Below are 138,543 nucleotides of genomic sequence, written 5' to 3' on the forward strand. Positions count from 1 at the left end.
CATGCTCGATTGGCTCTCTGAAGTGCCTGTACACCAATGCACGCAGCATGGGGAATAAGCAGGAAGAGTTAAGAGATCTGTGTGTGGTCGCAGGGCCATGATCTCGTTGCAGTTGCAGAGACATGGTGGGATAGCTCACATGACTGGAATGCTGTCATGGATGGCTATGGGCTTTTTAGGAAGGCCAGGCCAGGAAGGGGAGGTGGTGGAGTTGCCCTTTATGTGAGGGAGCAACTGGAATGTGTGGAGCTCTGCCTGGGGGTGGATGAAGAGCAAGTTGAGAGCCTATGGGTAAGGATTAAAGGGCAGGCTAATCTGGGTGACACTGTTGTGGGTGTTTGCTACAGGCCCCCTGATCAGGAAGAAGTAGTCGATGAGGCCTTCTACAGACAGCAGGAAGTAGCCTCATGGTCACAGGCCCTGGTTCTCATGGGGGACTTGAACCACCCTGACATCTCCTGGAGGAACAACACAGCAAGGCACAAGCAATCCAGGAGGTTCCTGGAGAACATTGATGATCACTTCCTGTCACAGGTGGTGGATACACCAACGAGGAGAGGTGTGCTGCTGGACTTTGTGCTAACAGACAAGGAAGGTCTGGTTGGAGATGTGCAGGTTGGGGGCAGCCTTGGCTGCAGTGACCATGAGATGGTGGAGTTCAGGATCCTACAAGGAGGGAGCAGGGCAATAAGTAGGATCACAACCCTGGACTTCAGGAGAGCAGACTTGGGCCTCTTCAGGGACCTACTTGGAGGAATCCCATGGGACCAGGCCCTAGAAGGAAGAGGGGTCCAGGAGAGCTGGTTAATATTCAAGCATCACTTCCTCCAGGCTCAAGAGCAGTGCATCCCTATGAGCAAGGAGTCCAGCAAAGCGGGCAGGAGACCTGCATGGATGAGCAAGGAGCTCCTGGCAAAACTCAAAGAGAAGCAGGAAGTGTACAGGAGGTGGAAGCAGGGACAGGCCCCTTGGGAGGAATATAGGGACATTGTCAGAGTATGCAGGGTTGTGGCTAGGAAGGCCAAGGCCCATTTGGAGCTTAATCTGGCAAGGGATGTCAAGGACAACAAGAAGGGCTTCTTCAAATATATCAGTAGACTAGGGAAAACGTGGGCCCGCTGCTGAATGGGGCGGGTGCCCTGGTGATGAGGGATACAGAGAAGGCAGAGTTGCTGAATGCCTTCTTTGCTTCAGTCTCTACTGCTAAGGCCAGCCCTCAGGAATCCTGGACCCTGGAGACCAGGGAGAAAGTCTGGAGAAAGGAAGACTTGGTTGAGGAGGATCGGGTGAGAGATCATTTGTCCAAAACTTGACATCCACAAGTCCATGGGCCCCGATGGGATGCACCCATGAGTGCTGAGGGAGCTGGTGGATGTTATTGCTAGGCCACTCTCCATCATCTTGGAAAGGTCCTGGAGAACAGGAGAGGTGCCTGAGGGCTGGAAGAAAGCCAAGGTCACTCCAGCCTTCAAAAAGGGTGAGAAGGAGGAGCCAGGGAACTACAGGCCTGTCAGCCTCACCTCCATCCCCGGGAAGGTGATGGAGCAGCTCCTCCTGGAGGTCCTCACTAAGCATGTGGAGGACAAGAAGGTGATCAGGAGTAGTCAGCATGGATTCACCAAGGGGAAATCATGCTTGACCAAGCCTTCCATGATGGAATGACTGGCTGGGTAGATGAGGGGAGAGCAGTGGATGTTGTCTCCCTGGACTTCAGCAAGGCTTTTGACACTGTCTCCCATCACATCCTCCTAGGCAAGCTCAGGAAGTGTGGGCTAGATGAGTGGACAGTGAGGTGGATTGAGACCTGGCTGGATGGCCGAGCTCAGAGGGTTGTGGTCATTGGCGCAGAGTCTAGTTGGAGGCCTGTAGCTAGTGGTGTCCCCCAGGGGTCAGTCCTGGGTCCAGTCTTGTTCAATGTATTCCTCAGTGACCTGGAGGAAGGGACAGAGTGCCCCCTCAGCAAGTTTGCTGATGATACTAAACTGGGGGGAGAGGCTAACACACCAGAGGGCTGTGCTGCCATTCAGAGGGACCTGGACAGGCTGGAGAGCTGGGTGGAGAGGAACCTCCTGAAGTTCAACCAAGGCAAGTGCAAGGTCCTGCACCTGGGCAGGAATAACCCCATGCCCCAGGACAGGCTGGGGGCTGACCTGCTGGAGAGCAGCTCTGCCGAGAAGGACCTGGGAGTGCTGGTGGACAACGAGTTGACCATGAGCCAGCAGTGTGCCCTTGGGGCCAAGAAGGCCAAGGGTATCCTAGGCTGCATGAGGCAGAGTGTTGCCAGCAGGTGGAGGGAGGTGATCCTGCCCCTCTACTCAGCCCTGGGGATGCCTCCCCTGGAGTCCTGTGTCCAATTCTGGGCTCCCCAGTACAAGAGAGACATGGCAGTACTGGGGAGAGTCCAGCGGAGGGCTACAAAGATGATGAGGGGACCGGAGCATCTCTCCTATGAGGAAAGGCTGAGGGAGCTGGGCCTGTTCAGCCTGGAGAAGAGAAGACTGAGGGGGGATCTCATCAATGTGTACAAGTATCTGAAGGGAGGGTGTCAAGAGGCTGGGGCCAGACTCTTCTCCGTGGTGCCCAGGGACAGGACAAGAGGCAACGGGCACAAACTGAAACACAGGAAGGTCCATCTGAACATGAGGAGAAACTTCTTTCCTGTGAGGGTGACAGAGCACTGGCACAGGTTGCCCAGGGACGTTGTGGAGTCTCCCTCCCTGGAGATATTCAAAACCCGCCTGGATGTGATCCTGGGCAATGTGCTCTAGGTGACCCTGCTTGAGCAGGGGGGTTGGACTAGATGATCTCCAGAGGTCTCTTCCAACCTGAAGTAGGTGCTGAATATCATTCCCATATGAATGAGTTAGCCAGACAAAAAAAGGCCATATCGTAGCTATTTTTGGTTACACATGTAAATTCTCCACGAACCCAGTCAGCTCAGTCTGAAGGCATTTCATTAGACTACACTGTACCCAGCTGACTCATTCTTAAATGTGAAGAACTGCATCGAAGAGGCACCTAAGAGATATATCCCCACCTAGCTTAACTTGCTCCTAGGAACCAGACCAAAAAACAAACAAAAAAGCACGTTTCTGTTTTCTTGGAGCTATAACTACTCCTTTGGTAACACTCAGCCCTCCAGCACAACACAAACCCCGATTTTACGCCCAGACCAAAAAGCTCTTAGAAGAGTTTTTAAGCACCATTAATTAGGGCAACTACTCAATTACTCAGGCGGGAGAGCAGCCTACGACCCCCTCTGCACCCCCTCCCCCATACTGCGGGACCGAACAGCCGCCGCACGTGCAAACCTAAACGGAACCGTTAAACAGAAGCGGGCGTGTTGGTTGGGAGGGGGTAGGGTACAGCCGATGGGAGGCACATCCACACGGTCAGCCCTACAGCGCATGCACACGACTCTCCTTTCCCCTTCCCGGAGGGCAGACGTCGCTCTGTGACAGCGCACGCAGCCCCGCCCCTTCCTGCGCCGCACCCCCCCCCCCCCCAACGCCGGGGATTGGTGAATCTGCGGGTGGCAGTATCTCAGGTCTCTTCGTCTGGTGCGCGCGTCTCTCCTTTCTCTCCTCCACCTTGTTCAGCGCCAGTCACCTCCGCGTGGGAGCGTGCAGGCCTAGCGGCGTCTCGCGGCGGCCAGGAGGAGGCGGAGCTGGCTCCTATTCTCCTTCCTTTTCCTTTTCCTCCTCCTCCTCTTCCTATCCCCCGCGCTTTCCTTTCACCCTCCCCTTGCGTGCCGCGCGTCTCGCTTTGCGCTGTTGCTGGAACAAAGGAGGGAAGCGGCGGCGGTGGCGCTAGCAGCTCCACGCTTGGGCCCTCTTCCCTTCGCGCTCGCAGGAACAGCCTAGAGCGCCCTGCGGCGCCTACTCCGACACCCGCCGCGGGCTTTCTTGCCCCCCTTTCCCCCCTCCCCCAGCAGGTACGCGGGCGCGGAGGGGCGGTGGAGGCCCTGGAGGGGGTCGCTCGGGCCTTCTTGCGGCGTTTCCGCCGCCCTTGATGTGGCGAGGCGCCTCTCGGGGGCAGGCCGCGGGCCGGGCTGGCGGCGGCCCCCTCGACGGGGCAGACAAAGGGAGCGAGACAATAAGGCTTGCCCGGCCCGCGCCGGCGAGGGGAGGGGACTAGGAGCGGCATGGGGCTTCGCGGCGGCCGGTGCCGGTCATGACTCAGGGGTTTGTGAGGGGCCCGGGCCCCGCGGCTCCAGCTTGGCACCCCGCCTGCCGGTTTTGCTCCTTAGCCCGGCAGCCTCCGAGTCTTCTGTGTTCCGGTGTCCTCAACGAAAGGGGGGGGGGAGGGGAGGGGGCAATTAAAACATACTATGCTTTGAGCGCTTGGCGGTGCCTTCCCTTTTGTCTGTCTCGTTGAGCTGGACTTCATCGTCATTGGGAAATGCCTGGTTTTGATCCGTGTTCTCCACTTTTGTTTCGTCTTATCACTTCACCTGGAAAACTGTGCTATAGAGGCGTATGCCTGAAACAACCTTACTGAATTTTTTTCCTCTCTTTTCTAGAGGACGATATAAAGTAAAAAATAAAAAAGTATTTAGGTCAGTTAGCCAATTCAGTCCCACCATTAACGCAGTTTCCAGGTTTTATTATCGATTTAAGTGTACTTTGGATTTTTATTCTGTACACTATATTAAATTCTGAAGTTAACAGACATAAATGTTAGATTTCAGCAGTAGTTTATTGGAAGTGTACTTGGTGCCCAAGAAAGAGCATATTTTTATTGATCGTTGAAATAGTTTCGATATCTGTCATTGTTAAAATTGGCTATCCCTCAGCTTAGTTGTAATGAGACTTGGATAACTCAAAGATGATGATAATTTATTTTCCCCTTTTAGTTTCTCTGGATAATTTTACCAGTAGCTATGAAGTTAACTGACATAAATTACTGTTTGAGTTCACTTGCTGAATAAAGTAGCTTCTTGTTATGTTGCTTCTTATGTTGGGAAGTCACAGGGTTAAATAGGAATATCCCTGAGGTTAAGACTTTCTCCTTTTGGAGGTAGAAGAGATCTTTATATTTTGGAAAGGCAAGTAGTTTGGTTGTAACCACCTACCCAAAAAGGTTGGGGGTGTATTTGCAAGCCTGTGAAACGGTGATCATCTCTTAGGCCTCTGATCACACCCAGTTTTCTGCTCTTGCTGTGAGTTAGAGATGAAAATGGCTGTTTTGAGATGACTAGCTCATGATGCTGCATTTTCTTGATTGAATTTAAGTATCTGCACTCCCTTTCCCCCTAGAAAGGAAGCTGTAGCTATGTTAATCGGATTTTATATTTTCCTCTAACAGTGGGTGTATGCTCGGCTGCTTCAGTTCTATGGGTTGTGTAGGAGTTGGAAGCCTTTGGAGATATAAATAGAAGCTGATTTCAGAGGCCCCTGTTGACAAGGTTTTGTGTCTGAGTCTCTAGCTCAGCCTGTCACATTGCAGCCTTGTGATGGGCAGAAGCTAATGCACTCACCCACATGACCCAAGTTTCTGAGAAATGTTAAGGAAAGCAGATGCATATGTGATGGTATTAGAAGCTAGTTTTCCAGGTAAATAGAACTGAATTTGTAAGTAGATTTTTGGCTAGTTGCTGATGTTCTAAGGAGAAAAGTTCCTACGATAAAGACTTGGAGAAGTCTGTAATCTCCCTTTTATGAAAGCCTCACTTTCATTATTGCTTGTTCAAAAGACTAAACAGCATAATTTAGTGTCCTGGTTACTAGATTAAGTACAGGAAAGCGTATAACTTTTCTAGTTGGTGATAAAGGCTTTTAGAAGAAACATAGGTGATACTTGGACCTTCTTCAAGAGCATGAAAAAGCACAATTTTGTAAGCATTGGAAAACAACAAGACCTTTCAACTAGGGGAATGTATTTCAAGTAGTGGTAGAATGTGCTGGCAAAGGAGCCATGAAGACTCTTGTTTGTAATATGTTAATACCAGCATTAACACCTAAAGCTAGTGGAGAAACATGTTTACAGCATAGTAATTTGAAAGTGGAGCAAGTCAATTGAGATTGATGGTGTCGGTGTATCTGATAGCACTTTGAGTTTACCTACTTAATAAGATGGCAGAAGTACATTCTTTATTTCTATTATAGAAACATAAAGCTGTAATATGGAGGAGAAGATGTTTTAGACTTTAGACTTATGTAGTTAGGTTATCATTTCTGCTGACTGCCTTGACCGGTATATGGCTGTCAAGCTGCAATTTGTTGAGAGGTCTATCTGAATAACTGAGTTTGCTTTTTTCGTTCTGAAATGAAGATATAAAAAGTTGGAGTCCCATGATCATCAGCAGGCAAGCAAATTAATTTTACTTGTTTACTTTCTCCTGCTACTGATTTACTTTGATCCCAGAAATGTAGTTTTTATCAATTACAGTTGTCATACTATTGAGATGTATTTACAACTTAGTGTGGCATTTTTTTATTTATGAAAAGTATTCCTTCATACACTGGAATTAATTTGCTTTTGGTATAATTGAGTTCTCACAAGTATCAGTAATCCAATATCCTTTATTATGGCTGCTTTTAAAGAGAAAGACAGTAATTTAGAGATTTCACCAAAATGTCTTCAGGAGACTTGTACAGTGCTTCTACTAAATCTATGTTTTGGGAGGACAAGTGCAATATTTTTACATATCCTCAATTTGTAGTAGATCACTTGATTACTGTGTTCAAGTTTTATTGCCCTTGGGAACCAAGAATTTGGTTGCTATATTAGTTTTTCTACTAACCTTGCTTTGCAGAGGTTAACCACCAGTGAAGGTGAAATATTTTTATTGTTGCATTTTGCAGTTGATGAAAGAGAGGGTTAGCATTGCCTGCCTTTGGGAGACGCGGATCTTTTGCTATAACTTTTTTAAGACAAAGGATTTAACTGGCTTTTTGGAAATGCGTAGGCTGTGTAAATGAATGTGTTTAACAGTCTGAAGTTGTTTTATTTGTATTGGAAGAGTAAGTTCAGGTTTAAACTTATTTCAGAAATGCTCTTTGACTCTGAAGGGCCTGTTGTATGCATGTTGTTGTCAGTTAATATTCACTATCAGGTTTCATATGCAATTTAAGCAGAGTTGAAGGCCTTGTTTTGGAAACTACTCCTAAAGATAGGAATACAGATTAAAATGGACTGTTGCGCATACTTCAATGATCTTTATTGTTCTGTTTAACAAATGTATTTTGAAAATAGGAACTGCTAATAATTAATGGAATTAGCATCAAAATGATGCATCACTGGAAAAAGTGGAGTTCTGTTAGCTTTTTTTTTTTTTTAACTCCATGTTAATTGCCAGAATTGTTTAGTAGATACAAACTTGGTCTTGCTTATTCTGCACATCTAGCTGTGGTTATTTTCCTAATCTGTAAGTGCTCAGTGGTGGTAATAAAGCTTTTGTTGGCTGTTAAATTGAACTTGATCATAACCTGCACACACGGCTCAGTGTCCAACAAGTATATTACTTTTCAGTATTACTATGATAACACTTTTTCTTAGGTTCATAAAGATGTTACACATCAATATAATTGCAGCATTGAATGGTATGTTAACATCAATATAGCTGCTTTTAAAAAAAGCTGATATCAATTTTTGGGGCAGGGTGAGCAGACATACTTTAGTTCTATAACCCTGTAATTCATTTTGGTGACATGCCAGCTCCTAATGCAGTTCTTGATTTTTATTTACAGCATCGAGATGGCTCAGGAAACAAACCAGACCCCAGGGCCCATGCTCTGTAGTACAGGATGTGGATTTTATGGAAATCCTAGGACAAATGGGATGTGTTCTGTTTGCTACAAAGAGCATCTTCAGCGACAGCAGAATAGTGGTAGAATCAGCCCAATGGGTAAGGGTTTAGTTCGTTTTTTTTTTTTTTTTTTTAAATTATAACAGAGCGAGGAATAAAAAAAAATATTTCAGGAGAACTTCTGAAAGCTATGTACTAAGACTATGAATATCAGAGAATACTACTATAAAACACAGTAAAATAAAAATGCAATTTTGTGTAATTATTGTCAACTTGGTGTTGAGTTTTAATTTACATTTCTACATATCCTCTGCTATCAGTGTGTTCTTATACAATTCCTGTATTTGGTCATTAACAACATAATCTTTAAGTAACAAGTAAGATGCAGTGGAATGAAGGGAATCAGTTCATTACTGTATGCAAGAGTATTTGATTAACTTATCTACAGTTTGTTTATAATTAACTTCTCAATTTCCTTTTATATAGGAACAGCCAGTGGTTCAAACAGTCCTACCTCAGACGCTGCATCTGTTCAAAGAGTAGACGTTAGCTTAAACAACTGTGAAGGTGCTGCTGGCAGCACATCTGAAAAGTCAAGGTAAGATGAAAGTATTTTTGAGGTTTGAATGAGCTGAGTGTGCAGCAAGTTAAAGACTTGCAGTGATATTGCTCTAGTACAGTGAGTTTCTGCAGAGGGGGAAAAAGGGACAGTGCACCTAACAGTGCTTTGTGAATCATTTATAAATAAGAACTGATTACAGTGTTTGGTGTTGGACTACTGCATTTACAAGGATGTTTCTGGTTTATCTGGAGAAACATGCTCTACAGATTGCATATTCTTCTAGGGAAGCTGAAATAAGAGTGAAAAATATATTTTAGATATAGCAGAAGTAGACATCAGGAACCTGTATCAGTAATAATTGAACAAGTAATCTATTGATGGATTTGGACAATTTAAGTTTTTATTATAAACTCAAAACTAATGTAAATTACCTGTTTCACTGTACCTAAACAGAAATATACCTGTTGCTGCTTTGCCTGTAACACAGCAAATGACAGAAATGAGCATTTCAAGAGAAGAAAAAGTAATACCGAAAAAGGAGACTGAGCCAGGTATGTTTACAGAGTAACACTGGATACAACTGGTGACTTAACAGAAGTTGACAGCTTGCTTTCTATTAAGTAGGCATCTCCCTTTGTGGTGATGGTCTTGAGGAACTGTTAAGATTGTTATGGATGCTTTTTGAGTACTGGTACCCTTGGGGTCAAGAAAAATGACTAGTGCCAGAATATAGTTTTCAGATACAATTTGATTCCAGATTCAGTTCAATTTTAGTAGAGAATTTGACACCTGTGAAGGCACTTTTGGCTCCAAAACCTTAATTTTTACAAGCAAGACACTTTATAATTGCATTTTGGCCTCAAAGTGAAAGTGTTTAGAATACCAACAAAGACCGCTAAAGGTCCTTTAGACTGAGTAATCAGTTGATATAACCAAAGCATTGTTCTGCAGATGTAGAATACTTAATGACCTTAATTGCTTAGTGAGAATGTTCAATTTAAGTTTTACTCTTGTACAGGAAGGTTGTAGCTGTAGTATTTAAACTATGAAGTGTAAAGTATTTCTTGGAGGGAGGCATGGAGGGAGTGCTTTCTTAACTACAACTAGTGAATGATTGAATTTGTATTTTATTATACAGCAGTTTATTCAAATTGATATAATAACATACTTGTTCCATATATCTATAGGTACCCACATGTTTTAACAGTTCTGAAACAGTCTTCAAACAAGACCGTTTCAGTTGTCTTTTGTTTCAAAACATTGAAAACTAATGCTTGATAGGAAATCTGTTCACCTAAAGATAATTTTTATTATTTTCAAAATTGAAAATAATAAAGTTGGGAATTGCAGAAGGTACCCCTCAGCATTGTATAAAAATGTTTTTTATCTAGATGTATCTTTACCAGTAAAGAGACTTGTAACAGCTGATGTTTAATTGCTCAGTATTTGTACACAGAACGTATCTATTTGAAATAAGTCATGCTAAGTTAAGATTCTGTGACATGAACTCAAAATACAATTGCTTTTACTATACTCTTTTTTGGTTATGTACAAACTGAGAGGAGATTTTTACATGTTTCAGCTTCTTGTAACTGATGTCATCTGAAGAGGCTTATTGTATTTAACTGAGAAATAATTTATACTTTGATACAATATTTATAAACCCATATTGTCTTACTGTGAATGTCTACCTGAAAAGGTGACAAGCAGGAAAGAGAAATACATAAAATGGTAGCAGTAGTCAACTAATAGGCAGTTTATGTCTTACTAAAACTGCTAATAGGGGTTTGTTATTTTTGCCAGATGCAAAGGGCAATCTTCTGCTTCTGTTGACCTAATATCTTTTTTTGTTAACCAAGCAATTGCATGATAGTTAGTGTCACATAGGGTTTTTTTACCTCTAATCAATAAAGATCACTAAAAGCAATTCAAGTTATTTATAGTTGTAAATAGTCTTACAGCTGGAAACTCAAAGCTGAAACAAGTAAAAGCTTGGTTAAAGCTTGTGTGTAGAGATCGCTGGAAAGACTACCATAAAATATAAACATGTTTGGAAAAAAACTTCTAGAATGTAAACATGTTTGGGAGGAAAAAAAATTTTTCCTCAGTACATACCCATAAATTCTTGGAACCACCTTCAGCTCCTCTAAAAATGCAAGTTTCCTTTTAGGTGTTCATTGTGTTTGGGGCAGATTTTAGACAGCATAAGATTATCTACTATTCTTAGATTACAAAGGGATTATTGGGCATCTAAGATGTACCAAGTGTTTGTTGTGTTCACGGGTACACTGATCTGTAAGTGTCTTGCAGTCATGAGAAACTGGCCTAAAGTCTTTATAAATCCCTATTATGTCCTTGCTAGTTGCATTTTTCTTCTCTTCCTTTTTTGAGCAGCATCCAATGTATGTTGGTCTGTCCTCTTGAGGAGGAGCTGAAATAACAGTAAAGAGTAGAAAATTCATTTTTCCTCATAACAAAACTAATACTTTCTATGAGATGTAGTTCTCCAAAATAACCTCATGATAGTCTGACCCTAGCAACTGAATTTTGTAATTGTATTGGGTGGAAGATCATGGACAAACAGTATAGCTTTCAGGCAAAGTAGGTCTCTCTCCTTGTAATGCCTTCACCAGTATGAAGGCTCATTCTCTTCTGCCAGCTTTTCATTAGCAAATGAAACTTTAGATCTTTCCTATACAAACCAGAAAGTTGTAGTCATGTCTGGTCGATTGCTTGTGTGTGTGGTTTTTTGTTATTGTTTTTATCCCCCCCCCCCCCCAAAAAAAAAAAAACTATGGAATTAAAGGATACTTTTTGCTCTTGGGACTTAAGCATCTGATTCTAGAAGGTGCTGAAATTGAGAAGGGGAAAAATGAAGCAACAAGCTTATTTTTCTTCATTTGTTTTTTCAGATTGAGGTTTGTAACCTGGGTCCTCATTCAAAACAAGTCAGATCCTAAGGCAATTAATCATATTTTAGCATTTGAAGGAAGAAGGACATGACAGACATAACTGGCCTAGTTGTTGTAATTCACATGTCTAAAACAAGTTATATTTTGTTGTAACTTGTGATTTATTAGTTCAGCTTTCTTGCTTGTACTTTTATAATTTGTGGCTTGTGCTCAGTCCAGTTGCTTATCTGATGAGCTGCTCACAAAAGTCAGTGAAATCTAAAGACCTTTATGTCCAAACTCCAATGTATTATTAGGTACTGGTTATATCATACTTTTCACAGGCTTTTGATATGCTTCTAAACTTTTTATTAAGGATTGAATTCTAGTACAGTCTTGACCAAAGTCAGAATATACCCAATTCTGAAATCTTCCTATTCTAGAAATATGGTGCATAGTTAGTGTGTTTCTTTTTCTTGGGGTTGTTTTTCCTCCACACTGAGTTATAGGAATTAAATGCAAAACTTAGTTAACTTTCCTTTCCTATGTTGATTATTACATCGGAGCAATACCAAGCTGGAGAGGCATAGTTGGAGGCCTTCCTCAATAAACCTGTTTTGTTTTAGTGGCTTTGTAAGTGGAAATAATATTTAACTCTGTTCTTTCTTGTATGGATCTTTTAAGCACTAAACTGTTTTGAGGAAAAGTATGTTTAATCATATTGTATTAAATCATAGCTATTTTATTTTATTTTTTTGCTTCTTGGTAGGTCACTACCTTTCTGAAGGATGAGTCTCCTGTCAGGTCTGTCAGTGTTTCCAGACTTAATTAGTATCAGCATGCATATCAGTGTCTTGGTTTGTTTAACCCAGTAATAGCACTGTTTTAGGGAGTAGTGTGATGAGTTATGTCACTCTATGAAGCCACAGTTGTGGAATAGTGCCACCTGTAAAGAAAGTGAACCAGAACTTGAAATGATTATGGTCTCCATTTGTAAAATACATATTCAAATATCCTCTCCAAATATTGTTAACTTACAGTCCTATTCCATCCATTTCGTAGGTTACCCTTTCTGTTCCTGAAAGCTGATGTTAAATGAGCTTTGCAAGACAGGAGATGATGGTTAGCTCGCTTGTCTTTTGGCTCTGTACCAAGCCAATGTGATTAGTTATCTTAATGTTAAACAACACAGCTGTCCTGCATGCAGGTTGAGACCTTGTTATGGGTTGCCCTCATTCATGTTGTAGATTTAAAAAAAAAAAAAAAAACAAAAAAAAAACAGTAGCTATGATGTGTACAGTGTGTTGCAGATAATCTTCTGAGTAAGATGCTGAATAGACAGCCAACTTTAGATATTGTAGACTCAAGATGGTAAATAGATGGTATTACTTGGTTCTTGCTGTTTTAATAACTGCCTTGTTATTTCTGATTTGTCTTTAAACATGGCTGTAGTATTTAATCATGTTACTACCTATAGACAGTTCCTTTGTGGCTGTCTTTAATACTGTCTGATGTAAGAATCTTGTTGTCTTGTGTTCAAAATAGTTCTCAAGTTTCCCATGTCCACTGAAGCTTGAGTAGAAATCCCTGATTCAAACAATTCTGGAGTGGAACCAGTAATCTTTTCTAAGCCTTCAAGTTGTCCACCTTGGAAAGTGAGACTGAGGGAGCAACTACTGGTGCTGTGCTTGTTCCTGATAGGATGCTATTATATCTTTATCTGTTGTATACTTCTGTTAAAAAGTCATTATGGTGACCAAATTAAACTATGTTTCAGTGTGATATTTAAACAGGGGTATCTTTTACATTGTATTGATGTAATAGTAAAGGTATCCAATATGCCTATTAAGAGTTGAGCATGTGGGAGATTAGTTATGCATTGCAAAATAGCTTTATCCCCTTTCTTTGGCATGAAATTAAAAATGACGCAATTTATTCTTTAGCCTTTCCTGGGCACCTAGATCAGCATAGCAATTGTAGTTTCTGAAGAGTACAATATTTATCTTCAAGAAGCTTGACTTGCATAATAAATACTGTCCATCCACTTTTCAGTGACTCAAATTTTATATACAAGTCAATTTGTCTTAATGTGCAATATAGGATTATAGGATGTGCAATAAGGACTGCATGACCTGTAGTATAACTTTCTCCTCTGGCACTGCAGAAGTGTGATCTAATGTCTTTCTCATGTCTTTTGGGTTCCCTTTTTGGGTTACCTTCTTTCCTCTACTGTTCTGATTTTTCCCAGTTCTTCTGTGGTGGGAATGGAGAAGGTGTTAGTGTCATGTAAAAAAATAGCATAAAAAGTTTCAAGCATTCTTACTGTCATGACTTTCACTCCACTGGCATGCTTACTAGTACCATGGAAGTATGTGATTTGTTAAACTGATGGGTTTTTATTTTAGATACCACTTTGGTCACAGAAGAAGCTCCTAAAAAATCTTGTTTTATTTTCATCAGGTTTTGTCCAACTGAAAAAAATGGCCGAATCATTCCTTTCTAGTATAAATCTCTGTCAGAGAATATCTACAGTAGGCATGCTCTTTTGCAGCAGCTGTATTCATTTATATAAAGAAAACCATGATCAGTTTTGAAAATCTGGTTACTACAATGGTGGTTCTTTTGAGAAAAATCCCATGTAGTCACTGTGGCTTAATACTTTGAGGTAAAAGAGGAACATTGTTCTTCCTGTTTGTAGGACTGTTCTGTGTATAGGTTGAGTAGCTGTCATGCTGTGGTTTGTGGCATACTTCAATCATCAGTGACCTTGCTGTTCCTACATGCCTTTCTTAAAAACTCATCTCATCTTCAGACTATACATGAAGAATCTCATCTTCAGACTATACATGAAGAAGTAAATCCCCAAATTTATCATGCAACACCTGTATTTGTGGCTTTTTTGGGCACCTGTCTAGTACTAGGATTGTGTTAGTTTTTATTATTCTAGCAGTTATGATCTCCCCTGTTTTGTTACTCCTGATGATACTGCATCTGCCAATGCCTGCAGATAACTATTACTTTTGTCTTAAATTGTTAATAAGATTTGTTCAGTTCTGAAAATCTCCATTGCTGTTAAGTTTTTCAGCCTTGTAGCAGGAGAACTGGTTTGGTAAAATTCAAGTGAACTAAACCTAATTTGGTAGCTTTTTGAGCCAATGGTTGGGAAGGTAAATGACCAAGGTGATGGAGAGGGGTACGTGCCAACAGGAACTCTAAGATGACAGAATATTCCTTTTAGTGGTAAGGGGTTTGCTTCATCTGAACAGGGGTATTGGTACTGAGGAAGCAGATCTGGAGACAACAATAACAACCATTTTTCCTACCATTGTTTCAGCTTTTGTCCAGTGATTTATTCCATGGTGATCACATGGCATCATTTAGAGCACTTTGATTTCATCAACACCATGTGATTTCTGGTGTAAAATGAATTCAGTATATTGTGGACTGGCATTCTGATTGCCCAGTTGGATTTGACTTCTATGCTAAAGGAATCCTTTTGTGACAAGCAGTTGTCAGGATAGTATCTGAATTTATATTGGCTTTGGACATCGTGCCAGAACAGCAGCATTTTAAATATATTTCATTAGAGCCACAGTTTGAAGAAAAAAAAAAATTTCTTTTGTAAGCTTTAGTAAGGGCACCTTAGGCAGCTTTGTACCTGTTCTAGCTGTTAATCAGAAGGGACTTTATGAAGGTTTAAGGTAATAAAAAACTCATCATTAGGTTTAACTCTAGCAGAAAAGTGGGAGAATCCCTTCTTTCTGCAGGTGTTACCATTGTAGAGTAATAAGTTGAACACTTCATTTTTGGGGGGCTCTGCCAACATATCCTTGTCTTGGGACCTTCTAGCTGTCTGCTTCTGTATGTTGTATGCTGCTTTTCCTTATTTAAACATGTTTTAGTTGTGAGGGGAAGGATCTCGTTCAACAGCTTTTATATGAAATGGCCCTTTTCACTTCTCAGGATTATTCTTATCGCTTTCCTGTTCCTGTGTTGCTGGTTGTGGCAGTGAACACTACTTGTCACAGTTTATATAGAGGAAGAAGTATATTTGTAGTAGTCAGTAATGTTTTCCCTTAGATAACATTTTCCTTTAGATGGATTTTTTTCTTAATGCTTTTTTGTGGTACAGAATGACCTACTAGACTATCTTTTTGTCTTGGTGAATCCTGGGAAACTGCCATTTCCACTTTTTTGTTTTCTTGTGAGCATGTTCAGCAGTGATAAACTGTAAGGTTACTCCTTTTCTTGTTTTCATTTTCTTTTAGTGCTATGTTATGAGTGACTGAATTATTTAGTCTGCTGTTGCTTTTCCCCCTTCTTTCCCCTTTTCCATCTGATTGAAACAATGTGTGTGCTCCCAGGGCTCATGAGTTGGTTCTAATGCAGATGAAGTTTCCCTCTGGCTAGCTATATACTGAATTGCAAAGTGTGCAAGTACTTCTGGTTCTTCTTTTTCATCTGCCATGGCTTATGATTAGTATTTTATTTTTAAATGAACTAGTATTTATAACAAATCTAAAAGGAACTTGACCATGCTTTTTGGCTTTGGAGATTTTGGGTGGTGTTTTGGGGGGGGAGGGGGGAATTTTTAAATGCCATAGCTAATGCCTGTCAGCCAAGGTGTGTAGTGACCCAGCAGGTTTATGCTGTTTGCAGTATTAGTTCTTTATAAGCTGATGTTTGGTCACAGGCTCTTGACTAGATTGAGCAAATACCGAACACTAAAGACCAAGGAAAGTAAAGATAAATTCAGAGGATCCTATCTGCAGATCAATAACACTAATTGTGAAGACAAAATTGGTTTGTTTTTGGGGGGGGGGAAGGGAATCAGTAGCTGAAACTACTCTTGAAAAGTATTAATAGCAATAGTGATTCAAGTGCTGTAATGAAGTGCTTGTGTGTTTTGTGGTTTTTTTGCACTTAAAGTATTTTGTATCCAAGACGGTATAATTTTGTTATCTTCAGATTTAACATAATAGCATTGACTCTGAACTTATCTGTTTTCTAAAACAAACAAACAAAAAAAATTTAAATATGCCAAAGATAAAAGTAGTGAATGAGTTTTAGTTGTTCTTTACTACAACAGTAACAGTCCTAAAGTATAAGAAAATATCAGCAACCCTTGTTTTACTGTATAAAACTTTCTGGGCACAAGCACTGAAAGTTCCTTGTTACCTGTGAAAGTTTGTTACTCTTAAATCTAGCTTATAATTTAGATTATGAACTGACTGGATTGTTGACTTGTACAGTGAATTATGAAATTGGGCTTGTATTATTTGAGGTTTTCTGCATGTTAGTATTAAGTGAGTGTTTTATGATATACAATACAAACAGAATGATTGTTTTATGATGACAATACAAATGGAATTTTTAAAATCAGGTATAAATAGTAAAGATGGAAAAACAGTCAACAAAACTGGTGGTTCTTCATGTCTGGAAAAATCCACCTTTTGTAGGTGTGCCGGGAGGCCTCTGCAGAACAACCAAACCAGTTGGTAGGCATTTCACCCTGGTAAGGTAATTCAGCAGGCTCTGTACACTAAACAGGTTTGGGTGGTTGTATGGGTGTCCCTACTCCTTATGAATGAGTTCACAATTGTAGTGGTTAACAAGTAAGTAACAGAGTTTAATGAATTGATGAACAGTAACAATAACTATAATGATATTGATAACAATGTACAATAACCACAAGGTATTAACTTATTTACAATGGTATCCCTGAACCTTCAGTATAGAAGTAAACAGAAATGATTATACATACACATACAGAGGTTTGAGTTCAGAAGACAGTCAACGAATACACACAAAAGTGGTAAGGTGGGGGGGGGGAAGGGGAGGGTTAAGCAGGCTGCACCCGGAGTGAGGAGCGCTGCTTCCAGGTCCAGGGACCTGTACTCTAAGCAGGCCACCCTCCGCAGAGGGGGCCACTGCACAGTGAGAAGCTCTTAGCAGGCCACACCCCAAATGGGGGGGGGAGGAAGGAGTGTGCCGCCTCGTGGCCAGAGGCCCTACGATCAAGCAGGCCACACCAGAGAGAGCGTGCCGCTTCGCCCTTACAGGCTTAACTCACGTGTCCACAGTAAGTCAGGATCCTGAAGCCCTGACCTGGCCTCCCAGGTCGGGGGGGGGGGGGGGGGGGAAGGAAAGCGTAGCGCGTTGCTGAAGCCTGGTGTTGGGGGTGCACCTCCTCTGCTGGCTGTCCTGCAGCCTCCAGCAGAGCTGTCTTCAATCGGGGAATATGCCCTTGGCTGCTTCAGGTCTTGAAAAAGACCGCCAGGGTTTCTTCCCCCCTCCGACAGTCGTCTTCATGATTCCAGCTCTCTTCTTCTTCAGGTCACTAATGAGGAAAAGCCCCCCGATATAAGGGCGCGTGGCTCTTTATAGATGGACCGCGTTGTGCCCACAGGCATCCAAACACTGCCATTGGTCACACTCCATCTGGATCCGTGTTCCTATTGGTGCATTCCGGATCCGTCACCAGCATGTGGACCCACCTGCCGACCAGCGCCTAGGCCCGCTCCCCTTCCAGAATGTTCCCCTTGATTGACAGTCACTCCCCACCAATGATTTGACAACATAAGGGTGGGACACAAGGGTTAACTAACTAAGGGTCACACAAAGGACAGCATGATTGACAGGACACACAAACCACAAATAAAACCTTTCTAGCAGATTTAAAACATAACTTTCAATCTATTAAGGGTCCTGCTATGACGGTAGGATTTAACATTTACTGATCCAAAAGGATCTGAACTAAGAAATGCTGCTTGTGTGCATAAAGTTGATTATAATTGAGTCCTTTGAGCTTATGTCCTCAATGATTTATTCTGGAATGCATTTTATAGTTTGTTCCTTATCTATTAGAGCAATAGATCATGCAACATAAACATAAGACATAAACATGTCCAGAAAAACTAGAGAAGCAGGCTCTGTGTTTTGTATCTGTTTGTATACAAACATACCTCCCTCAGCTTTCTATGCCAATTTGGGTTTGAAGAGGATTTAAAAAAAAAAAAAAACCAACTCATTTGATGGAAAAATATTTCAAACAAAATGAACATATTCACAAAAATTCAAATTTTTTATTCTACAGAGACTCAAATGTGACTTAAATTTGACTGAAGGTGTTCATGACAAAAGCAATTGAAAAATGAGTCATTTTTTCCTATGCTTGCTTGAAAATTAAGGCTGAACACAGTACAAGAATACATATATTCAGTATAAGTCTGTACTTTGTTCTTTAAAATACTGGAAAACACCTCAAACAAAGATCTTCTGAATTTTGTGTGATTTGTAGCTGTGTTCTGGGGGTAGCACAGAATCAGTAGGTTTGAAGCTCGAGAAAGTTACCTGCTGTTTTGGTTGACTGAGGTTTTAAATAATCTGACTCTGCAAGTATAGCAGCAGAGTAACCCAGTACTATAATAGTAACACGTTACTGGAAGTTGTTTCTAAAATATGCTCCTATTGATTACTTTTTCTACAGGTATCCCCTCTGTTCAACAGCTTCAACCATGACAATATTGTTGCTCTTTTGGATTAATTTTAACTTGATTATATGATTTAATATTAAGTATGAACATGGAACTTCTGGAGTGCTCTGTAAGCACTTAACACTGTATAGGTGTGACTGATGGGTATCTTACATTTTCTTGCTGATGAAACAGTGGGGAAAATTTGATCGTCTTGTGTAGAGCCAAAAGGGAAGTTAGTGCAGTACCTAACCAGAAATAGAGATTGTTTACGTTTTCATAGACTGTTCTGCATAGTACTCTAGACAAACTTCAGTATTAATAAATACACACTTGGTACTGAATAGTTAGTGAAATCAAGAACTTCAACTTCTATTTTCTTTGCTTGCTTTAACAGTTGTTACTCAACCAAGCCCATCAGTTTCTCAGCCTAGCACTTCACAGAATGAAGAGAGAGCTCCTGAACTGCCCAAACCAAAGAAGAACAGATGTTTCATGTGCAGAAAGAAGGTTGGCCTTACAGGTATGAGAGCACTTTGTCAATATTGAACAGATCTGTATGATTAGTTGCCTCTTATAGGTTAAGTTTGAAATATTTGTAGCCATTGAACTTATTTGCTGCTTCAAAATCCACAATGTTAGACCACTTAATACAGCTGATATTTTGGAAACGTTCACTTTTTATTCTGTTTGTCAGAATAGGTGCACATAACCCCCTTTGTCCCTATTGATTAAGCACTTAATGTACAGCTTGCTTATATCTGAAGCTTCCTAGTGATGTTGCTTCCTCTCCTTTGGACAGGATTTGACTGCCGATGTGGAAACTTGTTTTGTGGACTTCACCGTTATTCTGACAAGCATAACTGCCCATATGATTACAAAGCAGAAGCTGCAGCAAAAATCAGGAAAGAGAACCCAGTTGTGGTGGCTGAAAAAATCCAGAGAATATAAACTAACCTACTTATGAAAAGACTGACTGACTTTGTTTTATTTTAATATATCCTAGGAAAACATTAAAGAGCAGATGCATGGCCATTTTCCTTTGATGTTCTCCATAGTTTTACTTTTAGTCTTGTCTGTCTTAATGATATTTCAGAATATTTGGGTGTTTGTTACAGGCAGAATTAGATAGATACAGCCCTTGAAAATGTATATGCCCTCCCCAGAATATAATTGGATGATCAGAACCTGCACAGGAATACACGTGCACAGAGGACAAACTCTAGTTCACATGTGCCAAACAGATGTGTACTAGCTGCACGTTTGCAGCAGATCTGCCTTTTGAGGTGTTTGAAGTGTATAGTCTTTGGCTAGTGTTATGTGCCTGTTTGGGAGAAGGATACATCAGAAAGGTTGGCAGTCTACTTCTATCATTTAAAATCTCATTCTAATTTTAGTTTCCACACTCCATTGTTTTCCAGCAGAACGTAAGCTATATAGAAGTCTGTCATCCAGTAGGATGAGTGTTGGTGCCACGTTTAAGAAACAGTTGCTTAACAGTTGCAGTGGGAAAAGTGAAAAAGTCAATGTGTATGAGAGGAGGACTATTTTGGAACCAATTATATTACCTTTAGAATCATGAAAATGGGTTCCCAAAGGAAAATGTCCTGTAAGAAACTTGTGAACTGGCCTGCAACAGTTGTCTGCTTTTCCTCGCATAGCTAAAAATGTTGTGTAGCACAACATTGTAAGATTGGCTTACAAAACAAAAGCTACGTATGTTTTTATACATACCACAGCAGCTTAAGCGACACATGCACCTGATATTTGAGCAGTTTATTCATATACTACTAATGTTCAATGTGTTCTGGGTTCAAAAGAATATTGGGAGCTTTTTTATTTTTTTGTAGTTTTAAATTTAACAATTGCGCTGTTCTGCATGGAAAACCATACCCAACATGGCTGCTGTAGACTTAAATGGTAGCTGGAACCACTCTTGGAGGGCTACTTTATCATTTTTAGTTGTACTTGGGTGTAGGACTGTAGTGTTCTTGGGTGTATTGCATGGGCTGCATTATCTACAGCATTGTACAATAACTCTAGAAAAGTCAGTATACTTCACTGATGCTTGTCTGGTAATATCACTTCTGTGTTATAATGGAAGGTTTTTTGTGATGTATGAAACTTGTTGATTTTTATATAAACAAGTACACTTTAGACTAGTGTTGTGGTAATGCCTGTTCTCATCTGTAAATAGTTACGTATGTACACAAGGCGCTACTTCTGACTTTAATTGCAGTGTTCAGTCTTAGTTTTTACTTCACTACTAAAAGCATCAGATTTTTGCTTTAACTTTGTTCTTTCAATTGAGTTATTAGATATGCAAACATGTACAGATCATATTTATGTATTGCACATAATCATGCTACCCTGCATCTATGCTATATTGTGTTATGTAAATAATAAAAATCGTGTACAGAAGGAAATACTTCCTTTTGTGATAGTTCATTGGTTTTAGTTATTGCCGTAACCTGAAGTTGGCCTTGTGGAGATTGGGCTACAAAGTTAGTACTAGGTTTGTATAGATGTCGTCTTTTTGCTTAAACCTGCCTATTTCTAACCTTTGTTTCTTATTTTGATGTAACAACTTGTCTAAGATGACTTGTTGAGGTCAGAGAAGCATTAACAGCTGGAATACAGATAACTATTTGATGGCCAGACAAAAATGTCAGTAAACAACAATGTGCTTAAAGGGAGCAAAGGAAAACACTAGCAGTGAACTTCAACATTTGTAGGCAAAAGAAAAAAAAGCCTTTATTTCCAGTGGATCTGTTATAATAGAGCCAGTGCAGTGACTATGTTGTTCTGTCCAAATCTTTGTCAGCAGGCCTGGGCAGAGTTGTTGTTGGGGTCTATATCTGAATATGGATGTCAAATATGCCAGACCTACCCTTCCTAATGACAAAAGTACAGAGCCCACAGCACATGTTAACTTGGAAGAAGCTATCTTCACTGCTGGATAACATAAGTTGCTTGTACCACAAATGGATATTGTGCATCCCACCAGTCAGCTGAAACTAAAACTCAAGTGATAAGTTGCTGCTGCTGCCACTATATATACTTTTGATAAGGGAACAAGGGCATGCTCTGGGCCTTCATTTGACAGGATAAATTTTATGACTTAATCATGGAACTGCTTTAAAGCAGTTCGATTTTTTTTTTTTTTTTTTTCTTTTCACCTTTTGTACTAAAGCAAAATCAACTATTAACTGCAGCATAAAATGCTTTCTCTTTTGAATCTGAGAACACCTTGGACCTGGATATTTAAAGAGAATGAGTCCATATTTGTGCTATTGTCATAGCTAGGGTATTTTAGGAAGGTTAGCTGTGCTGATACCAGTACTTAATGATTCTGACTTCTTGATTTCACCTTTATCTGCTTTTTCATATGAACAAAGGCTGTACTTGGGAAGGCTTGTTGAAATCATTGATCTCTGTAGATCTGTGGAAGAAAGTATGGAATGAAAAATCCCTCATTGTTCTGTATGATCATGAACTGTCTCATATGTAAGTTGCCCACAGGTGGGGTATGAGCCTATATTCTAAACTAAATTTATAAGCTCCACTGAGCTTTGTGTTAATAATTCATATAGGATGTGTAATCTTTCAGGAGCCGTAATTCAGTTGAGGCTCATCAAGAATTCAAAGAGAGGGGGAAGGTTGTTTAGTAAGAGCAGGTAATGAGAAAGTGTAATAAATGTATATTTAAACTTTGATGCAAACACTGTGGTACATTTTTGGCAAAAAAAGGGTAAGAATATAGGTGTAGAGAGTTTTGGATCCCCCCCCCCCCCCCCCCATTATAACCTTGGAGACTGGTATAGACTCTTAAAATAAACAACTGATTCCCACTGTCCTGCCAGTCGCAGACAGTCTGGGTACATTATCAGAAGTAGTATTAAAATGCTTTGAGGAAAAGATTAAAAAGCTTGTCTTCTGTAATGTTTAAGCACAAGCCAGTCATAAAGCTGCTGTAGATGGGCTGTCTTTTGGTCTTTAGATTTGAAGTGACAAATGGCTACAAACAGTATATTATTTTTCCAAGAAAGATGAGAATGGAAGATCTAACGTTAAACCAATTAGATAACAGACAACTGATTTAAACCTTTATTTTTTTTATGCAGCTGCATGATACATTACAGAATAGCATAATAAAGTGTATAAATTGTTGTGTTCCTTTAGCTTTTAATTTGAATTTATTTCAAGAGATGCATGTAAAGTCATTTGCATATTATCGTAAATGTTGCTATTGGTTTTTTTTTTCCACTTTTTGTTAACTGTTTTTGACCGTGATTCTTGACAAGATTTGGTGTTAACAAGCTGACTGTCACTGATTATCTCCTCCTTGATCTTATAAATAATTGGTTTGCTTAAATATAATGAGGCTTTGGTGTGTGTGTGTGATGTTTGATTTACTTTTATGGAAAAAATCAGGCAAAAGAGTGATTTATGCTTCTAAAGTTTTCTCTTCAGTTTCATTATTTCTTATTGTATTAAGATAATTAACTTTTTTGATATGTGCTTTGCTGTACTGGAAATATTAAGGAATGATTTTGAATTTTCAGGCATTTAGCTTTTTCTTGTTTGAAATCAGACCTGAAAGCTATATCTGCTTTTTTGGTTTTTTTTTTCCTTCTTCCTCCTTTCCATAATGGGGGGGGGGGGGAACCCCAAAAAGTAGGCAGAAAACTTTCCTAGGCTAGCTGGAGGACATGCTGGTGCTCCTTATTACTCTATCAGTACTGTAGACAGTCAGAGTAGTTGAATGTGGGACCTTGTATTGTTGAAGCAAGGTCCTGTAAGGATATAGGGAAGGTGTAAGCCCTCTCCAACTATTAACTGTTACCTTGTGGAAATACTTATCCCAAGTATCCTCCCCCCCCCCCCCCCTAAATAGCTATCTTAATAAAAGGGTTAATGTTGTTGCAGTTACAGCTATGAAATGCCTTTTTCCAATATATTTTTTACATACTGTTCACAATCTCCCAAATAGCATAAGCATCCTTAGGGAAGGTACTAATCCACAGTAGTACCCCTGCACAAAACACAAGCAGTAGAACTTTGTAGCATAGAGCTTTCTGCTTTCAAGTCCCATGTACTCTGCCTAATTACCCTTTTTTTTTCCCCCACGGGTACAGTCAGAGAAACTCATGCATCATAAGCCTGAAATAGTGATTTTTAAAGTCAGGGGAAAATTACCAGTAGTGCTTATCCAACTGGATTCTATGATGATTGTGCAGGAGATTGTTTAAAGAAACTTATCCTCACATAGTAGTTGCATCTCATTTCAAGTTGAATGCCACATCAAAACTAAAATGCCTGTTTTTCTGCTCTTCTCCCAAGAAATAGGATACTTTTTTTTTTTCCTCATAAGAATTAAAGCATTTCCAGTGTTTATTAATGTGATTAGATCACCAGTGACACAAATTAATCTGTATGGAAAGATACTGATGGGGGTCTTACTGAAATCAGAGTTGTGCATGTTGGTCTGAGGAATGAGGCCGTATGCCAACCTTTTTATGGTAGTATTAACTTTTTCATCTTTTTAGCTACAGGTTTTCATTTTGTGATGCCACATCATATAAGTAGTATAATATGTCTTATGTTCTGCTGCTCATACTGGAAATAAGGATTTTTATGAATGTTTACCAGGATAAAAGATTATATTAGAGAATTCAAAATCCAGGCATAAGGGATGCTCATAACTATATTTGGAAATTTGACCCAAAGCAGACCAACCAAATTGAGTACTTCCAGATTCTGTGCATGTGTAACTTAGTAGTTTGGTACAATGTAAACCTTGATCAGGTTTGGATGATTAACTTAAGCTTTGGATCTTAATTGACCTGAAATTTGCCCATTTAAGATGCTTTTAATAATATTATAGGATCCTTCCTCCAAAGTCTACCATCCTGTTGGTACAGGTGATACAGGAGCCAATGAGGAGAGGTGTGCTGCTGGACCTTGTACTAACAGACAAGGAAGGGCTGGTTGGAGATGTGCAGGTTGGGGGCAGCCTTGGCTGCAGTGACCATGAGATGGTGGAGTTCAGGATCCTGGGAGGAGGGAGCAGGGCAATAAGTAGGATTGCAACCCTGGACTTGAGGAGAGCAGACTTGGGCCTCTTCAGGGACCTACTTGGAGGAATCTCATGGGGTAGGGCCCTAGAAGGAAGAGGGGTCCAGGAGAGCTGGTTAATATTCAAGCATCACTTCCTCCAGGCTCAAGAGCAGTGCATCCCTCTGAGCAAGGAGTCCAGCAAAGTGGGCAGGAGACCTGCATGGATGAGCAAGGAGCTCCTGGCAAAACTCAAAGAGAAGCAGGAAGTGTGCAGGAGGTGGAAGCAGGGACAGGCCCTTTGGGAGGAATATAGGGACATTGTCAGAGTGTGCAGGGATGCGACAAGGAAGGCTAAGGCCCAGTTGGAATTAAATCTGGCAAGGGATGTCAAGGACAACAAGAAGGGCTTCTTCAAATACATCAGTAGACTAGGGAAAATGTGGGCCCGCAGCTGAATGGGGCGGGTGCCCTGGTGATGAGGGATACAGAGAAGGCAGAGTTGCTGAATGCCTTCTTTGCTTCAGTCTCTACTGCTAAGGCCAGCCCTCAGGAATCCTGTACCCTGGAGACCAGGGAGAAAGTCTGGAGAAAGGATCAGGTGAGAGATTGTTTAGGCAAACTTGACATCCACAAGTCCATGGGCCCCGATGGGATGCACCCACGAGTGCTGAGGGAGCTGGCGGATGTTATTGCTAGGCCACTCTCCATCATCCTGGAAAGGTCCTGGAGAACAGGAGAGGTGCCTGAGGGGTGGAAGAAAGCCAAGGTCACTCCAGCCTTCAAAAAGGGTGAGAAGGGGGAGCCAGGGAACTACAGGCCTGTCAGCCTCACCTCCATCCCTGGGAAGGTGATGGAACAGCTCCTCCTGGAGGTCCTCACTAAGCATGTGGAGGACAAGAAGGTGATCAGGAGTAGTCAGCATGGATTCACCAAAGGGAAATCATGCTTGACCAATCTGATAGCCTTCTATGATGGGAGTGACTGGCTGGGGAGATGAGGGGAGAGCAGTGGATGTTGTCTCCCTGGACTTCAGCAAGGCTTTTGACACTGTCTCCCATCACATCCTCCTAGGCAAGCTCAGGAAGTGTGGGCTAGATGAGTGGACAGTGAGGTGGATTGAGACCTGGCTGGATGGCCGAGCTCAGAGGGTTGTGGTCAGTGGCGCAGAGTCTAGTTGGAGGCCTGTAGCTAGCGGTGTCCCCCAGGGGTCAGTCCTGGGTCCAGTCTTGTTCAATGTATTCCTCAGTGACCTGGAGGAAGGGACAGAGTGCCCCCTCAGCAAGTTTGCTGATGATATTAAACTGGGAGGAGTGGCTGAGACACCAGAGGGCTGTGCTGCCATTCAGAGGGACCTGGACAGGCTGGAGAGCTGGGTGGAGAGGAACCTCCTGAAGTCCAACCAAGGCAAGTGCAGGGTCCTGCACCTGGGGAGGAATAACCCCATCTCCCAGGACAGGCTGGGGGCTGACCTGCTGGAGAGCAGCTCTGCAGAGAAGGACCTGGGAGTGCTGGTGGACAACAAGTTGACCATGAGCCAGCAGTGTGTCCTTGGGGCCAGGAAGGCCAAGGGTATCCTGGGCTGCATGAGGCAGAGTGTTGCCAGCAGGTGGAGGGAGGTGATCCTGCCCCTCTACTCAGCCCTGGGGAGGCCTCCCCTGGAGTCCTGTGTCCAGTGCTGGGCTCCCCAGTGCAAGAGAGACATGGCACTACTGGGGAGAGTCCAGTGGAGGGCTACAAAGGTGATTAGGGGACTGGAGCACCTCTCCTATGAAGAAAGGCTGAGAGAGCTGGGCCTGTTCAGCCTGGAGAAGAGAAGACTGAGGGGGGATCTCATCAATGTGTACAAGTATCTGAAGGGAGGGTGTCAAGAGGCTGGGGTCAGACTCTTCTCCGTGGTGCCCAGGGACAGGACAAGAGGCAACGGGTGCAAACTGAAATGCAGGAAGGTCCGTCTGAACATGAGGAGAAACCTCTTTCCTGTGAGGGTGACAGAGCATTGGAACAGGTTGCCCAGAGAGGTAGTGGAGTCTCCTTCCCTGGAGATATTCAAAAGCCATCTGGACATGGTCCTGGGCAATGTGCTCTAGAGGACCCTGCTTGAGCAGGGAGGTTGGAGTAGATGATCTCCAGAGGTCCCTTCCAACCTCAACCGTTCTGTGATTCTTGAAGAAGCTGTGCCTCATGTTGCCTTTTGTGCTCTGCAATAAGTTTTAGATGAAATATAATTTTTTTATTGCTATTTTCTTTTCAGTGTATTTTTTTTCTATTTCTCATAGGCTTGTGGCTAGTAGTGCAGTAATACTTGTAGCTAGGCTTCTCAGCTCAATTCTCCTTTTGACTCAAGTCCCTTAAGTAGGATATCTTTAATAAATTTCTTGGTACCCTCAATTAGTTTCTCCTTGTCTCTAAAATCAGCTTGCAGCATTAATTTTGGTGTAGCAGTAAGCCCAATTATCACAAATTGAGGTTTATTTAGTATAGAGAGAAAAATTAAAAGTAAGTAGTATAATTGTATCCAGGCTTCTGAGTACAGGCATGCAGGGTTGAATTGTGTAATCAGTCCTGAGCTGAGGCAGATTAAGTCTTGTATTAACCAAGTTTACAGGCACCCGAAAGGGGTCTGCTGGAGTCAAGTCCCTTCCTCTTTGCCTGCATTTCATTGTGAGGTTACCCACAACCTGTGCCACTAACAAAGTATTTTGATAGCCTCTTTCTTTAAAACATGTCCTGCAGGCTCTGGTTTCTCTTCTGAATGATTCTCATATTAAATGACTAGCCTTTGAGTACAATACTATTTTTAATCCATACATAGATGACAATATTTCACATTACCCTGGAGCAAGCTCTTATTTTATTTGTTTTCAGTATGGTTTTGTAACTGGCGTGCATGTATTCTTTTAAATCTCTAAATGTGTTTGTGTGTATCAAGAAATTTAATATATTTTATTTATAAAATATAAAGTTCCTTGGTCTTTTTTGTTTTTTCTTCCAGTTAATATCCTGTTTTTCAAAGTATTCAACTGAACATAAGCCTGACACTTGCAATGTCATATAACGTAGTTAGAAAGTGGCTGGCTCTGTATAAGACCAACCCAAACATCACTGTAAGATTACCTCTCCTTGTGATAGAGCAGGGCCATGTTTGCTGAATGAACCACCAGAGCTGGGTTGCTCATGAAAAATGTTTAAATCCAAGTGAAGAGTTAGATTCACTGACTGTGTAATAGCCAAATGTACTTACCTAATTTGACTCAAGGCCCCTTAGATACCTAGTACTCCATGTGCTACTCCTCCAGCCAGAGCTACTTGAAATTGTGGCTGCATCTTAACTAGTTTTGCTCTTCTCCGGTCCCACAACCAGCTAGCCTCACAATGGTTTCTTTCACTCTTAGTGAAAAGCACCTTTTTAAAATGTTTTGTTTGGGGGGTTTGTTACTGTTGTTTTACAGGGCTGTGAGAACTCTATGGTAAGTTACTTTTAACTTTCTTTTCCTGGTTCACCCTCATGTTGTTTTCAGGATCTTCTTATAGCTCTTTTTAATGGCTCAATAATAAAAGCAATATAAATGGAGGCCAACATGACCTAGAGGATAAAATGAGGCTGGAAATCCAGAATGGGGCCCCCTTCTCAGTATATCATTTCTCTTTTTTCAGCTTCATTTTCTCACTGTAACAACAGAGATAATGATACTCAGGCCCTTTGTCAAAAGTACATCCAGCTCCTGAAAGGTGTTTAAAAAAATGCTACACGCATGTTTTTGTATGCATATTTGGACTCCTCTTTATTGGTTGATTTTACTTATTGATTTTATTGACAATGGTTTGTACATGTAGTTAATATATTTTGTTTCTTCAAAGCGTTTTGGTGGCAGCGTTTATCAGTTTGTTGGTGAACTCTTTTGTGAGACAGGTGTTATAAGCACAAACTAAGCTGCTACAGGACAAACATGTAGGTGGAGAGAGGCTCCCTATGGCTCAGACCACTCATCTTCAGAGACTTGTAACACCTCCCTCTAATTTTTTTGCCAGATTATTTGGTGATTTTGCAGTATAGACAAACAGGATGAAGTCCCACTGTGAAACTTCATGTGTAATATCGCTGAGATCAGAGCACAGATCTGAGGAGATGAAAAGTGATTTCAGTCATTGTCCCCAATTCCCATTTACCTACTCTTTACAGTAGTGTACTGTTACCTTTATGATAACACTGTTTAAAAAATTGTTAAGCCCACCCAACCTGCCTGCACGTTTTTCTAGAACTGACCCTTCTGTATACGCTGATCGAGATTTTCCTTGGACGAACAGCATTTTTACTGTAGCTTTGACTGAGGCTTACGTTAGTAGGTCAGCAGGAAGTTTGGTACATCAGGGGTATTCAATGGGTTCCCAAAGGAGCCTGTGAAATGGTTTGTGCACAGGTCTTTGATAATGCTTCTGGGAGACCAGATCAGACTAGGTTTAAACAGGATTAGGTTACAGTAGATTTTCCTTAGTTGTATTTTAAGTATCATGAGATTTATGAGGGGAAGGTAGCTTTATGACCCTGGAAAAATCTTGATCCCTGTCAATTAGGTTACAGCCTTCGGTGTTAGAGGAAGACTGAGGTGGTTCCTTTGATTGGTATATCGGACTCATCTAACAGACAATATCCATACTGATTTGTGTATTTTTGCTAGCAGCCCACCTTTCAACTGACTACATTGCTCACAGACAACAAGCCAGATAAACCTGCCTAGAGTCTGCAGTTCTTCAGCTCTAGTCTCATGCATATCTGGTAACAAAGAGGTGACTTGGGCCATCACGCGTGGATGTCACCCTACCCAGAGAAAACTTCGGTTTTCAGGTGCATAGTGAAGCAGGCACATCTGTGGCAGGCTAAGGTTAACCTGATACACATGCTAAATGTAGGGCTTCCTCCTTCCTGTGTCCCTGGGTGCTTGCTCCCTCCTCTTCCTTTACCAGAGCCCCTGTGCTTTGCTGACTGACACTGAACCATTTCTGCAAACCAACCAAAAACTTGGGTGTTTTTCTGCCAGTTTAGTCACCACAACAGCTCAAGGAGAGTTCAGTGAGCACTGGAGTTTGTGCAGGGAGGAGGCAGGGGCAGCTGGAGAGGTGAGACCCCCAGTGCAGACGAGCACCAACTGCTGTGCAATTGCACATTTGGTTTCTGTGCTGCTATGAACTGGCTGGTAGCTTCAAGCATGCAGCAGCAATGCAAAGGTTGGCATTTTCTGTCATGGTTTTTAGGTTTACTAGCTGAAGCCTGAGCCCCCCAACCTGCAGGCTCGTGAGAAGGGCATACAAGGGTTTAAACTTGATTTATGTTGGGGTTTTAGCTTACATTAGTAACTCACTCACACGTAGGCACTTGGCAAAAAATAAATGATCAACAGTGGGAATAGGCATGAGATGATCCGACTCCTCTGCAAGATTTTCTAAGCTAGAGATTTTGGAAATTGTTAGGAAATGGCCTGGAGGTACATGTTAATTAACTCAGCTTTAGGCACTTAATGTAAGCAAAGGCTGTTGTGTTTAACAGTTTGTCATTTGGAGGAGGTGAATCACAGGTCAGCACAGAGTCATTTCTCAGTGCAGACCAACCTTCAGTAAAGAGACATTTCACTCTCACATGCAAATTCCTGCTGGAGACCGAAGGTTAGACTGGTGAATAATAACATTAGCACTTTTACAGCCCTGCTCCTTTTTATTTCACAGAGCCCTTCATGTGTGTGGGTAAGCGTGGCTGTCCCTGCTGAAGGGAGGTGTGGACGAAGCCCAGAAAGGGTAAGCGAGAACACAGTTTGCAGCTGAGCTGTGTTACGCGGCTGCTGCCCCAGCTGCTTCTCTCTCACCCTAGTTTTGCACCCCCTCCATCCCAAGGTGTGCAATTGCTCCCTGATGGGGTTCTGTCCAAATGATCTGAGTTAAAAAGCTGTATTTTAAAGAGCATTAAACTAGATCATGCACAGCGCGGGTGAGGGAGAGGCCACCCACGCAGTCATGCTGCCAGGGGCATGGACATGAGCAACCAGGATGCCCTGATGGCAGATTGAAGTGATCCTGCAGCAAGGACAGCACATGCTGTGTCCTAAATTGTCCCTGATTGCATGACGTGGCCATGACAGCAGCAGGACCTGGACCCCGCTCTGGCTCCTGTGCTGATATGGCAGCACTGAACTTGGCCTCGCTCCCAGGTGTCAAAGTCTAGCCGAGGGCCTCCAAGGGGTTTTTAAAAGCTTCATCTGCCAGAACTGCCCAGAAATCGCTGTCCTCTCCAAAGATGCCTCTGCCATGTCCTCACTTCCCTCTGAGTGACCCCCAGCTCGGTTCCCCACCGAGGTAGGGAGGGGTATGGGGGAAGCTCAACATCCCTTCACTCTGCTGCTGAGTGTGACTGAGCCCCACGTCTGACCCCATGTGCTTGAGGGCAAATGCAGGCGAAGCCCAGAGGCAGCTGCTCCTATTTTTAGCTTGTGGTGAACACTGCTCTGAAATATCTGTGTACTCCTGTGTGTTTTTACAGAGGCTAAAATTCACCCCCCACCACCATGCTTTGTCCTCAACTTGCCCATTAAAAAGCTTCAATTGCTGGCATTTCAGCTTGGGAAACTGCTGTGTCACATCCACACCAAGCAATAAAAACAGCAATATGCAGGAATTCCCTTACTCGTGGAATTGTTACATTTCTGTTCCCAAATATCCACCTCCAACCCCAGAAACATCCTTACTCCACAACGTGTCACCTCTGTGGCTGCTTCCTGCAAACCCATTTCTGATTTACTTACAGTGATTCACATGATATGAAAAACTGCTGAGGGGGTTATTTTTTAACTAACCAAAGTAGGAGATTATGCTAAGAACATATCTTTGCAGAGCTTATTAGTACTGGGAAAAGAAAGTTAATATATGCACAAACAGCTTCTATGTATAAGTAGTATGCTATTTTGGGCTAGAAATCACAGAATCACAGAATCGTTTAGGTTGGAAGGGACCTCTGGAGATCATCTAGTCCAACCTCCCTGCTCAAGCAGGGTCACCTAGAGCACATTGCCCAGGATCACATCCAGACGGGTTTTGAATATCTCCAGGGAAGGAGACTCCACCACCTCTCTGGGCAACCTGTTCCAATGCTCTGTCACCCTCACAGTGAAGAAGTTTTTCCTCAGGTTCAGATGGACCTTCCTGTGGTTCAGTTTCTGCCCATTGCCTCTTGTCCTGTTGCTGGGCACCACGGAGAAGAGGCTGGCCTCATCCTCTTGACACTCCCCCTTCAGATACTTGTACATGTTGATGAGATCCCCTCTCAATCTTCTCTTCTCCAGGCTGAACAGGCCCAGCTCTTGCAATCTTTCTTCATAGGAGAGATGCTCCAGCCCTCTAATCATCTTGGTAGCCCTCCGCTGGACTCTCTCCAGGAGTGCCATGTCTCTCTTGTACTGGGGAGCCCAGCACTGGACACAGGACTCCAGGTGGGGCCTCCCCAGGGCTGAGTAGAGGGGCAGGATCACCTCCCTCCACCTGCTGGCAACACTCTGCCTCATGCAGCCCAGGATACCCTTGGCCTTTTTGGCTCCAAGGGCACACTGCTGGCTCATGGTCAACTTGTTGTCCACCAGGACTCCCAGGTCCTTCTCTGCAGAGCTGCTCTCCAGCAGGTCAGCCCCCAGCCTGTCCTGGTGCATGGGATTATTCCTGCCTAGGTGCAGGACCTTGCACTTGCCTTTGTGGAACTTCAGGAGGTTCCTCTCCGCCCAGCTCTCCAGCCTGTCCAGGTCCCTCTGAATGGCAGCACAGCCCTCTGGTGTCTCAGCCTCTCCCCCCAGTTCAGTATCATCAGCAAACTTGCTGAGGGTGCACTCTGTCCCTTCCTCCAGGTCACTGAGGAATACATTGAACAAGACTGGACCCAGGACTGACCCCTGGGGGACGCCGCTAGCCACAGGCCTCCAACTAGACTCTGCACCACTGACCACAACCCTCTGAGCTCTGCCATCCAGCCAGGTCTCAATCCACCTCACTGTCCACTCCTCCAACCCACACTTCCTGAGCTTGCCTAGGAGGAGGTGATGGGAGACAGTGTCAAAAGCCTTGCTGAAGTCCAGGGAGACATCATCCACTGCTCTGCCCTCATCTACCCAGCCAGTCATTCCATCATGGAAGGCTATCAGATTGGTCAAGCATGATTTCCCTTTGGTGAATCCATGCTGACTACTCCTGATCACCTTTTTGTCCTCCAGATGCTTAGTGATGACCTCCAGGAGGAGCTGTTCCATCACCTTCCCAGGGATGGAGGTGAGGCTGACAGGCCTGTAGTTCCCTGGCTCCTCCTTCTCACCCTTTTTGAAGGCTGGAGTGACATTGGCTTTCTTCCAGTCCTCAGGCACCTCTCCAATTCTCCAGGACCTTTCCAAGATGATGGAGAGTGGCCTAGCGATAACATCCACCAGCTCCCTCAGCACTCGTGGGTGCATCCCATCGGGGCCCATGGATTTATGGATGTCAAGTTTGGACAAAAGATCTCTAACCTGAAATAGAGGACTATTTTTAAAAAGAGCTGACACAAGAATATCATTATTGACTGTAAATCCTAAGCAGTCAGGGTAACTTCCACTCTTTTTCTGCTAACTATGGGGCATGTTTCACTATCATAACTAAAGTTGCAGACTTCTGTTTATCTTTTTGAGTAAAATACAATTGTTTTTAAGTGCAATACAGACAAAAGGGTCGTATGAAATCACTGTGTTTTCCCAAACTTTAAGAGTCTTGTAGACACTGGAGCAATGCCTCTGCTATGTGAGCACATCTTCTTTCACTTGTGGCTCAGTTCTAGATGAAATGTTCTAGATCTGCCAAGGCTTGTCCATGCATGAGACTACTACCCTCTGCTGCTCTTCCATGTGGGCACTAATGACATGAAAGGCAAACTGGAAACCATCAAACAGGACTTCAGAGCTCTGGGGATGGTGGTCAAGGGTCTAGGAGCCCAGGTCGTTTTCTCCTCAATCTTGCCTGTGAGGGGGAAGGATGAGAGGAGGAGTAGACGAGTTTTCCAAGTTAACAGCTGGCTGCGCCGCTGGTGTTGGCAACAGGGCTTTGGTTTCTATGACCATGGGACCCTGTTTGAAGATCAACAGCTGATGGGGAGCGATGGGATCCACCTCACCAAGCGGGGCACGCATGTCTTTGCCAGCAGGTTGGCCAGCCTGGTAAGGAGGGCTTTAAACTAGGCAAGATGGGGGAAGAGGAGTGTTATAGAGACAGGGTAGTCAGTAAAACACCACTCAAGTCAGGATGCCTCCAGCAGGTGCATGCAGCCAGGGGAGTGTGTATGGGACATGGCTATGGAGGATCCTCTTCCACCTCTCCTGAGAAACCTGCATGCTCGATTGGCTCTCTGAAGTGCCTGTACACCAATGCACGCAGCATGGGGAATAAGCAGGAAGAGTTAAGAGATCTGTGTGTGGTCGCAGGGCCATGATCTCATTGCAGTTACAGAGACATGGTGGGATAGCTCACATGACTGGAATGCTGCCATGGATGGCTATGAGCTTTTTAGGAAGGCCAGGCCAGGAAGGGGAGGTGGTGGAGTTGCTCTTTATGTGAGGGAGCAACTGGAATGTGTGGAGCTCTGCCTGGGGGTGGATGAAGAGCAAGTTGAGAGCCTATGGGTAAGGATTAAAGGGCAGGCTAACCTGGGTGACACTGTTGTGGGTGTTTGCTACAGGCCCCCTGATCAGGAAGAAGTAGTCGATGAGGCCTTCTACCGACAGCTGGAAGTAGCCTCATGGTCACAGACCCTTATTCTCATGGGGAACTTCAACCACCCTGACATCTGCTGGGAAGAGAGCACAGCTAGACACAAACAGTCAAAGAGGTTCTTGCAAAGCATTGATGATAATTTCTTGACCCAGGTGGTGGATACACCAACGAGGAGAGGTGTGCTGCTGGACTTTGTGCTAACAGACAAGGAAGGGCTGGTTGGAGAGGTGAAGGTTGGGGGCAGCCTTGGCTGCAGTGACCATGAGATGGTGGCGTTCAGGATCCTGGGAGGAGGGAGCAGGGCAATAAGTAGGATCACAACCCTGGACTTGAGGAGAGCAGACTTGGGCCTCTTCAGGGACCTTCTTGGAAGAATCCCATTGGACCAGGCCCTAGAAGGAAGAGGGGTCCAGGAGAGCTGGTTAATATTCAAGCATCACTTCCTCCAGGCTCAAGAGCAGTGCATCCCTCTGAGTAAGAAGGCCAGCAAAGTGGGCAGGAGACCTGCATGGATGAGCAAGGAACTCCTGGCAAAACTCCAGCAGAAGAAGGAAGTCTACAGAATGTGGAAGCAGGGACAGGCCCCTTTGGGAGGAATACAGGGACGTTGTCAGAGTATGCAGGGATGTGACAAGGAAGGCCAAGACCCATTTGGAATTAAATCTGGCAAGGGATGTCAAGGACAACAAGAAGGGCTTCTTCAAATACATCAGTAGCACAAGGAAGACTAGGGAAAACGTGGGCCCGCTGCTGAATGGGGCGGGTGCCCTGATAACAAAGGATACAGAGAAGGCAGAGTTATTGAATGCCTTCTTTGCTTCAGTCTTCACTGCTAAGGCCAGCCCTCAAGAATTCCAGACCCTGGGGACAAGAGAGGAAGACTCTCCCTTGGTTGAGGAGGATCGGGTGAGAGATCTTTTGTCCAAACTTGACATCCATAAATCCATGGGCCCCGATGGGATGCACCCACGAGTGCTGAGGGAGCTGGCGGATGTTATTGCATGGCCACTCTCCATCATCTTGGAAAGGTCCTGGAGAACAGGAGAGGTGCCTGAGGGCTGGAAGAAAGCCAAGGTCACTCCAGCCTTCAAAAAGGGTGAGAAGGAGGAGCCAGGGAACTACAGGCCTGTCAGCCTCACCTCCATCCCTGGGAAGGTGATGGAACAGCTCATCCTGGAGGTCCTCACTAAGCATGTGGAGGACAGGAAAGTGATCAGGAGTAGTCAGCATGGATTCACCAAGGGGAAATCATGCTTGACCAACCTGATAGCCTTCCATGATGGAATGACTGGCTGGGTAGGTGAGGGCAGAGCAGTGGATGTTGTCTCCCTGGACTTCAGCAAGGCTTTTGACACTGTCTCCCATCACATCCTCCTAGGCAAGCTCAGGAAGTGTGGGTTGGAGGAGTGGACAGTGAGGTGGATTGAGACCTGGCTGGATGGCAGAGCTCAGAGGGTTGTGGTCAGTGGCGCAGAGTCTAGTTGGAGGCCTGTGGCTAGCGGTGTCCCCCCAGGGGTCAGTCCTGGGTCCAGTCTTGTTCAATGTATTCCTCAGTGACCTTGAGGAAGGGACAGAGTGCCCCCTCAGCAAGTTTGTTGATGATACTAAACTGGGGGGAGAGGCTGAGACACCAGAGGGCTGTGCTGCCATTCAGAGGGACCTGGACAGGCTGGAGAGCTGGGTGGAGAGGAACCTCCTGAAGTTCAACCAAGGCAAGTGCAGGGTCCTGCACCTGGGGAGGAATAATCCCATGCACCAGTACAGGCTGGGGGCTGACCTGCTGGAGAGCAGCTCTGCAGAGAAGGGCCTGGGAGTCCTGGTGGACAACAAGTTGACCATGAGGCAGCAGTGTGCCCTTGGGGCCAGGAAGGCCAAGGGTATCCTGGGCTGCATGAGGCAGAGTGTTGCCAGCAGGTGGAGGGAGGTGATCCTGCCCCTCTACTCAGCCATGGGGAGGCCCCACCTGGAGTCCTGTGTCCAGTGCTGGGCTCCCCAGTACAAGAGAGACATGGCACTCCTGGAGAGTCCAGCGGAGGGCTACTGAGATGATTAGAGGGCTGGGGCATCTCTCCTATGAAGAAAGACTGCAAGAGCTGGGCCTGTTCAGCCTGGAGAAGAGAAGACTGCGGGGGGATCTCATCAATGTGTACAAGTATCTGAAGGGAGGGTGTCAAGAGGCTGGGGCCAGACTCTTCTCCGTGGTGCCCAGCAACAGGACAAGAGGCAACGGGTGCAAACTGAAACGCAGGAAGGTCCGTCTGAACATGAGGAGAAACTTCTTTCCTGTGAGGGTGACAGAGCACTGGCACAGGTTGCCCAGAGAGGTAGTGGAGTCTCCTTCCCTGGAGACATTCAAAACCCGTCTGGACATGATTCTGGGCAATGTGCTCTAGGTGACCCTGCTTGAGCAGGGAGGTTGGACTAGATGATCTCCAGAGGTCCCTTCCAACCTAAACGATTCTGTGATTCTGTGATTCTGTGATTCTGTGAAAGTTGAGTCTGAAAATCCCTTCCTTTTGCTCTCCCACTTGAGTTGTCCGAGTGCTGCATCAAGAACTGAATCGTTTTTCTTTTTTTCCCCAAGATCAAATGTGTGATGCTTTTGCTTTTCTAAAACCTTTCCTGTAGGCTGGATTGCAGCCAGAAGTGTGGCATAAAGCTTTTTTTTGTTTGTTTGTTTCTCCAACTTCAGGGAAAGAGCCCTTTTCACTCTGCAGAGGTAGAAACAAAACCAGTTGGGATGCTAGAGTCAGCTTAAAATAACTAGGGGGCATGCGAGCCTGAGCCATGGGGCCGTGACCATTTCCCTGCCGGGGCTGAGCCTCCTCTGGCCATCACCAGCCTCTCCCCAGTGACTCAGTGGCTGAATAAACTCATTTAATAGCTTTCCTCCCACCCTCCCCGTATTTACAAATAAGTTCAATAGGAGGAAATTGCCTTTACAAGGAAATTCAAATTAAAAAATTATATATATAACAGGTGATTTAAGATTTCCCTTTCCCAAGGCTACAGGCTAAGGACAAAGCTGCTTCGCTTGTTTATTTTAAAAAACCCTCAGGAACATCAGCTCTTCACTGAGCAAAGTTTCAAGGCTGAGCAAACATTTCGGGCAAGTGTATTTATTTTATCTGAGTCGACAGTGCAAAGCTCCAGCATCACAAAGCCTGAACGCCTTGACTGTATCCTACTACATACCAGCGTGCAGAGTGGCCTCTTGTAGCCCAAAAGGGTATCTCAAGGATGGCATTATTTGAGGAACCCAAAGCATGTGGCTGGGTGCAGCCGTATCACTCCCCAACTCAGCTCCGCAGCCAAAAGGGGATCCTGTAAATGACTGAACCAGCTGCGGGACAGCTGGACAAAACTACCTGAGCAGGAGGTGCACCAGCACGAGCGGTTTCACACTCGTCTGCTCACCAGAAAGACCAGAAGGTTTTTTTTAAACACTTTTTTATTTTTATTTTGAAATTGTTCTATTTCTTTTAAAAGTGAGGAAGGCAGTATTTCTGTAATATGCTGTTGTCCTTTATAGGGCACCCGACTGAATTTTACCCAAGTCTGAGCTGATACATGAGATTTTTAAATCAAAGATTTTCCCATCTGCCCAGGCAATCTGCCAGGGGAACAAGACAAGAAAAGATGGGAAAGTGCAAGGGAAATTATTTCTTGGGGGGGGGCATTTCTTTTTACTGTCCTATGATTTTGTAGAAGTTTGCAACCTGCAATTATATGTCATGTTAAAGTGATCTGACATGTGAGCAACCATAAATAACAACATTCATTCTATTTTTATGATGATAAGAGAAACTGTTAAAATAGGAGTCTCAAAGTCCAAGGTACAGATATTTTAATCACTGATGTCATATTTTACCGTTACTTCAGTATTGAAAAGGGGCACTGATTCACTAAACGTGACAACCCTCTGCCTGGGAAATGGACCAGGGAAAGGCAGAGGGGAGGGTGGGAGCTGTTTATCCTGGAGAGACACACCACACAAATCATGTGTGTACCCAATTTTGCCTGATTATTAGTATGCATTTGTGTGGGCAGTTGAGGAATCTGCTTGTTAAATACCTCTTGGAAATCCATTAGCTCAGCCCCTATCTTTTGGAGTTAAACAAGCAGAGATTTAGCAAACAGAAGCCCCCCAAGCAATTATTGGGGCGATATTGGCCATCAGGCTGCAGCACCTTTTGCTGAACAGATGAGAGTCCCCTTCATAAACACCTTCCCATGCTGTTGAGGCTGAAAGCAGCCAAATTTTGCAGCAAATTACAGCTGCAGAAAGCTTTGGCCAGGAACTATTTAACAATGAATAATATTGATGTGCATCATGATAGCTTTGAGGATAGCAGGCCATGATATCATCATCTGCAAACACATGGCCAAAGAAGGCCAAAGACAGTGAATGGTTATGTTTGAACATTGATAATTTCTTGACCCAGGTGGTGGAGACGCCAACGAGGAGAGGTGCAATGCTAGACCTTGTACTAACGAACAAAGAAGGTCTAGTTGGCGATGTGAAGGTTGGAGGCAGCCTTGGCTGCAGTGACCATGAGATGGTGGAGTTCAGGATCCTATGAGGAGGGAGCAGGGCAATGAGTAGGATTGCAACGCTGGACTTCAGGAGAGCAGACTTGGGCCTCTTCAGGGACCTACTTAGGGGAATCTCCTGGGGTAGGGCCCTAGAAGGAAGAGGGGTCCAAGAAAGCTGGTTAATATTCAAGCGTCACTTCCTCCAGGCTCAGGATCAGTGCATCCCTCTGAGGAAGAAGTCCAGCAAAGTGGGCAGGAGACCTGCATGGATGAGCAAGGAACTCCTGGCAAAACTCCAGCAGAAGAAGGAAGTGTACAGAATGTGGAAAAGGGGACAGGCCACTTGGGAGGAATACAGGGACGTTGTCAGAGCGTGCAGGGATGCGACAAGGAAGGCTAAGGCCCATTTGGAATTAAATCTGGCAAGGGATGTCAAGGACAACAAGAAGGGCTTCTTCAAATACATCAGTAGCACAAGGAAGACTAGGGAAAACGTGGGCCCGCTGCTGAATGGGGCGGGTGCCCTGGTGACGAAGGATACAGAGAAGGCAGAGTTATTGAATGCCTTCTTTGCTTCCGTCTTCACTGCTAAGGCCGGTCCTCAGGAATTCCAGACCTTGGAGACAAGAGAGGAAGGCTGGAGAAAGGAAGACTCTCCCTTGGTGGAGGAGGATCAGGTTAGAGATCTTTTGTCCAAACTTGACATCCATAAATCCATGGGCCCCGATGGGATGCACCCACGAGTGCTGAGGGAGCTGGCGGATGTTATCGCTAGGCCACTCTCCATCATCTTTGAAAGGTCCTGGAGATCAGGAGAGGTGCCTGAGGACTGGAAGAAAGCCAATGTCACCCCAGTCTTCAAAAAGGGCAAGAAGGAGGAGCCAGGGAACTACAGGCCTGTCAGCCTCCCCTCCATCCCTGGAAAGGTGATGGAGCAGCTCCTCCTGAAGGTCATCACTAAGCATGTGGAGGACAAGAAGGTGATCAGGAGTAGTCAGCATGGATTCACCAAAGGGAAATCATGCTTGACCAATCTGATAGCCTTCCATGACGGAATGACTGGCTGGGTAGATGAGGGCAGAGCAGTGGATGATGTCTCCCTGGACTTCAGCAAGGCTTTTGACACTGTCTCCCATCACATCCTCCTAGGTAAGCTCAGGAAGTGTGGGCTAGATGAGTGGACGGTGAGGTGGCTTGAGAACTGGCTGGATGGCCAAGCTCAGAGGGTTGTGGTGAATGGCACAGAGTCAAGTTGGAGGCCTGTGGCTAGTGGTGTCCCCCAGGGGTCAGTCCTGGGTCCAGTCTTGTTCAATATATTCCTCAGTGACCTGGAGGAAGGGACAGAGTGCCCCCTCAGCAAGTTTGCTGATGATACTAAACTGGGGGGAGAGGCTGAGACACCAGAGGGCTGTGCTGCCATTCAGAGGGACCTGGACAGGCTGGAGAGCTGGGTGGAGAGGAACCTCCTGAAGTTCCACAAAGGCAAGTGCAGGGTCCTGCACCTGGGGAGGAATAACCCCATCTCCCAGGACAGGCTGGGGGTTGACCTGCTGGAAAGTAGCTCTGCAGAGAAGGACCTGGGAGTGCTGGTGGACAACAAGTTGACCATGAGCCAGCAGTGTGCCCTTGGGGCCAGGAAGGCCAAGGGTATCCTGGGCTGCATGAGGCAGAGTGTTGCCAGCAGGTGGAGGGAGGTGATCCTGCCCCTCTACTCAGCCCTGGGGAGGCCCCACCTGGAGTCCTGTGTCCAGTGCTGGGCTCCCCAGTACAAGAGAGACATGGCACTCCTGGAGAGAGTCCAGCGGAGGGCTACTGAGATGATTAGAGGGCTGGGGCATCTCTCCTATGAAGAAAGACTGCAAGAGCTGGGCCTGTTCAGCCTGGAGAAGAGAAGATTGAGAGGGGATCTCATCAACATGTACAAGTATCTGAAGGGGGAGTGTCAAGAGGATGAGGCCAGCCTCTTCTCCGTGGTGCCCAGCAACAGGACAAGAGGCAATGGGCAGAAACTGAACCACAGGAAGTTCCATCTGAACCTGAGAAAAAACTTCTTCACTGTGAGGGTGACAGAGCATTGGAACAGGTTGCCCAGAGAGGTGGTGGAGTCTCCTTCGCTGGAGATATTCAAAACCCGTCTGGATGTGATCCTGGGCAATGTGCTCTAGGTGACCCTGCTTGAGCAGGGAGGTTGGACTAGATGATCTCCAGAGGTCCCTTCCAACCTAAACGATTCTGTGATTCTGTGATTCTGTAACATTAGCATGAAAGGACATGTAAGTCTTATTAAAGGCACTGTAGTGGTTGCTGCAAAGTAATTCTTGATAACAACTAGGACCTTGGTTTGTAACCTTTTTCCACACAAGAAGTCCAGTTGTTGAACTTTTCAGGGTGTTTGAGTGCATGGGAATTTCAGGGTTGCATTGTGATCTTGGATCTAGAAAACTAGTTGTGAACTCTTATCCTTGCTGGATACTACCATCACGCAGTTTGCTTATCCATTCATCCATGCGTCCCACGCTCGTCACCATGGTATCTGCATGTTTGCCTAATTGTACTTGGAGGACAAGTGAGAAATGTAATCTTTCTGAGGGCTCCTATGAATAATGGGAGTATGAATAATGATTCAGAGACATTTTGCACTTTGTATGTCTATTTGCAATCAAACCATTTTAACTTTGAATTTGCTGGGGTCACAGCTCAAGTACAGCTGTGGCTTTATGCAGATTTTTGAACTCATCCCAAAACATAAAGTTTTGGTAGTGCTCATGGGCCACACATCAGCAGGAATTCAGAAAACAGCTCTAGAAGGGCTTGTGAAGAATGAAATAATGGTGAGCTGTGGTTCCTGTTCCTCTCATGTCCATATTATGGGGATGAAATAACCGTTTTCTTATTGTATTCCTATCAGAAAAGATCTGCCACACAGCTACAGCTCTCTTCTTCCCAGTGGTTCTCCTCCTCCTCCTCCCCCATTCCACCCGCCCTATTTGTGAGGGAAAGTGAAACCCCAGATATGTGATTTTGGTAATAGGTCCACAAGCCCAGTGGGGAGAGGGCCAAAGTCTCCGGGGGGGGCTGGCAGAGCTGAAGCCATCAGCCCCTTGCACAACTCGTGCAACATGTTCTGTTGCTCCCAGCTCTAGGAAACAGCCTGTTTTGTCTGTGGGATAGCTAGGACTGGCTGTTACTCTGTGTGCTTTCTGTGAAACTAGCCCGTGCCACTTCATATTTAATTAGCTGTCCAGCCCCAAGCTTCCTCTGGCCAAATTGCAAAATAAATGAATGAAAACACCTTTTTTTTTTTTTTTGGATAAATCCAAACCAAAATAATAAGAAGCACAAAAGATTCCTTCTAAACAATTTTAAGGACAGTGACACTAATGGAAAAGGTGACAATTATTCACTATAGCTCACAGTATGGGAACCAGGGGAGCATACACAGCCAGTTTAAAACAAATAGAAGAAAGTATTGTATCACCCAACACACAGTGAACAGGTAAGATTCACTGTCACAGGGTGCTATAGAAAGCAAAAATGTAAATGGATTCAGAAAGGTATTAGACAAACTATGGGAGCTAAAACACACTGTTCTGCTGCAACATTGGCTTAAAAATTCCTTAACCTGTTTGCTGGAAGCAGGGAAGGATCACCAGGGAAGGCTCATTTGGTGTCTCTGCTGCCTCCCTACGCATCCACAGCTGTAAACTCTGCTAGAAATAGGAGGACACTCGTGCCAGGCAGCCCTGTGGTTGGGCCCAGCTCTGTCACTCTCACACTGCTGTTTAAGGGGGAGGGTAGGCACGGCGCTCCCCGGCGGGAGGGATGGCATGATGAGATGTTGTCAGCGTGCTGATGAAGGCATCCAAATTCCCCACACAAAGAGGGAAACACTGTAAACAGGTCTTGGGTTACTGAGCTGCCTCTCCTTTGCCACGGTTTTCTTTAGATAGATTTTTTTTAAATGAATGAGCATTTTTCCCCCTCAGATGGAAGGGCCAGACTCACCTGCATGATAGCTGAAGTCTCCTGTGCACTGTGTGGGAACTGGTGGTGACAATCGGAAGGAGACTCCTTCTAGCCACCTTGATGCCTAGTCAGTCTTACAACAGCATAACACACCCAGCAGGATTTACAGAGCAACATGTGCCAGGAGCAAATTATCTCCATTTGCAATAGGTGTTTGTTTGTTTGTTTTTTTTGCTTTATTTTCCCTTGTTCAGTTGTATTTGGGTTAGCAGAGGCCACCAAACAGCCATTAGCTTGCAGTAGCTTTCCATTGCTGACCACCTAAGCTGGATTTAGCTGATACCCTAGAAGTGACAGGCCATGTGCTAATTATGGGAACAGCTGTTTTCAGCATCCTAGAAAAATGATTCCAGACTGACACCCAGATACTGAAAAAGTGCTCTTGTAAATCTCTCAGCTGAGCACTTACCTTGCTTTTTGCTCAAAAATATGAATTATTTCATTTGAAGCTCATACTGCATACATTTTGATCTGGAAAATAAGATAATACTGATTCAGGCAAGCACACACTGATAGAAATGTGTTTTAAATCAAACTGAAAGAGTAAACAACACATTAACAGAATTTCTTGGCTTTCCTAGTTTATCATTGTTGCATTACCTTTAAAATAAAATCAGTAGTGGTAGTGTGAGGTGTGACATGACAGGAGAGCGTGTGTGTGTGCGAGAAGGAGATATTCACACTACCTACTTTAGGCATGCAGCTTACACACTGCAGGTTGTCGCCTGGAAATGCCAGCTTCGCTCCCCATTGACTGTAGTGAGAGCTCAGGTGCCTAAACAAAATGCTCTAAAATAGATGTGAATCTGTGCTCTCCTGACATGTCACAGGGATTATTATATGCCAGGGCTTGCAATGTCCTAGGAATTATTGTGTCCAGCTTTAAATGACATGCCATGAAGTAAAGTGTCAATAATAAAAGTGGAATGGAAATAGAAAAACAAAATTAAATATATATTAATACATATTTAATATTTTTTTTAATTTGACACCAGTTGCCAAAATTCTTGCCAAAGAATATTTTTCCTAGTGGTTTAATTCCATTGTAATCGATGAAATATTGGCAACAATGGTTTTGTCAAAAGGCGTTTTTCCACCAGAAAAATGTTTCACATCATTGACTTTTCCAAGCAGCTCAATACTGAATTTTACAAGCAGGGCAATCACCTGGCTCTTCTTGCAGAGAAAATCTGAGCTGATGCTGTTGATACTGAGAAAGAGTCATTTCCATGTGGGCCTCGGGAAGGAGGGAGGAGACACCTTTGCAGTGTTATATCCCATCTCCACTGTTTGTATTTACAGTCATCTGAGAAGCCCAGCAGCATGTGTGGTGGGGAAGTGGCCCAATTTGGTGCAGTGCCATTCCTCCTGAAGCGTCCCCCCAGCAAAGTCCCTGTCGTTACCCCAGCAATCTCCTGTCCAGCTTGTGCTGGGGCTGTGGAGGCGGATGGGAAGGATGTCCCGAGCACTTCCCCTATGGATCATACATTGCCCTTACAGCCTCCTCGGCTGCATCTATTTAATGATGCCATGCAGTACTGAGGTGGCATCCTTTCCTTTCTCATTCCCATTTTCACAAATGCCCATTTTTTGCTTTACTGTTAGTGTGCCTCATCCCTTTTGCACACTGAGCTGTGCCAGAGCACATGCATCTTTCATTACTGCTTACCCCCATGTATGGACACAACAGCCACCTCTGCCAGCATGAACAACAGATGCTCTTCACTCAAACAGGGATTAAAATGCTCCTGAAAGCACATTTAAAATAAATTCCATTATAATCCACTCTTTCCTTTTGACTTTCTCTTTCTTGTTTGGGGTTTAAAGGGAGTGCAAATGCAGGAATATTACTATAAAGATGTCCCTGCTTGGAGGCTCTGGGATGACCACATGGGATGAAGGGGCTGCAGGAGGTGTCTTTGCCCCCTGCAGCAGCTGGTGTGGGGCAGCGCAGGAAGGGGCCACAGGTCAGTAAATACGTGGAGGGAGGGGATAGGTAAGAAGGAAGGAAAAGATCTAGTTACGCTTAAGGCTCGTGCCAGCATGGGCAGCTGGCACCTTTATACCCCTCGCATCAAAGCAAGGGCAGCTTTATATCCCTTAGTAGGGGTATAAACTTTGCAGAGAAAGCGAGACTAGAAGAACTGCTCTATCCTCAAACCCACTGGTGCCACCAGCCACCATTTGACTTCATTTTTAATGATAATTAATCCATAAAACACTTCAAAGGAAATTTTATACCTGGTAGTATTTCCACATTCTTAGCAGCTTGAGTCCAGGTTCACTCTTGGTTTTCCTCTTAGAAATTCGCTGTGTTATTGAGACTAATTTGGGAGGCAGGGAGTGAGTTATTGCTGGCTGCCTAGTGCCGTTGTGATTCTAATAATGGGCTTCATTGAACTCACAAGCCATGATTAAGTAGTCTTTCAAGGGAAAAATAATCTAGAATTAGACTCCTTGAGGTTGTTTTACAGGTGAACTGCACTTGTGACCTATAAAGATGAAGACGAGGAGGAGGCAGAAAGGTAGAAATGGGCTTTACCATCCTTTCTCCCATTCCTCAGGCTGTTATCTGCTTGCTTCTCTTTCCATCACCTTAAAAATCGCATCTACTTTCTTCTCGCCCAGCAGCATCCCTCTCTGTGGGAAAAGATTGGTATTACCAAATCAATTCCAGGCAGCTTAAATTAACTCATGTTTTTGCAGGAAATATGTAGAAAATGATAAAGTGGGTCAGCACCAAGCATAAACACACCTGAGACCACTGCTAAGTGTCCTGTAAAGGAGCTCAGCCTCAAAATGTGGCACTGCTCCTGCAAAGACACATGTATGAGCAGTGCAGATGGTTTGCACAGTCATGAGTTCAGCATGTTTCACATGTTCACAAGCCATGGCCTTCAGCATCACAGCCATGTTGCATTTGTTCTTTGCATAATAACCATCATGTAACTCAACGGATCCTTGAGGGTCCACATTATTGGGATTTGAGGTTTTTTTCTTTTAATTTAATGCAATTTTCAGGGTCTAGATACCAGGGAACTGATGGTTCCTTTGGGCAGTTGTAGCATCTTCTACAATGCAAACCTCAAAGAGCACTATATGAAGGCTCAAGGACTGTTCAACACAGTACTGCAGTTTTTATACACTACAGTTCCTAAAATTCTTATACTTTGCCTACCCTGAATTTTCGCTATTGCTCCAGCTGTTGCTAATCTATAGCTCAGACTTTTTTAGTGGAATATCACTGGGAAAAAAAAGAAGGTGTGAAATAGTGGTAAGTGTGCAGAGCAGTAGCTGTGTATTGCTTGCAAGCAATTTTTTTCTCTAGGTCATACATTGAAGGTGGTGTTACGGTCACAAATAGTAGTTATACATGATATTGTTACAATGCATTATCAAGGGACTGTAGCCCACCTGGGGGCTAGGATGGTAGTAGGTCTGTGCTAGCACAGCCTCAAGGGCAAGCTGTTTGGATCGGGGACAGGGAAGGGCCCCTTTTTGCCCTCCTCTGTCTGGTACAAGGTGACCTGGTGTGAGGGCCAGAAGTGTGGAGGCACCAGGTGCTGGGATTGCACAGGATATCGGTGAGAGCAGCATGCACGCCCTGTGACTGCAAGTTCCTTCTCCCTTCCTTTCCTTTTTTCTTTTCCTCTCTTTCTTTCTTTCATTCATTCATTCATTCATTTCCTTCTTCCTTCCTTCCCTCCCTCTCTTTCTCTCTTTCTCTCTTTTCCTTCCTTCCTCCCTTTCTGTCTATCTCTCCTTCCTTTCTTTCTTTCGTTCTCTCTCTCTCCCTCCCTCCCTCCTTCCCTGCTTTCCTCCGCGCCGGGTGCCGCTGCCCCCCAGTGGCAGCAGCGGGAGGTGCCGCCGCCCGGCCCGGCTCCTTGCGGCGGTACCGCGCTGCGGGCCGGGGTCGCGGCCGACCTCCGGGCGGTGTCTCCTGCCGATCATCCGTGGAAGGGAAAGTACCCCAGGGGCTGCTGTACAGCCGGCTTCTCCGAAATAACCGATCAGCTGCTGTTCTGACCCCCCCCCTCGCCCCAGCTGCAGAAATTGCTTTCATACCAAAGCTGATCACGAATTTTAGCTCAAAAAAAAAAAAAAAAAAAAAAAAGAGAGAGAGATTTTTATTTTTAGCTTAAATAAGCATATTTTTGGAAAAATAGGAACATTTCTTTTCTACATAGTCAAAAAGCTATGAACAATGTTTTTGCTTAAAAGTGGCCATTTTTTGCTTTTAAGGGAGAAAAAAAATCATTTTGATTACTCTGAACAAAGACCATCTGAAAAAACATAACCTTAGAGTCCACCTGAAATGATGTTTTCATCTGTTTGCTAGTTTTTTGATCAACCCCAAAACTGAAAAATTACTCATCAGTTCTGCTTCTGGCTCACATGGGAAAAAATGTGCAATTTGCAAGCTAAAATGGCATCTAAGCAGTACTTAGTATATTCATCTTATGAAATTATCTATTACTTTGCATGCAAGTTAATATGGAAGTTGCTTGTTCACATACTAAAAATTCATAGACACATACATTGCCCTTAAGATGCATATTAAAAAAAAAAAATGCTCTTTATGTACATGCCTTCACATGCTGTGTCTTATAAATTGCATCGCAATGATATGAAAGACAATTTTAAAAAGTGAAAAATCATCTAAACTGTCTGTTCTGTCTTCTGTTACCAAGTAATCAGGAAAATTTCCTGAAAGGAAACATTTCTCCTTCTTTACTTGTTGTTTTCCCTTTATAATCAGGGGCTGCTAGCATCACTAGAGGAAAACAATTAATAATGTGCCTGCGAGAGCAACAGAAGTGCCATTAATTTGTCTAAGCTAAATAAAAGAAAAAGACTGACTTGTTTATTTGTTCCCCACCTCCCCCATTACATGGTTTATTTTTGTAATGGGAATAGCTTTATCGCCAGACCATAATAACGTCAGAGAAAAATGTAATCATGGCCAGGTAGCAGCAAATACCACGGGGATCCTGTGCAGCATTATGGAGTGAAAACTAGCTGCCCACCAGCTCACAGAAGCCTCTGTCTTGGCCTGAGCAGATGCTGAGCCTCTGAACTTTGTGATTTCTTGATGCTGCCTCTCACAGCCAGCTTAACACTGTCAGGGCTCACCCCATTGCTTGTGGGAGATGGCTGAGGCTATTTCTTCTTTCTATTAATGGCAAGCACACGTTCATCAGGAATGGGAATCTCCCAGGGTTGCATCGCTGTGCCTGGGAAGGAGGCTGGGGAAATGGCGGGTGAAGCAGCTGCTCGGGTGCCACGAACGCTTGAAATGTGAGGAAAGGCACCAACATTAGCCTCACCAGGACCACGCGCTGCTCACTAACACCGCCTCTGCCCTTCTTTTCTCTACCTGGAGCAGCCCCTTAACCTCTTGTCAATACTGTAAATAAGGGCGATGGCTGCAGCTGTAACTCCTCAAAGGATTTTACAAAATGGGGGGGGGGGGAATATTACCAACATCCATATTTCTTAAAGAGGGAAAACTGAGGCACAGGAGTTTATGAAGGTTGCAAAGAAAGTTAGTAGCATTGCTAAGACAAAATCAGCTCATTTGAGCATGGGGTAGTATCCTGCAATATGCCCTGTCCCTTTGTTTTATTGGCATGTTAAAATTTTATCTTGCAGCCATGTAGATTTCATGGTTAAATATTTCATAAGTATCGAAACAAAAAAAACCTCAACAGACAAAAAACCCACCACCTTTGTTCTTTAATATTTCCCAATGCTGAAGAGTCCCACTGTTAGCAGTAGCACCCAATGGCACCATGCATGTGCTCTCTATTCAGACCACCATCTCTGTCCTCCCACATCTGGCCCAAACCCAGTGTTGCCCTACTGCCTGGAAACCTGGTGCTTGCTCCCCACCACCCGCCCCTCAGAGCTGATGCTGCACTCCCTGGTCTCACTGTCTCGCCTTGTCTCCAGCCCACATCAGCACCCCAAGCCAGATGTGGAAACCACTGCAGGGTGGCTCCCAAATCAGGCAGAGGTGCCACCCACAGCTGGTTGGGCACAGGAACCATTTTGAGATAGCCTTTGTATCATAAGAAGCATGAGTACAGCAATTTGAATATGATTTTATTGCAGAAAGTTTGAGATGGGGTCAAAGCAAGGATATCCAAGCAGTTGGGGCACCAGCCCAGGAGTGCAGGAAAGTTGCTCAGCTCCTTGCACTGTGACAGGTCTCCTGGTAGAGTTTTGGTTAATCATGCATGTTGTCTACATGGCAAGTGGTCCAAGCAACCTCCCGGCCTGGTAGTAGCACAGATCTCAGCACAGCACTATGCTTGAGGGAATAGGCCCCAGTAGTAGGCTGAGATGGAGCATGTGAAACTTCATACAACTATGCTGGAAATGGTACCAACATGTAGCCCCCTCAGCCTTGGTACGAGACAGCGTTCAGCACCAGCTGATGCACACTGGGCTCTCATTTGGCACATCTGTTTGCAGTTTCACAGGCCATAAAAATATAACAATGGTGCCTGCTACATTTCATATAAAGCTGCAGTCAGATCACATAGGGAGGCTGGGAAACTCTTGCAAGGGACCACGTGGTGGTGAGGTGTATCTTGGAGGCAGTGTGGCCCCTGGGCAGTTCCCAGGGAGAACAGACATAGGCATCTACAGTCAAGACACTGCAACCTTCTTGAAAAAAACACAGTTAAATGATTCATTAAACACAAAGGAACCTGAATGGTTTCCTGAAATACATCTGTAACATTTACTGTGGATATTATTTTCTGTATCTGAAAGCTGGCCTGTGGGTCAATGCCAGTAGGAGAGAGGAATATTTGTCTTAATACTGCAGTTCTGAACTCTATTGGTTACAATTTAAAAATGCAGTTACTAGTTCAACAGAAAACTGAAAAATGAACTGTTCTTTTTGCACTGGAGTCAAGTATTATTTGTGTCCTTCGATGGAAAACTAGCAACACTTGCCACTCTTTCCCTGACAGCAATAGTTCATGGTTTTTTTTTTTCTGCTTAAACACATAAGAAATTATATCTTCTAGTATATACTAAAAAGAAAGGAAAAATACATGGCAAAATCTTCTGAGATCAATGTTTGTTCTTTCATTTGAGAAATGGAAGCATAACTTCCTTGCTCCTTAGGACAGGAAGATGATGGGCTCTGCACTAGCAATAAGGAAAAAAAAGTGCAGTCCTTGTGCTTACAAATTCCTGATGTGTTCAACCTGACCAATAGCAAAGCTCTCCCTGGAGTTACATAGGAAATCGCAGTTGTAGGCTGGGCCAGCCAGTGGGCCAACATGCCGGACCCTGGGAGGCAGGGCTGGACTTAGAGGGTCCTTTTGAAAATAAACATGCACATCTTAAAGCTTGTTTTTAATATCCTTTGCATCTTTGACACTAAGAAGTGAGCTTGGTAGGATGTGACCTAGGGTGCTTGTTTCCAGAGCGAAGTAAAAACTGATGGGTGTCAAAAGTTGACCTGCCAGGGTTGAAAAATGTTTGGGTAGCAAGAGGGCCCTCGTGTGCAGGCTTAGCGGTAAGATGTAGGCCTGTAAATCTCCGTCATTGCACTACTGGTATGTGTTTGGGAAGAGTGCCATAAAAGCAGTGATTAAAAAAAAAAGCCATTTAAACTATATGTCTTTTGGGGTAACTTTAATAAATTTGAAGAGTCTGACTTCCTTCATGCCATGTAACATCAACTGCAGAATAGCTAAATGTGAGAACAAACAGCTGCCTACTTTATGAACTATTCCTCAAGTAAGAGCAGGGGACAGCTGTGCCTTTTTAGGGAACTCGCTATTTAAACATCTCTGGCATTATTTAATTTTAAGTTCATTGGGCCATCTAGTGTAATTAGCATATGAGATGAAGAGTTGGTGAATCTTGCACTATTCTGCTGTGCTAAGGGCTCATTAAGAACATCTCTTTTTGCATGTACAAATGTGAGTAAAGGACAAGCTGGGGAATAGGACTTGCTCCATTCTGTTTGGGGGTGGCAGCACAGTCTGGTATCTGATATTCAGTCTACAGTGAATACAGCACACTGTTCTAAGATTCACTTTCCTTCAGTTTATGTAATGTTTTAACTCCATTCTCAGAAGCAATCTTTAACCAAATCTCCATAAATTATGTTCTGCCAATAATTTCTCACTTTTTAAGATCATGAAGAATGTGCTGGTTAGAAGAATGTCAAGGAGGAACAAATGTATCTTTTAAAGGAGAACAACAACATAAACTGAATTGCAATAATAAATTGCAACAAGAGAATTGATTCAAGGGACAGGCTTTATAACTCAGCAATTACAAGCACTTATGCTATGTTCAAGGTCTGTAACAAAAATGTATTTTACAGTCTACATTAGCAAGTAGCACTGTGCAGTAGGAGCATACAGCAGAACAGATGGTGTTGAGGCCTTGACCTTCACACTACACATTTTGGGCATTTTATAATGGATTAGCACTGGTCCAGTCCCATGGACTGAATATCCATTGCATGTAGTAGGTGCGCTACCTAAGCGCATCTTCTGTTTCATTTAAAAGCAATGCAGTTGTGCACTCTAACATCACTCCATGATACAAAGCAAAATGCAGAAAGTGGAGATGACTTGGAGACTCAGACAGCTCACTCTTGCCTCTCAACTAAAATGCTAACTTAGATGCACCCACTGGCTTTCAAAATGGAGCATTTATTAAAAGACAGCTTTGCATGTACACAGGTAGGCCTGCTTGAAGACTCTTCCTGAATCAATCTTTTTGAAAGCAATATGAAAAGAAGCCATGAATAATGTCACAATATTTTCACAAGCTTGCTTATGCAAATGCCTGTGTATGTATTTTGTATATGCAAATCAAATTAACCACTTGAGCAATCTGATACATTTTCACAAACAAAAACATTTATCCAAAGGTTTTTATAATGTATACATTTGAAGTATTGTTTGTGTGAAAGCTAAGACCTGTAATCTGTACACACAAAAGGTGGTGATAGTCAAAATTTGAATGCACAGATGTTCACATGTAAGCATGATCCACATACTGATCAGAAGAGTGTTATTATTGAGAGGAATCTATAGTAAAACAGCCCCAGTAAATCTAATGCTAAAACTTTGCAAGACCCTGTCTTTATAGCTCCACATTGTCCCATTGCTTCTTTCTTCCTTCCTCCTCAACAATAAAAGCTCAGGAAACAATTCCTCTAGAACTGTAGTGTACTATAACAAGAGTTAACACTGCCCACAGCTGGCTGGAATTGATATTCTTTACCAACTATCAGAGGAGTTGGGCTACTTACAGCTATGAACCTTTGTCAGCATGGTGGTGGGTTGTGATTTGCTTTAACTGGGGGCTGAGATCAGATTCTAGCTACCATTTTAATACTTTCAGGTCCCAGGAAGCAAAACATCTGTTGCATTTTAAAATGGTACCTTTAAGACAAAATATGAGAGGAAGAGGCATCACTGATATTTTCATTTGGATTTTATGGCATTTCTGGCTATATCTTTAGCTAATTCCTAAAGGACAGTTTTAATCAGAATTAAATGCAAGAATTCAGTCATAAAGTCATTACTTTGGAAGACAGCTAATTACAGAAGAAAAGCATAGGGCAAACTTCTTTTTGCATTTTAACTGTGGTCTTTACTCATAAGCTATAAACCTATTAAGCTAAGTTATGAATAATTCAGTACCTGATTCCAAATCAACAAGAGCCTTTGTATTCTTTTTAATAGCCATAGGAGGAGATTGATGAAAATTACACTGGTGATGTGCTCATGATTATTCAATCAGGTGTTAAGCTTTCAAATTCTGTGTTCACTTGTGTACACTGTGCCTGCATCTACTCATTGTAGTGAAACAGCTAATTGTAGCCTGAAATTTACTGACAACATACCCAAAGGCTCTCAAATTTTCAGCCTGACTTAAATACCCTTTATAGCCTAACAAACAACTGCACTCACATCTGGGATTTGTACTACTTTAAATGAATGCTTCCAGGATAAAATTTTAACATAGTATTCCAGCAAAATGTTACAAAAGCATTTCTTATTGCTATTTTCTGAGATAAAATGTTAAGTAGCAGAACTCCTATGCTGAACAGTTTAAATAGACCCTTAAGAACAGTAGTCTATAAAGTTTTGTTTCAATTGTTTTCGCTCTAGTTTGCATGTGCAAGGGTAAGGCGGGGGCACGGCCCGGACTCCCGGCAGGGACGGATGCACAAACACAAGGCACACCAGGGTCGATACTGCGCGTTTATTACCTCTGCGTCTGGGCGGGGGTTCCCCAGCGATTTCCCGATCGAGGCACTAATGGAGCGGGAGAGTCCCTGGCACCGCTGAGCGTCGGTCCAGGGCGAGGAACGCCGGGGGGGCACTATGTGAGGTTTTTATGGACGGCACACATGCGCAGCAAGCACATTGAGCTCATCGCTGCTTCCGATTCAGAGCCCAGGTGCAGCGCCACACTGGCACGGGCTCGGCCGTGTGACTGTGGGTCAGCGTGCCCAGCGGATGCTCCTTTTCCCACGGGACGGTCTGGCTAGCTTCCATCGCCTAGCTCCTCGACCTTCCTCCGCGTTTTCCCGTACAGCATGACTTCTGCTGCTAAGTTCATTGATGAAAATACAAAACAGCTTTATTTCATGTGCACATAATTTTGCATAATTTGGTAAAAACTTGCATATAACTCTCAAAATCTCAGCATGCAATTCCTCAGTGTGTAATTAGTGGTTCTCCTATGGGAGTTTTTGTTTTAAGGAAATCCACTTTTGGTACATTGCAGAGCTGCTTAAATACGGGACATTTTTATGCCTAAGCTTTGAAAAATTTGAAAGTGAAGAAAAATATACTAAAGGAGACGTGACTCTGTGTACTTGCTGCCAAGCACAAGAAGAAAGCAGTTCAGGATAGTCGACTTACGAACAAAATAATAAAAATGTCACTGAAGCAGTTGCTTTGATTTATCAAGCCAGTAAAGCTGGTAATAAAGTTATATGAAATGCTGTAAGAATTTTGAATCTGGAGAAAGATCCCCTAAAATAATGCCATCCATATTAAGCAGTGTTTACAAATCCCTGCAATGGGTGCACCCCAGTTCCCTAAGGAACATGTAAGTGCTGTGCATCTCGGACATTTTGCTGTATACTATGGTCTTCACTGTACATCATTAGTCAACTTGCCATGTTTTTCCTCTCTCCTCCAAAGTCACACACAGATAAAGATGAAGGTTAATGTAAACACAAGGCTGCTTTATTTTGTTTCAACAGTACATGAGTTCCCATTTAGCACAATCAAAAACAAGCAGAACAGAGCAAATTGCATATACCATTATTCCAAATATATTGTTCCTCCTTTAAAATACACGAGTACAACAGGAAGGAGGAACTCAACAGTGTAACTCCAGGTTACACTGGACAAACCAGAGCCTACTCACAACAGGTGATAAGTGGACAACCAAGGACTAGAATCGGTAAAGCTCACTCCAGGGAGCCCCTTTCCCTTGGGGAAAGAAGGTCACCTTGAAGCAAGGGTTGACAGAATTCCTGCCACAATCTTCCTCAGCTAAGGTATATGTGCAACTGCTTTTTAAAAGCTTCATCAGCAAAAGCCTTTAGAGGAACATCTAATGCAGCTCAGAAGCCACAAGATCAGATAAGACATGAAGGCTGAAGCCTTCAGTTGCTGCTAGCACTAGTCCCTTCCACTGAAGGCTCATCTCCAGGGAGTTTTTGTATCTAAATGCATCTAGGAGCACTTGGCTAAGCAAAGCCTTTGGTGACTTAAGTGCAGACCAAGATAAAACATTTTTATGGTCATGTCAGCTACTCACAGTTGATTGAGTGTGTTTTCCAAGAAAAAGCTTCCATTGACATTTCCAGGAAACTGCCCTCTGAAAACACTGCTCAGTCTTTCGAGGAAAACTAACTTTAACTTCAAACAACAGATTATGTCTTTTTCGTTGCCGTGTGTGTGTGTGTGTGTGTGTGTGTGTGAAGAGAGCCTTGCAGATGTCATTTGCTAGCTTCTCTGTTGAGAGAAGCACAAGTCCTTGTACATGCAGTACAAATGCTTAAAAAAATTTTTGGCCAAAGTTCCTAGTACCCAGAAGTTCAGTATTAGACATATGTTTGCATAATTTAAAATGTGCTGTATTCTGAGGTTCGTAATGATCTGATTTTTAAAACAGCTTATTTTCAGGAACTCCAGTCACACTAGATACCTGTGTTCTTGTGTTGGACTCACTGCACCACAAGGAACATGGCAGGAAAGGATATTACGCATATAAATGACTGCTTCCTTTTGGAAACCTGTTCAGTTGTTGGGCCTCAATGACTTTGAGAAGGAATGATGTCACCGATTTAAATGAACATTGCTTGAAAAAGTATTTTCTTTTCTGAACATCACTGTATTTCCCACCTAGAATTTCATCCTCTTTTTCATATGAGCTCCTCTGATCTAGTTTCTTTCTATTTTGCATTATTTTGTATTCTGCTACCACCCTTTTCTTGTCTACCTCTCTCTCTTAATCTCTTTCCAGATTAAATTTTTTCCAGGTCCTTCTCAAATTCTCAAAATTCCTTGGCTTTTTTGAAGTGTCTTCTAGTTGTACACCATCATTTTAGAGATGCGTTGGCCACTACTACACACAGTGCTCCAGATAAGACAGCACCATTTATTTAAATAAACCAAGTATTATATTAAAAACTGTTCACCTTGTCATCTGTTATGGATTATTTCTGGAAATGCTTAAAACATTTTAAACAGCTTGTCTGAACAATGTTAATAACTTATTTTTAAAACTGGGATACTCTGAAAAAAATCAGGCTTTTTACTTTTCAAAATACTGTGTATATTCTTGTTTAGTGTATAAACAAGAATAGTTATATTCTTGTGTGCTCAGTAGAACGGTAGATGTTTAGCAAGAACAATTTGGCTTTTGTTAATCTGTATTGCATAACCATGATTAAAGTAAAAACTTATCTCTTTAAGTATTTTTTAATTAAAACATTACTATTCATGTCAGCTTTCATAAAACCATTATACTTTACATCCATGAGTGTATAATCAGGCACAGACTTTTAAACAGGGTCATTTTAACATTTCTTCTTCTGGCAGAAATTCCACTTATAATAATGAGAATGTTCAGTACAGTGAACAAATACACATTTTTTTCCCTACAAAGCTTTGTTTCCAAAAAAACAGAATAAATACAAACATTAGGCCAAGGCAACATTTTAAAGTGCAGAACTCCACTTGCCACACATGAATAATTCAAATAACACTGCATAACGCATAGGCAATACTTACTAGCATTTCATTAATAATCAAAAATTAAAGTGACACAATGAGATCAACATATAAAAATAATTCAAATAGATTCCATATATAATAAATAAGTGCTGGTCTGAACACAGAACACATTAAGCATACTGTTCCAACAAGCAAACTTTCCACAAACTACCCTTTTTTTCCTCTTTTTTTCCTCTTTTTTTTCCTCTTTTTTTCCTCTTTGTCTGAATGGCATGCTGACATTGAAAACAAAGACGCATTAAAAACCAAAGATCCCATCCACAATCTGGCAAGAGAATTAATGGGGAGTGACATCTGGAAGCAGTTGGGTGTATATTTTTCCAGAGGTTTTATCTTACATTGGTATTTTGAGGGCCAGATGGTTAGGTAAAGTCAATGGTGCTATGTCTTTTCTTCTTACTCATCTCCCCTTAGTGTTTTGTTGCCTTATTTTCACTTCTTTTTTTTTGAAAGAGGAAGGAAGAGAAAAGGAGAAAAGAGTGCAAAAGGGGAAAGAAAAAGGGGAAAGAGTGGAAGGCCTGGCCTCCATTAGCATATTGGTTTGAGGCAGTAGTGCTGTTTTGAAGTCAACTCCCCAATCATCCTCACTTATTGAACATTGGTTCAGTTTGCAAAGTGGTTTTGGTGCACAAGGATTAAGTTTCATTTGGAGGCTCAGATGCATGCACTGGAGGCTCAGATGCATGCCAAATGCACTCCATCCTCTAATAGAGACATTAAGAGTCTGAACCAATTACTTGGCCTGCTTCAAACCACATGTGCAGTGGGGACATGTCTACCTTCCCAGAGAGGTAGTGGAGTCTCCTTTGCTGGAGATATTCAAAACCCATCTGGATGTGATCCTGGGCAATGTGCTCTAGGTGACCCTGCTTGAGCAGGGGGTTGGACTAGATGATCTCCAGGGGTCCCTTCCAACCTCAACCGTTCTGTGATTCTGTGATTCTGTGACATATATCCAGGGAATCAGACTAATGTAGTCAGAAGCTGCATACAGGCCACTCGTATGAGTCTCAGCAGTAACTTCTTTTATCTACTGATCCACTCCAACTGCACCAAATAACTTGACAATGTACACATAGTCAGAGTCCCAAGGATTAATACTTCCAAGTGGGCTCCTCAGTGATTTTCCCAAAATTGTTTCCGAGAAGTCTGGCTACTACATCCTCTGTATAGCAAAGGATCCCCTGAAACCTTAAAATGTTGGGCATAAGCCATCTTCCACTGAACCAGCTTGTGGGAACACCTCAGAGGACCCCACTTGAACTTTTTTTCTGGCATTACAGTCTTGCTCCATTCAATTCTATTTAAGATGCTGCTGGTGAAATTACCTCCCAGTTTGTTCGTTATATGGCTACATTAATTCCTCCACTGGCTTCCTCTCACATCAAATTCAGGCTTCTTTTTTTTAACCACTAAGCACCTCAGTGTTTAGTGTGATGCTATCCAACTTAGTCCTTGCTCCTCCCTTTCTTGGGCATCATGTGGTGCTGCAGAAAGTACACAGTACTACCTGCAGGCAGAGCTACTCCTCCAGCTGAGATTCTTGACAAGTTGATTCTCCAGTTCTATGTCTGGGTAATGACCAGACACTAGTAAAGGTAAAATCAATTACTTGAGTTTCTACTTTGTGCCTGAATCTAATGAGAACCAAACTGCTCATTACACAGTCAATATTCAAAGACAAAATTCTTTGGCAGCAGTTATCCTAGGGAGTCCCTTTGTAACCAGGCCAGCAGGAGGTAGTGTTGAGCTTGTTAAAGTTTCTTTTTATATTCTCAGTTGGCAAAAAAGCAACCCTTCCCTCCCCCCAAATCTTTTAAGAAGAGCTGAATCCCATTCTCAACTACAAAAGAGTAGGAAAGCAATAAAAATCAGGCACAATTTGGACTACCACTAAAATAAAAATGTTGATTTAATTCATAACTCTGGAAGTGAAGAAGTGTGGCACAAACATATATAGTACACAAGGCTGTGCAATCTTTCTCCATCCCAGAATACATTCCTCCAGGAAAGCCAAAGCTGCAAACCATGCAACTTCCTAAAAATAGTTTCAAACAGTAACTGGGAGGATTAAAATGTGTCTCACAGATCTTTGGTTTTGGAATATGAAATTTGGTCAATTAAATCCATGTCAAAAATTGTGAGGAAAAATGCTCCCTGAATCACTAAATCCAGTTAAAGAACTGAAGATTGTATTTGCCAAGAAATTTTGTTACTATGGAGGAGACTGGGACATATGAAAACCAAAACTGTTAGAAAAATGTTCTGATTGAATGTGAAAATCTTAATCCTTAAACCTTAACTCCTAAGACCTTAGGAATGATTAAATATAATGGCTACTAAGACTATACTTGAGCACACATACAGCATAGTGCAGTGACATACAAAGATACCTGAGCTAGCTCTAAATGAGTAAGCAGTGCTGCTGCATTAGAGTGGTGTCTGCAAGCCAATATACCATGCTCTTCAGCAGGGCTACTCAGCTTAGGCAAAACACCGCACTAGACAGACTATACTGCTTTAAGTACATAAGCTAGCTTGAATACTTCTACATGGTTCTATACTGTCCCATGCTGGCATAACCTTAATCGCAAATAGGCTCTGAATATGCTTTTAAAGTCAGATCAAGTTTTTAGTGATATTGGGCCAACCATTCCCTGGGAACTAAACATGAAGGGAAACTTTCATGCAGTTACCTCCCCTGTTTTATGAACACGAGGAAGTCCTGTGCCTTTACACCATCAGGCAGTGAGGTAAAAGTGTGAAACAAAGCTCAATGAAATCAAAGGAGTTTGAAGGAGGCCTTAAAATCATATTCAATACATGATTATATTAACTCTGTACAATATTGTCTCTATTGACAATGAAATTCAAGCTTATACCCTTTGTGTTGCAAAAACATTAATAACAGAGCAACAGAAAGCAACCTCCCAACTAATCCCGCAAGAAAAAAAAAGGCTCAGATAAAAAGTAGGGAAGTATGCTTTTTTAAGAAAGGAAGTCACACAGACTTCCAAAATAAAAATGGCAAATTTTTTTACCTGGAATTGTACAGGGCTGGAATTATGGTTCCTTCAGTGTTGAAAGACACAAAAGGGCACTTTAAAGCTGAGCTGCTGCTTCCTCTAGTAAGAAATTCCACCTCGAGTCAAAAGTGGTAACAGCCAGGGACAATCCATTTCTAGTGAATTTTTTTTTTTTAAACCTACTCATTTCTCTTACAGAAAGGGGAAGGGACATCATATCATCCATAGTCTCAAACGTTAGGAGCAAAAGAACTTGGGAACGTTCTTCAGGAGGATAAACTAGATGAAGCACTCTCTCTGACCTAAAAAACCCTATTCATTTATTTACCACAGAGTAGCTCGCTCAGGTGTTCTAGTGCCTGCTTCTGATTTAACACAAGTTTTGTTCAGCTGTCACTCCACTCCATTCAGTTGAACTGGTACAAAAATGGTGCAAGATCAGGATGACTGCTTCTAGACTTAAGAACAAAACTGAGGAGATACAGTTTCAATTCATAGAATCACAGAACAATATAGCCCTTCGGCTCTCCCAACTTGAGCCTATTTGACCAATCACGCATTTTTTTATGTGGCTCATCCACCAGTTCTCTTCCATCTGAGTACTAATGACAAATCTTAACTCTTTGAGGATAAGGACTCTTATTCATTTATAAATACACACTTCTTATTTTATTTCTATTAAATAATAATGTTTTAAATGAAATTATTATTTTAAAAATTAAGCACCTAAAGAAAATTGAAAAGTGTTTTGAATGCCCCAAAATGTCACTAAGTTATATTATCACATACTCAGTGATAATATTAAGGAAATTGCACTCTTCCACAACATTCATTATTTGCAAAATAGATTTACTAGTACTGGGTTGTTTGATTTTTTTTTAATGAAAATGCTTAAGAGACAATGAGAGTTTCATTGCTCATCTTAATACTTCCTACACTATTATTAAAAGGAACAGCAGTTGTCCTATTTAACAAAGATATTTATCAAATCCCTTATCAGTTCATACATGCTATTTTCATAGAGAAATTTAAATGCCTTTTTCCTCTCATAACTGTGACAGTTTTGGTAAAGTAACTCTTTAAAGGCCTAACAAATTTTCTAACATTTGCAAGTTTTGAAACATTAAGCAAAAAATGAGGTGTCATTCCTGATGATCAGGCACTGTGTTTAACCAATCATCTTTTCCAAATCAGATGCAGAATAATCAGCAGAATGCTTTGCAGAAGGGAAATGGATTTATACTGAACTTGAAAAAGGAACCACTTGCTTTCCAGCCACATATACCTCAGAAATATTCCGATCATCACCTGAAATAACATAGTCAAAAGAGAGATTTGCACATAAATATATGCACCAATCTAGTTACTGAAAATGATGCAATCCTCAATATCAGTTTTGGAATAAATCATTTTCAGTGACTGTTTCCTATGACTGAGAAACTTTATTTGGAGAGGAACAGTCAGGGCTACCATAAAGATCAATGGACATTAAAGTACCCATGCTTTTTTGAAGAAATAAACATGGATCTGCATTCAGCTTTTGCAATGATGTCATGAATTTTCTATATATTTAGAAGATTCAAAACCTGAAATTATGTCTGTACAGAAAATGCATTGCTGCACAGATCTGAACTAACTCAGGCACCAGCCACTAGTAAAGGTGTGTTAGGACATTGCTTTGCCTGAGCTAACTTCTCAAAAAACCCAAAAGCCTAAGGAGAGAATCTCTGAGGTCAGAGCTAACTCCAAATTCTCTGCATAGCACTATGATGTGCAGCACAGCTCTTGGTCCAGACAATGTCCTATAAAGAATACCTAATCTCTTAAAGAGTTTTTTTTTAAGGCTTTTTTGTTTGGGAGTAAAAAACACAAAAGTGTTTGTTGCTTTGGTCTGCAAAAGTACTTTGTTCTGAAAATAAATTTGACAGTTAAACTTATTGCATCTGATCATGTTAAATTGAGTATTTTACTAGGTCCCAAAGGACAAAAGTTGTACTACTTAATTCTTACTCAGTATTTATAAATAAATGTAAAGTAATCTCCATACCAACTTAAAAGATTTTTGACATATGAAACAAAAAGAGAATTTTGTGTAGGGTGAGGATCAAAACATACCTAGATACAGGAACTTCTGGAGGGTATCCTGAAAAAAAAAGTGAGAAAACCAAATTCAGAAAGCAGTATCTGCTATCCCAAATCAATTATTTGAAACATGAAATAGTTGGTAAAAATAGTTTTTCTAAATATGCTTAATAACTGTAAAATCAAAAGTTAATTTGCATGTTTTCTAATAATTAATTTTCAGTAAGGAGGTTATATGTCTCAGGATGACAATACTGCACAACTTTGACAGTAGTTAAACAAATATATGCCTAAAACATAATACTTCCCTCTCCTCATGTTTAGAGCTCTCAAATTCATTTATTGCTATTGAAAAATGTCACAAAGCTGTAAGCATTTCTATAGTCCTAAGAACTACTAACTTGGCTAAAAAGGTTTTGACTGATATTGGAAAATATTTTTTCCAGAATGATTTTGTTTAGGAAAAACATTTACAATTCAAAGGGCTTAATCTAACCCAGATTACTGTGACTAAAACAGGTTAAGGAACAATTACCTGACCAGTTATGCCAACATTTCTAAGTGAATGATGGCCTTCACAATAGAGGCAGCAATAGGCAGTCTGGCCACATCAGTAAATTCAAATAACTGTCTTTCCTTACCTTTTTTAATCATAGAAAGGTTTTGTATGAGAAGGTGTCCCCACTGCATAATACCAATAGTGCTTATATATTTGCACAAAACCTATGCTTTTAATTCAAATTAGCTATCTTGAGTTCTTGTTTCAATTTACAATAGCAGTGAAGTCAAGGCAACCTGGACTTTAACTGGGAACAGGTTCTTCAGTCTGAATTCAAAATGTTAACTGAAACTAAATTGTTCTTTCTTGGCTGGTATTTGTCACTGCAATTAGCTGACTCCAGTTGCTAACTTGAGCTAATAAAACATACATTAAAATCTTACATGCATTTTTGCTCATGGGGGAATAGGACTATCACTGAGGCTAATAAGATTCTGACAATAGCACTGTACCTTTTGGGTCACAATACAGATAGCAGTAGTGCAATACACCAGCTTCCTGTCACTGGGATAACCCTGAAGAGGCTGTAATAATTTTGGCTGTATCACAGACCTTTATCACATTATTTTCAGTAGTTTGATCATTAACCCTGTTCTGATTACCTCAAAAGCATCAGCAGAGAACAAATCAAAAGGACTCTCTGAAGCTTTTGTGTTGATTAGCAGTGCATCGAATTCTTTGCCAACTTCAAAGTTTCCAATCACATCTTCTAGTCCTAGAGCTGAGAAACAAAATAAGCTCACAAACAGATCTTCAACGCAAGCCTCTCTCCACTATATGGAAGCATCTGGCAACTTATTTGAGATGTTCATAAGAAAAATTACAAGAGTTTAGACTGTTACAAGGAAAAGCCTGAAAATAATTATAACAGTAAATATGCTGGCATCTCAGTTCTTAAGCAAATTTTCAGTAAAAATATGTATCTTTTGGTGAAATGATGAAGGGCATCTGCTAAGGGTAAGAGAAATTTGAATAACAATTTGAATCCCATTTTTAATTTTTGTTCTTTGAATATTCTCTCTTAGTTTTGTCACATGCAGATCTGATGCATAAACTACTAACTTTTTAAAGTAGAATAATTGCTTACATTGCAAAAACCTGAAAGTTCCAAAAGGGCCAATGAAATGAAGTCAGAGCAATAATAAGGTATATAATAATGCTCACCTTGCTAAGGCAGGCTACATTGTTTATGTTTATAAAACAGCTTAAAAAACTTTGATAGCTTGCATAGACCTATTATAATAGTAACATATAATATAATAATAAATAAGGTGTATTTATTGTTATTTGAGAGTGTAATTAGTAAGAAAAAGAACAATATGATGAGATAAAAAATCATCTCCAAATCTGAAGCTCCCATATCCAGCTGTAAGGCTTGTCTCATGGTAGAAAATTCTATTATTTAGCTTTATTATTTCAGGCTTCATCACAACCTCTAGATCTCAGGTCCACAAACACTGAAAATCTACAGTTTCATCATAAATAAATGGATGCTTCCAAGTGTTTGGAACAGCTAAAGAGAGGCCTTTGCGTCTCCTTTGAAATAATTTAGGATATTTTTATGTTGTACAAAGTATCTGAACATGAAATCAACACCTCCAACACTCAGGAATTAAATTAGGTTATCAAAGAGGATAATATCTGCACATTATTTGTTCACTTGTTTTTAGATTGCACCTGTCTGACAAATGAACTTCAGTCTTTAATGAACTGTGTGTGTGACAGGAACTTCACAATACCATAAAGTTATATAAACTCCTCAGAATGGTGAAATACTAGCTCTGACTACTTAGCGTGTTTCAACTGAAATGATCTCATATTCTTTTGGCTTGTGAGCAGAATGCAATTTTTAGATTAAACACAAGAGGGTGACAAGTGTTTAGGAGTCTCAGCAAAGCAAATTATTCCAACAAAAACTCTGTCACATTTCAATTTCTCAAAACCGTACTTGTCCAGGCTATTGACAGGGTAGATCAGTAATTTATATTCTACCCCCTTTCTGAAAGTGATTCAGTAAGGATAAAATAGTTCAAAATCAATATATAAAATAAACACATGATATTACTGTAAACCCCAGAACCCAGATAAAACAAACACAAGAGTAGTAGGGAGGGGAAGAAGCCACACACGAGTTTGAGATTTTGAAAAATTTTCCTTTCTGCATCTGAATTTACTTACTCTCACCTTTGATTAGAACAGTATTTATTCTGGGAAATGGATCTCTGCTTTTCTGTCATCTGCCCATTTTCTTTCTGTCTTTTCTATTCCCCCATTACACCCTCTAGAAATTCAACTGCACACCTGAGAAAAGCTACTTGATGAAATTTTCATTACATCTTTCAAGTTTCCATTAATGCTTTTAGTTTCCATTACCAGATTTTTGACAAGAACAACAAAAAAGTTACACTGAAAAGGCTTAGGATCAGTTCTTTAGCAGGTAGTGGGCACATTTCTACTAACTGAAACAATAAGAAATTTTTACCTGTATGTGGATTTGCTCTCTGCAAAATCATACAGAGTCCTCTAAAACTTTGCTAATTGTATAAAAATTGAGTATTTGTGAATACTGATCATGAAAAAATATGTCAGTGAATCAGAGTATCAGATATGATGACTATATTCTGCAGATGCAACTGCATCTTAAATAACCATGATGCATATGCTGTTTAAACTTCGTGCTTTCTTCTGAGGGGTGATTTACATTATGTTTTGCTTTGCTGGAAAGACAGTGACAAGCTGCCTCACCAAGGGCTCAAAAAAAACACAAATTAAGAAGCAGATGACAAATTTGACATATAATTTTATAGTAATTGTGCAGCTTTTCTTTAACTGTTAGTTGTTGAGAAAACAAAGTCTTTCCAATTGGTGTGATAAATATAAAACCACCAGTGACTAAAAGTCTGAGGATTTTTTCAAAGAAAATGCACAGCCCTGAAAAATCATTAAGATTCTATTATTAAATTGTCAACATTAATATGAATGCTTTTCTGAAATCAGCCTGGTATTGTTGAGAGACTGAAAGAAATCTCTACTCAGCACATCATATAATATTAGACTTCATTCTGGCATCAGAAAATCTGAGAGTTCAGTCACCTTTTAAAGACAGGGAGACAATATCAAAAAGAGTTGTAGTTCTCTATGTACATTCTAGAGAAATTTCTTCTTACCTTGGCTTCCTCCTAGGGTTGCTAATCGAAAAGCTTCTTTAAGAGTTAGTCCTGTTTCGTTCACTTTATTAACTTGAAGGGTATTAGATGCTATCATCGTTTTCCTGATAGCATCAAGCATGGAAGCTGAATATCCACCGGCAACATCTAGAAGAGATCAGAATCTTAGGAACAAGCTTTGGAAATAATTCTCTGGATGAAAGCATTATGAGCTTTAGTTAAATGTTACAAAGTGGCAGATGCAGTAAACATGCAACGTTTTATTGCTAAGCACTGTCTTTCAACATATAATTCCTAATAAAGGTGCTCTTACATACAAGGTCATGTAAACAGAAAGGCAACACAGCATAACAGAAACATGAAAATTTGCAGTTCAGGCCCTGTTTATTCTCATGACAGGAACATCACTTTCTTCATTCATTCTTGTATTTTTTTCTAACTTTTTTGACCAGTCCTAGGTTTGAAGTAGTAAAAAAAAGAAAATCAGGTCCATGGGTTGGAAGCATGCTGACTTTTAAATACAAACATATGGTATACTTTTGTATCTTCCAATTGTTTCTAAAATAGACCAGTTCTATAGCAAACTACAAACCTGTGCCAAGGCCAAGCTTCACATTGTGTTTCAGAACCTTTTGTACGTTTAAGATACCACTGTGCAACCTGGATTGGAACAAGAAACATATCTTGTGTGATACATACAGTGGAAAGTTTATTCCTACAATCCAGTAAGAGTAGGGCTTTAGAACAGTTTCATGGTAACAGCTCTCAGAACACGTGTCAGATTAGGCAACAGTGATGCAGCATTTGTGTTCATAAACCTGAATTATGGTTTTTAATCACTGAAAGTAAAGCAAAATTTCTTAATAGAAAATTCCCACAGTTTTATAGTTATATGCTGAAAAACAGGCCTTAATATATTTGGGAAGAAAATCCAAATCTGATGTAAACTATACTCCAGGAGATGGGAGTTCATTTCATGAATCTTTTAAGCTCTGGTAAATTATCACAAACAAGATATTGATTACGTTAAAGGCAAAAGCACTGCTAACATTTAGCACACTATCCTGGCTGGCCTCATGTCTGCTTAACAGATTCCTTAAAATGGTTCCAGTCATGTCATAAGACTACAACAATTCCCCAAAACATACATATACTTTTGGGGGGGGATGGGAGATGACCAGAATCTGTCACTGACGGAAAAGTCATAAGAAACTAAAGTTTAGAGAAAGAAATATTCCTATATGCATTATTATACTCAAAGATCTCTAGTCAGTCTAAAGCATACCATGCAGAAGTGGAACATGAATAGTCATCCTCGATCCAATATGTCAGGCTACTTCTGGTGGAATGGGCTACCCTATACCTAACCTTGTGATTGTAGGCTGGACTGAGGGTACTATGTGAACAACAGCTTTATCTAACAGTACACCTTTTTTTTTTTTACTTACGAAAAATTAGAATTGGGGCAATGTGAAATTGCAGTTCCACGAAGGTTAAAAAGTTTCAGTTCTTCTTCAGAAAGATAACAGGCATGGGCCATCACTGTCTAAAGAGAAACAGAATCACTGATTTTACTCAACACTGGCTTTATTTCAGTGCTTGTGAATTTTTGCTGCATTGCTTTAAATAGCCCAAAGGGTACCTGTTACCATCAAGAGAAACAAATGCAGTAACAATCTTTCGAAATCAACAGGAAAGAAACTTCATTAACTTCAGTAAGCCTTAAATCATATCTTAAGAGACATATCACTCCCCTTGCATTTTTTCATTTCTTTATATAAAAAGATAAGATGCTAACTCTTGCCTTGACTGTGACTGTCACATAAGAGCTGCAAGGAACAAGAGCAAAAATTCCCCAGTTGCCATAGCACTGTAGTAACCTTATGATGTGTATTTTATAGCTACCATGGAGATTAAGTATTGGGGTTAGGAGTGTATCAGGTACAATGGAAGATGCATACACCCTTAGCTTGTTTCCCACGGTCTCTCTAAATTTCTGCACCAGGTAGATCTCATCTGGAATATTCTCTGATTAATATAGGTTAATTTGTTATAGAAATGATTAACAACTTTTCCTTCTTGGCTTACATTGTTGATTTTAAAGATAAGTTCACAAGCAGTGTACACAAAACATAGAAGGATGAGATAGTATCATTTAATAGGACATAAACTAATTATTCCCAGACAAATCTACTTTGAATTACCTAATATGTCAAATGCCTACTCAGAGAGAAGGATATGACAGGGAAAGAGCTCTATTAGGCCTTGCAATCTAGTGATATAAATCAGAACTGCACAGGGACTGTTCTCACTGAACATTTCCTGATGGCACTATATCCTTGCCCTCTCTCAAGCTCAAATGCAACTGAAAATCCAGTGAGAATAGTCACATTTTAATGTAAGCACATGCATACGTTATCTGCTGAACCAGATCTCTGTAGATCTCTACTTTTTTTTTTTTAAGGGAAGTATTTCAGCATTAAAACATATTTCAACATTAAAAACATTTAATTTGATGTTTTGGGAGGGGGAGAGAGGAGTCCTGCTGTTTTGTTATGCTTGTCTTTAAAACAATGCTTTCTCAAAGAGCAAGGAGTCTGGCATCAGAAAGCACTGGTAACCTTGATTTTTATTGACAGTTTCCAGTGCTGTGGATATAAAAGTTTGACAGAACTGGGACCTGTGTTTTAGCAGCTCTGGTGTTCTCTCTACTATATTTATGCAACAACTTAGCATGCACAGTACTATGCAAGAAAACAAAAGTTAGTATCATGTACATACTTAAGTAGTCTGTATTGATTTCTCAAGTAAAAAAGGACTATAAATATGTAATTAACTGGGGTAGATTTTCAAAGGCAGAAATGGGAGTTCAATATCTAATTCTCATGGAGTTTCCAACTGTCCTTTGTGTCTCTGAAAATTCTCTCCTAAAATTTTAAATCAGTTTAACTGTTTAAGCAATCTGATTGCAGTTAGGTGTTTATAAAGTCTCTCTTGCATGGGCTTTCTGATATCTAATAAGGTGTGACCTCACACTCCAACCTCTACTTAGTGTGGGCAGGTTTTGCTTGCTTTTATCCAGCCAGCTTAAAACGTTAATGAATTTCAAATTTTCAGGCCACTATGCCTCTGTCAATATTTGCTAAAATCAGCTAATGAGATCAGAATGTTTTTGGGTAGTAGGAACAGTGAACTGTCTGCATGTGAGGTTCACACACAGAATACAATAGGATAAGCTACTTTTCCATAGGAAACTGCCAAAAAAAAGTTGGTCCTATTATAACATATCTTCAGGCAACACCAATGTGTGGGAACATTGTAATACGAGATTAACTGGGTACTGCTCAAGAATTACCAGCTGCAACATTACCAGCTTTACCTAACCTCCTTCTCATCCTACTGCCTCCAATCCTCTTTGGAGCCCTTGGAAATTGGATCAGGGAGCATAACATGCCTTTATTGCTCATCTTTCCTAAAATGCTTAGGGAAAGCATGGGCTTGTCTAAAGTTGCAATACCTTTCCAATACCATGGCCAACACCTATGTAATGGAGAACGTAAGCCTGATTTTCTTTCCCCCAGATGTCAATATGACTCCTGACCTTGACAAAAGAATACACTTCTCAGGCAACTAAAATTCACCAACATATTCTCTATATGGATAAATCTAAGCTACTCTGTGGAAGGTTCTATGCAACTACCTTGCTGGTAAGCAGTCTGTTTTTATCATACACATCAGTGTAATTCTGATAGGCAGGAAACAGGTTCTCCACAAGTTTGAGTTCTTCTTCATTCTCACTTATGTGACTCTGCAATAGGAAAACATACAGTGATGAGTATCCGCTTATGTTTAGCTTTAAATAACGATAAATCTGACGTTACAACCTTCTGAGCAATCTACTGGTTCTAAACGCATAATGATGGCTAGACACTAGTCTTTATTAAATCTATAGTTAGATTCAGTCCTTGAATGTTTCTACTTCCATCACAGAGATCTGTAGAATCCAAAAAGTAGCTGTTTTATTCCCTTCAAATTGATATGGGAAGGAATGCTTGAACAGTCCATCCCAGTACTATGGTGACATAAAGATCCACTTGCTATTTGGCAAATGTTAAAATAATAAATAAAAAAATACACACAACTGCAAGATAAAAGAAAGATACCAGCCTACCACAGCATGCACCCTGGGATCAGTGCAACATTAAGGGTAACTGCTCCACATATCTTCACATAGGCTGAGTAGTTCCTGGTCTCAGCTAAAAATCTGGCTCATTTTGTGCTCATTCTGTGCTCATTCTGCTCATTCCGTGCTGTCATTGGAGCATGTACTTCCTGTATTTTGAAAATGCCCTGCCTCGTAATGATAAATAATCTTAATGTGGGGTAGCTTTAGTACAGTATATACTTAGAATCAAAAAAAAACTTCTCAAAATTTTAATAGACCTATAAGCTTTTTTTAACCACAGAAACTTTATCACACAGTAAATCCTACATCTATGTTAACAATGTTAAATATGATACTTAATTGTTTTATGAAACTTAATTGTTTGTACTTAATTGTTTTATCTACTGAAATCTGCTTTGTGCAGAAACAGGAGGAGGCAGGGAGACAGATGTAACAAGCTTGGAATATGGGAGAGAAACCTTTAGCAACCTAAAGTTTGCTCTAACCTCAATACTTGCTGTTGGTCTCCTAGTAACCATGTGTTGGGGGTTGCTGAAATGTGGAGCCTTCCAGCTACGAGCTTTCTCATTCCCTGTGCAGGTCACAGTGATCTGGTAGAGGACCACTAATAATTTCAGAGGAATTTAAAAGACAGAAATGTAAAAGTTAAGAATGTAGTTTAAGTGCTTTGCTGAAATTATGAAAATTGCTTGGTCTGTATGCTTTCTATGCACAACATGTAAATTATACAGAGAGCTCAGAATTTACCTGCACATGGAGATCACGAGCCTGTGCTAAAATGCCAAGTGCACGCAGCAAATCCTCTGTGCAGGAAGGGCCAAAACGAGGAGTTACTATGGGCTGTACCCTTGGATACTGAAAGTATTAAAAAGACATGCTTGGGATTGCACATATGCATCAATAATCATAATAAAGAGCAGAATGAATGACAAGCATTTACATAACAATTAGATTTTGCCTGTATGGCTCATTCCTTGCTGCATCCTTTGCTGACATGAATAAATAATCTGTACAGTCATTTTCTGACTTTTATTAGAAACTTCATCATAGGAATAGAGAATCAAAGTTTTTTTACTAAATTCATTAACATTGTTTTCAGAAAAGAAGCTTTTTAATTAGAACTCTTTTCTTAATTCACTGAGATTTTACCAGACTTCAACAGAAGCACTGAATGCTTTCTCAATTTGCTGATGAAGTCAAGTGGGCATTAAGAGAGATGAGTCAGATGAATGAACAGACTTTTTCCTGAGTCCTGCTTCCATGAGCCTCAAAGAGAGAGTCCACAAGGAGAGGAAATGATGCAAAACTGCAGATTCTATAAAAACAAAAGCCTTTTCCTTGCTTGATCTTCTCCATGATAACAACAATCTGTCCTTACACTCCATAGACAGGAAGATTAGTGATAGGACCAGATATGCTATGCAACTAGAAAACAGTGGAAAAGATATCTAGACTAGAGCTGTAGCTGTTTACTTTACACTTTGCAATTCTGGATTATAGTTTTCATTAAAAAAATAGACAATTGCATTACTCCACCCTCACATACAGGCAATATTTCTTGTCACTGTGCATCTAGCACCACTAGAAGAAAGTACATGATAACTTGGTTTGCAGTTTCTTATCCCACCTCCCAGATACAGGATTTTGACAGATTACTCCACTAATTACTCCAATTTAGGCGCTAGACTCTAGGCTTCTATTCTTGAAAACCTTGAGATACAAATGTTAACAAATTAAGCCACAGAAAACAGAAGGCTGATGAGAAAAGAATCCCTGCTTGTAATATAGGAGTGTCAACCTGTATCTGCAGAACGTCTTTAGAAACACACTTGAATGCATGTGCTGATCCAAAATACTAATTTGGCAATGGATTAGTAACTGCATCGTAAAGACCTAGGAATCACAGAATGGTTTAGGTTGGAAGGGACCTCTGGAGATCTTCTAGTCCAACCTCCCTGCTCAAGCAGGGTCCTCTAGAGCATATTGCCCAGGAAAACCTCTGTTTTTGTTGGTGAGAAGACCTCCTTTTATTAGTCTACTTATATATACCACAGAGTGATGCATTGACTTCCACCTTTCTTTAACAGAAAATTTTCCTTTGTAGGAAGCTGAGCACTTTAAAGTGAATAAAGAACATTCACACAACATTATTCTGCTGTGCTCTGACCACACAAAACTGAATTTATACTGCTACAAGACCATTTCTCAACAACCTGGCTAGCAGAACAGTTTGTGCAGACTGAGAATTTCTGTCAGAAAGGCTTATTTTTATTGATTTGTCACTAAGCCAGTAGAGTTTGTCAGTGGGATTAGTAATTCCATATATTCACATAGCATTTTGTGAATACAGAAGTGAATACAAAGGAGACCTCTACTTACTTTCTTTTCTAGTAGTTCTTTAACAAACCTGAAAAAGGATAGAAAAAAAATCTGTTATAATTGTCACTTGTATTATAAATTAAGAAAAATATAGAAAATATTTATGTAGGCATTTTATTAAGCATATATCAATCTTATACAGAAAGTTGGGCCAGATTCTCAGATGAAACAAAAAGATGAAACACACTGAAGTTAGAACTGCACCAAATTATGCCAGTTGTGAATTTGACCCTAAATATGCAGAATTTTTTCATTTGTAATAATTAACCTTAGACATGTGATAATTACTCTGAGTTCTCAGTGGAAACCAAACACATTACATTAAATTCACTGAAAACATAATTGTATGCTACAGCAGCAACATTAGAGAAAAACACTTTAATTTGTCTGTACATGAATTTAAATCACAGCATTAAATGTATTCTATCATTTAAAGTCCTATTTTTTAAAAGATGCTGCAATATTTCATACCTCCTTTACAGTAGTCTCTATTCCTCCTTTACTTAAAGGATTCTTGATTTTCTAGAAGTGCTTATATTAATGTTAGTGTATAAACTATCTACCTCATGGAAAATACAGTATAGTTTCACATGCTTTGTTAAATAAAAGGAGCTACCCCAGAGACCCTCTACAAAAGCCTTCAAACAGTCAATATGTGTAATACAGATGAGCAAACAAAACTTTTTCTGACTTTGAAGAGAAAGAATACCCTGAAAACTTGTATGTGCCATGTATACAAAGAACTCTCAAAAGCTAGAATGAAAAGGTTTCTGGACAGGGTCTATGTATTTTTTTGGTTATAGTTTATTTTTAAAAAATGTAATTTTGGTCATAACAAATATTGGATCAAATTTGTCAAATAACTTCAGGTGGAAAGAAAATAATGCTAGATTCACAATATTGAAGCTGGTACCAGATCACCTGCTGGAAATAAGAGACCTAAGCTCAATTTCTGCCTATGACCAATGGAATTTGATCCCACCATTGCCTAACTTTGAGAGTCAAAAGGCAATGTGAATTAGGTTTCTGTTTGTCTGTCTCTCCTCTTAATGATTCACTTGATATAATAATTAATTCTGTTCACTGGAACAGAAACTAGAACATAAGCATTGCTCTCTCAGGTGATAATCCAAAACCTCAGAGTGGTTATTTTCATTCTTTTTCTCATTCATTAAAAGTATCAGCATTGTTTTGAAACTGAAAGACCTAGCTCAAAATACTCTACACCTTGTTGGTTTGTAGACTTCTCTAAAAAGAAAGATGCTCAGGTTCAAACCATTGCTATCTGTAGAGGAAGAACAGATTTGAACATGGGTCTTCCTCTTTCCAGATGACTGCTCTTATAAGCAGGATATAATGTGTTTTAGATTTCAATTATCTACCTTTATATTGATCCTCCTCTCAGAAGAAGGGTAGATTCAAATTCTTAATTTGATTTTAGATTAAATATACAAAGTACTTGAAATTGTATATTATCTCCATACATAAGATATAAATATTTCCATAGGTTGACTGTGAAGTACTGAAATCAGTGTAATCAATTTTGTGACACTGAGATAGATCACATCTATCTAGGTTCTTAAAAAAAAAAAAAAAAGAAGGGTGCCCCTCTTATGGAAAAGGAAGAGCTTTTTCATCCTTCTGTAATGTATTGGCGAGGTTCAGGCATGATGGAAGTGAATTCTCCTGCCTATGTGCACAGCGCTCTTCTCTAGGACAGCCACGGAGCACCTGTTGCACACTCTTTCAAAGCTGTGGAACACTTGCTATTAACATAATCACAGGAGAATGGAGTGGCGACACAAGACAGGTATTTAAAGGAAAGCTATTCAGATCATTCTGAAGCTTAAAAAGAAATCAGAACTAGAAGTTCTGACACTTTCAGGACTATTCAACAGGACTCACTGTATTAAGAAAAATGGCTTTTAGGCAAAGAAAAAAAAGTTAGCACAATACAAGCAAATGATTTTAAATGTTTTTTAAATGGCTGTAAAGATAAATGCCATTAATCCATGACACTTTGTAATTTTAAATAAGTTTTACCAGCATTCTTCTAGCATTACTTGAAAAAATAAGGTAGTAATTTCACATAGGTAACAGTAATATAAATATCTTCTGGCATGTATTTGCTTTTTGAGTATGATATCTGAAACACTTAAACAAGTATATAAATATTCCCAAGAGCAAATTTATATGTCTGCCTAAGCATTTTCCAAGCATAGACAAGAAAGATGAGGCCTAAGACAGCAGGCTTCCATACCCTAATCTTGGCTTCTCCTCTGACCTACAATAAATCCACAAGGTATATTGTCTCGATTTGATTTTCTTTCATTCACTTAGTTGCAAGTTACAGTAATTTCACTGCTATTATGCTAGAGGAAGAAAGAACTGGAGCATGTTTAAAATGGAGTATATGAAAGCTGACTCCTACAACTTGAATAAAGTCTTATCCTAAATGGGGGAAGGAAATAGCTTAGTGGTTAATGGGGGCAAAGGAGCTGCTTCCCACCATATCAGGTCATATAACCTCTACATACAGAGCCGTAAAAGGAAAAGAGGAGGCCACAACATGCACATATTCCCTCTAATGTCTAGAACTGAAGCTTCCCTATTCCTTTTGAAGAGCTAGAGAGAAACTGTGTGTGCTGTGCAGCAGCTGGGTAAGTATGAATTGCCAAAACCATAGCAAACAATGCCACAGGAAGAAAAAAGAAAAATTCCTAATAAATTTAGGCTTGTAAATACTTAATCAGCTTCACATTCACTTTGCAGGTGTATTAAAATGTCTTATTTCTGAAGGCTTTAATCATCTTACCTTTCCATCTCTTGGATAGAATCAGCAGTAGTCTCTTTGTATTGTGGAACGCTGTCATTCATATCCATACAGACTTTGCCAACAAAGCTCGTTGACCAAATTTATCTGTTGAGATTCATAAGAAAATAAAACTCAGCCTCACTCATTCTCTACAAAAACTCCTGACAAAGCCTGTATTGAAATCAAAATAGCAAATTCCACCCCAGACAGCTTCATTTAAGAATGAACAGAATTTACGCTCTTTTCTTCATCTTTAAGTTGGGACCATCCATGAGACTTCTAGAGCCAAAAAGGAAAGAGAAAAAAAACCCTTTAAATAGGAACTCTCCTCTTCCACATTAGCACCCAACTGTATAAGTGTTATAATTGAGGACTGGATTACTGTTGTTTAACCACAATCAGAATTCATAATGGTAGTATATGAAGGAAACCACTGGGAAGCAGAGGATGAGAAATGTCTCCTGGCAGGGAGAAACACATGCATCTAAGTACAGTAGCTGTAACAGGTGAGTACCCTGAGCTGAGAAAAGGCATGAAGATCTCAGAAAAGCCCCTCTCCTTAAGATAGGGGAAGGAGGATTATAACATGCCTCCCACGTGAGTTTGGCTGGAGAAAATAATCAGAGCTACTTCCAATACCTTTCTTGAGATCTATAAATGTTAGAATTCAAAACTCGTGTAAAATTTAAAAGGAATGCATGTAATATTAATTTCTAAGCTTTTAAACATGTTTCTATATTAGATCCCTTTTAATGTCTGAGACGTTGAGTATACTTGCTTCAAAGTTTTAGGATGCCCTACAAAAACAAACTAGAAAATTATTGATGGAAGCTGAGATTCTCATTAAATCATCCTCCTTCAGGAGCTGAGCTTTGAAATACTCTGCAAGCATCACAAAACTTGCAAAGAAACAGCAGGCATTTGTAACAGTGGAAAGGAGGGAGGGATAAGATCCTGATGCCACTCCCACTGTTCTGACTTCAAAGGGTGTGTGGAGATTTTTGATGCTGATTCTCAACTGGAATGTGAGAGGAGCAGGAAATTAAGGCACTGACTGTACCTCTTGTCATTCAGCCCTTTAATCCTCAAACTGCAAAAGGCTAGAAAGAGCAGAGAACTGCAGCTGAAGAACAACTCCAGTAGACATAATTCAAGTTCAGTCAGCAGCTGATTTGGGAATGAAGAATAGCAGAGAGAGAGGATTTTGGGGACATGGTGTGAGAGAGAAAATGAATAAAAACAAATGAATAGAGAGACAGATCCTTAGCTAATCTAAAATGCCTAAGCTCTGCTTGCTTCAACTAACATAGTGTGCACAACATCCTTCAAAATTCACTCTTGTAGTCTTACCTATAATCTCAGCTAGGAGAAGAGAAGTATCTGTGTAAATTGTTGCAAAGTAGCAAGCTGTAGTGGTGCCATTCTTCAGAGTTCGTCTCTATAAAAAGAAATCAATTTCAACTGTCTGGAAAAAAAAGTAGCCAAGCTGCCAAAATGCAGAACAGGCCATTAGTGATTTCAAACTGCAAGAACATTTAGTTATTGTGAAATTCAACACAAGTTACAGTGAAGTGGAAAGGTAAAATATAGCTTTTTAATTTTATAATAGCTTTTTAAAATGTGAATATTAATAAATACAATAATTCCTCTTCCAAAGCCACACAGGATTATAAGAATGGTTAAACCCATTGAAATTAATCTTTATTTCCCTTAGTCAAACTGGAAGCAAATTCTGACTTATGTCTAACTTGAAATAAATTTAGAAATACAAACAACCAGTCATCTAAGTTACTCTCTCGTTTGGAAAGGCTCTCTGATTTTCACAGTGAAGCACTGTTTATCTAACATTGGCAAAGTAAGGTTTTTGGGAAAAAATAATGACTTTCATTTGGTCAGGTACACAAACCTTTCTTCATCCCTGAATGCAAAGTAACAAACTTCAAGGTAAAAGTAAGCTGAGAACAATTGCTTAGAGCTTAATCTAATTATTTATTTAATTATACAATTTGAAAGGAGAAGGTGGTTGATATCTGTTCATACTACTTTTGGAAGACAAAACAGTAAATACCCATAAAACATGAAGAGTCATTTAAAGTTATATTAAGTCATGATGTCATTTATAGCTTCATTTTATCTTGGGACTAATGTATACTACATTGACTATCTATCCACCATAAAGATTTAAATTACTTCTTTGGATCCTGGCTACAGTGTAATTTGAAAATTTTATTATAATTTTTTAATGAGACATCAATAGCCAATGGGCCATCCGATGCAACTTTTCAGAATGGCTAGAGCTAATTATTTCACAAATATGAAGCCAAGCTCTGTCTTTTCCATACAATGTTCAAATTAAAGCCATTAATTAAAAATATTCAGGCTTCAAGTGTGCCTAAAATGAGTCTCAAAATAATAATTTCACTACTGAGACAAACTACCTTTGTCATTTTTAGCTTTTAAAAACCAACATTCTCTACTTCTGGATTCATAACTTCATTGTCAAATGAAATCTAAAAACATTTTGTTCCAAAAATATCAGCATAAAGCATTGCCTTTTCTAAAATTTGATGGACAACAGGAGGTTTCAGTTAAAATTCTGCCAAGTTTCAAATGATTCATTACTTCTAGTAAGCATAGAAAGTTTATTGGAAATACAATATCAATTTGAAAAAAATCAGTTTTAATTCCAATATATGAGGATATTTTTCATACCAATGCAACTGTTTAATCCTCTTTAACTCTTGCTAAATTTTGGCCTCAACTCATGTGAAAATGAGTTCCACAGTACTATTACAAATTATGTGAAAGATTATTTCTACTTATCTTTTTTTTTTAATTTACTACCCATTTCCTTGTTTCTGTATCACAAGCTAGATGGTATAACTTTTAACCTACTTCACCTAGACCAGTTGTTTTATATCCTTTTATCTTATTCCTTATCTGTCACCATCTGCTAAACAGACCAGCTCTTTCTAGTCTCTCTTCCTATGTTTTTCCTACCTTTAATCTTCATCTTTTTCCATCACCACTGCTTTCTGAGCTCCTCCTGCCTTTTTGAGCTCTGCAGGAAATATTCAATGTAATACTGTGGCACTGATTTATAAAAAATCTTTATGTATTCAAATGTCTTTTAGCTTTCTTGGACCATAGCTGCACAGCTTTTACTAAACTAATGGCAATTATGTCTAAGTCACATCTAAAGTAGCACACTCATTCAGTCTTCCAACTTGATTAAGACTGGAGAAACTCTGACAAGGTGGCTCTCAGGATATTTTTCACCAAGCAGCAGGGCTGAAAATATTAGCTATCCAGATGGCTAGATCCAGTTCTGACACACTTGGCCATGAAGTATTGTTGACCTACTAATAATCTGCAGTAGCTGGGGGTGAAGACACTTTCCTGATGTTGTCCTACTTGATACATATGGGGAAGAAGCTAACCATTGTGTTTAAGCTCCTCCAACTAATTGCCAGCTTTCACTCATTCTTTTCCAGGTTATATTATTAAATATGTAGCACAGCGAGCACTGACCACCTGATCTCACCCAATCTGAACTGATGGAGACAGTAAGAGGATGTTGAAGAATACTGCTGGAAGGTGAGATCATCTCTACGCTTTACGTCACTGAAGGCATATGTGTTGATTGCTAGAGTTCATGACCCAACTGCTCTTAAGTGTTCTTATTACATCAGACTGCAGAAGATCATTTTTTAAAATTTTTGTGGCAAGGAGAGTATAACTATTTATTTCAGACTCAGAATGTTGTGACTTTGACAACACATGTTGTCAGTATTAGATAAATGCAAGACAGGTTATGCTGGCCAAGTCAATTAATCTGGTGAAGATGTATCAGCCTACTTATTAAAGGATATATTTCAGTTATAGGACAGAATCAGTACTCAGCAATCTGATCCAGCTGCTAATTGTTCTTCAAGTGGAATTTGACTTTAAAGTCTTTATATTGCTTAGAACCAGCCTAGTTCAAAACAGTCTCTCTCTATTTATGCCACAAATATCATCCAAAGACTTCAGCTGAAGCCCTTGTGGTGAAATGAGTTCCTGCTATAGAGCCCTCAGCTGTAGAATCTGCTTCCTCAACTAGTCCAGAACACCCCAAATCTGTTGACTGGGAGAAGCCTCTTCTCTGTCATGTAGTTTTTGCCAAAGACATGTTCATAATACAGGTCTTTTGTGCAGAGAAGGAAATATCCTATGGAACTTTTTTTTACTGTAGTTTATTTCTGAATTGAGGTTATCAGCACCAGCTGGCATTACTAGCTCTGACAGTACTCTTAAATATTATTCAATGTACTTGGATATCAGAAAAGATGATAAACAAGATAGTTGTTAGTGATGTGATTAAATGAATTGTCTTATGAGCAACCAAGGAACAAGATTGGAACTAGTAGGGGACGATCTTGGCTGGCAATTAGAACAGTGGCTGTATGATATTAAAACATGCTCTCCTATTTCTCCCGACCTTCTGAAAACATATATATATTTCACAAATATGAATGTAATCAAATAAGTAAATGACATTTGCAATACTTACAACAACTCTGGTGTACACTTCTTCTGCAAAATCACTATCTTTATATTTGGCTTCTGTTGGGAATGTGTAGGTAGTCAACCACTGCAAGAGAGGTAGATCTACTCTCATATCAGCAAATGAATACTGAGGTGCATGAATGTGCGTATCAACCATTCCTGGCATGAAAAATTCACTAGGGAAAGGAAAGAAAACCGTAATAGTCCACAATTTCAAATAAAAGTTCTAAGTTAATAATTTTGCTTTTAACAGTATGCTTGAATGAAAACCACCAGAGTAAATAGTCAGCATTGATAAACCTCATTCTTTCAGCATCAGTGTGTCCACCCCTACTGAACCCCTACCCCTACTACAGAAAGAGTGAACTGTAACTGTATGAAGTAGATGACTGATAACTTTATATAGACTTATACGTAGCTAGCAGAAAGGAAAACAATCTGGGACTAGAAGTTAATACAGGAGCATGATGAATCCAATTAACTGTAACATTGACCTAGGCTAAATACCAATAAGTAAAGCCAAGCTGACTTCACAACAACTAAAATTACTCCACAGTAGAATATACCTGAACAAGAGAAGATTCGAGCCCACTCTTGCTTCCTAGTATAGATATAGTTGGATGCCTTTAGTTGCCAGATGATTATATTTACAAAACTAACTTTCTATATCCCAGTTTTCCTCTACTATATATATGTGTCTATATATATAATCAATCAATGAAATACAAGGTTTAATGGAAGAAGAGTCACTGTGTCTACAAATGCAGATGAAGATGTTGATAAAATAATCTCTGTTCAGTATCTTGATAGCAAAGATATAGTTACAATTAAACTAATATAGTTCATTGTCATGCAGTACTCATGCAATAACAGCGATGAGTATATCACGTTATCAGAAAATCACTATAATTATTTTGTTGTGTGCTGGAACTCCATACAATATTAAATTTCTCTCACTCCTCCTACCTTCTCCCTAGCTACTGAGGTAACAGTGATTTCTTCTCTTTATCCCCCTCTTCCTATATGCTAGAAATGCTGAAGGATCCTTCTCAATCTGATGCACATTCCCAGTGCCTTCCATTTTCCCCAGGCTATTTCAAGTGAAGAAGATGACATCTCATGATTCATATATTCTGTATGATTAGCATTCCAACGAAGCCTACAGATGTTTTAACATCTGAGCACTAAAATGGTGTTGCAGCTCTAGACTCTAAGCCACTAGTTGCTTACAGTTGCACTACTGTGTGTAAAGCACAGTAGATACAATCCAAAACCATTTAATTTCACCAGAAGGGTGGGGGATTTCATTGGCTGAAGAAAAAAGAAACACTCTTGCTGCAGTACAGGTAGAAATACAAGGCAATATGTTTAGAGGATTTAAATTCTCTAATTTTTTAGCTAGTTTTAACTAGTTTTTATTAGAGAGGGTGTCAAGGCCCAAACTATTTAGTCCTGTATCTGCAACATTAATGCTACCCACATTTATTAAGTGTAGAGTTTCCAGCTAGCACCTATTGTCGCAGCCCACTGCTAGCAACATGGACATAGAATGTAATCTCAAGAAAGAATGTTGTTTACTTTTGTATGAACAGAAGAGGTCATACGTGAAAACTAAATATAGCATTTTGCTCTGTAAAGTATGAATCAGCCAGCACAATTCACTCATGGCTATGGTCCCAAACCAAGGAATGCAAAAAGCATATGGACTGCTCACACTCCACGCCTAATCCAATACATTTGCATCTTGGATTAAGAGTTCTCACGGAACTGAAAGGGAGTTTTGCTCATGAGATTGGATTTGTAGTGTGTTCTGTAACTAAATTTGCTCACATAGACCCATATTACTTCATTCAGAGAACAAACTGCATTTGCTGAAATTAATCCAAACCAAACACATACTGATTACTCAGTTCTCTTATGTCAGATGGTTTGAATTCCCACTTCTTAGCCAGTTGCTCTTGCTGATCATTTTGCTCCAAAAACACAATCTAAAAGAAAGAAAAAAATATTTACATACTTTAAATAGGTATCCCACATCAGCTTTACATGAAGACAAAATAACAGTCATTATCTTACACCAGATTTTACACATTTACTACAAAAGATTTAGGTTTGTATTGAAATACTTGTTCTACCTGACTATCAAGTATGATTGTGAAATACCTACTTATAAACCAATTAATAACCCAACCCACTTTGTAACTTCTTGTAAAAAAGAATTCATTCACTCTGAAGTGATACATTGGTATAACTGCACAGAGAGACTTCAGTATCCACTGGTGTTCCTGTAATGTACCATGATGCTAGCAGTAAGGGAGTTCTTGATGGAAGTATGTGATAGCCTTAATGGAATGTAATTACAGTATTTAAAAACAGAAGGGTCAAATTAATTGATTTGCCTATGACTGTCTTGCACTGAGCTAAGTATTTTCTAATTTTCCATTCATGTCATTAATATAGCTTTTTTATTTTTTAACTGCCTAGGAGGATGAAATAAATTGAGTGAGAAAATGCAAATAATCTGTTAACTTTACTGAATGGACTAAAAGTATGGCTAAGATTTTTATTTATTTCAAAAAACTACAATCTAAAGCCTAATTCAGCCCCGTGTGACTTCTAGAGGACATAAATTCTATAGCTGCTAAATTCCTGTTGCCAACTCACAATTTTAGTACGCTTGTTCATTTTTAAATTTCATGGTGTTTTTATCTACTTCATGATTCTCAGCAGATGAATTCTAAACTTTTTAATTCTCTCATCTGGCAACACTAGGCATGACAATTCTTCAAGAAACAAAGAGTGGGGAGTCTAAGAATGCAGGAATAATCATTAGAAACCATAAAAACAATCAAACAACTATGATTTTTATTTATTTGTATCAGAACGCTTGCCAGAGGCTCCGGGTAGGATCAGGTTTCCATTACATTTCATAGAGTAGAGGAAGACCCCTTAACCAAAGACTTTATATTCTGGGCTTTCAGAACTCTAAGTTCTTGTCTAACCATAATTTCTGCCCGAAACCAGCTTATGGTCTTCTAACTCCCTTGGTATGGTCATGAAGATCTTGTTCCTCTAAGTTTAAAGGAATCATCTTACTGCTACAGACATCCTTCTGCTTCTATAAAGATTCCCAGATTGAGGGTCTGTATCACCTTCATGACTGCAGCTTCTAAGGCAGTAATTAAAAAAACATGTAAAAGCAAGATGAAATAGTTGTAAAAAACAATAGGAAGGAACTTAGGAGGAAGGTCAAGAGGAACAGAAGAGCACTGTTTAGCATATTTAGCAGCTATTTACACTGCTGTTTTGTTATATGTGCATTATATTACCTTTTCTACTTTCTATTTTTTTATATAAGGGAACATAAATAAAGGTTATTTACTAAACTAGACAATAAAAAGATTTTGGCTGCCTAGTTTTTTAAGTGCAGGTATAGCTTTTTTGATTGTATTACATTATCTTAAGAGCAGATGTTTTAAAATTTTTAGTCAGAAAAAAAATTTATTAAAACCATACCATGCAAGTAAATACCATATTAGCAATAATTGCAAAAATATTGTAGTCCATTAATATTTCACATAAAGCAGTACATCTCTTCTTTTAAAGAGGAATATTTAGACTCTTCAGCCAGTTCAATTAGTTGCATATCTGCAAAAGGATTAGAATACAGATCTACTGAAATTTTTGATGAGCAATAAAGAAAATGCCACTCAGATACTGAAATCAAAATGGATGCAGAATGACTAATGTTAGAGCTGCTGAACAAAAAAGAGAGAAAAGAAAAAAAAAGACAAACATGAAATACTAGATGGCAAAAGCTGGAAACAGACGTTGCCATGGAAAAGAAGTGGATATTATATACTCTTAAGGCTCAAATAAATGAAACATTTAAATCATGGAGGCATTAAGAAAATATGTTTCAGGGGAGCTGAACACATGAAACAAATTCTAAACCTGACACCTGTTCCATTATTGTCAGATGTAGCTGTGGGTGAATCAGCTAGACATCTACACTCTTTTCAAACATAACAAGCTTGGTTTTGTTTATTCTTAACCCCTTCCCAATAGAACTGCTTGGTCATCCAAGAGATATTCTCCATTGCTTTAGGAGGCATTTGTCCTGGCCACTTTTCTAACCTTGCGTGCTTTAAGGTCTTTGAGATCCCAGACTTGGACATTTTCCTGAGCGATTGCTTGTACATTCAAGGCATTCGAATTAGTTCTGGACCTTAACACCATAAAGGCGAGAGCAAACTCTATGCCAGAGTCACCAAAGACTGGGAAAAGTGCACAGGCAAGGCTAAGACCTTCAGGTTATGAAGAAGGAAGCCAAGGGCAATAACCAGCACTTGGGGCTAGGCATATCACAAAGAGCAGGTAGATCGATGGGTGCTAACACCAGCGCCCAAACACTTTGATCAGTTCTGATGTGGACTTCAGTGTCACCCATGCGATGGGGCTAAAGGATTCAAAGATGAAGAGTTGAGATCTCCCTACCCTGGTGCCCAGCTCAGCCCTTTTTTATTCCAAGAGATGCACAAACCCCTGCCATAATTTGTAGCTTGCCTAGTCAAATATGCATCCACTACAGTGAAACTTGAGTGCCTCCAATCATCACCCTGTAAATAACTTTGCTACCCTAAGAGTGGAAAGTGAATGATATTGGCCAAAGGAACATGCCTTTTTTGGATCTAGCAGTGCCTGTATTTATGTTGTGTCTGACCACGAGGCCCCTAAATGAACATGAGTAAATGCTTCATCCTTCTCTCCCCTCCCACGTCCTTCTCATCCCTCTCTAACCCCACAGTTATTAGCTGCCAGCACTAACATGCAGCTCTCTTCTGTCACTGACCATGATGGATGTCCTATTTTTGGCCTCACTGGGTTGCTGCCACTGTTTAATGAGGCTACCATGTTCAGGAATTTTGCTATTAAAGACATGATGTCCATCGCTTGTCTGATTCCCCAAACTGGAACATGAGTCTAGATGAAAGACAGGATCGTTTAATAGACATGCCTGCCGAACGAACAGCCCAACAACCTGCTGAGAAGGACCAAGCAATGAACTCCACATGGATGCTGGTACCTTGCTACCTCCCTCTGTACAGCCATAACTGCAACTGAGTGCAACATGTCACTGGCTATCCTAGCTGGCTTAAGCCAAACACCTATGCTTGGCAATACTTAACAATATTAACTCTATAACTCTTGCTCTTCTCAAGCCTTGAACAACAGCAGCTTTTATCTTAATATTTGTTCCATTTACTTAACATTTTACTAATTATTCCAACATTTCAATGATAATTCACATTTTGCAGTTGGCTCTATTTTCTTTACCCTGAATACTATTCTTTCTAAAAGCAATTCCTCAAGAACCATACCACACTGCAACTGTTCAATAAAACCCAGGTTTTGTTAACTTATGATAACTTGGGTCTCATACCTGACAACAATGCTTCCTTTCCTAAAATTGCCTTTTAAACTACTGGCAAAACACAGAGGACCAGCACTTTGGTCTGGGGCCTTTACCAGCCAAATATGTCCATGTTGAACTGTGCAGTGTTACCATGCGCTAATTATATGCTCCTGCCATTTTGAGGAGAGACCAAGACACATACGAGGGAACAGCATCTGCCTGTTCACAAAAGCTCACTGTTCACCCTGTAAGAGCTCATGCAATAGTTCCCCATGACAGAGTCAGCAACATGAGGCACCAGAACAATACCTGTCTAGTTAAATTTAGTCCTTTGGGAGTAATACTGAAATAGTTTTGGTGTATATTTGGACAATAAAGATAAGCAATTTTCTACCCATCATGTCCCTGTATAGCCAACTCTTCAGTGATGCTAATGGAAATTCTGTATGAGGTAAAGCTACAAATAATAGGCCAAATGGTGCCAAAATTCATTGCACTGAAATAGTAAAACGTCAATAATTTGCATTAAAAAGAGAAGAAACTCCCTGTTACTCCCTTCTGGTGGGAATTTTATTTTTGGTCAAGTGTTTTACTGGAAAATAACTTTTTAAACTACTCTGTGGGAATGTGCCAGTTTATGCAGAGAAAAGAATATCCAGTGAATCCTTGTTCACTAGGAGAAAGGGAGAGAGTGGCTGACTGAAAGCACAAATCACTAGGCTACAGCCTATTAAGGTGTCTGTTTTTCAAGAAAAACTTGATTTCCCAAGGACACAGAGCAGTGATTCTTTTCCAGAAAATTCCTTTAGAGAGCTGGACAGGGTGAGTTTCTGCCTCCTACATTTGAATTACAGATATCAAACCCTTTATTCATTCAGCTCTATTGTTTTTTAGTTGAAAATCAGCCAATACATAGCTTTGTAAGGTTTTATTCACCTCCCATAAGTCAAGATATAGCTTTTCATAGACTTTGCAATGCCTTGTAATAGACTCCTCATGCGCCGTAAGTGTCATGAGCCACCTGGAAACAGGCCCTCACTGACCTGTATGGATGGTGAAAGCAAACACTTTAAGGGGTCCAAAATTCAAAGTGTGCTTTAGGCATCTTCCAAATGCTACTGAAGCCTAACATAGCTGTTTAGCCACCAAAAAGAAAATAACATGAAATTTTTGATTATATATTGGGTATATAGAGGGTAGCTATATATATTATTGAGTCTTCAGGGAATTACCAACCTACCTATACAACGTGCCCTGTGAAACTGTGATATTGTTACGAGAATGATATAGCTTCCCTATCAGAATCAATGTAATGCTCATTTTAAATTTAGCTCATACGACTAACAAGCCAAATCGTTACCTTTCATCTTCATAATTCTTTATAGGCTTACTCCATATTTTCTCTTGTGACAAGAGAGAAAAAAAGCCTCAGAAGGCAGCATATGAGTATAGAATGTATACTGCAATTATTTACAATATTTTGTACTACTTTGATATTTATTACCGAGAATGAAAAATCCATTTGCAAAACTGAAAGAAAGGCTTATGGTCCAAATGTACCAGTGTTTTGAAAATAATTTAAAGCATTTCAAGAACAGGTTTAGGTTATCTGCAGAATGATGCCAAGGAGATAACACGGATGTACCAATTACCTCTAACTCCTACAAACCATAAAATTCTTTCTCCATGGCTCTCTCCCCTTGTAGCCACCAAGTATTTTAAGTGAGAAAATTTTCAATTTTCTCCCTAAAGAGCTACAGTAAACGTGAATGAGACGACCTTTTTTCTTACCCACGGGAGGACACGGATTCAAGACTGAAAATGAGCTTTTCAGCCAGAAGCAGGGGAATATCAGCGTTTGGGGGGAGAGCCAAGCATCTGGGAACCACCGCCGAGGCAGCACCTTGCGCTCAGCGCTGCCCCCAGGACGGCAGCGACGGGCAGGATTTCCCCAACGTTTCGGTTTCGCGAGGGTGCCTCAGCCCGTCCCGGGGGGTCCCGGCAGGGCCGCTGCCCGCCCCGGAGGGTCCGCGCTGCCCCCTCGGCGTCGGGTGGCCCCCCTCGCCCCAGGCAAACCGCCCCCAAACCTCTCGCCCTGCCGCCCCGGGGTCGTGCCCCGCCATGCGAGCGGCGCTGCCCCCGCGCCTCCCACATCTCCGCGCCCGCCCTCCATTTTCTGCCCCTCTCCCGCCCCGGCGCCTCCTCACAGGCGCGGCCCCACCCCACGAGCTCCCCCCCGTCCCTCGACGCCCCCCGCCCGGGGCTTCCCTGGCCCCGCGCAGCCCCGTCCCCTGCGGCCCGCCCCCGCTCACTTTCCGCTCTCGTCCACCCCCAGCAGGTGGCCGTGGAGGATCTCCATGGGCGCGACGCGGCGGGAGTGCACGAAGGTGCCCCTGAAGACGTGGGCGAGCGGCGGGTGCTGCGGAGAGCCCATCGCGGCGCCGGGGCTGAGGAGGCTGCCAGCTGCCGCCCCTCAGTGTCTCTCGGTACCGATAGCAGCTTCCTGGATCTGTCACCATTTCCCCACCCCTTTCCTCCCCGCAAGCTACTTTCCCTGCGGGGAGTAGTTCCAGCCGCGGGAGGGCTCCTCCCGTCGGGCCGGTGCCCGCCGAGGGGCAGCGGCAGCGGCAGCGGCAGCGGCAGCAGCAGCGGAGGCCGCCCTGTGGCAGTGGGGCCTGGCTGGGGCCAGGGGCTAAGCCAGCCCCTGTCCTGCCGGCCGGACGGCAGCCTGCCTCCAAAACAGACAAAAAGTGCCAGCAACGAGGGGAAATCGATCAAAATCGGTGCCTCCTATTCCTGATCCAGATGTGGGATGAGGTGTGTGAGGGTTCATCCCCTGCCACGGGCCAATGTCTCACCTCGCTGCTGGACCCCCACCAGGCCTGGATCCACTGCCATTAGACACGCAGAGCCCTGCCACAATCCCCAGGAGTCTTTGGTTTCACAATTATCCATCCCGATTTTTTTTTCTTCCTTCTTTCTAGAGCCTGCGCAGCAGCCCAGATGTCTTCTGGCCTGGTGGGAAGTGAAACAAGCTTCCAAGTCGTCTAGAAACACCACAATTTGAATAAAATGAGACCTGAGTCTTATTGTGGCTTCTTTAGCACAAGATTTTACTGAAACAAAACATTTCTGTCTATGCATTGCCAAAGTAGCAATAATTAACCAACTACCAAACAGTACATAACAAAGGGAAAGCAGTATCCTTGAAAGCAAAGCTTTTACATATTTTCTTCTCATGAAAGATAATGTATTATCACATTAATAACATGCCAAAATCCACAAAGATGTGGATTGTGTGTGTTTTCTCAGAATAGAAGATAACTTGCCATGGACCTTGTCAAACCATAACATATGTTTTTAATAAATTTGTTTCATTTACAAAATAAGGAGTTGCAGGTTTACAAGAAATAGTTCTTAGGAAGACTGCCAGCTACAGAAACAGTATCAATGGTGCCTTCTGAGCACTTTTGAATTTTTCTGGGAAGTGATGAGAGACCCAACAAGATGGCTCACAATAGTTAGCATATCCAGTGACTAATTTTTACAACCAAACCAAAGGTTGTAACCAGCTTCAAAAACTTCATTTACAGCATGCCTTTGGTTAGGCTTGTAACTGCGACTGTTGCCCTGTGCCTTAAACGTTATTGGACAATTTCACTAATTGACACCAAGGGCAAATTGGATACCATCAAACAGGACTTCAGAGCTCTGGGAATGGTGGTCAAGGGTCTGGGAGCCCAGGTTGTTTTCTCCTCAATCTTGCCTGTGAGGGGAAAGGACAGGAGGAGGAGTAGATGGATTTTCCAAGTTAACAACTGGCTGCGCCGCTGATGTCGGCAACAGGGTTTTGGTTTCTATGACCATGGGACCCTGTTTGAAGACCGACAGCTGATGGGGAGAGATGGGATCCACCTCACCAAGCGGGGCACGCATGTCTTTGCCAGCAGGTTGGCCAGCCTGGTAAGGAGGGCTTTAAACTAGGCAAGATGGGGGAAGGGGAGTGTTATAGAGACAGGGTAGTCAGTAAAACACCACTCAAGTCAGGATGCCTCCAGTGGGTGCATGCAGCCAGGGGAGTGTGTATGGGACATGGCTATGGAGGATCCTCTTCCACCTCTCCTGAGAAACCTGCATGCTCGATTGGCTCTCTGAAGTGCCTGTACACCAATGCACGCAGCATGGGGAATAAGCAGGAAGAGTTAAGAGATCTGTGTGTGGTCGCAGGGCCATGATCTCGTTGCAGTTGCAGAGACATGGTGGGATAGTTCACATGACTGGAATGCTGCCATGGATGGCTATGGGCTTTTTAGGAAGGCCAGGCCAGGAAGGGGAGGTGGTGGAGTTGCCCTTTATGTGAGGGAGCAACTGGAATGTGTGGAGCTCTGCCTGGGGGTGGATGATGAGCAGGTCGTAGAGCTTATGGGTAAGGATTAAAGGGCAGGCTAACCTGGGTGACACTGTTGTGGGTGCTTGCTACAGGCCCCCTGATCAGGAAGAAGTAGTCGATGAGGCCTTCAACAGACAGCTGGAAGTAGCCCCACGATCACAGGCCCTTATTCTCATGGGAGACTTCAACCACCCTGACATCTGCTGGGAAGAGAGCACAGCTAGGCACAAACAGTTGAAGAGGTTCCTGCAGAGCATTGAGGATAATTTCTTGACCCAGGTGGTGGAGACGTCAACAAGGAGAGGTGTGCTGCTGGACCTTATACTAACAAACAAGGAAGGTCTGGTTGGAGATGTGCAGGTTGGGGGCAGCCTTGGCTGCAGTGACCATGAGATGGTGGAGTTCAGGATCCTGGGAGGAGGGAGCAGGGCAATAAGTAGGATCGCAACCCTGGACTTGAGGAGAGCAGACTTGGGCCTCTTCAGGGACCTACTTGGAGGAATCTCATGGGGTAGGGCCCTAGAAGGAAGAGGGGTCCAGGAGAGCTGGTTAATATTCAAGCATCACTTCCTCCAGGCTCAAGAGCAGTGCATCCCAATGAGCAAGGAGTCCAGCAAAGCGGGCAGGAGACCTGCATGGATGAGCAAGGAGCTCCTGGCAAAACTCAAAGAGAAGCAGGAAGTGTACAGGAGGTGGAAGCAGGGACAGGCCCCTTGGGAGGAATATAGGGACATTGTCAGAGTATGCAGGGATGTGACTAGGAAGGCCAAGGCCCATTTGGAGCTTAATCTGGCAAGGGATGTCAAGGACAACAAGAAGGGCTTCTTCAAATACATCAGTAGACTAGGGCCTGCTGCTGAATGGGGCGGGTGCCCTGGTGATGAGGGATACAGAGAAGGCAGAGTTGCTGAATGCCTTCTTTGCTTCAGTCTCTACTGCTAAGGCCAGCCCTCAGGAATCCTGGACCCTGGAGACCAGGGAGAAAGTCTGGAGAAAGGAAGTCTTGGTTGAGGAGGATCAGGTTAGAGATCATTTGTCCAAAACTTGACATCCACAAGTCCATGGGCCCCGATGGGATGCACCCATGAGTGCTGAGGGAGCTGGTGGATGTTATTGCTAGGCCACTCTCCATCATCTTTGGAAGGTCCTGGAGAACAGGAGAGGTGCCTGAGGGCTGGAAGAAAGCCAAGGTCACTCCAGCCTTCAAAAAGGGTGAGAAGGAGGAGCCAGGGAACTACAGGCCTGTCAGCCTCACCTCCATCCCCGGGAAGGTGATGGAGCAGCTCATCCTGGAGGTCCTCACTAAGCATGTGGAGGACAGGAAGGTGATCAGGAGCAGTCAGCATGGAGTCACCAAGGGGAAATCATGCTTGACCAACCTGATAGCCTTCCATGATGGAATGACTGGCTGGGGAGATGAGGGGAGAGCAGTGGATGTTGTCTCCCTGGACTTCAGCAAGGCTTTTGACACTGTCTCCCATCACATCCTCCTAGGCAAGCTCAGGAAGTGTGGGCTAGATGAGTGGACAGTGAGGTGGATTGAGACCTGGCTGGATGGCCGAGCTCAGAGGGTTGTGGTCATTGGCGCAGAGTCTAGTTGGAGGCCTGTAGCTAGCGGTGTCCCCCAGGGGTCAGTCCTGGGTCCAGTCTTGTTCAATGTATTCCTCAGTGACCTGGAGGAAGGGACAGAGTGCCCCCTCAGCAAGTTTGCTGATGATACTGAACTGGGGGGAGTGGCTGAGACACCAGAGGGCTGTGCTGCCTTTCAGAGGGACCTGGACAGGCTGGAGAGATGGGCAGAGGGGAACCTCCTGAATGAGCTGTCAGGACACGGTCCTGTGCAACGTGCTCTAGGTGACCCTGCTTGAGCAGGGGGTTGGACTAGATGATCTCCAGAGGTCCCTTCCAACCTCAATCTTTCTGTGATTCTGTATGTGATGGTAATGGCTTTTAAGACCAATAGTCATTTCAGGTGCTCCGGGCTGAACATCTTAGAAGTGCTTTGTTTTCATATCGTAGAGCTGACTTTTATTTAGATTTTATTTCAGAGCAATACATATGCAGGATATCAGTATCAGATATCAGTAACAGATAGAGAGTTGTAAGGAGTGTTTACAACAGCTCAGGAGAGGAGGTGGAGTCAACTGTGGACAGCTGAGCTGGGAATTCAGCTTTTAATTTGGTGTCTCATTATTGAAAAGCATGGGCTTTTACGGTTTCCCTTGCTTGGCCTCTGCACCTGTAGCAGTGATTTTGCTTTCTGAATTGTCGTATTGTTACAGCAATCTCAGTTCTGAGTGCCAAACATAGAAGTTATAACACTGTCAATATGGACCTTCCTAGGCACAGGCTGAGCAAGTTTGTAAGAAAATTTTATCATACACATGATGATCCATATGCATCAATCTGATGAAATGGTTGTCCCCTGCTGAAAGTCAGTTGCTCTGTTTACTGCTAGGTAAAACACATGATAAGCAACGCTATTCTTGAAAGAAAAATCTGAACCTATATTTGAAAAAAAAAAATCGATGTCATCTTCATTAGCTAAGTATTTGAAGACTGAGCAAAATATACCCATAATGTGCTCGATTATTTGGATGTGCATGCTATCATTCAAATTCACGTTGGTGTGTTTTTCTAATTATTATTTAAAGGTCTGTGTATAGAGCAGCACTGTATAGGCTTTTTGTTCTGGGAAGTTCCAAAGGGTTTTCTGAGAATTGCAGAACTGTTCGTTTATCTTGGGCCAAATCCAGACTGTATAAAAATCAATGGGAGTTTTGCTACTAAATCTAATGGGTTCTGGAACTGGCAATTCAAATTTATATTGTGTTAATGGTTATTTTTATTATGAAGCCTTATGCAATTGTACACACTTAGAACAAATCTTGCTTCCACTGAGAAGCCCTTACAAACATGTGGAGTCTCTCTATAACGTGTTTCACAAGGATATTTGCTCACAATCTGTAATAACCTGGTTTATCCAAAATGGTCATGCAGAAATTACTTTGAAAGGCTCTTGCATCAGTAGACATTTCAGATAAGGTAAATATCAGATGTGCAATTTTCTTGGGTTTTTGTCCCAGAGGAGGTCTCAGCTCTCGACCAATATAGTTTTTTTGAGTGAAATTCTTTCTAACCCATAAGACTGATATGACAGGAGTGAATACGCTCCTGAAGTAACTTTTCAGAGCTGAATCTCAGATCTCTGAGCTGGAGGATCCATCTTCCGCTTGCACGAGACTGGGGGGCAGAGATGAGATGGCTACAAGCCACCTGTCTGGTTTTCTAGCCCTTCCTTGGCGAGTGGCAGCCCCAAAGAGTGGCTGCTGAGCAAGTGGATGTCCCTCCTGTGGGCTACCCAGTGCCCACAGTCAATACAACTTTTCCATGTCAGGGCAATCTCCAGCTCCCCAGTTAGGGCAGTTTTAATGCACAGTTTAAGGCTGGGTTGCTTTTGTCATTGACTGTATTTCATGCACTGAAAGCAAAACCAATGAAATTTAACAGAATCAGTTAGATCTTCTCTAAATGCCCAAATAAATTGTTGTTGTGATCTTGAACCATTTCTATGGTAACAGGAGAACAGTATTTCTATATTGATGCCCAGCCCAATGTTATAAATGTGCTCTGTTAAAAGGTATTTGCAAAGAACCATTATAATCCAAGTCTAAGAGATTTGCTTTAAACAAATGATACTTTTTTTATTGTTTGGCACAGAAGATAGAGCAGACAAAGTTCATTTTGTTCACAATTTAGCTCACGAATCACTTGTCATGGCTGCAATAAATGTGGTGACTAGATGATTAGCTACGCTAGCAATGATTCAGCTGTCAAGAACTCTTTCTTGACAAAATGGAAAGCACAACAGTGTCAAAATCAAATGTGTGGTCACAGTCATGCCTGATGATGTCACTATGTTTGTGCCATGAATTATGATGCAAGGTCCAAATCAAAAGCATAAAATGAAAATGCACATGAAATCTATGGCTTTTACAATGCAGTTCTGTTTTAGTGCTAGTATTAATAACAAATGTGCAAATACAATTATTAAAATTAAGTAAACTCGATATTTGCTATTACATCATAAATCTAATCGTATCTCAGCGGATGTTCTAATTGAGCATATTCTTTGTGCTTTTAAAATGGACAGTGCAGTTGGTTGAGTCTCTATTAAATGTTGAAAGCAGTGTTTTCTTCAAGGAATGTTGAGTTTGATCCACAGTGCTACTTGTGTTGCAAATGGCACTGCTGTAAAGGGCACAGGCCATCCCATAAATAAATTACATATTGAACAAAATACTGTTACCTGCAGTGCATGAAAATAGGGCAAGTCATGTTTTGGAAAGAGATGTAATATGTCTTTTTAGACCAAATTGGATGTAACATAAGAAAATCATTTCCCTCTGCAAATCCTTCCTGATTTAGATAAAAATAACACATAACAGGAGGACTCCATTTGCTTATCAAATGGCAGACCTTTTTAATAGCCAATTGCTCATTTTTTAATCTAATAAAAGATAAGTCCAGGTCAGTAGATATATATATTGTATCTTTAGCCCTGCATCATTTTGTGAAGCTGGATAATGCCTATTGCTGTTGTGCTCTCAATAAATGATTTATCTGACGTAGCTGATCAGACAGGAAGTAGTAGAAAAAACTGCTTCCTCCTCTGTAAATTCTCTCTTGATTAAGTAAGAAAATACATAGCAAGGTGATAATGCAGTTTAGCACTGCGCACTGTCTGACATCTATAAAGGCAAATTAACCAAGTGGCACATCAGTAAGCAGATGATGGAACTGCAATATAGAATTATTGCTACTTGCATGAGTTAGATGAAACTTTCAGTGCAGATACAATTTTTAAATAGATATTTCCCAATCAGTTAAGCAGCTATTGAAGAATTTCCTAAGTTCAAACTGAATAAAGGTGGAAGAAAATTCCTTTCTTAGAATATTACCACCTCTTCTCCTTTCTGATGAAGAGTGAATCAATGAGAATTTGAGCAAGTGGATGGAGGAGAAAGTCCTTCCTTTGGCTGGTGGATATAAATTAATAAACATCAATACTGTTTTCCTGAATACTCCCTTAATCATCATTTTTGGTCATTAACTTCTTTACTAGCAACTTTTTCATGTTATGGAAGGCACCTACAGGTGACTTGTATCAATGCAGAAGGCCTAAAAAAACCACTCTATGCAGCACATACAACTTGCGTTTAAAAGCTTCAATAGTTCTCTTGGCCTTGTGCAGACAATGTGTTGGAGCTGAATTTCGCCCTTTGGAAAAAAAAATCGCATCTATTTTAGTGCCAATTGGAAGGAGGAAAAAAAAAAAAACCCTTGACTTGGTTAGTTTATTTTATTTTGCTCTTGTTATCAATTCTTTTTTATGATTCCTGTTTGCAGAGTGCAGGAATTTCTGTGGTTTTTCATAGCTAAAACAGGCCCATGCATTTGAACAGTTGACCCAAGTGGGGCCAAGCCCCAATGTAATATAGTGTTGGTGGGGCAGGCCTGTTACAGAAGATAAATGATACAGTCCCTTCCTATTTCTCACTTAGAAGTAAGTAACCGTGGTGACTGTGAATGCTTAACTTCTACACAGACTTTGAGATAGTCATCTCTCACAGCTTTACTCCTTCCTTAACCCCCCAAATGAATTATCTTGCCAAAATAATTTTGACTGCTTCATAACATGATGCTAATAGAAAAGCTTATTATAATTTATCCTCATTTTAACTGCAATTATTGTATTATGCTACAGATTATTTCTAATCTCCTATCTACATGGTAATTCTGATGGCAAACTGGAAAAAAGCCAACCAAACAAGTCCAAAGGACATTCTCCAAAGGCAAGATAAGATCTTCCAAAGTACATGTATGACTGTGGAGCCTGTGCTTGTTTCCCAGGGTGATTTGGATGCTTGTCACATGAAGCCTACCTACCCCTCATTGATACACCCTTTAAAATTGGCCAGTGCACCGCTGGTATCTGTGATGTACTGGTGCCTAGCAGGTTTGTACCCGAAGCAACAAGTGTTTGTAGTGACATCAATGCACTGGAAAGCCCCCTTCAAAATGTCAAAACAAGGGAAGGTGCTCCAAGGGACGTTCCCTGTGGGGCAGGAGCCTGTCCAGCTCTTGGTCAGGTCTCCTCTGTTGAGCGGTAGCACAGCAGCAGAGCTGTCAGGAGCCTCCCTCCCAAGGCACCCAGCAGCCTCGTCCCAAAAAGGGGCATCAACTTGCGTTATTTGGAGACGTATGCGTATCCAGTCTAGTGAGGAATCATGGCTGGCCCTAACACTTATGATTAATCACACAAATGTATTTTTCATGTACTTCCTATTTTTACAGTAGTATATCAGTGTTTTGCACACACCCTTTCTTCATGGCAGCTTACATGGACTGTGTATGTTCACTCCATGGAAGCTCATGGATGGACCTTTACATTTTTTTCCCCCCAGTAAGCATATAAAGAGTGGAATATCTTATCTATAGATGACCTTTTTAGCTTTTAATACAAATCTCCATAAATGGCCCTTGCAATAATGGGAGGGCTACTAATGAAAGGCTCTGATTACAGAAAGCACACCCAGATAGATTATGTGGCTCAGTGTGATTAAAATTTGTGCAACAACTGATCTATCTAGTTAGCTGGTCTAGCATCACTATGATGGCTGAAATCAACTGATGGGAAAATATCTTTACTTTTTTCCTTGCTTCTATGACTCTTGGAAATGTGAAGAATGACTTAAAATTGAACCAATTGCTTTTATACTCAACACCTAATAATCATATTTTTTAAGTTTCAGTTGGCTAATCTTAAAATATCTCTTACCTTAGAAAGCTTTGTCAGGAAGAAGAAACAGAATGGTCAGGATAGCCATGATCCCATTTTCCAAAATCATTTTTTAAAGAAGCCCCCCAGATCTTTAATAACCTGAGTTAGACAATAATTCTGAAAGATAAAAAATCTTGAGAACAGAGTTAGAATAGAGGTCCCATAATAATTTTGTTATATATTTATATAACACATTTTTTCAAGCAGTTTCAGTATAGCCTTTTTAAAGAAGGAGGAAAAAATCACACCAGGCTAAACTTCATTGAACAAAATCTCAGCCAAGAAGGGAGCTTGTGTTTTAAATGTCTGCTGAACTGCAAGTGTGAAATGGAAACCAAGACTTCCTGTTATTGTAATCCAGATTTTATTACAAAAATTGAAAAAGTTAATCTCTGTAAGGCTGTGATGGGGATTAGCACCACAGGTGGACAGAGTGCCACATTACTGGATCAGCGATCCAGTGGTGCTAAGGAGTGGTGCTGCTAGCTATAAGACCTGTGTTGATTTTCCTGGAGGAGCCATAAGCAATGCTTGCAGAGTTACAGGGATTCTCAGCACCATCGGTAAAATTGTATTTTGTTGTTCCAAGTAAAAGGAACACAATAAATTATCTTTCTTGAAATTACCTTTCTTGAAAATTACCTTTCATTCATTGTTGGTCAATGGACCAACAGTGGAAGGCAGTGGAAGAAAGGACAGTGGGGAGGTTGATGTGGTTTTGGGGGCACGAGGAGGCTCTTGGGGTCCCGTCAGGATAAAGAAGGATAGGACTTCTCGCTGCTTGCCTCATGGATGCAGTGCTGGCGGGGTGAGGGCGAGCAGGTGGGCTGGCAGCAGGAGCTGCTCACCCTGGGCCACTGCCTTTCCTTGCCTCTGCCCAGAACCGGGGTTGAGTCAAACTGGAGGTACACGATAAAAACCAAGGGATAAAAATTCAGCCCTCATTCCTCTGGGCATATGCCAAACCCTACCTGTCACCAGTTGAGGCTAACCTCCCCAAAAACGCTGCCACCTAATGATTTGTTTCTTGATTTCAGCTTTACTTTCTTTTCCTTTCTGTGGAATCTCTTGACCATCAAATAAGCTTCAAATTAGATAGAGCCTTAATTTTTCCAAGGCTAGTTCTGGCTTTTCACAGCTTTACTTCAGCAGAAACCCATGCACGGCTTAACGTGCCTTATTAATGAAATCCAAACATTACTCTCCCATTGTAGCATCAAGACCTGCTTGTGATTTTGTTCTGTTTACCTTGCAGACAGACATACCTCAAGACTGACTGATACAGGATAAGAAGTAATAGATTTTTGTAATATTTGTTTGTTTGGTGTAGCTGCATAAAAATAGTACAACTAAGATAATGATACCCAGTCTGCAACTATTAGAAGGAATCAGGTAATGGCCATCTAATAGGCAACACCATGCTGGAGAAACCAATAACCAATGTATCTGGAGGAGCCAAAATGGACTGGTTTTGCTCTACAAAAAGAGGAGATAATCCTTTGGACCAAATTGGCCACCTTCATTTCTGTTTTTTTTCATCAAAGAGGTCTTGAGCCTGGCCATCTTGACCTCAGAGACCAAAAGCCGTCAAAAACTATGGGCATCAGAGCCAGAAAAAGAGCATCAGACATGTGATATTGTATACCTAGAGTCTGATGAATTTATCTGATGCTTCATTTTTACTTGCTAACAGATTGCCTAATAACTGAACATAAATAAATACATGTTAGAAGTGTTGAGGTTTGGCTCAGTCTCAATCTCCCAGAACATTCCCACCGTGGCAATCCCCAGGCAACTAACAATAACAGTTGCAACACCACCAAAATACAAATTACACAACACCTGGTGAACCACTATTTCAGCCTGTTGCTTATGTCCACACAACCTTCTTTAGGTTGTAATACATCAGGGACCTGAGATAAATATCTCCTCAGGGGAAGATGTGAGGAATAAACTTTCCTCCCACAATCAATGTCCTTTACAGTTTGCTTTATCTACTCTGCATATATATTTTCCAATTTTATGCACACTAATATTGAAATCTTTTATAGAATCAACAGAATATGAACACTAGCATTATTACCATGGTTACATCGTTATTACAATTTAACCTTGTAGATGGTTTACTGAAATGCTGATATCAAAAGTGCTGGTAACCAGTCTAAGCATCCTGAGCAAGTTATCAAATCCTATGCTGTTGACCTCAATGAACTGTAGCTTGTTCTGAATAATAAGAATACCCCTACAACTCAGCCTTATACAGCAAAACTACAAACCTCCTAATTTATTGGGACTAATTTTCACTGCTGGCACTTCCAAAAAACTGAAAAAGGCCAAAAGACACTTTCTGACATTGTCAGCATCCTCCCCTGGACTGACTTGAGGCCTCTGATGAGTGATGGACCATCGCTCAGCCTGTGTGGGAGACCTTGCTATGCGCCACATTGCCCTGTCACCGTGTCGCCTTCGGCAGAGACCTGGGACCAGCTGCACTGTGACAACTGCTGCGACCTGGGAGCTGGGGGGGCGTTACCGTCCAAATCCTGTTTATGGGCAACAAGGAAGCACACCTTATATACAAGTAAAGCCAAGAATTTATTGTTAGAATAACGGACACCTTAACAGTCTAATAATTATTAGTCTAGATCTAATTATGACAGAAAAAGAAAGAATAATAATGCAGTTAGAGTACTTCTGTACAGAAAAATTCTCAATAATAGCAATAAAACAATTAAAATTGTAACATCCACACATCTTAGCTCCTGTCCCTGTTTTCTGGTGTTATGCCCACCCTTCCATTGCTCCTCTGCATCTTAGAGTCAGTAGCTTTGGACTGCTGGAGAGGGGAACGCCATAAGTCGGCAGTATCCAGAGTTCTTTCATTGGGAGGACGACTATGTTGCTGGTTTCTTCTTCCTCACTCTAGGGTCCGCTTGTGGTCATTTTTATGTTTGCTAAGACACGTTTGCACCTTTCTCTTTCTTCATTGTTCTGCAACTCCATGTTACATCCAAATTTACTATACACAGTGCCCTTTACGTGTTAGATACTATTTCTTCTTTCTCTTCGTTGACCCTAAGACCAATTTTGTCCAGCTCCAGGCCTGCATTTCTTTAACTGACCATGGGTGAGTTGTTTATAAGCATGAGGGCTCCAGTGCCAAGCCTGTTCCCTGTCTGTTATCATCCCATGCCTGTACTCCTCTACGCTACATCCTATGTTTCCACTTCTCAAGGCCTCTGCTGTTGTACCAGGCCTGTATTTCTCCACACTACATCGCTGTGTTAGAGTTGTAAATATCTCATTTTACATAGAATAACTTCTTGTTACTGCTATCTATATACAACTGGTTTTACCACACAAAGATTTAAAAAATAAAACAATGAGCCATAGACACCTGGTCAATTAGATAAATTGCTGTCACAGCTAAACCAAGTGAAACAAAGCTGCAGGCTTTGTCAAAAAAGGTCAGACAGAGTAAGACTAACAAGCCTCAATCCTGAGGCCTTGCACATTAGGTACAGGCAGCAGCTGAACAGGTGCTTGATGTTCCCTGGTCAGCAGCCAAATGTAGACAAAAGGGGAGTCTTGCAAAATCAAAGCTTTTAAAGCTTCATCCCTTTTGCTTTGGTTTGCCAAATAAGTCATCATCTTTTCATCACCTCTTGTAGAGGAGTTTCTCCATTTCCCTCACTGGCCACAGAATCACAGTATCATCTGTGTCGGAAGGCACCTCTGGATGTCATCAGGTGCAACTTCCTGCACAAAGCAAGGCCAGCTTCAAAATTAGGTTGCTCAGGGCTGTGTCCAGTTGATTTTTTGCTATCTCCAAGGATGGAGACTCCACATCCTCGCCAGAAAACCTGTTCAGTGTTTGACCACCCTCATTGTGAAGAATTTTTTCTGTATATCCAATTGGAATTTTACTTGCTGCAACTTCAAATGAGCCTTTTGAATCCATTCTTCCTGCATATGATGGCCAGCTATACACAGTCAAATGTATTTCCAGACAAGAAGATGTCCCTATTTCTCCTGGAAACATATCTCCTGCCATATTCTAAATTCATCTGTGTCTTTTTTATGGTTGCAGCAGTTTGGTGTCTCAGAGTCATTCTATTTTTCATCACCTTTTCCTTCTCATTTCTGTTAATATAGTCCACTTCCTCCTGAGTGATAAACTTTTCCTTCTCAGAAGTATAATGCCTCCTAATCGTCAGCAAATTTCAGTAGGCACTATTTGTAAGCAAAGACCGTTAAATGAAAATATCAAATAAGTCTGGTCCCAAAAAACACTGGAACCTGAGGAGTTCCACTACTGACATCTCCCTAGCCTGAAGGAGGATCTATTAATTCAGTCCTTGGTTCTCTCTCCTATAATCAATTCTTAATCACCTTACAGTTTTTGTTTGTAGTATTTATTATTTCTTCCGGTTCCCATGTGGCATGAATCAGATGACTCAGGTATCAGAACTAGGAAACAGCATCTTTGGTTTTATTGCACATAACTTTCTAATCTTGCCGGTCTTGACACCACAGTTTGAAAGCTTTCACATCTCTGTTACTGTTTCCTTTTTAATAATTAAAGCCAAAAAAAATATGAGTTTTGATAGAAATGTTTATCATTTGGAAAATAAAAAGCAAGCAATAATAATAGCAGACACCTCTAATTACAGTTTTAGTGCTACATGAATAGAAAAAAAAGATAACTCAAATACCTCATTTATAATTAATTGCTAACAGAAATCAGTTGGATTTCAAGCCTGATTGATAGTGCATGGAAAGAATTATGTCTGTATCTTCAGCCATAAATTAAGATACCTGGCTCATCCAATCCATGAGATGTCTATGAATATATTTAGGCTAGAAATTAGAAGAAAAATCCTCACCATTAAAGAAATGAGGCTCTGGAACAGCTGCCACTTCACAAGAGTCAGGACCGAAAGCCTAGCTAGCTTTAAGATGGAAATTGATATTGCATAGATTTATGGGACTTTATGAGGTGGTATCATCTGGCTGAACTCAATGACTGAGGAGGTCATTCCTGCTCCTATGTTACATAAAGATAATAATTCTTTAAGTAATTAAATAATTCAATCTGGGATGATATTATCTGTAGATATATTAGGAAGAAGCTTACTGTTTCCTGTTTAAAAAAGTACAAAGCTACCCTATGATGTAACAGGCAATGGGAAGTATCCTTCTTTATATATCTGACTGAGGTTCTTCAATGACTGTGTACTATGACAATGGTCATACATTTGCTTTATGAGTAAATCATGCCCTCTGCTCATTAATAATGGCATGAACTGTGTTATTTCAAATGTCGTACAATTGAAACGTGTCTTGGTGGGAACATTGACTGAAAAGGGTGATAACTTTCACATTCCAAGTCCTTCTGGCCTAAACAATTACCAACATATGTCTAAGTCAGCCCTGCACACACAGCAGAGTTTAGCTCTACCTTTTTAAGGAATCAGTAGGTGAATAGCTCAAAAACAGTGCTGCAGAATAGGTTGGTTGGTATGGGCTCTGGTGCAAGAAATGAAGCCCTCCATTTGGTGAAATATCAATGATCACCCTTTCCTGCCTTCTTTTCGACTAGGTTCCTGGAGCCCCTCTGCCTGCAAGCCTCAGTACAGTTGCCACTAATGCAAAAAAAACGGGTTCTGGAGCAGCTGTGTTGTTTGACTGAAACAAGCAGTATTATTAAAAATGGAAAGAAGAGTAAGCTGTCAATATTAACTAGGCATGGCTCCACTGAGATGCCAGTGTCTGAGCATGGGTAAACACTGCACTGAGCTGGTTTGATGCCAACCTCAAACACTTTTATTGCCTTATAGCATTTCCACTGTATTGTACTTGCTGCTGTAGGAAAAAGAACTTCAATAAAACCCTTAATTCAATGAATTTAACTTGTGCAGAAATAAATAAGGGATTCTACTGAAGTAAACATCTATTGAGACATATAATATTTACATCTACTGTGAAGCACTTACTTACTTTTTTATTGGATGGCTGGAAAGTAGGAGCTAATACCAATTTCTTGTAACTCTTAAAACTAGATGGAAGATCACCTGACTCTCTTTTTATTCAGTAGAAAGGCTCTTTTACTTTTGCTGCTTTTTATCCTTTTGTATGCAGTCTGTGCTGTGTGGGCTGCTGAAATACTTGCATAATGTATGAATGCTTAGGGTGCATATTATGCAAAATGTTTCTTTTGTTACTTTCTACCCAAGTTTCCCTGGATACAATGAATGATCATTCTACGGAATAGTCAATATGTACCATCCTAGCAGCACTAACCACTCTCATTTCCATATAGTTACAGGCAGTAAAAGGCAAAGTGCTTTTCCATTATTTCTTCATATTGAATAAGAGCTGAGAACTCATGATTCAGTAAAACACATTAGTTTGATAAGGAAGGCAAAGTAAGGATTCGAAAGGAAAGAAGTGTAAATGATATTTTAGATTCTTGAATATACAGGTGTCCTATAGTGTTCAGGGAATCTTTGAGATGACTGATTACAAATATAAGGCCTAGTGTTCTACTGGTGGGAGTCAGCTCAGCTCCATTAAGTACCAATCTGTAAGGCAAGGCAGCATGTGAGTGTCAGTCTAGCACATATGCAATACTGAGGGCGAAATGCAACTCTGACAGTCTCTTGATGGGAAATTCAGTATAGCCATGAAAATGATCCCTTTTTTATAGAGCTGCTAAGTCATAAGAAAAGGATTAATCTTCCCCATTATTAAGAACTGAAATTAAAATTTAATCACACTTCCCAAATAGCTAGTTAAATAATGCACACCTAAAATTAAGTCACAGTGAAATAGAAGAATGGTATGGAAAAACTTATTATATAATCAATAATTCTAGGAGATTCCTTATTGCAGAAAGCAGTCCCTAAAATGTTAAGCACTAGATTTCAAATATAAAATCAGCCACTTGCTCAAATATCTACGTCTGTATCTATAGAAGTGAGATGGGGAAGAATAAACAAGCAGTATTATCCAGCATTCCACGAGAGAAAGAAAAGAATTATATTAATATGGATAACTTCCCTTTCATTTGTTCGAGGACAGTGGATCAAATTTTCCAAAACAATACACCCAAATTGTTTATTTGGTCCTTTTTCATTCTACTATTCATTGTACTTTTCATAAATCCTATAAACAAAGCCTTAATCAAACAACTCTTACTACTATGACTGCAGATATATATGATACATATGCAGAGCAGATGAAAGAATTGTGTTACAATCTTCATTCATGGAACTTTAATAGGAAATAAGGCATTTATTTTGTATGTGAAGGACATATGAATAGCTTTTCCTTTTCTTCCTTCCCTTCTTCTCTTCAAGCTATTGAAAAAAACAGAAGCTTAATATATGTTCTTCCAACTCCAGACTGTTGTAATTAGAGTCTTGAAATGAAGAATGGCTTAGGGAACAGACATGTGATCTGAAGTCAGATCTTCACATGGCAGAAATTACTGTCACTTTTGAGTCCAAGGGAACATAGTGATTATCCTTAGCTGAAAGAACAACTAATTTGGAAGGCTGCTCAGTTAAACAGGGTAGGGTGACCTCAGTCATTAAAATGAACATTAATGAGCATTAAATGCTCATTAAAATTGAACATTTCCTTTCCTTTTGCAGTTTGCCTGTGACAATGTAGCCTGGCTCTTTCAGGTCAAATCTGACTGTTAGGATGTAATGGTTGCTGCGACTTCGGCTCCCTGGATAGGCCAGCCTTCACTGTAAGCTGTTACTTTTGTTAAACACACTTTTGCAGCTACATAGCTAAGGTAAAATCAGAAAGTATTATAATCATCATTTCAAAGTCACTTTCCATTATTTTAGTTCAGTCATCTCCAGCATCCTTCAGGATTCCAAAATGTACATAGGACTTACTTTTTACAATGACTGAGCCAGAGTCTGGAGGGGATCACCACTCACCTCAAATGTAGGAATAGGTGAGAGTTCATGAAACTCTCCAAGCAGAAAGTTTGCCTATTTTACATTTCTGTCCATGATTCCTCTGGGGTGACACACCAAAGCTGGCATTACTGGAACAAGGTAATTCTTCCATTTAATGCACTCGAGGGTTTGCTAGCATGTGGCTCTGGAATAGCCCAGGCACTTCTAACTTCTTTAGTGTCTTAGTATCCTCTGGCACATTGGCTGTGCTGTGCAAACACCTCTGACACATACTACATGCTGCCTAGAAAAATAAAATTTACCACAGATTTCTTGATCCCAGATCACCAACTAGCTGATCAGTAGCTACCTGGGATGGCTGTTTCCTGCTTAATATTTCCCACTTCTGCATGGTAAAGATGAGCCTCAATTTCATGAACCATTGCTGCAATATTGGAGTCCAGTTATATTACAGTTTCAAAATCTCCCCAACTTTATCCTGGAATTCGTCTACCTGAACCTCCACTAAAGTTCCTGGCACCTGTGTGACTTTTTATCTAGCAACTAGCACCTTGGAAGGCATATAATTGCTACACAAACAGCTAGGAGATGTTTGTCTTGCTCTCCAGCTTTTTACCTAAATCTCTTGAAAAAAAAAAACAGTTAAAAAGCAAAAAGTAGAGTTAAGCATTTTCTCTAGCATCCGTTTTGAGACCAGAACTAGAAATTGGTACTGATATCATGGGAGTTATGGAACATCTCCTGGGAATTTATGGGAGTTTCCTTTCTTCTCCTTCAACCCAGGAGGTCTTTCTGATGTACACAGGATCTGCCTTGGGAGCTGTAGGACAGGGACACATCAAAAGCAGTGTAGCTGTAGAGTCCTCTTTCTCAAACCACATGGCCAGTGTAGAAATGGTATTTTTGGTTGGTACTTGCCTGCTATTCCAGAGATCCATTTCTCTCACACAGACAAGGCAATAGGATAAAACTGTTCTTCCCCAGAACGATGAATCCATGTAGGTGCCTGTGCTGTGTTTCTGTAATTCTGACTATTTGGAGGACTGAGAAACAGGAGCTCATTCCATTCATATAAACTGACCACCTTTTACAAAGGTTTAGGTTTCTTTTCCTCTGTGCATTCATTGTATCTGACTGAAAAACTACCAATATACAGCATTTTAACACTTGAAGTGTGTGAATGAGTGTGGCTTACCAGGAACCAAGATTCTGAAAGAAAATAAGCCACTTTTCCTGCTCTGTCTTTCTGTCACAGCTTGCTATTTAGAGCACTGTACTTGCATATCAAAAGGGCCTATGAGTCACATCAATACTTCTGAATCACAAAAACAACCTTGCTTGTGTCATGGATGAAAAAATAGCTTAAATTGTGAATGCTAAGAGGCAGCAAATAATCAGGGGTGTGTGTGTGTGTGTGTGTGTGTGTGTGTAGGGGTAAATGTCCGAAACTGAACTTTTATGATCTCAGGCAGAAGCCTCCTCCTTGCTAGCCGGAACTGGTATAGGCTGGTTGTAAATTTTGGTAACACCTGGATTAAACAGAAGTGGCCCATCCTGCATCCTCGAATTAATAAAGAGACATGAGACAGAACCACCAGTTAGGAGGCTGATCATGTGTTGTGCTTCTCACGTAGACTATTAAGATTGGGAAAGCCAGGGAGTTGGGGGCCCAGAAGGAAGCAGGTAAAGAACCTGGCTGGAGGGTCCTTCCATCCTGGAAGAGGGGGAAGATCCTGGAGATCAGGGAGCTGCGTGGAGATGAATGCCAGGGGATGCCCCGGGACCTTGGCTGGTAACACCTGAGATGGGTAACTGTGAGCATCGGCACAGCAGGAACCAACACGACTTTCTGCTCGACCTCCCTGGACCAGCAGTGACATCCCTGCCACAGAGGGAAGGTAAGACCTAGTGAACATAGCGCTGGAGGGGAGCGTGTGAAATAGTAGTGTAAGTCTTCATCTTGCTGATTCTTCAATAAACCCCAATATCCAGATCCACTATGAGCTGTTGTTTACTCTGCCTCTACTCAGCTTGACAGGTTGTTCCACATATTTTTTAACTGATTCTGAAGGCATTTCTGAGTTGACATTTACTAATGTGCAGATTGATGCACTCAGATGTTTTGGAGTGGAGACGCCACTGCTGTTCTCTGCAAGCATCAAAAGACATGATGAGAGAGAAAAAAAAAAGAGAAGTCTCAATTCCCCCGTGTTTTTTGATTGCTTATTTTGAATTCAAAATTTTCTGCTATAGTGAAGTGATAAAATATAAAAAAAGAAAAGCAATAACTCTTTTCAAAATATTGAAAATTCAGAAAAAAACCATTACACTGAGCGATTAGCAAATCTGTTTTATCAGGTAAAACACAAGATGGGATACCATTTCACAGTCTGCTGTTGACCACCAACTCACATTAGAAAGCAAACAGATATTGAGGCATACCATAAATGGGGAAGTACATTATGGTGTGCTCCTACTAGAATTGTGCAGATGCCAGTGCTTGGCTCCACACTATTTTTATCAGCCATTTAGAAGTGAACACAAAATCATCACTAAAATCTGCAAGACATGAAGGCAAGGGGAGTAGTAAATAATGAAGAGTATAATTCTCTGATCTTGACAGCTTAACTGACTTACCTCAAAGAAATAATGCATATTTCAATATAAACAAATATAAGGTATATGTTTAGGAAAAAAAGAATGTAGGTTGTATTTATTCAGTGTGCCATAGGATGGACTGTGATCAATAATCAAGAGAATATGACTTCTCAGTGCAGCAGAACAAGCAAAATGGCTAATACACTAATTTCGGATGTATAAATAGGAACATTATATAACCTCTGTATTTGGCATTAGCATGATTGCTTTGGGCATATTGTGTCCAGTTCTCAATGTCCATGAAAGACACTGAAATTAGAGAGACTCCAGAAAAGAGCAATTACAAACATTTAAGGATGGGAAAACAAGCTATATAGTGAAAGACGAGAAACACAATCAACGTAGCTTGTCAAAGAGAGAGTGAAGGGATCTGCTTGACCACAATCTAGCTATAAGCACAGCTTTCATAATGGGTTCTTCTATTCAGTATAAAAATACTGAGTGTCTGGAAATTCAAGGTAAACATTTTGCCTTGGCATTGGTTTTGGGAGATGTCTTGTGATGCTTTTGTGATTTATGTCAGGATTCCCTTCCGGAGATGACTTAACTTCTCCTGGGAAGTCCTAGCTAGGTGGGGCTGCTGCTAAGGAGCTCTCTGGGCTGCCCTGGTCAGAGGGAGCTGGGGCTTTTGTTTCAGGTGGCTCCTGATTGGGTGGGTCAAGCACCCTTGTGAGTCACTGCTAGGCAGGGGCCTATATAAGAGCCAGGCCTAGAGCGCAGCCAACAGAGGCAGTGAACAGATGCAGCAGTTTGTGCAGCAGTTTGTGCAGAAAGGTGCCAGAAGGCAAAGAAGGCACCTCTCCATTTTGCACAGTGGTGTGTCCTTCCCCGGGGCATGGTCATGACACGCCGCAGAGCACGTTCCCCAGTGGCTGCTGGAGGTGCTGCATCGGCTGTGTCTGAGGCTTCAACCCAGACAGACCCTCAGACAGCAGATGCAGCTCTGCAGGTGTCAGGCTGCAGGGAGTGCCTGGGGCCTCTCCGTGAGGCCTGGGCTGACAGTCAGCTCTCCTGTGTGAGGTGTGCTGTGGTTGACCAGTTGCGTCACCAGGTAAAGGAGTTACGGGAGGAGGTTAGTAGGCTGCGTAGCATCCGAGAGGATGAGCGGGAGATTGACAGGGCGTTCTCGGAGACTGTGCAGCTCCGGGAGTCCCCAGCCCCCACTGCAGCGGAGTTGTCAGAGGGCTCAGCACCGTGTGTAAAGGTGCATCATAACGCTGTTGAAGAGGGCTGGAAGCTGGTGACCTCTCGTAGAAGGAGAAAGGCTCTTGCTCCTCCTCAAGGTTACCCTTGAAGAACAAGTTTAGCGCCCTCCAACCCGAGGAGGAGCTGGGCATGGCTCCAAGGGAGGCAACTGGCCTGGCAGACCCTGTGCCGTGCAGGAACCCCCGGAAGAAGCGGCGAGTGATTGTTGTGGGTGACTCCCTGCTGCAGGGGACAGAGGCACCTCTCTGCCGACCTGACCTCTTGTCCAGAGAGGTTTGCTGCCTGCCAGGGGCTCGAATAAGAGATGTCGTGGAAAGACTGCCAAGGCTTGTCCACGCATCGGACTACTACCCTCTGCTGCTCTTCCATGTGGGTGCTAGCGACACGAAAGGCAAATTGGAAACCATCAAACAGGACTTCAGAGCTCTGGGAATGGTGGTCAAGGGTCTGGGAGCCCAGGTTGTTTTCTCCTCAATCTTGCCTGTGAGGGGAAAGGACAGGAGGAGGAGTAGACGAGTTTTCCAAGTTAACCGCTGGCTGCGCCGCTGGTGTTGGCAACAGGGCTTTGGTTTCTATGACCATGGGACCCTGTTTGAAGATCAACAGCTGATGGGGAGCGATGGGATCCACCTTACCAAGAGGGGCACGCATGTCTTTGCCAGCAGGTTGGCCAGCCTGGTAAGGAGGGCTTTAAACTAGGCAAGATGGGGGAAGGGGAGTGGTATAGTGGCAGGAGAGTCAGTAAAACACCGCTCAAGTCAGGATGCCTCTAGCGGGTGCACGCAGCCAGGGGAGACAGCATGCAACATGGCTATGGAGGATCCTCTTGCATCTCTCCTGGGAAGCCTGCGTGCTTGACTGGCTCTCTGAAGTGCCTGTACACCAATGCACGCAGCATGGGGAATAAACAGAAAGAACTAGAGAGCTGTGTGCAGTCGCAAGGCCATGATCTCATTGCAGTTGCAGAGACATGGTGGGATAGTTCACATGACTGGGATGCTGTCATGGATGGCTATGTGCTTTTTAGGAAAGACAGGCCAGGAAGGGGAGGTGGTGGAATTGCTCTTTATGTGAGGGAGCAGCTAGAATGTATGGAGCTCTGCCTGGGGGTGGATGAAGAGCAAGTTGAGAGCCTATGGGTAAGGATTAAAGGGCAGGCTAACATGGGTGACACTGTTGTGGGGGTCTACTACAGGCCACCTGACCAGGAGGAAGTCATCGATGAGGCCTTCTACCGACAGCTGGAAGTAGCCTCACGATCACAGGCCCTGGTTCTCATGGGAGACTTCAACCACCCTGACATCTGCTGGGAAGAGAGCACAGCTAGGCACAAACAGTCAAAGAGGTTCCTGCAAAGCATTGATGATAATTTCTTGACTCAGGTGGTGGAGACGCCAACGAGGAGAGGTGCAATGCTAGACCTTGTGCTAACAAACAAAGAAGGTCTGGTTGGAGATGTGAAGGTTGGGGGCAGCCTTGGCTGCAGTGACCATGAGATGGTGGAGTTCAGGATCCTCCGAGGAGGGAGCAGGGCAATGAGTAGGATCACAACCCTGGACTTCAGGAGAGCAGACTTGGGCCTCTTCAGGGACCTACTTGGAGGAATCTCATGGGGTAGGGCCCTAGAAGGAAGAGGGGTCCAAGAAAGCTGGTTAATATTCAAGCATCACTTCCTCCAGGCTCAAGAGCAGTGCATCCCTCTGAGGAAGAAGTCCAGCAAAGTGGGCAGGAGACCTGCATGGATGAGCAAGGAACTCCTGGCAAAACTCCAGCAGAAGAAGGAAGTGTACAGGATGTGGAAAAGGGGACAGGCCCCTTGGGAGGAATACAGGGACGTTGTCAGAGTGTGCAGGGATGCGACAAGGAAGGCTAAGGCCCATTTGGAATTAAATCTGGCAAGGGATGTCAAGGACAACAAGAAGGCCTTCTTCAAATACATCAATAGCAAAAGGAAGACTAGGGAAAACGTGGGCCCGCTGCTGAATGGGGCAGGTGCCCTGGTGATGAAGGATACAGAGAAGGCAGAGTTATTGAATGCCTTCTTTGCTTCCGTCTTCACTGCTAAGGCCAGTCCTCAGGAATTCCAGACCTTGGAGACAAGAGAGGAAGGCTGGAGAAAGGAAGACTCTCCCTTGGTTGAGGAGGATCAGGTTAGAGATCTTTGGTCCAAACTTGACATCCATAAATCCATGGGCCCCGATGGGATGCACCCACGAGTGCTGAGGGAGCTGGCGGATGTTATTGCTAGGCCACTCTCCATCATCTTTGAAAGGTCCTGGAGATCAGGAGAGGTGCCTGAGGACTGGAAGAAAGCCAATGTCCCGCCAGCCTTCAAAAAGGGTGAGAAGGAGGAGCCAGGGAACTACAGGCCTGTCAGCCTCCCCTCCATCCCTGGAAAGGTGATGGAACAGCTCCTCCTGGAGGTCATCACTAAGCATGTGGAGGACAGGAAGGTGATCAGGAGTAGTCAGCATGGAGTCACCAAAGGGAAATCATGCTTGACCAATCTGATAGCCTTCTATGACGGAAGGACTGGCTGGGTAGATGAGGGCAGAGCAGTGGATGTTGTCTCCCTGGACTTCAGCAAGGCTTTTGACACTGTCTCCCATCACATCCTCCTAGGCAAGCTCAGGAAGTGTGGGCTAGACGAGTGGACGGTGAGGTGGATTGAGAACTGGCTGGATGGCCGAGCTCAGAGGGTTGTGGTGAATGGCGCAGAGTCAAGTTGGAGGCCTGTGGCTAGTGGTGTCCCCCAGGGGTCAGTCCTGGGTCCAGTCTTGTTCAATGTATTCATCAATGACCTGGAGGAAGGGACAGAGTGCCCCCTCAGCAAGTTTGCTGATGATACTAAACTGGGGGGAGTGGCTGAGACACCAGAGGGCTGTGCTGCCATTCAGAGGGACCTGGACAGGCTGGAGAGCTGGGCGGAGAGGAACCTCCTGAAGTTCAACAAAGGCAAGTGCAAGGTCCTGCACCTAGGCAGGAATAATCCCATGCAGCAGTACAGGCTGGGGGTTGACCTGTTGGAAAGTAGCTCTGCCGAGAAGGACCTGGGAGTGCTGGTGGACAACAAGTTGACCATGAGCCAGCAGTGTGCCCTTGGGGCCAGGAAGGCCAAGGGTATCCTGGGCTGCATGAGGCAGAGTGTTGCCAGCAGGTGGAGGGAGGTGATCCTGCCCCTCTACTCAGCCCTGGGGAGGCCCCACCTGGAGTCCTGTGTCCAGTGCTGGGCTCCCCAGTACAAGAGAGACATGGCAGTACTGGGGAGAGTCCAGCGGAGGGCTACTGAGATGATTAGGGGACTGGAGCATCTCTCCTATGAAGAAAGGCTGAGGGAGCTGGGCCTGTTCAGCCTGGAGAAGAGAAGACTGAGGGGGGAGCTGATCAACGTGTACAAGTATCTGAAGGGGGAGTGTCAAGAGGATGGGGCCAGTCTCTTCTCCGTGGTGCCCAGGGACAGGACAAGAGGCAACGGGCACAAACTGAAACGCAGGAAGGTCCGTCTGAACATGAGGAGAAACCTCTTTCCTGTGAGGGTGACTGAGCCCTGGCACAGGTTGCCCAGAGAGGTAGTGGAGTCTCCTTCCCTGGAGATATTCAAAACCCGTCTGGATGTGATCCTGGGAAATATGCTCTAGAGGACCCTGCTTGAGCAGGGAGGTTGGACTAGATGATCTCCAGAGGTCCCTTCCAACCTAAATGATTCTGTGATGTCAGAGATGGCGTGGGGTCTCTGTGCCTCCCAGATGTCAACTTGAGATTGCAGAGAAATAACAGTTTATAAAATTGTGAACGCTGTTATTGCCTTGGAAGAAAAAGGACTGGTATCTTTAGAAGCAGGCAGATCACAACTTACTGACTGGCGTGTCTCATGGGAAGGAGAGAGGATTGATTTGGTGCTATCTGTTGTGGCTCTAGGACCATATGCCCACATCATGTGTTTACCAGCAGTGGAGTTCGTGCCAGTTGCTGGTCCCAAGTATGCACCATGTGTCTATACCTAGTGATTCCAGATTTAATATGTCTATACTTAATAAGTGAAGATGGATTTCTGTATGACCACCCCAGATTGCCTAAACATTGCCAAAAGAATCCCCTGCATGTATAGAGAGCAAACTGCTGGAGGACCTTGCAGACACATTGTAAGTGGGGACCTCCATGCGGCTTCCTCAATGCAATGTCACCATGGGTTCCCTCCTACCATGAGGGAAACTGTGCCGAGTGCACAAGCGGTGCACATGAACCCACACTGCATGACTCTAAGCGTAAACACAAGGCAAACCTGCACCCGAGAAGAAATCTGCATGAAAGAAATTTGTCCATGCAGCACAGTAAATTGCTAATGTAGACACTTTTGTTGTGTGCCAATATGGCATACACTTGTGGTGCTCTGAAGTTACACCATGGAGTGCCTGAGATGAACATTAAGCAAGATAAAAATAGTGCTTTTATAAGACTCACATCAGTTAAAACCTAGTGGAAAACTGAGGCAAAAAGTAGACAACAACTAGGACTAGGGAAATGGGTGTTGGAAAGACTAAGGCCTGTTGACATCTATGCCTTTGCAACCTTAGGAAATCATTCATGTTTTTTGACATGTCCACATGATCCCTATAGAGGATCCCTGCCCAGTACTCTAGGTTATATAGTGCTTCTTAGCCAGTGGGCAGCAACCCCATAAAAGCCTATTAGTAAAGGGGTGAGAGTGGGAAGAGTCTGTGAAGCAATGAAGATTTTCATCAACCTTAAGTGATGAAAATTCTTCTTTTGCCTACTCATTGTACATATTTGCCCTTTTTGGGCAGGGGGGGTGGCTCTTACCAACTTCTCAGACTGAACATGAGTAAATAATAGAGACATATCATGGTTATCATTGATCTGTTCCTTCCTCTCTCCCCCATCCCTCCCTCTCTTTCCCTCTCTCTACAACTCTCTAAAAGGAACTATCAGGAAGCTGGAAATGTTGTATGACTCAAATAAGAGACTGCCACTTTCAGAAGGCTTAAAAACCCTGCTCGGATGGAAAAATGAACTTTCTGCCAACAGGGCATAGAAATAAATTCATTTTCAATTCCAAAGCTGGTAATCCATTACACTATGTACCTGTCAATAAATTAATTAGTTATTTCAGTTTGTACACATCACTGTCACCACTGAAATTCAATAACTGTTCAATTATTTTTTTAAATTCTCATAGTACATATATATTTATGTTTTAATATCTTCTGAGACATAATGATAAAATAATTATATGGTGATACTATTCTCACATTTCTAGTAGACTTCCTCCAACCTGATCACAAAATCTTTCAGAATTATTTTACTACTTGACTGAATAAAATTATATATCAAGAAGTCCTTTGTACACCTTAGAAATACAACTGCTTTTGGTTAACACATTGCGATTATTAAGCAATTTTATAGCAGTAGCTTTGGATGTATGCATTGTTAATTACATTTGTAACTTAGATTACTCTGCTTGTTTTAAAGAGCACAAATCATTAGAGAAGAAAATGAATTCCAGAGTAACTGGACACATTGGACAACTGAGCCCCTCAGGATTATCAGTCACCAGTATCAGGCAAGGTTAGAGTAGGAAGAAATACTCATTTATTCCTCTTTAATTCAGGAAAGAAATTTATGTGCAGATAGTGCTAAAAAGAGGAAATCAATAATAACTGCTGATTTCAATTCCTTATGACAATTTGTTTTTGTCTATATGCCTTAAGGATTTTATCTTCTGCTAGCAATGCAAAGTTAGATACATGTCTAATCACATTGATAAAATGTTGAAATATATGATTTGGTTTTATGGGTTTTGAGCATGAAAATTAGACTAGCAAGAAAGGTTTTTAAAACAGTTAATTATAGTGTTTTATGATGATGCAATGACTAGAAACCAATAGACCCTGCTCTCTCTATTATGTGTGTTGCATTTGCCCTGTAATGGAATTCTGCAGATACAAGTTTTATAAATGAAACTCTGCCTAGTCCTGCTCTCATTTATTCACAACAAACCTCTGTTACAACAACAGATGCCCAAGTTCTATTCTATTCCCTCTTAATATGATCAGAGATAAAGTCTAGCAAATCTACTGATTCATCCTGTGTATCTTGTGGAAACTGAAAACAAGTTTGCCAACAAAATCTTTGGCATGTTTCACCCATTCGCGCATGTATTTCTAGTAAAGGATGAGTGTTATTGATCATCTGTGTAGTATTTTCTGGCACTCCTTAAGAACCCCTCTGGCAATTCCTGTTAGGGATCAGCCTTGGTAATAAAACAGAAAATATTTATCAGTGTAAGACAAACATAGCCAATCTGCACTTCAGATAAATATATATAGTGAACAAGACATAATATCTTTAAGCTCTAGTAATAGGATGTTTTATGATGGGACTGCTCCAGTACTGGCCTCTTTTGGAGGTCAAAAACATCAGAAGGCACCTCCAGTTTCCCTTGTGGTGTCTCAGCCTGCCTAAACTATTTTTGTAGATTGGAAATCAAAGGCTGATAGCTCTATCCCACACCTGCATATTGAATCCCCATGATGGGAAATGAAAGGGAGGTTGTCCACATGGTCTTTACTTCTTACCCTTTTTGGGTGGGGTAAGTTTTAGTTTTAGATGGAATTGGAAAAATAAAGCACTGGAAACAGACCTGGTGAGATAAACATATCAGGGAACATGAGGGGCTTGAACTAGACAATGCTGGATTAGCCTTAGCTCCCAACTTATTCTGCATTTCTCAGTGAGTAGATATCTACCATGCTGCACTTTCTTTCATTTTCTGAACAGCCCCAAGTATTTGCTACATACTTAGTGCTTTCATTTTCAGACAAAAATCAATCAATAAAAGATAAATCAATTTTATTTTGTATATCTCCATTGACTTAGTTGCTATGTTACAAAATATACACAAGGTACACTTTGGTAATCAAATGCAAATAACAACATTAACTTCTATATCAGATCAATAATTATTGTACCCTGATGCTCAGGCTCTGTAGGCATGTATTTTAGCAGTGTCCTGAAGATAGGAGCTTCTGTTTGGTGGCACGTACCCACTGACTATTTTTTGAATGCAGAGGATTAAAAATAAGTTCCTTTTTCTTACATTTCTCATGTATTACTGGATCAACAACAGAGTTGCTCCACAACTTTGAAAACAAGGCATTGAATTTTTGTTTTGTATAGTGTACCAGGTGAAAGAAAAGATCAAAAGGTGGAAGTGTTAATGACAATTTAGGATGACATTCTAATCCTGCTAAAATCTACTCTGATGCTCCCAAAAATACTTTGACTGAATTTTCTACTGTTGCTCATCTTCAGAACTCAGACTAAACCTGATTTTCACTTAATTTCTAAAATTGAGTCAAAAGATAATGTTTTAAAAGACAAAGAGAGACTGAATAGTGAAATGGGCTTTTTTTTGAACAGCAGTAGGTCAAAGTACAGTGATTGTGTACTTTAATATGAACATGTTAATCCAGGTGTGATGATTTCAAAGAATTTCTAAAGCTGAGATTTGTTTTAAATTGCTAGTCAAACAAAATTTTCTTATATAATTTGTAAGAAGCTAAATCTTTCACTGTAGACCCTTAATCATTTAGCAAAATCAAGAGCAGGCTATTGCAATTACTCTTTAAGTTAATTAGTAAACAACAATCATAACAAACCATTACATATCTACCCCAGAAACCAAGCATACTTTTGAGCAGTCCTCTTATAGTATCTTGGAAGAATGACTTAGTTTATCACAGCTGGCCAAGGTCTCATCTCTAGCCATCCCAATATTTTTGGCATGCAGCTGTGAGCTTCACAAACTAATAATGAAAAAAAGTCTGGGAGGAGGGAAAGGGTTTTAACCATTCTTTCACCAGCCCTCCTAAGAGGTTCACATGCTCTCTCACAGCTGGGAAAAGCAGAAGAGAACTCTAGTTCTTTTAACAGTTGAATTATATGTCTTCATAGTGTTTGGAACCCACTTATAGCAATAGATTGACAATTAACAGTTTTTATTATTCATATTTCTTCTGAAAAGTTCTAAAGGAAGAAACTGTCAGTGTTTCTGGATTTTTTTGTCATGCATAAATACTGGCTGGATTAAATCTCACTGAAACTACTGGAATAAGTATCAACCTTTTTGTAAGGCAGTTGGAGGAAATCTCTGAGATTCCTAATGGAAGAATATAGTTGAAACAGAAATTCTCATAAGCAGCACACATCCCCCCTGCCCAAATGCAAATTAAGGGCTTCTCAGGAATATTGAATTAGCATGAGTGTACAAGTTCTGCTGAATATTGCTTTGGCCAGCAGGGTATTTGGGTCTGGATAATAGCCAGCAAGAGAGCTCAGGATGAGAAGCAGAGAGCCACACATAGCCTGATGTGAGCGTGAATAAAGCGCAGATACCTAGGGCAGCATACTGCAGAGGACCGCATACCCTGGGGCCTTGCTACCTCCTTCGCCCTGGGAGCTCAGGCTAGCTGCTGCAGCAAGGGCAGAGCCAAGCTGTGTAAAGGGCAGTAGCTATTGCTGGGGAAAGTTGCCCTCACTCTTGCGTTGACAGGAGGAGCGGTGGGCTTACCTCTCCAGGGCTCTCTGTTTGTTAGACTATTTCTAAGCTCCACTCCTCCTAACTTTCTGTATTCAATGGCTAAAACAGCCTAGCTCTCACTACTTATCCTTAAGGTAGCAAAATACCATTTTAGTTGCCTAATGTCACAACTTGGAATACAGATTAAAAAGTAGTTTCAGCTGCTGCTTTAATAAACACAGTAGTATCACCCTGAGAAATGGCTCTGTAACAGGGCTTTTGTAAATCACAGAATCACAGAATCGTTTAGGTTGGAAGGGACCTCTGGAGATCATCTAGTCCAACCTCCCTGCTCAGGCAGGGTCCTCTAGAGCATATTTCCCAGGATCACATCCAGGCAGGTTTTGAATATCTCCAGGGAGGGAGACTCCACTACCTCTCTGGGCAACCTGTGCCAGGGCTCAGTCACCCTCACAGGAAAGAGGTTTCTCCTCATGTTCAGACGGACCTTCCTGCGTTTCAGTTTGTGCCCGTTGCCTCTTGTCCTGTCCCTGGGCACCACGGAGAAGAGACTGGCCCCATCCTCTTGACACCCTCCCTTCAGATACTTGTACACGTTGATCAGCTCCCCCCTCAGTCTTCTCTTCTCCAGGCTGAACAGGCCCAGCTCCCTCAGCCTTTCTTCATAGGAGAGATGCTCCAGTCCCCTAATCATCTCAGTAGCCCTCCGCTGGACTCTCCCCAGTACTGCCATGTCTCTCTTGTACTGGGGAGCCCAGCACTGGACACAGGACTCCAGGTGGGGCCTCCCCAGGGCTGAGTAGAGGGGCAGGATCACCTCCCTCCACCTGCTGGCAACACTCTGCCTCATGCAGCCCAGGATACCCTTGGCCTTCCTGGCCCCAAGGGCACACTGCTGGCTCATGGTCAACTTGTTGTCCACCAGCACTCCCAGGTCCTTCTCGGCAGAGCTACTTTCCAACAGGTCAACCCCCAGCCTGTCCTGGGGCATGGGATTATTCCTCCCCAGGTGCAGGACCTTGCACTTGCCTTGGTTGAACTTCAGGAGGTTCCTCTCCGCCCAGCTCTCCAGCCTGTCCAGGTCCCTCTGAATGGCAGCACAGCCCTCTGGTGTCTCAGCCACTCCCCCCAGTTTAGTATCATCAGCAAACTTGCTGAGGGGGCACTCTGTCCCTTCCTCCAGGTCATTGATGAATACATTGAACAAGACTGGACCCAGGACTGACCCCTGGGGGACACCACTAGCCACAGGCCTCCAACTTGACTCTGCGCCATTCACCACAACCCTCTGAGCTCGGCCATCCAGCCAGTTCTCAATCCACCTCACCGTCCACTCGTCTAGCCCACACTTCCTGAGCTTGCCTAGGAGGATGTGATGGGAGACAGTGTCAAAAGCCTTGCTGAAGTCCAGGGAGACAACATCCACTGCTCTGCCCTCATCTACCCAGCCAGTCCTTCCGTCATAGAAGGCTATCAGATTGGTCAAGCATGATTTCCCTTTGGTGACTCCATGCTGACTACTCCTGATCACCTTCCTGTCCTCCACATGCTTAGTGATGACCTCCAGGAGGAGCTGTTCCATCACCTTTCCAGGGATGGAGGGGAGGCTGACAGGCCTGTAGTTCCCTGGCTCCTCCTTCTCACCCTTTTTGAAGGCTGGCGGGACATTGGCTTTCTTCCAGTCCTCAGGCACCTCTCCTGATCTCCAGGACCTTTCAAAGATGATGGAGAGTGGCCTAGCAATAACATCCGCCAGCTCCCTCAGCACTCGTGGGTGCATCCCATCGGGGCCCATGGATTTATGGATGTCAAGTTTGGACCAAAGATCTCTAACCTGATCCTCCTCAACCAAGGGAGAGTCTTCCTTTCTCCAGCCTTCCTCTCTTGTCTCCAAGGTCTGGAATTCCTGAGGACTGGCCTTAGCAGTGAAGACGGAAGCAAAGAAGGCATTCAATAACTCTGCCTTCTCTGTATCCTTCATCACCAGGGCACCTGCCCCATTCAGCAGCGGGCCCACGTTTTCCCTAGTCTTCCTTTTGCTATTGATGTATTTGAAGAAGGCCTTCTTGTTGTCCTTGACATCCCTTGCCAGATTTAATTCCAAATGGGCCTTAGCCTTCCTTGTCGCATCCCTGCACACTCTGACAACGTCCCTGTATTCCTCCCAAGGGGCCTGTCCCCTTTTCCACATCCTGTACACTTCCTTCTTCTGCTGGAGTTTTGCCAGGAGTTCCTTGCTCATCCATGCAGGTCTCCTGCCCACTTTGCTGGACTTCTTCCTCAGAGGGATGCACTGCTCTTGAGCCTGGAGGAAGTGATGCTTGAATATTAACCAGCTTTCTTGGACCCCTCTTCCTTCTAGGGCCCTACCCCATGAGATTCCTCCAAGTAGGTCCCTGAAGAGGCCCAAGTCTGCTCTCCTGAAGTCCAGGGTTGTGATCCTACTCATTGCCCTGCTCCCTCCTCGGAGGATCCTGAACTCCACCATCTCATGGTCACTGCAGCCAAGGCTGCCCCCAACCTTCACATCTCCAACCAGACCTTCTTTGTTTGTTAGCACAAGGTCTAGCATTGCACCTCTCCTCGTTGGCGTCTCCACCACCTGAGTCAAGAAATTATCATCAATGCTTTGCAGGAACCTCTTTGACTGTTTGTGCCTAGCTGTGCTCTCTTCCCAGCAGATGTCAGGGTGGTTGAAGTCTCCCATGAGAACCAGGGCCTGTGATCGTGAGGCTACTTCCAGCTGTCGGTAGAAGGCCTCATCGATGACTTCCTCCTGGTCAGGTGGCCTGTAGTAGACCCCCACAACAGTGTCACCCATGTTAGCCTGCCCTTTAATCCTTACCCATAGGCTCTCAACTTGCTCTTCATCCACCCCCAGGCAGAGCTCCATACATTCTAGCTGCTCCCTCACATAAAGAGCAATTCCACCACCTCCCCTTCCTGGCCTGTCTTTCCTAAAAAGCACATAGCCATCCATGACAGCATCCCAGTCATGTGAACTATCCCACCATGTCTCTGCAACTGCAATGAGATCATGGCCTTGCGACTGCACACAGCTCTCTAGTTCTTTCTGTTTATTCCCCATGCTGCGTGCATTGGTGTACAGGCACTTCAGAGAGCCAGTCAAGCACGCAGGCTTCCCAGGAGAGATGCAAGAGGATCCTCCATAGCCATGTTGCATGCTGTCTCCCCTGGCTGCGTGCACCCGCTAGAGGCATCCTGACTTGAGCGGTGTTTTACTGACTCTCCTGCCACTATACCACTCCCCTTCCCCCATCTTGCCTAGTTTAAAGCCCTCCTTACCAGGCTGGCCAACCTGCTGGCAAAGACATGCGTGCCCCTCTTGGTAAGGTGGATCCCATCGCTCCCCATCAGCTGTTGATCTTCAAACAGGGTCCCATGGTCATAGAAACCAAAGCCCTGTTGCCAACACCAGCGGCGCAGCCAGCGGTTAACTTGGAAAACTCGTCTACTCCTCCTCCTGTCCTTTCCCCTCACAGGCAAGATTGAGGAGAAAACAACCTGGGCTCCCAGACCCTTGACCACCATTCCCAGAGCTCTGAAGTCCTGTTTGATGGTTTCCAATTTGCCTTTCGTGTCGTTAGCACCCACATGGAAGAGCAGCAGAGGGTAGTAGTCCGATGCGTGGACAAGCCTTGGCAGTCTTTCCACGACATCTCTTATTCGAGCCCCTGGCAGGCAGCAAACCTCTCTGGACAAGAGGTCAGGTCGGCAGAGAGGTGCCTCTGTCCCCTGCAGCAGGGAGTCACCCACAACAATCACTCGCCGCTTCTTCCGGGGGTTCCTGCACGGCACAGGGTCTGCCAGGCCAGTTGCCTCCCTTGGAGCCATGCCCAGCTCCTCCTCGGGTTGGAGGGCGCTAAACTTGTTCTTCAAGGGTAACCTTGAGGAGGAGCAAGAGCCTTTCTCCTTCTACGAGAGGTCACCAGCTTCCAGCCCTCTTCAACAGCGTTATGATGCACCTTTACACACGGTGCTGAGCCCTCTGACAACTCCGCTGCAGTGGGGGCTGGGGACTCCCGGAGCTGCACAGTCTCCGAGAACGCCCTGTCAATCTCCCGCTCATCCTCTCGGATGCTACGCAGCCTACTAACCTCCTCCCGTAACTCCTTTACCTGGTGACGCAACTGGTCAACCACAGCACACCTCACACAGGAGAGCTGACTGTCAGCCCAGGCCTCACGGAGAGGCCCCAGGCACTCCCTGCAGCCTGACACCTGCAGAGCTGCATCTGCTGTCTGAGGGTCTGTCTGGGTTGAAGCCTCAGACACAGCCGATGCAGCACCTCCAGCAGCCACTGGGGAACGTGCTCTGCGGCGTGTCATGACCATGCCCCGGGGAAGGACACACCACTGTGCAAAATGGAGAGGTGCCTTCTTTGCCTTCTGGCACCTTTCTGCACAAACTGCTGCACAAACTGCTGCATCTGTTCACTGCCTCTGTTGGCTGCGCTCTAGGCCTGGCTCTTATATAGGCCCCTGCCTAGCAGTGACTCACAAGGGTGCTTGACCCACCCAATCAGGAGCCACCTGAAACAAAAGCCCCAGCTCCCTCTGACCAGGGCAGCCCAGAGAGCTCCTTAGCAGCAGCCCCACCTAGCTAGGACTTCCCAGGAGAAGTTAAGTCATCTCCGGAAGGGAATCCTGACATAAATCACAAAAGCATCACAAGACATCTCCCAAAACCAATGCCAAGGCAAAATGTTTACCTTGAATTTCCAGACACTCAGTATTTTTATACTGAATAGAAGAACCCATTATGAAAGCTGTGCTTATAGCTAGATTGTGGTCAAGCAGATCCCTTCACTCTCTCTTTGACAAGCTACGTTGATTGTGTTTCTCGTCTTTCACTATATAGCTTGTTTTCCCATCCTTAAATGTTTGTAATTGCTCTTTTCTGGAGTCTCTCTAATTTCAGTGTCTTTCATGGACATTGAGAACTGGACACAATATGCCCAAAGCAATCATGCTAATGCCAAATACAGAGGTTATATAATGTTCCTATTTATACATCCGAAATTAGTGTATTAGCCATTTTGCTTGTTCTGCTGCACTGAGAAGTCATATTCTCTTGATTATTGATCACAGTCCATCCTATGGCACACTGAATAAATACAACCTACATTCTTTTTTTCCTAAACATATACCTTATATTTGTTTATATTGAAATATGCATTATTTCTTTGAGGTAAGTCAGTTAAGCTGTCAAGATCAGAGAATTATACTCTTCATTATTTACTACTCCCCTTGCCTTCATGTCTTGCAGATTTTAGTGATGATTTTGTGTTCACTTCTAAATGGCTGATAAAAATAGTGTGGAGCCAAGCACTGGCATCTGCACAATTCTAGTAGGAGCACACCATAATGTACTTCCCCATTTATGGTATGCCTCAATATCTGTTTGCTTTCTAATGTGAGTTGGTGGTCAACAGCAGACTGTGAAATGGTATCCCATCTTGTGTTTTACCTGATAAAACAGATTTGCTAATCGCTCAGTGTAATGGTTTTTTTCTGAATTTTCAATATTTTGAAAAGAGTTATTGCTTTTCTTTTTTTATATTTTATCACTTCACTATAGCAGAAAATTTTGAATTCAAAATAAGCAATCAAAAAACACGGGGGAATTGAGACTTCTCTTTTTTTTTTCTCTCTCATCATGTCTTTTGATGCTTGCAGAGAACAGCAGTGGCGTCTCCACTCCAAAACATCTGAGTGCATCAATCTGCACATTAGTAAATGTCAACTCAGAAATGCCTTCAGAATCAGTTAAAAAATATGTGGAACAACCTGTCAAGCTGAGTAGAGGCAGAGTAAACAACAGCTCATAGTGGATCTGGATATTGGGGTTTATTGAAGAATCAGCAAGATGAAGACTTACACTACTATTTCACACGCTCCCCTCCAGCGCTATGTTCACTAGGTCTTACCTTCCCTCTGTGGCAGGGATGTCACTGCTGGTCCAGGGAGGTCGAGCAGAAAGTCGTGTTGGTTCCTGCTGTGCCGATGCTCACAGTTACCCATCTCAGGTGTTACCAGCCAAGGTCCCGGGGCATCCCCTGGCATTCATCTCCACGCAGCTCCCTGATCTCCAGGATCTTCCCCCTCTTCCAGGATGGAAGGACCCTCCAGCCAGGTTCTTTACCTGCTTCCTTCTGGGCCCCCAACTCCCTGGCTTTCCCAATCTTAATAGTCTACGTGAGAAGCACAACACATGATCAGCCTCCTAACTGGTGGTTCTGTCTCATGTCTCTTTATTAATTCGAGGATGCAGGATGGGCCACTTCTGTTTAATCCAGGTGTTACCAAAATTTACAACCAGCCTATACCAGTTCCGGCTAGCAAGGAGGAGGCTTCTGCCTGAGATCATAAAAGTTCAGTTTCGGACATTTACCCCTACACACACACACACACACACACACACACACCCCTGATTATTTGCTGCCTCTTAGCATTCACAATTTAAGCTATTTTTTCATCCATGACACAAGCAAGGTTGTTTTTGTGATTCAGAAGTATTGATGTGACTCATAGGCCCTTTTGATATGCAAGTACAGTGCTCTAAATAGCAAGCTGTGACAGAAAGACAGAGCAGGAAAAGTGGCTTATTTTCTTTCAGAATCTTGGTTCCTGGTAAGCCACACTCATTCACACACTTCAAGTGTTAAAATGCTGTATATTGGTAGTTTTTCAGTCAGATACAATGAATGCACAGAGGAAAAGAAACCTAAACCTTTGTAAAAGGTGGTCAGTTTATATGAATGGAATGAGCTCCTGTTTCTCAGTCCTCCAAATAGTCAGAATTACAGAAACACAGCACAGGCACCTACATGGATTCATCGTTCTGGGGAAGAACAGTTTTATCCTATTGCCTTGTCTGTGTGAGAGAAATGGATCTCTGGAATAGCAGGCAAGTACCAACCAAAAATACCATTTCTACACTGGCCATGTGGTTTGAGAAAGAGGACTCTACAGCTACACTGCTTTTGATGTGTCCCTGTCCTACAGCTCCCAAGGCAGATCCTGTGTACATCAGAAAGACCTCCTGGGTTGAAGGAGAAGAAAGGAAACTCCCATAAATTCCCAGGAGATGTTCCATAACTCCCATGATATCAGTACCAATTTCTAGTTCTGGTCTCAAAACGGATGCTAGAGAAAATGCTTAACTCTACTTTTTGCTTTTTAACTGTTTTTTTTTTTCAAGAGATTTAGGTAAAAAGCTGGAGAGCAAGACAAACATCTCCTAGCTGTTTGTGTAGCAATTATATGCCTTCCAAGGTGCTAGTTGCTAGATAAAAAGTCACACAGGTGCCAGGAACTTTAGTGGAGGTTCAGGTAGACGAATTCCAGGATAAAGTTGGGGAGATTTTGAAACTGTAATATAACTGGACTCCAATATTGCAGCAATGGTTCATGAAATTGAGGCTCATCTTTACCATGCAGAAGTGGGAAATATTAAGCAGGAAACAGCCATCCCAGGTAGCTACTGATCAGCTAGTTGGTGATCTGGGATCAAGAAATCTGTGGTAAATTTTATTTTTCTAGGCAGCATGTAGTATGTGTCAGAGGTGTTTGCACAGCACAGCCAATGTGCCAGAGGATACTAAGACACTAAAGAAGTTAGAAGTGCCTGGGCTATTCCAGAGCCACATGCTAGCAAACCCTCGAGTGCATTAAATGGAAGAATTACCTTGTTCCAGTAATGCCAGCTTTGGTGTGTCACCCCAGAGGAATCATGGACAGAAATGTAAAATAGGCAAACTTTCTGCTTGGAGAGTTTCATGAACTCTCACCTATTCCTACATTTGAGGTGAGTGGTGATCCCCTCCAGACTCTGGCTCAGTCATTGTAAAAAGTAAGTCCTATGTACATTTTGGAATCCTGAAGGATGCTGGAGATGACTGAACTAAAATAATGGAAAGTGACTTTGAAATGATGATTATAATACTTTCTGATTTTACCTTAGCTATGTAGCTGCAAAAGTGTGTTTAACAAAAGTAACAGCTTACAGTGAAGGCTGGCCTATCCAGGGAGCCGAAGTCGCAGCAACCATTACATCCTAACAGTCAGATTTGACCTGAAAGAGCCAGGCTACATTGTCACAGGCAAACTGCAAAAGGAAAGGAAATGTTCAATTTTAATGAGCATTTAATGCTCATTAATGTTCATTTTAATGACTGAGGTCACCCTACCCTGTTTAACTGAGCAGCCTTCCAAATTAGTTGTTCTTTCAGCTAAGGATAATCACTATGTTCCCTTGGACTCAAAAGTGACAGTAATTTCTGCCATGTGAAGATCTGACTTCAGATCACATGTCTGTTCCCTAAGCCATTCTTCATTTCAAGACTCTAATTACAACAGTCTGGAGTTGGAAGAACATATATTAAGCTTCTGTTTTTTTCAATAGCTTGAAGAGAAGAAGGGAAGGAAGAAAAGGAAAAGCTATTCATATGTCCTTCACATACAAAATAAATGCCTTATTTCCTATTAAAGTTCCATGAATGAAGATTGTAACACAATTCTTTCATCTGCTCTGCATATGTATCATATATATCTGCAGTCATAGTAGTAAGAGTTGTTTGATTAAGGCTTTGTTTATAGGATTTATGAAAAGTACAATGAATAGTAGAATGAAAAAGGACCAAATAAACAATTTGGGTGTATTGTTTTGGAAAATTTGATCCACTGTCCTCGAACAAATGAAAGGGAAGTTATCCATATTAATATAATTCTTTTCTTTCTCTCGTGGAATGCTGGATAATACTGCTTGTTTATTCTTCCCCATCTCACTTCTATAGATACAGACGTAGATATTTGAGCAAGTGGCTGATTTTATATTTGAAATCTAGTGCTTAACATTTTAGGGACTGCTTTCTGCAATAAGGAATCTCCTAGAATTATTGATTATATAATAAGTTTTTCCATACCATTCTTCTATTTCACTGTGACTTAATTTTAGGTGTGCATTATTTAACTAGCTATTTGGGAAGTGTGATTAAATTTTAATTTCAGTTCTTAATAATGGGGAAGATTAATCCTTTTCTTATGACTTAGCAGCTCTATAAAAAAGGGATCATTTTCATGGCTATACTGAATTTCCCATCAAGAGACTGTCAGAGTTGCATTTCGCCCTCAGTATTGCATATGTGCTAGACTGACACTCACATGCTGCCTTGCCTTACAGATTGGTACTTAATGGAGCTGAGCTGACTCCCACCAGTAGAACACTAGGCCTTATATTTGTAATCAGTCATCTCAAAGATTCCCTGAACACTATAGGACACCTGTATATTCAAGAATCTAAAATATCATTTACACTTCTTTCCTTTCGAATCCTTACTTTGCCTTCCTTATCAAACTAATGTGTTTTACTGAATCATGAGTTCTCAGCTCTTATTCAATATGAAGAAATAATGGAAAAGCACTTTGCCTTTTACTGCCTGTAACTATATGGAAATGAGAGTGGTTAGTGCTGCTAGGATGGTACATATTGACTATTCCGTAGAATGATCATTCATTGTATCCAGGGAAACTTGGGTAGAAAGTAACAAAAGAAACATTTTGCATAATATGCACCCTAAGCATTCATACATTATGCAAGTATTTCAGCAGCCCACACAGCACAGACTGCATACAAAAGGATAAAAAGCAGCAAAAGTAAAAGAGCCTTTCTACTGAATAAAAAGAGAGTCAGGTGATCTTCCATCTAGTTTTAAGAGTTACAAGAAATTGGTATTAGCTCCTACTTTCCAGCCATCCAATAAAAAAGTAAGTAAGTGCTTCACAGTAGATGTAAATATTATATGTCTCAATAGATGTTTACTTCAGTAGAATCCCTTATTTATTTCTGCACAAGTTAAATTCATTGAATTAAGGGTTTTATTGAAGTTCTTTTTCCTACAGCAGCAAGTACAATACAGTGGAAATGCTATAAGGCAATAAAAGTGTTTGAGGTTGGCATCAAACCAGCTCAGTGCAGTGTTTACCCATGCTCAGACACTGGCATCTCAGTGGAGCCATGCCTAGTTAATATTGACAGCTTACTCTTCTTTCCATTTTTAATAATACTGCTTGTTTCAGTCAAACAACACAGCTGCTCCAGAACCCGTTTTTTTTGCATTAGTGGCAACTGTACTGAGGCTTGCAGGCAGAGGGGCTCCAGGAACCTAGTCGAAAAGAAGGCAGGAAAGGGTGATCATTGATATTTCACCAAATGGAGGGCTTCATTTCTTGCACCAGAGCCCATACCAACCAACCTATTCTGCAGCACTGTTTTTGAGCTATTCACCTACTGATTCCTTAAAAAGGTAGAGCTAAACTCTGCTGTGTGTGCAGGGCTGACTTAGACATATGTTGGTAATTGTTTAGGCCAGAAGGACTTGGAATGTGAAAGTTATCACCCTTTTCAGTCAATGTTCCCACCAAGACACGTTTCAATTGTACGACATTTGAAATAACACAGTTCATGCCATTATTAATGAGCAGAGGGCATGATTTACTCATAAAGCAAATGTATGACCATTGTCATAGTACACAGTCATTGAAGAACCTCAGTCAGATATATAAAGAAGGATACTTCCCATTGCCTGTTACATCATAGGGTAGCTTTGTACTTTTTTAAACAGGAAACAGTAAGCTTCTTCCTAATATATCTACAGATAATATCATCCCAGATTGAATTATTTAATTACTTAAAGAATTATTATCTTTATGTAACATAGGAGCAGGAATGACCTCCTCAGTCATTGAGTTCAGCCAGATGATACCACCTCATAAAGTCCCATAAATCTATGCAATATCAATTTCCATCTTAAAGCTAGCTAGGCTTTCGGTCCTGACTCTTGTGAAGTGGCAGCTGTTCCAGAGCCTCATTTCTTTAATGGTGAGGATTTTTCTTCTAATTTCTAGCCTAAATATATTCATAGACATCTCATGGATTGGATGAGCCAGGTATCTTAATTTATGGCTGAAGATACAGACATAATTCTTTCCATGCACTATCAATCAGGCTTGAAATCCAACTGATTTCTGTTAGCAATTAATTATAAATGAGGTATTTGAGTTATCTTTTTTTTCTATTCATGTAGCACTAAAACTGTAATTAGAGGTGTCTGCTATTATTATTGCTTGCTTTTTATTTTCCAAATGATAAACATTTCTATCAAAACTCATATTTTTTTTGGCTTTAATTATTAAAAAGGAAACAGTAACAGAGATGTGAAAGCTTTCAAACTGTGGTGTCAAGACCGGCAAGATTAGAAAGTTATGTGCAATAAAACCAAAGATGCTGTTTCCTAGTTCTGATACCTGAGTCATCTGATTCATGCCACATGGGAACCGGAAGAAATAATAAATACTACAAACAAAAACTGTAAGGTGATTAAGAATTGATTATAGGAGAGAGAACCAAGGACTGAATTAATAGATCCTCCTTCAGGCTAGGGAGATGTCAGTAGTGGAACTCCTCAGGTTCCAGTGTTTTTTGGGACCAGACTTATTTGATATTTTCATTTAACGGTCTTTGCTTACAAATAGTGCCTACTGAAATTTGCTGACGATTAGGAGGCATTATACTTCTGAGAAGGAAAAGTTTATCACTCAGGAGGAAGTGGACTATATTAACAGAAATGAGAAGGAAAAGGTGATGAAAAATAGAATGACTCTGAGACACCAAACTGCTGCAACCATAAAAAAGACACAGATGAATTTAGAATATGGCAGGAGATATGTTTCCAGGAGAAATAGGGACATCTTCTTGTCTGGAAATACATTTGACTGTGTATAGCTGGCCATCATATGCAGGAAGAATGGATTCAAAAGGCTCATTTGAAGTTGCAGCAAGTAAAATTCCAATTGGATATACAGAAAAAATTCTTCACAATGAGGGTGGTCAAACACTGAACAGGTTTTCTGGCGAGGATGTGGAGTCTCCATCCTTGGAGATAGCAAAAAATCAACTGGACACAGCCCTGAGCAACCTAATTTTGAAGCTGGCCTTGCTTTGTGCAGGAAGTTGCACCTGATGACATCCAGAGGTGCCTTCCGACACAGATGATACTGTGATTCTGTGGCCAGTGAGGGAAATGGAGAAACTCCTCTACAAGAGGTGATGAAAAGATGATGACTTATTTGGCAAACCAAAGCAAAAGGGATGAAGCTTTAAAAGCTTTGATTTTGCAAGACTCCCCTTTTGTCTACATTTGGCTGCTGACCAGGGAACATCAAGCACCTGTTCAGCTGCTGCCTGTACCTAATGTGCAAGGCCTCAGGATTGAGGCTTGTTAGTCTTACTCTGTCTGACCTTTTTTGACAAAGCCTGCAGCTTTGTTTCACTTGGTTTAGCTGTGACAGCAATTTATCTAATTGACCAGGTGTCTATGGCTCATTGTTTTATTTTTTAAATCTTTGTGTGGTAAAACCAGTTGTATATAGATAGCAGTAACAAGAAGTTATTCTATGTAAAATGAGATATTTACAACTCTAACACAGCGATGTAGTGTGGAGAAATACAGGCCTGGTACAACAGCAGAGGCCTTGAGAAGTGGAAACATAGGATGTAGCGTAGAGGAGTACAGGCATGGGATGATAACAGACAGGGAACAGGCTTGGCACTGGAGCCCTCATGCTTATAAACAACTCACCCATGGTCAGTTAAAGAAATGCAGGCCTGGAGCTGGACAAAATTGGTCTTAGGGTCAACGAAGAGAAAGAAGAAATAGTATCTAACACGTAAAGGGCACTGTGTATAGTAAATTTGGATGTAACATGGAGTTGCAGAACAATGAAGAAAGAGAAAGGTGCAAACGTGTCTTAGCAAACATAAAAATGACCACAAGCGGACCCTAGAGTGAGGAAGAAGAAACCAGCAACATAGTCGTCCTCCCAATGAAAGAACTCTGGATACTGCCGACTTATGGCGTTCCCCTCTCCAGCAGTCCAAAGCTACTGACTCTAAGATGCAGAGGAGCAATGGAAGGGTGGGCATAACACCAGAAAACAGGGACAGGAGCTAAGATGTGTGGATGTTACAATTTTAATTGTTTTATTGCTATTATTGAGAATTTTTCTGTACAGAAGTACTCTAACTGCATTATTATTCTTTCTTTTTCTGTCATAATTAGATCTAGACTAATAATTATTAGACTGTTAAGGTGTCCGTTATTCTAACAATAAATTCTTGGCTTTACTTGTATATAAGGTGTGCTTCCTTGTTGCCCATAAACAGGATTTGGACGGTAACGCCCCCCCAGCTCCCAGGTCGCAGCAGTTGTCACAGTGCAGCTGGTCCCAGGTCTCTGCCGAAGGCGACACGGTGACAGGGCAATGTGGCGCATAGCAAGGTCTCCCACACAGGCTGAGCGATGGTCCATCACTCATCAGAGGCCTCAAGTCAGTCCAGGGGAGGATGCTGACAATGTCAGAAAGTGTCTTTTGGCCTTTTTCAGTTTTTTGGAAGTGCCAGCAGTGAAAATTAGTCCCAATAAATTAGGAGGTTTGTAGTTTTGCTGTATAAGGCTGAGTTGTAGGGGTATTCTTATTATTCAGAACAAGCTACAGTTCATTGAGGTCAACAGCATAGGATTTGATAACTTGCTCAGGATGCTTAGACTGGTTACCAGCACTTTTGATATCAGCATTTCAGTAAACCATCTACAAGGTTAAATTGTAATAACGATGTAACCATGGTAATAATGCTAGTGTTCATATTCTGTTGATTCTATAAAAGATTTCAATATTAGTGTGCATAAAATTGGAAAATATATATGCAGAGTAGATAAAGCAAACTGTAAAGGACATTGATTGTGGGAGGAAAGTTTATTCCTCACATCTTCCCCTGAGGAGATATTTATCTCAGGTCCCTGATGTATTACAACCTAAAGAAGGTTGTGTGGACATAAGCAACAGGCTGAAATAGTGGTTCACCAGGTGTTGTGTAATTTGTATTTTGGTGGTGTTGCAACTGTTATTGTTAGTTGCCTGGGGATTGCCACGGTGGGAATGTTCTGGGAGATTGAGACTGAGCCAAACCTCAACACTTCTAACATGTATTTATTTATGTTCAGTTATTAGGCAATCTGTTAGCAAGTAAAAATGAAGCATCAGATAAATTCATCAGACTCTAGGTATACAATATCACATGTCTGATGCTCTTTTTCTGGCTCTGATGCCCATAGTTTTTGACGGCTTTTGGTCTCTGAGGTCAAGATGGCCAGGCTCAAGACCTCTTTGATGAAAAAAAACAGAAATGAAGGTGGCCAATTTGGTCCAAAGGATTATCTCCTCTTTTTGTAGAGCAAAACCAGTCCATTTTGGCTCCTCCAGATACATTGGTTATTGGTTTCTCCAGCATGGTGTTGCCTATTAGATGGCCATTACCTGATTCCTTCTAATAGTTGCAGACTGGGTATCATTATCTTAGTTGTACTATTTTTATGCAGCTACACCAAACAAACAAATATTACAAAAATCTATTACTTCTTATCCTGTATCAGTCAGTCTTGAGGTATGTCTGTCTGCAAGGTAAACAGAACAAAATCACAAGCAGGTCTTGATGCTACAATGGGAGAGTAATGTTTGGATTTCATTAATAAGGCACGTTAAGCCGTGCATGGGTTTCTGCTGAAGTAAAGCTGTGAAAAGCCAGAACTAGCCTTGGAAAAATTAAGGCTCTATCTAATTTGAAGCTTATTTGATGGTCAAGAGATTCCACAGAAAGGAAAAGAAAGTAAAGCTGAAATCAAGAAACAAATCATTAGGTGGCAGCGTTTTTGGGGAGGTTAGCCTCAACTGGTGACAGGTAGGGTTTGGCATATGCCCAGAGGAATGAGGGCTGAATTTTTATCCCTTGGTTTTTATCGTGTACCTCCAGTTTGACTCAACCCCGGTTCTGGGCAGAGGCAAGGAAAGGCAGTGGCCCAGGGTGAGCAGCTCCTGCTGCCAGCCCACCTGCTCGCCCTCACCCCGCCAGCACTGCATCCATGAGGCAAGCAGCGAGAAGTCCTATCCTTCTTTATCCTGACGGGACCCCAAGAGCCTCCTCGTGCCCCCAAAACCACATCAACCTCCCCACTGTCCTTTCTTCCACTGCCTTCCACTGTTGGTCCATTGACCAACAATGAATGAAAGGTAATTTTCAAGAAAGGTAATTTCAAGAAAGATAATTTATTGTGTTCCTTTTACTTGGAACAACAAAATACAATTTTACCGATGGTGCTGAGAATCCCTGTAACTCTGCAAGCATTGCTTATGGCTCCTCCAGGAAAATCAACACAGGTCTTATAGCTAGCAGCACCACTCCTTAGCACCACTGGATCGCTGATCCAGTAATGTGGCACTCTGTCCACCTGTGGTGCTAATCCCCATCACAGCCTTACAGAGATTAACTTTTTCAATTTTTGTAATAAAATCTGGATTACAATAACAGGAAGTCTTGGTTTCCATTTCACACTTGCAGTTCAGCAGACATTTAAAACACAAGCTCCCTTCTTGGCTGAGATTTTGTTCAATGAAGTTTAGCCTGGTGTGATTTTTTCCTCCTTCTTTAAAAAGGCTATACTGAAACTGCTTGAAAAAATGTGTTATATAAATATATAACAAAATTATTATGGGACCTCTATTCTAACTCTGTTCTCAAGATTTTTTATCTTTCAGAATTATTGTCTAACTCAGGTTATTAAAGATCTGGGGGGCTTCTTTAAAAAATGATTTTGGAAAATGGGATCATGGCTATCCTGACCATTCTGTTTCTTCTTCCTGACAAAGCTTTCTAAGGTAAGAGATATTTTAAGATTAGCCAACTGAAACTTAAAAAATATGATTATTAGGTGTTGAGTATAAAAGCAATTGGTTCAATTTTAAGTCATTCTTCACATTTCCAAGAGTCATAGAAGCAAGGAAAAAAGTAAAGATATTTTCCCATCAGTTGATTTCAGCCATCATAGTGATGCTAGACCAGCTAACTAGATAGATCAGTTGTTGCACAAATTTTAATCACACTGAGCCACATAATCTATCTGGGTGTGCTTTCTGTAATCAGAGCCTTTCATTAGTAGCCCTCCCATTATTGCAAGGGCCATTTATGGAGATTTGTATTAAAAGCTAAAAAGGTCATCTATAGATAAGATATTCCACTCTTTATATGCTTACTGGGGGGAAAAAAATGTAAAGGTCCATCCATGAGCTTCCATGGAGTGAACATACACAGTCCATGTAAGCTGCCATGAAGAAAGGGTGTGTGCAAAACACTGATATACTACTGTAAAAATAGGAAGTACATGAAAAATACATTTGTGTGATTAATCATAAGTGTTAGGGCCAGCCATGATTCCTCACTAGACTGGATACGCATACGTCTCCAAATAACGCAAGTTGATGCCCCTTTTTGGGACGAGGCTGCTGGGTGCCTTGGGAGGGAGGCTCCTGACAGCTCTGCTGCTGTGCTACCGCTCAACAGAGGAGACCTGACCAAGAGCTGGACAGGCTCCTGCCCCACAGGGAACGTCCCTTGGAGCACCTTCCCTTGTTTTGACATTTTGAAGGGGGCTTTCCAGTGCATTGATGTCACTACAAACACTTGTTGCTTCGGGTACAAACCTGCTAGGCACCAGTACATCACAGATACCAGCGGTGCACTGGCCAATTTTAAAGGGTGTATCAATGAGGGGTAGGTAGGCTTCATGTGACAAGCATCCAAATCACCCTGGGAAACAAGCACAGGCTCCACAGTCATACATGTACTTTGGAAGATCTTATCTTGCCTTTGGAGAATGTCCTTTGGACTTGTTTGGTTGGCTTTTTTCCAGTTTGCCATCAGAATTACCATGTAGATAGGAGATTAGAAATAATCTGTAGCATAATACAATAATTGCAGTTAAAATGAGGATAAATTATAATAAGCTTTTCTATTAGCATCATGTTATGAAGCAGTCAAAATTATTTTGGCAAGATAATTCATTTGGGGGGTTAAGGAAGGAGTAAAGCTGTGAGAGATGACTATCTCAAAGTCTGTGTAGAAGTTAAGCATTCACAGTCACCACGGTTACTTACTTCTAAGTGAGAAATAGGAAGGGACTGTATCATTTATCTTCTGTAACAGGCCTGCCCCACCAACACTATATTACATTGGGGCTTGGCCCCACTTGGGTCAACTGTTCAAATGCATGGGCCTGTTTTAGCTATGAAAAACCACAGAAATTCCTGCACTCTGCAAACAGGAATCATAAAAAAGAATTGATAACAAGAGCAAAATAAAATAAACTAACCAAGTCAAGGGTTTTTTTTTTTTTCCTCCTTCCAATTGGCACTAAAATAGATGCGATTTTTTTTTCCAAAGGGCGAAATTCAGCTCCAACACATTGTCTGCACAAGGCCAAGAGAACTATTGAAGCTTTTAAACGCAAGTTGTATGTGCTGCATAGAGTGGTTTTTTTAGGCCTTCTGCATTGATACAAGTCACCTGTAGGTGCCTTCCATAACATGAAAAAGTTGCTAGTAAAGAAGTTAATGACCAAAAATGATGATTAAGGGAGTATTCAGGAAAACAGTATTGATGTTTATTAATTTATATCCACCAGCCAAAGGAAGGACTTTCTCCTCCATCCACTTGCTCAAATTCTCATTGATTCACTCTTCATCAGAAAGGAGAAGAGGTGGTAATATTCTAAGAAAGGAATTTTCTTCCACCTTTATTCAGTTTGAACTTAGGAAATTCTTCAATAGCTGCTTAACTGATTGGGAAATATCTATTTAAAAATTGTATCTGCACTGAAAGTTTCATCTAACTCATGCAAGTAGCAATAATTCTATATTGCAGTTCCATCATCTGCTTACTGATGTGCCACTTGGTTAATTTGCCTTTATAGATGTCAGACAGTGCGCAGTGCTAAACTGCATTATCACCTTGCTATGTATTTTCTTACTTAATCAAGAGAGAATTTACAGAGGAGGAAGCAGTTTTTTCTACTACTTCCTGTCTGATCAGCTACGTCAGATAAATCATTTATTGAGAGCACAACAGCAATAGGCATTATCCAGCTTCACAAAATGATGCAGGGCTAAAGATACAATATATATATCTACTGACCTGGACTTATCTTTTATTAGATTAAAAAATGAGCAATTGGCTATTAAAAAGGTCTGCCATTTGATAAGCAAATGGAGTCCTCCTGTTATGTGTTATTTTTATCTAAATCAGGAAGGATTTGCAGAGGGAAATGATTTTCTTATGTTACATCCAATTTGGTCTAAAAAGACATATTACATCTCTTTCCAAAACATGACTTGCCCTATTTTCATGCACTGCAGGTAACAGTATTTTGTTCAATATGTAATTTATTTATGGGATGGCCTGTGCCCTTTACAGCAGTGCCATTTGCAACACAAGTAGCACTGTGGATCAAACTCAACATTCCTTGAAGAAAACACTGCTTTCAACATTTAATAGAGACTCAACCAACTGCACTGTCCATTTTAAAAGCACAAAGAATATGCTCAATTAGAACATCCGCTGAGATACGATTAGATTTATGATGTAATAGCAAATATCGAGTTTACTTAATTTTAATAATTGTATTTGCACATTTGTTATTAATACTAGCACTAAAACAGAACTGCATTGTAAAAGCCATAGATTTCATGTGCATTTTCATTTTATGCTTTTGATTTGGACCTTGCATCATAATTCATGGCACAAACATAGTGACATCATCAGGCATGACTGTGACCACACATTTGATTTTGACACTGTTGTGCTTTCCATTTTGTCAAGAAAGAGTTCTTGACAGCTGAATCATTGCTAGCGTAGCTAATCATCTAGTCACCACATTTATTGCAGCCATGACAAGTGATTCGTGAGCTAAATTGTGAACAAAATGAACTTTGTCTGCTCTATCTTCTGTGCCAAACAATAAAAAAAGTATCATTTGTTTAAAGCAAATCTCTTAGACTTGGATTATAATGGTTCTTTGCAAATACCTTTTAACAGAGCACATTTATAACATTGGGCTGGGCATCAATATAGAAATACTGTTCTCCTGTTACCATAGAAATGGTTCAAGATCACAACAACAATTTATTTGGGCATTTAGAGAAGATCTAACTGATTCTGTTAAATTTCATTGGTTTTGCTTTCAGTGCATGAAATACAGTCAATGACAAAAGCAACCCAGCCTTAAACTGTGCATTAAAACTGCCCTAACTGGGGAGCTGGAGATTGCCCTGACATGGAAAAGTTGTATTGACTGTGGGCACTGGGTAGCCCACAGGAGGGACATCCACTTGCTCAGCAGCCACTCTTTGGGGCTGCCACTCGCCAAGGAAGGGCTAGAAAACCAGACAGGTGGCTTGTAGCCATCTCATCTCTGCCCCCCAGTCTCGTGCAAGCGGAAGATGGATCCTCCAGCTCAGAGATCTGAGATTCAGCTCTGAAAAGTTACTTCAGGAGCGTATTCACTCCTGTCATATCAGTCTTATGGGTTAGAAAGAATTTCACTCAAAAAAACTATATTGGTCGAGAGCTGAGACCTCCTCTGGGACAAAAACCCAAGAAAATTGCACATCTGATATTTACCTTATCTGAAATGTCTACTGATGCAAGAGCCTTTCAAAGTAATTTCTGCATGACCATTTTGGATAAACCAGGTTATTACAGATTGTGAGCAAATATCCTTGTGAAACACGTTATAGAGAGACTCCACATGTTTGTAAGGGCTTCTCAGTGGAAGCAAGATTTGTTCTAAGTGTGTACAATTGCATAAGGCTTCATAATAAAAATAACCATTAACACAATATAAATTTGAATTGCCAGTTCCAGAACCCATTAGATTTAGTAGCAAAACTCCCATTGATTTTTATACAGTCTGGATTTGGCCCAAGATAAACGAACAGTTCTGCAATTCTCAGAAAACCCTTTGGAACTTCCCAGAACAAAAAGCCTATACAGTGCTGCTCTATACACAGACCTTTAAATAATAATTAGAAAAACACACCAACGTGAATTTGAATGATAGCATGCACATCCAAATAATCGAGCACATTATGGGTATATTTTGCTCAGTCTTCAAATACTTAGCTAATGAAGATGACATCGATTTTTTTTTTTCAAATATAGGTTCAGATTTTTCTTTCAAGAATAGCGTTGCTTATCATGTGTTTTACCTAGCAGTAAACAGAGCAACTGACTTTCAGCAGGGGACAACCATTTCATCAGATTGATGCATATGGATCATCATGTGTATGATAAAATTTTCTTACAAACTTGCTCAGCCTGTGCCTAGGAAGGTCCATATTGACAGTGTTATAACTTCTATGTTTGGCACTCAGAACTGAGATTGCTGTAACAATACGACAATTCAGAAAGCAAAATCACTGCTACAGGTGCAGAGGCCAAGCAAGGGAAACCGTAAAAGCCCATGCTTTTCAATAATGAGACACCAAATTAAAAGCTGAATTCCCAGCTCAGCTGTCCACAGTTGACTCCACCTCCTCTCCTGAGCTGTTGTAAACACTCCTTACAACTCTCTATCTGTTACTGATATCTGATACTGATATCCTGCATATGTATTGCTCTGAAATAAAATCTAAATAAAAGTCAGCTCTACGATATGAAAACAAAGCACTTCTAAGATGTTCAGCCCGGAGCACCTGAAATGACTATTGGTCTTAAAAGCCATTACCATCACATACAGAATCACAGAAAGATTGAGGTTGGAAGGGACCTCTGGAGATCATCTAGTCCAACCCCCTGCTCAAGCAGGGTCACCTAGAGCACGTTGCACAGGACCGTGTCCTGACAGCTCATTCAGGAGGTTCCCCTCTGCCCATCTCTCCAGCCTGTCCAGGTCCCTCTGAAAGGCAGCACAGCCCTCTGGTGTCTCAGCCACTCCCCCCAGTTCAGTATCATCAGCAAACTTGCTGAGGGGGCACTCTGTCCCTTCCTCCAGGTCACTGAGGAATATATTGAACAAGACTGGACCCAGGACTGACCCCTGGGGGACACCGCTAGCTACAGGCCTCCAACTAGACTCTGCGCCACTGACCACAACCCTCTGAGCTCGGCCATCCAGCCAGTTCTCAATCCACCTCACTGTCCACTCATCCAGCCCACACTTCCTGAGCTTGCCTAGGAGGATGCGATGGGAGACAGTGTCAAAAGCCTTGCTGAAGTCCAGGGAGACAACATCCACTGCTCTCCCCTCATCTCCCCAGCCAGTCATTCCATCATGGAAGGCTATCAGGTTGGTCAAGCATGATTTCCCTTTGGTGACTCCATGCTGACTGCTCCTGATCACCTTCCTGTCCTCCACATGCTTAGTGAGGACCTCCAGGATGAGCTGCTCCATCACCTTCCCGGGGATGGAGGTGAGGCTGACAGGCCTGTAGTTCCCTGGCTCCTCCTTCTCACCCTTTTTGAAGGCTGGAGTGACCTTGGCTTTCTTCCAGCCCTCAGGCACCTCTCCTGTTCTCCAGGACCTTCCAAAGATGATGGAGAGTGGCCTAGCAATAACATCCACCAGCTCCCTCAGCACTCATGGGTGCATCCCATCGGGGCCCATGGACTTGTGGATGTCAAGTTTTGGACAAATGATCTCTAACCTGATCCTCCTCAACCAAGACTTCCTTTCTCCAGACTTTCTCCCTGGTCTCCAGGGTCCAGGATTCCTGAGGGCTGGCCTTAGCAGTAGAGACTGAAGCAAAGAAGGCATTCAGCAACTCTGCCTTCTCTGTATCCCTCATCACCAGGGCACCCGCCCCATTCAGCAGCAGGCCCTAGTCTACTGATGTATTTGAAGAAGCCCTTCTTGTTGTCCTTGACATCCCTTGCCAGATTAAGCTCCAAATGGGCCTTGGCCTTCCTAGTCACATCCCTGCATACTCTGACAATGTCCCTATATTCCTCCCAAGGGGCCTGTCCCTGCTTCCACCTCCTGTACACTTCCTGCTTCTCTTTGAGTTTTGCCAGGAGCTCCTTGCTCATCCATGCAGGTCTCCTGCCCGCTTTGCTGGACTCCTTGCTCATTGGGATGCACTGCTCTTGAGCCTGGAGGAAGTGATGCTTGAATATTAACCAGCTCTCCTGGACCCCTCTTCCTTCTAGGGCCCTACCCCATGAGATTCCTCCAAGTAGGTCCCTGAAGAGGCCCAAGTCTGCTCTCCTCAAGTCCAGGGTTGCGATCCTACTTATTGCCCTGCTCCCTCCTCCCAGGATCCTGAACTCCACCATCTCATGGTCACTGCAGCCAAGGCTGCCCCCAACCTGCACATCTCCAACCAGACCTTCCTTGTTTGTTAGTATAAGGTCCAGCAGCACACCTCTCCTTGTTGACGTCTCCACCACCTGGGTCAAGAAATTATCCTCAATGCTCTGCAGGAACCTCTT

General features: G+C 41.9%; 2 protein-coding genes and 1 long non-coding RNA gene across 6 annotated transcripts; 1 reads left to right on the forward strand and 2 right to left on the reverse strand.

Moving 5' to 3' along the window:
- The first annotated feature begins 3,501 nt into the window (after window positions 1–3,501).
- LOC104146593 (AN1-type zinc finger protein 5-like) lies at window positions 3,502–23,537 on the forward strand. 4 transcript variants are annotated; one of them, XM_068925147.1, is made up of 7 exons: window positions 3,503–3,934; window positions 6,274–6,307; window positions 7,692–7,849; window positions 8,237–8,348; window positions 8,766–8,863; window positions 19,076–19,201; window positions 19,481–23,537. In XM_068925147.1, exons 2-7 carry the CDS (start codon window positions 6,294–6,296, stop codon window positions 19,627–19,629), a joined length of 657 nt encoding a protein of 218 aa, XP_068781248.1. In that variant the 5' UTR covers window positions 3,503–3,934; window positions 6,274–6,293; the 3' UTR covers window positions 19,630–23,537. The 4 variants fall into 4 exon arrangements, with proteins under 4 accessions (XP_068781250.1, XP_068781248.1, XP_068781249.1 ...); XM_068925146.1 differs by lacking the exon at window positions 3,503–3,934 and adding an exon at window positions 3,953–5,555; XM_068925149.1 differs by lacking the exon at window positions 6,274–6,307 and having other exon boundaries at window positions 3,502–3,547.
- Window positions 23,538–28,521: 4,984 nt separating this feature from the next.
- Window positions 28,522–44,811, reverse strand: LOC104146592 (uncharacterized). The gene is made up of 3 exons (XR_694698.2): window positions 44,732–44,811; window positions 43,472–43,533; window positions 28,522–28,856 (listed from the first exon to the last, which is right to left on the reverse strand). It is a non-coding gene; the product is annotated as an uncharacterized lncRNA (long non-coding RNA).
- A 9,203-nt stretch (window positions 44,812–54,014) lies between these two features.
- On the reverse strand, window positions 54,015–87,027 carry LOC104146594 (guanine deaminase). Its single transcript, XM_068925150.1, is given in 15 exon segments — window positions 54,015–60,706; window positions 61,514–61,541; window positions 62,642–62,760; window positions 65,207–65,353; window positions 65,799–65,866; window positions 66,655–66,752; window positions 68,907–69,014; window positions 70,140–70,247; window positions 71,772–71,799; window positions 74,587–74,674; window positions 74,677–74,691; window positions 75,937–76,024; window positions 79,139–79,310; window positions 81,034–81,122; window positions 86,863–87,027. Coding segments are annotated over 13 exon segments (1,128 nt in total). The 5' UTR covers window positions 79,301–79,310; window positions 81,034–81,122; window positions 86,863–87,027; the 3' UTR covers window positions 54,015–60,635.
- Window positions 87,028–138,543: the final 51,516 nt, after the last annotated feature.

This window comes from Struthio camelus, chromosome W, assembly GCF_040807025.1.
Source record: "Struthio camelus isolate bStrCam1 chromosome W, bStrCam1.hap1, whole genome shotgun sequence".
In the NCBI taxonomy this organism is placed as follows: domain Eukaryota; kingdom Metazoa; phylum Chordata; class Aves; order Struthioniformes; family Struthionidae; genus Struthio; species Struthio camelus.

Coding starts and splice junctions, on each gene's coding strand:
- LOC104146593 (XM_068925146.1), top strand. CDS start 5,504: ATGTTAAGGAAAGCAGATGCATATGTGATGGTATTAGAAGCTAGTTTT. Junction 8,349..8,765: donor AGCACATCTGAAAAGTCAAG/GTAAGATGAAAG, acceptor GTACCTAAACAG/AAATATACCTGTTGCTGCTT. Junction 8,864..19,075: donor GAAAAAGGAGACTGAGCCAG/GTATGTTTACAG, acceptor TTGCTTTAACAG/TTGTTACTCAACCAAGCCCA.